The 142,766-nt window shown below is 44.8% G+C and overlaps 8 protein-coding genes, 1 long non-coding RNA gene and 4 pseudogenes across 12 annotated transcripts; 3 read left to right on the top strand and 10 right to left on the bottom strand.

Moving 5' to 3' along the window:
• Positions 1 to 12,248: 12,248 nt before the first annotated feature.
• Positions 12,249 to 30,689, bottom strand: LOC120695071 (annotated as a pseudogene).
• A 5,509-nt stretch (positions 30,690 to 36,198) lies between these two features.
• LOC120666094 lies at positions 36,199 to 38,957 on the bottom strand. Its single transcript, XR_005671557.1, has 3 exons — positions 37,840 to 38,957; positions 36,998 to 37,404; positions 36,199 to 36,490 (listed from the first exon to the last, which is right to left on the bottom strand). It is a non-coding gene; the product is annotated as an uncharacterized LOC120666094 (long non-coding RNA).
• An 8,939-nt stretch (positions 38,958 to 47,896) lies between these two features.
• On the bottom strand, positions 47,897 to 51,798 carry LOC120695072 (annotated as a pseudogene).
• A 14,164-nt stretch (positions 51,799 to 65,962) lies between these two features.
• LOC120695073 lies at positions 65,963 to 66,647 on the top strand (annotated as a pseudogene).
• Positions 66,648 to 71,993: 5,346 nt separating this feature from the next.
• Positions 71,994 to 73,913, bottom strand: LOC120666099 (AAA-ATPase ASD, mitochondrial-like). Its single transcript, XM_039945890.1, has 2 exons — positions 73,062 to 73,913; positions 71,994 to 72,870 (listed from the first exon to the last, which is right to left on the bottom strand). The coding sequence occupies exons 1-2, from the start codon at positions 73,795 to 73,797 to the stop codon at positions 72,176 to 72,178; spliced, it is 1,431 nt and encodes a 476-aa protein (XP_039801824.1). The 5' UTR covers positions 73,798 to 73,913; the 3' UTR covers positions 71,994 to 72,175.
• A 37,899-nt stretch (positions 73,914 to 111,812) lies between these two features.
• On the bottom strand, positions 111,813 to 113,790 carry LOC120695074 (annotated as a pseudogene).
• Positions 113,479 to 117,124, top strand: LOC120666107 (protein FAR1-RELATED SEQUENCE 5-like). 2 transcript variants are annotated; one of them, XM_039945906.1, is made up of 7 exons: positions 113,479 to 113,618; positions 113,863 to 114,062; positions 114,157 to 114,418; positions 114,553 to 115,240; positions 115,400 to 115,857; positions 115,966 to 116,244; positions 116,378 to 116,957. In XM_039945906.1, exons 2-7 carry the CDS (start codon positions 113,887 to 113,889, stop codon positions 116,864 to 116,866), a joined length of 2,352 nt encoding a protein of 783 aa, XP_039801840.1. In that variant the 5' UTR covers positions 113,479 to 113,618; positions 113,863 to 113,886; the 3' UTR covers positions 116,867 to 116,957. The 2 variants fall into 2 exon arrangements, with proteins under 2 accessions (XP_039801840.1, XP_039801832.1); XM_039945898.1 differs by having other exon boundaries at positions 113,495 to 114,062; positions 116,378 to 117,124.
• Positions 117,112 to 117,882, bottom strand: LOC120666159. The gene is made up of 4 exons (XM_039945950.1): positions 117,790 to 117,882; positions 117,588 to 117,697; positions 117,338 to 117,454; positions 117,112 to 117,256 (listed from the first exon to the last, which is right to left on the bottom strand). Exons 1-4 carry the CDS (start codon positions 117,840 to 117,842, stop codon positions 117,144 to 117,146), a joined length of 393 nt encoding a protein of 130 aa, XP_039801884.1. The 5' UTR covers positions 117,843 to 117,882; the 3' UTR covers positions 117,112 to 117,143.
• A 1,821-nt stretch (positions 117,883 to 119,703) lies between these two features.
• LOC120666149 lies at positions 119,704 to 121,275 on the bottom strand. The gene is made up of 2 exons (XM_039945939.1): positions 120,059 to 121,275; positions 119,704 to 119,845 (listed from the first exon to the last, which is right to left on the bottom strand). Exons 1-2 carry the CDS (start codon positions 120,584 to 120,586, stop codon positions 119,822 to 119,824), a joined length of 552 nt encoding a protein of 183 aa, XP_039801873.1. The 5' UTR covers positions 120,587 to 121,275; the 3' UTR covers positions 119,704 to 119,821.
• A 1,828-nt stretch (positions 121,276 to 123,103) lies between these two features.
• Positions 123,104 to 125,040, bottom strand: LOC120666136. 2 transcript variants are annotated; one of them, XM_039945933.1, is made up of 5 exons: positions 124,831 to 125,040; positions 124,586 to 124,696; positions 124,065 to 124,416; positions 123,748 to 123,908; positions 123,104 to 123,647 (listed from the first exon to the last, which is right to left on the bottom strand). In XM_039945933.1, the coding sequence occupies exons 1-5, from the start codon at positions 125,023 to 125,025 to the stop codon at positions 123,390 to 123,392; spliced, it is 1,077 nt and encodes a 358-aa protein (XP_039801867.1). In that variant the 5' UTR covers positions 125,026 to 125,040; the 3' UTR covers positions 123,104 to 123,389. The 2 variants fall into 2 exon arrangements, with proteins under 2 accessions (XP_039801867.1, XP_039801861.1); XM_039945927.1 differs by having other exon boundaries at positions 123,748 to 123,938.
• Positions 125,041 to 126,920: 1,880 nt separating this feature from the next.
• LOC120695075 (replication protein A 32 kDa subunit B-like) lies at positions 126,921 to 128,384 on the top strand. Its single transcript, XM_039978392.1, has 6 exons — positions 126,921 to 127,010; positions 127,140 to 127,237; positions 127,357 to 127,398; positions 127,555 to 127,632; positions 127,732 to 127,905; positions 128,303 to 128,384. The coding sequence occupies exons 1-6, from the start codon at positions 126,921 to 126,923 to the stop codon at positions 128,382 to 128,384; spliced, it is 564 nt and encodes a 187-aa protein (XP_039834326.1).
• Positions 127,222 to 133,039, bottom strand: LOC120666122. Of its 2 annotated transcripts, none has more exons than XM_039945915.1 (11): positions 132,355 to 133,039; positions 131,211 to 131,372; positions 130,905 to 131,042; positions 130,649 to 130,814; positions 129,993 to 130,494; positions 129,558 to 129,753; positions 129,358 to 129,456; positions 128,999 to 129,252; positions 128,804 to 128,882; positions 128,623 to 128,708; positions 127,222 to 127,411 (listed from the first exon to the last, which is right to left on the bottom strand). In XM_039945915.1, the coding sequence occupies exons 1-10, from the start codon at positions 132,430 to 132,432 to the stop codon at positions 128,625 to 128,627; spliced, it is 1,758 nt and encodes a 585-aa protein (XP_039801849.1). In that variant the 5' UTR covers positions 132,433 to 133,039; the 3' UTR covers positions 127,222 to 127,411; positions 128,623 to 128,624. The 2 variants fall into 2 exon arrangements, with proteins under 2 accessions (XP_039801849.1, XP_039801854.1); XM_039945920.1 differs by having other exon boundaries at positions 128,623 to 128,704; positions 128,800 to 128,882.
• LOC120695076 (AAA-ATPase ASD, mitochondrial-like) lies at positions 133,016 to 133,703 on the bottom strand. The gene is made up of 2 exons (XM_039978395.1): positions 133,275 to 133,703; positions 133,016 to 133,210 (listed from the first exon to the last, which is right to left on the bottom strand). Exons 1-2 carry the CDS (start codon positions 133,701 to 133,703, stop codon positions 133,016 to 133,018), a joined length of 624 nt encoding a protein of 207 aa, XP_039834329.1.
• Positions 133,704 to 142,766: the final 9,063 nt, after the last annotated feature.

Genomic DNA, 142,766 nt, shown 5'->3' on the forward strand with positions numbered 1-142,766 from the left:
ACATGCCTCTCGCGTTCCTGCTCCAGGGGCAACTGTGCCTGTGGAGCAGCCACCGTTGGCGGCGGCGCGCGCCGCCCGCCGGCAAGAGTCAGGGCACCCGTCAAGGGCCCCCTCACAAGCTGCGAGCGGCGGAGCGACAAATCCCAGCTCACAGCATACCTCACTCATGAGAGGAAGCCCGCTCCGGCGGAAAGCCGACTCCGGTCGCACCAAGCCCGCTCCGGCGGACTGCCGACTCCGGTCGCACCAAGCCCGCTCCGGCGGACTGCCGACTCCGGTCGCACCAAGCCCGCTCCGGCGGAAAGCCGACTCCGGTCGCACCAAGCCCGCTCCGGCGGAAAGCCGACTCCGGTCGCACCAAGCCGCTCCGGCGGAAAGCCGACTCCGGTCGCACCAAGCCCGCTCCGGCGGAAAGCCGGCTCTAGTGGCTCTCTCCGGCGGAAAGCCGACTCCGGTCGTACCCCCGACTCTACATCTCTGTAAGTCCTACTCTTAGAGGCCCAGCAGGGAATAAAATCTTTTCCTTTGTAACTATGTAGTACTTCCGTGTGGTCCAGTCCGGTGAGCCTCCCCCGTGGAGGGGTCCGGACCTCTGCGAACCAGGTTCAGGGAAGCGTATTCACCCTCCGGGGAGGTCCGGAGCCGTGTAGCCGCTTAGCCTGGTTCCGTACCCTAAGCCTGCATGCTCTACCTCCCTAGGGTGAGTACCGTAGTACCTAAGACTGGGGGCCCGGAGGTCCGGACAGCTCCGGCCTCATAAACCCGTGTTCTGGCTTACATCGCACATCTCATGTACATCTAGTTATAAAGGAAAAGTTTATTCTCAGTTCGCCTCTAAGGATGTTACATTCCAATTTCGATCTACGCATTCTGTTTGCGCTAACCCCCACGTGGCTTCTTACTCTTGTGCGGTGATTGTGGTCCGAATTGAGTTGGCTAGTTAGTGACTTAGCTCGAGACCCCTCATGGAAGAGAGGGGTTCGGACCCCTGGGAACCTGCAGGTTCAGGGAAGCGCACTCATTCTCCGGGGAGGTCCGGAGCCGTGTAGCCGCTTAGCCTGGTTCCGTACCCTAAGCCTGCACGCACCACCTCCTGTGAATGAGTGCCGTAGTACCTAGGACTGGGAACCTGGAGGTCCGGACTTTCTCTTAACCTAAAGGCCGGCCCCTTGAGCTTCGTTCACTGAACCTAGCTATCCATCTCAAAGGATTACAGCCAACAGGATTTGGGACCCGTGGGCACGCTACTAAGCATCTACCTTGAGTCATGTGCAGGTCCAAACGTGATGATGCAGCAGGTGACCCAAGGGATGGACGATGCAGGGCAAGACCCTTGCGGCCCGCACCGCTGGGTGCCAGAAGCAGCCAAGTTGCTCACAGTAGTGGCCCCACCTGCGGGTTCGTTGCCTCTCCCGAGGCGGGCCCGGGGGCCACTGTCGGTACCCTACAACTGGGGTACCCACTCCTACTGTGCCAAGACTCGCGTAGTTATCCGTAACTACGCCCTAAGGAGCTGAGCAGCCGGACTCCTGGGTTCCGACTCCATCTCACCGGACCAACGGTCCCGGACCCGCTTCCCGTTTGGGGACGGGTCCGGTGTCACCACGTGTCCCAGAGGTGGAAATGCTCAGCACCTGTGGCCGCGGACCCGGACCCCCGCAGGCGGGTCCGGGACCTCCACGTGCCATCCGGACTCCCGCAGGCAGGTCCGGGACCTCCACGTGCCATCCGGACTCCCGCAGGCAGGTCCGGGACCTCCACGTGCCTACCCGGACCCCCGTGAGCTCTCGGCTCAGCAAGCTGCTCGGGTGGGGTCCGGAGCCGCCACGTGTCACGCAGACGCGGGCGCGGGCGCCAGCCTTCCGCTGGAAGCTCCCTCACCCACCCGCATTAAGTGCGAGTGGTTGAGGCGGGATCTGCTGCCTCTGGGCACGGGGCAGCTTTTGTCAGTCCACACTGTGGATCGCCAGATACCGAGACAAGCATTAAAGACTCAGCGCTGCGCGCATGAGCGACGAGTCATGATGACCAGCTACTGACTGAAGCAACAGTGCACGCTGCTACAGTAGACTGAGTCAGTAGTTCGGCGCTTCATCGTGACCTCGACGCACGACTGCAAAGGCTAGACTCTACTCTGACAGGACAACTCAAGACCATCCCTGGTCAGAAGCTACGCACAGAAGCCGACGACAAGATCTCCGGATCTGAGCCATTGAAGGCCAAAGTGTAGTTTATAATACATCGCCGGGTCCACATGTCGGGGCCCCGCTCAGTGTACGTGCTCCCCTTGGACATATAAAAGGGAGAGCACGCCCGCTAGAACACAGGAGGTTCACACATCATCTCCACGATACAGACTCAAGCTCTCGCACCTCCTCACGCTTGTGGGAAGGCAATACAACACACAGTGGATGTAGGGTATTACGCTCCGGCGGCCCGAACCACTCTAAATCCTGCTGTGTTTCTTGTGTTCTGAAGGGAGATCGATCTAAGACTAGCTACCCCCTGAGTACACACCCTCTGGGCTAGGGCGGGTGCCTTCCGCCACCCGGCCGTGGTTTGCAGCACCGCGACAATTATGATCCTCAGATCATATTTATTGTTCTCTAAACTTTGTCATGGGTTTTCCTTCCAAGGTTTTTCCCATATGAGTTTACAATGAGACAATAATCAACATATGCCATACCAATTTTATCCTTATTTTTCCCACTGGGTTTTAAGGAGTTTTTAATGGCATATCTACACATATTTCTTCCTTTTTTCCCTACAGGGTTTTTGGAGGATTCAAGATAAACATTGATCTTAAACGAGGACTCGATCAAAAGGGGGAGTGTTACAAAAGCTCTTTATTTGATCTCATCAAAGCAGCTATCAAGACCATGGTAACAACCATGGTTAAGGACATAAATTGAGTTTATTGCTATGCTATGAATGAGTTTTATGGCTGCCATTAGAAAGAGAAACTGATATTTTAAATGCCTAGTCTTAACTAGGTTGTAATCTCCCTATATAAAGGGACCTTGAGATCAATGAGAAAATTTGATCCATTCACTACATTCTTGTCCCTACAATTTTTATTCTCTAACAATAACACTGCCCCATTGCACAATATATACTCCGGTCACGAAAGAAACTGAGACTACAAGATTATTAGTTGATCATGCTCCCGTGCAACATAGATGGGCTTGGGATGCATCAGGATAGTTGCCAGTAGCCACCCTCCACTTAACCGTAGCGACCCTGTTCATTCCCGTGGCGGTGTTGTGTCATCCATGGGACCTGCAATACTGCTTCGTGTACGGCCATGGGAAAGGAAACAAGTAAGAGATCTTGATAGCAAGCTGGGCCGCTGGCCATTCTGAATGCGCACTCCCATCCACTGCTGGCTGCTGTGGGGAATGCACATACAGCTAGGAATATAATGGTGGATGGGCTATCAGCATCATCACTTGGTGCCTGAACTCCGCAGTGCGTTGCTGAGCCAATTCAGTATTCTGGCTCCGCGTCCTCTGTTCCGTTTTCTTTCCTGAATAATTCAACCAACCAGTACAGAGAGACACTGCTAGCTGCTACCTATCTATGCTCACCAAGGTGGAGATTCGCAACGTACAAGGTGCTGGATCCATGTCTTTGATCGCAAGTATAAAAACTATCTACTAATGATACAAGCAGCGCAAAATGGAAGCCTTTTGCACCAAACCTTCCACTTCTCCTTATTTCGTACTAGTATTCACATTTATCAGAATCAACAGGAGCTCATCATATGGGTACATGTAACTATGTGAGAAGGTCAGAAGGAGATGGCATTGCAAATTCAGCAAAGCAACAGCTTTGAGGAACAGGTGGACTACTGCTGCAGAATTAAAAGCATGTCATATATACATATGTACTTGTGCAAATGTGAGAAGGATTGTTAACCACCAATCAACAAAATATTTTATTGCGTAGACCATATATAGAACTTCGTTTGGACTTGTATCATGATCCATCCAACATATGGATGAGGGTCGGTCCTTGAGAATTTGAACGAAGTTATAGCCTACAGTATCTATATCCTTTTCCAGATACCACCAAGATAGGAGCTCAGGAAAATGGAAAGGCTTAATGGAATAGACAAGAGAACAATAATAATTATCACCATCTAATTGGGAAATAGTGTGAATTTGTAAATAAACAGTATTGTCTCGGTAGGTAAAAAAGTTGGATTCCTTTTTATTTCCAGCATCTATTGAAATTTCAATAAGCTAAAAATTCAACTCTGTCATTATTGAGGAACATAGGAAACCAGCTGATCTGGACAACGATGATCAATGTGATTTGCCAGAGAATGAGAATCAACATCCATTGAATACGAACACAGGACAAACGACAACGGTTGATGTGTTGCAACGACTACTACCATGTGTAGTGCTAACAGTACATGGATGCCTGTGCAGTAAAGGCATCTGCCAACTTTCCCATTCTGCAACTTGTGAATTGTGATATATAAAGTCTCTATCCCATTATACAAGACTTGGGTCACAAAAGCTACAAATATACAAAATCAGTTGGTCATGCTCCCTAGCGAAATAGATAGGCATGGAATGCATCAGGATAGTGGCTAGTACCAAAATGGTTACTGTCACAACATTGGCCCTGGGAAAGGAAGCGCTTCAGCAACTAGCCATGCACTGCCTAGAGTCTCCTGGGTCAAGCAACCTCTGTTTCTCTGTTCTTTTGTAGAAGTTGACCAGTGCAACGGGTTCAGCGGTGGATTGCTCAAAGACCACGTGATCCCATGGCTTGTTGAAATGATTCACCTCCAGCTTCAAGTGCCCAGTGGCGTGAATTACTCCCGCAGCTTCTAGGAATTGAGGGCGGCGTCCAGGGAGGTGCTCGCCGACTCCAGCCAAGGCAACATGATGGACAGACACAGAGGAATGGTTTTAGTAGATACTTAGATCTCAACTTGGTTACAAATTGCATTAGCCCGAAGAACGGCATCTACACGGACTCAATATTCTGCTTCAACCATTCGAACAGGAGCATGAACGCATGGGTAATGGGTTGGGTTTGGACTCATGAGCTTTCCTGTTGGGCAAGCAAAGGCAAATCCTCCATCCTTTGTCTAGACACTGAGCATACATGCATACATTAGATTCGCGACAGAATAGGTGCTCCATATCTGTCATCACCGGTATAAGATATAAACAATGAACTGATATGAGCAGCACAAGGGAATTGTTGGAAGTGATCGATCAAACTGATCAGCCTCCCCTCACGAACTCTCTGCACAAATGCAAGCAAGCACTCTCGGTAGATAAAAGAACACAAAGCTAATAGAGATCACAGATACACACACACGAGAGCTATTGCAGCAGCGGGCACCGACCAATGCCCCTATTTTCCCCTTTCACCATACAAACAAACGCTCATTACAAGTCTTAAATAAACACACCATGAGCCATGGATGTTTTGACCGCACTAAGCAAGCCTGAATCCAATGACACGTGCACACACAACAACATCATGATGGCTGCCAATGATATGCTTTCAGCCATACACTTTGCAAATCCTGGCCACTACGCCATGCTCTGCATGACAGGCACGAACACAACTAACGTGAACCCAACAATGCTAAACTCACTCTAACATACACCCAACAGGATATGACTAATAGAAAGTCTATTGCAGTAATAACGACCTTCCACTTCTCCATATTTTGCACCAGTAGGGGTGGTAATGGGCCATGTCCCTAGTGGTCAGTGGTCACTTCACTGCCCAACTTGGCCCTTTAGTTTTTTTAGCTCAAAATTATATAGGATTAGAGCTCGGTCCCGGCCCTTAGACTATCTAGGCCAAATTTGACGGCCCACATTTATGAGATTGGTACATATGTGATTATGCGAGGAGGATTGAGTCAGCCCTATCATCGAGGAGTAAAGGAAGCCAACTTTCAGGAGCAAAGGGTAACACGGTTATCTTAACTGTTGCAAAAAGGGTGACGCTGTTCAGCAAACCTGGAAAAGGAACAGAGGATAAAAAAGTTATCATATCTGCATCCGAGCTTTATGCACACACCTTTGTCAATGTTCAATGTCATGAATAGTTGGCAGACCGCCTTTGGGATGATGAAAAAGAATGTTATGCATGTACCATATTGTTGTGAGCAGATTATTGCATATGCCCATGAATGTCAGGACAGAGGATAGAACATAAACTTGCCGCCTAATTGCCTAGATACCTTTGGATGTGATCACATTGCTACTTATATTTGTTGCACCACATGTTTGCTTACTGCTGAAGTATAATTAAAGAAACAAGGTCAAGTAATTATAACATTAATTCACTGACTTGTAGTTGTAGCCATCATTCACCTCATGATGCACACACTGGCTGACTATGACGCGGTGTTAGTGCTAGCCAGCCACTAGAGTAGAACGCCATAATTGGTAGAAATGTGTTTTCTATAAAAAATATTATATTATATATAATAATGAGGAAGAAAAGCACTTTTATGAAGGAGCCGGTTATAACGAAGGATGAATTTTAACACAAACTCATGCGTACCATTGTCATGTTTGTGAACCTTAATTTCCATCAGTAGAAAAACTATTTGCCTGTCGGAAAGAATGAACCATTGGCGACAGATGCCAAAGTCATGTCATTGTGCATGGACGACGCCCCTGCTACAAGGTAATCGGTGATTCCAAGTCATCATGGCCCGATCAGTATGTGAATAGGCTACTATAGACGCTTGTTTCTTCACCAAAGCGAACAAGGGAGACCACTGGGCAAGTAGTTAAGCTACGATCTGTCCATCAGCTAGCAAGTAGCCTTTATGCATGCGATCTCTTGTTGTTCAGATCAGTGTGTAGCACAGTTACTAATTTCAATATCTAAATAATGTGCTCGAGCATCTGGATAGTCCAAAATGCACAAATCTTTGAAAATTAGGTCCCATCAATTCAGAGTTGCAAAGATGTCCTTAGAGCAGCATTTGCATTGCTTCTTCATAGGGCGAAGCTGAAATACTTTCTGTTGAATTCAAATTTTTTGTGCGGCATTCTCTGTATCTCATTGCTGATTCTGCAGCTACTATTAGGCGGATCGCATTTGACATGTCCCTTAATATCCAGAACATCTGTTTAAGCTTCCACATACAGTAATATAGTCCATGTTCAGGTCCACTATTCACTTTGCCGGGTCCTATGAGAAACATTTCGGGAAGCAGCTTAGGATCTTCGTTCATGTCATCACTGTGAGCAAGGGCTGGGTCCCCAAGGATGAAAGATAGGCCTAATTGCTCACTTTACACAACAATGTTGGTCGTCATAGGTAACCCCTGGAATCCTGATGCATCCCAAGCCCACAAGATCCCAAGCCCAATTTGTAGACGCACTTCTTTCATGACTGAAGTCTTTGCTACCAATGAGTCTATCTTATCAAAGGGATAAGTGACTGTATATATCGTATATGTGGTGGCATGTGAAAGACAACATGCAGAGGTGTTGACTTTCACATAATATATAAGCACTTCACAATAGGACACCACTGGGCAAGTAGTTGAAAAAGGACACCTCGTAATTACACCACTGGCTTCCACATGCAGAGGGATAGTTGATTTTGTTTTGAAGAAGAATAGTGTGTAATTACACACTTGTAAATGAATATGCAAGTGTGCTCCGTCGCATTAATACGACACTGTATTTTGGTTTAACGTATTAATGGAATGTAACGTCATGTCTATTTCAATATGTAAAATATGTAAAAACATACTGTTTCAGGGGGGAATAGAAAATTCCAAGCTTGAGTGTATGACACATCCACATGCTATTTGTTTGACACAGAATTGTTGTGGAAATGTCAAAGTGACTAAGTGAGTCTAATGTCAGAATTAAAGTGCACCAGTATGGGACAGTTAAATTGCATCTGTACCTCTCCGTTTAAAGTCAGAGTTAACTAGCTTTATCAATTGGTGATTGGGATCAAATAGACTATCAATTCTTGGCATAAACAGAACAAAAATGAAACAATCAAAGTTAATAACATTTATCTTTATTATTTGTTTTATGTCCTTTTATTTATTTATTACATCAATGCATACATATATTGAAACCGATTGTATTCTACGTACGTACAAATAAAGATGTGGTCGAAAACAAAAGAATTTACATCTATGGTTTCTTGATTGCCATAAATTTTCCATGCACATTTGCACAACACTCCTGCGTAGCTAACAACTAGTTTCGACTTTGGCGTTAACTTCCAATAATGCAAGGTAAACAGCATTACAGCCTGCAAATCGATATGAGTAATATATGTGTCTGGCTGACAAGTCACAGCTCTCCTGCAAATCTGATTGGGAGCAGCATGGATAGAGAGGCTATAATCAATCTGGAAGAACTGAACATGCCAAGCTTTGATCTGACAGACTTGGAAGCACCTTTTACTGAGGAAGAAGTGTGGAAAACAATTAAATCCTTGCCTTCAGATAAAGCCCCAGGTCCCGATGGGTTCACAGGGAAATTCTATCAAGTCTGCTGGCCAATCATCAAACCTGAAATCATGACAGCCATCTCAGCCGTATGGAGCAGAAAATTCAACAATTTTGAAGTATTAAACTCGGCATACATTACCCTTCTTCCAAAAAAGATTGATGCTGCAAGCATTAGGGATTTCAGGCCAATTAGCCTAGTACATTCTTTTGCTAAGCTCCTCACGAAGCTTATGGCAAATAGGCTTGCTGGTCGGATGGACAAAATGATCACACCAAATCAGAGCGCCTTCATCAAAGGACGCTTCATCTTGGCCTTTTCTTTTGGAGGTACTACAAAATTTGACTCGGTATAACCAAAGCATTTGACTCGGTATCATGGCCTTTTCTTTTGGAGGTACTACAAAATTTGGGCTTTGGGCAACCTCCTAGCTTCATGAGAATGGAGTTGCATATACGAACTGATCGAAGTATGCGGCACAGCCAATGTAAGGTGGTACTAGCGAACATCCTAATGCATTCCAAACCCATAAGATCCTCTATGCTGCTGGTATGAATAGCTTATTAGGCAGTGGATCGGAGTGCTCTCACTACCTGCACCCGACCAAGGACCCCTTTGTAGCTTGAAACAGATCGAGCAACATCTATCGATACATAGCATTTGCCCAGGCACTAAATATTATTTACTGCACGTTATTAGCTAGGTGGCCTGCGGAGTGCCCTCTAGGTCAGCTCTGACTGTTGGACAAAAATGTTGGGCCATAATGCGACGACTTAAAGGCCAGTGAGGCAACTTAAAGATGGGTGCAGCTATGTACATGTTCGTCCTTTCCGAGCTGTGTGGTTGCCCAAGATGGAAACTAAGGGCCACTGGTCCAAGCTGTGGCTGCCCAGCCTGGGAACGTAATCGCACTGTTGCTGAATCCATCTCGCGTGATGCGATTGCTTTTCCCATGCCTAGCGTACTAGTAGCTCTGCCTGATACTTTGCTAATAAATTCGGAGGCCGATGTTACACTGTTTTTGTTCAACAGATGTGTCAGTTTGTATGGTTATCTATTACCAGTCAGCAGTGCAATCTACTTCATTAATAAGGGTTTTTTGCTACACCTATTCAACATGTGTATTGGAAGGGACAGGGGAATGGTAGTAGGAGCTTTTCTTTATGAAAAAGGGGGGTGGGGGTGGGGGGGGGGGGTGAGGTTATTACAACCACCAGGAAAAAGAAAAGGAGCGAATCCACTATACAACTAAGGGATTGTAGTAAATTTTTGAATCATTTGGGTGATTTTTTCTTCGCTCGGAACTTTTTTGGTTAAATTATCAAGCAAAGAAGTAAAAAATTATAGAATATGTGACCAAAGGGGGGTCTAAGTGCCCAAAAGGGTGTTTCCATGTCCGATATCGGCTTGTCAATGTAATGTGAAGATAAACTTGATTTCTATAATTTTTTGGGTGAAAATTTTACCTAACCAGGAACTCCTTAACCCGAGAGGCTGAGATATGGACACAATCTCATACTACAGTTGGCTAACTGGGAGGGAGAGGGGGGGGGGGGGGGGTTGGAGCTGCAGCCCAAGTCCAGCCTATATGCATTTACTCTCATTTGTTTGCCCTATGTCATTAATTAGGTAGGTAAATTTTTCTCATGCCAAATTTGTTTGTCATATGGGACGGAGCTATGTCCCATGTGGCAAACAAATCATTTTACACCACCACTAATCTGTCTAAAAAAATCTAGATTAGTGGTGGTATGAAAGACTCTTATGTCCTCATTTGGTTACCACATGCAGTTAGTTTTGGCATGCAATTCAAATATGACAACATAATTAGGTAAAAATAGTTGAGATCCAATCTATAGAGTTGCACTTTTTGTGAGATTTTTTCAAACGCGTGATTGCACTTTTTATGGTACGGAGGAAGTAGTCTGTATATTTATTATTAGCTGGTTTGGTCAATAAACAGATCTCAGCTATAGAAAAACAGGACCTGGAAGCCAGCTTTAGCCCAAACACCTGACATCAAAGCCATTGAGGCCTCGTTTGGTTGAGGGTAATTGGTGCAAGGGAATTATGATATGATTTTTCATGTTAAAACCCACGTACCAAAAAAAGACATGAATTATTCCCTCTCCAACTCCCTCTCTTAATTCGCTTCACGAACCAAACAACGGACTATGACTAAAAATCAAACTCCCATGTGAATTCTTTCGATCAAGTCCCACCATTAATTCCCATGCCTCCCATTCAGTCGTAAAAATATACCCTGACAACTCCAAGATCTCGTTGCCCATGTTAATTTGCATAAAGACTGACATGTTCACTTGATCAGCCCGGGTCCTGCACCAATTCTGGGTCCGCCCCTACCTGTGCATGACTGTAGTATCACCTCTCCATTGGTCCGCACCAAAAACAAGTGGCTGCTCAATCTTAAGAAATTAATGGGCGGCCTATGTAAGAACCTTCCGGAGAGAAGCCTGTGACACAAACCTTCTACGCACAGGCATTTGGATTTCTTGATGCTTCCCATTCTCATGTGTACACATATTGTTACGATGTGGACCATGATCTCAGCTATTTATTCTGCTTCATCAACAAGTAGTTAATTAGCGAAAGAGCCCTACCCTCCATTATAACCATAAAACCAATTTACCTCACCTGCCTTTAAAGAGCCTTACCCTCCATTATAACCGACCTCTTCAGCCATTAAGAAACTGTAGCCTGCTTCATCTTGACTCAGCCTGCGTCAAACTGCCTCTCGTGAACTAATCACCTATATGTTCCGTCATTTTTTTTCCATCAAGAATTGCATCTTCAGTAGTATGATGAAAGGAATTAGGCAATGTACGTGTTGTCGAATCGACTGGAGTTTTAAAATTCTTTACTGAATTTTAGTTGTCATTTTATGCAAGGTTAAGTTGAGACAGGGAATTGACATTGTTACAATTATCATAAACTCATTGGTGCTGCTTGTGGGAACTGAAATGAATAGTTCGAACCCAATTTAAGGATGACTAAATAAATGGTTCTTAGTTCTGAATATGAAATTGTTCTTTAACACGTACCACAAGTTCTGGCTTCTGGGTATGTTGATTCAGCCCAAGACTTCAGCATTTCTCACCCATTTATGAGATGGATAGCATGCTCTCCTGGCTGATCTGAGGATGGAGGCCCTCTACGGACCTGCGCATTCGTGGTATGCCATGGCCACCCTTGCGTAGCCCCAACAGGCCACCCTGTTCTCAGCGATCCTGATTAGGGGTTTGGGCAGATCAAGAGGTGGATCCTCTACCACGAGGAAGCATCCATCAGCACGGATGAGACAACACAGCACTTCATGTTTCTGAGACAACACTGCCAGTTGCAGAAGACAATGGTTAGCATCCTGATGCATCCCATGGCCAGATGATCGATCCAAACATGGAGGAAACAGAGTGGACTTGTGTCTGCTGTGTCAATAGAGCAGTGACTATGTATCATGTCCTACTTGTCTTGTAAAGCCAGCAGATGCCTTTATATATCTTTGCACATTAATTAGGATTGCAAAAGCAATCCACCAGGTTTTCTTGTGGATACTACCAAAGTCCTAAAGACGGTGGCCCGTTTATGGCTACTTTAATCAATAATAAGATATAACTCACATACTACTACAGAAGCCTATATAACGTATTTGCAAACGGGCCATCTCCACTGGTTCAAGTCAAAACCAGCTGTGAAAGGTAGTAGGTTTTCAACACAAATTGCAACATATATAGAGCGACAATCATTACCACACTACATGTTTCTATAATCAGACCCAAACAGCTTGATCACATCGACGCAGCACCGCAGGAGCAGTTTGGGTTATTATAACTACTAGGCGGCTTGGTTCGGATCAGATCAATGGATTCCTCTCAAAGAAATTGGACGGCCGCAGCTCGAAGGCGCCGCTCAGAGTCGGCATCACCGGGAAGTCCTCCAGGTACGGGACGTGGTGAAGTCCCAGCGTGGACCACAGCACGATGTCCTCCTCCTTGATCCTCCTGTTCCTCCTGCTCCAGGCGGCCAGGCCGTCCTCCCTGGTGCTCTGCTCGGCGTAGAGCCCGGACGCCCACTTCTCCGACTTGTACGGCGTCACCCACACCTGCTTCTTGGTGTACGCGGCGCGGCGCTGCGGGTAGTCGTCATCGGCCAGCAGCGAGGCCGCCGTCGCGCCGGCGGGGACAAGGCGGTACCCGGCCTCGTACCCGATCCTGCCCCTCCTACCCGGGTTCACGAAGAGCAGGTCCGCGGGCGCGCCGGCGTTGACGTCCACCTGACCCTCCGCCTCCGTCTCGGCAACCTCGCGGCGCACAGTCCAGTAGCTCCGCCTCGGCGTGGCGGCGTCCCCAGAGTTGCGCATGGGGACGATGGTGTTCTTGACGAAGGAGTTGGTGGCGCCGTCCACGTCGAGGTCCAGGTGGTACGTGATGAAGCGGTCGTGGAAGACGCCGACGGTGTTCTCGGCGAGCAGCGTGCCGTGTAGAACGTCGCCTTCGTCTTGAGGATGCCGGTGAGGGACACCTGCGGCGGCAAAGCAGGCATCGATCGATGGACTAGATAGAGAGGCAGATGCGAAGAAAAAATGTTCTCTTCTCTTGGAATCTTGGATGAGATCGACATCTTTTAGAGAAACGATCGAGATCGAAATCTTACAATAATCTTGATGGAGCCACTGGTTTTGAACTCCCAGTCCAGGATGTAGTCGTAGTTCCCGACTGTGACCACCATCCTCACCACCAAGGTCACATCCGGCCTCACCTCCGTGACCTGCAGCGTGGCCTCGGTGTGGCGCCACGCGATGTCGCCGGCGTAGCGCTCGAACACGCACACCACGTCCTCGGCCTCGACGGGCTCGCCATCGGCGTCGGCGTAGTGGCCGTCGAGGTAGGCAGCGTTGTTCGGGCAGTCGGCGCCACGCCGGAGCGGGGACGCCGAGACACCGAGGCTGTATTCGCCGGCGTTGTTAGCACTAATCTTGACATGGCTGTGTGCGTTGTGTGAGCCGTGTACGTGCGTGTGTGCGTGCATGCGTTGAGTTAGTTCGTGTGTGCTTAGGTAGGCTAGCTGCGGAGAGAATGACGAAGGCAGTTGGTGACCGTGGTGTTGATCTGCATGAGACTGGCCGGGTCGTGCGGTGGAGCGAGTGGTTCATCACGATGTGCGCGGCGTCATGCAGATCGTGCGAGTGAAGTCCGGTGTGGTCGTGTGGAGCCACACGTACGTGCGCGTGAGAGTCGCCGGGCTCGGCATGCTTGGCCACTGGGTCACCTGGGCCTATAAAATGCCATGTAATCTGGTTCGTTTGAGTTTAGCCGAGTGGAATAAGAAAAGCCAACATACAGACCGTTCGGCGGCCGGAGCGTTCGTCGCCATGTCTCGTGTTGCTGTGATCGTCGGTCCATCCTCGGTTCCATCAGGCGTCGGTGAAGGTCTGGAAGTACCACTCATTGCTGGGGTCCATGTACGGCACAAAGTTCTCGAAGACGAAGCGTCGGCGTCGTGGACCGAGGCGAGGGAGATGACCATGTCAGCCCGCATGTCGAAACCCACATGGAACTCCCAGTTCGCCCATCTGCACTAGTCACAAAGAAAGAGGAGTACGTTGGGGCTCTCACTCGAATTAAAATAACCATAGTACGTAGCCTTCATTAATTGTAAGAATTGGCAAATATAACAATAAAATATTTCAGCCTAACCTTTTCTAATTGTTTGAATTTGGTAATAAGTGCTTAATTGATCCACATGCTTTTAAACAGGTAAAATGAATTCATTCAGATACCTGACCCTCTAATTATTTAGACTATCATGTAGATAAAAGGTCATGACAAAAGGAGGTAGTTAGGTTGTCTAACATCTATAGACATGTAGATTGATAGCAACTAAAGCTGTCTAGCGCACAAACTTTTGCATTATATTGGTGGACCCAATCTATCCCTTTACGTAAGGTCTCGTTTCATCCAAATGCTAATGAGTGAAAGAGTTAGAACTAATTAACCATAAATAGGATCTTAACTTAGTCTAATCATAATCACTAATACTTAATGCGGGATTAATTAGATTAAACTGACCATAGTCTTTAGATCCCATTATTATTATTGCCTCCGTAGCCGTAGCTGATATAAATTTGATCTTCACCAACGTAGAGGTAGTAGAACAAGATGGATGTCGATGAAGATCAAGGGACACTGTGCTTCCAAGCCTTACAGCACCTTAGAGATTGGTTAGGTTAGGGATATGCTAACCTTGACGGCTTAACTCGTAAGTAATCACAATTAGGAAAAACCAGGAGTTTTCTCTTGGTTATATAGTGTTGTAGCCTTGGGGCCGGACCCTTAAATGGGCTGAGTTTGTCTCCCGATCAAAGGCAACTAACAGGGATTAATAATTGGATTAGGATTGGGCCTTTCGGCCCAATTAGATCTTGACCGAGGTCAATAATTCCAACATTCTCCCCCTTGACCAAAGGTCAACAGCTTATTCTTTATAGTGTTCAAAACATTGATCACGTGAAGGTGGATACACATAGATCAATAATCTCCCACTTAATCGAACGATCTTAATCTTAAACTTAAACTTTTGTTCGCTTTATGTTCACACTCAATACCATAGTAAAACCCAGCAAATGAGTCATTGGCAAATATTACAAAAATACCGGAACACCATTAACCAAAGTCCACTAAATCACATTTCACGTTTATCATCAAATCCATACTAATTTTCGCAAAAATAGGATAAGAGATAAAACCATCAATTAGTCATGTTGCTAGCAATTTTACTTAATGCGTTAAAATGACTTGATCCTAGGACCCTTTATTCACAACATAATAATTTAAATATCAATGGGCTTGACACCATCAACCAAAAGTTGTTATTTTAAGGGAATATTGTTATTAAACAGCGACATTGATTTAAAACCAATGTTAATACATTAATATTACCAGAATATATTGCATATGCCTGCCTAAAACATGCTATACAAAATTAGCCTTAATTATGCCAATCTTGTTTTAGAGCTTTCTGCAGAATTGCTCATATTTGTAAGAGTGAAAGACATAAAACTAATTGTGCACATTTATATCCACACACTCTTACAAAATTTTGTATGAATAGTACCTTAATTAAATAAGCATGTTATTACGGTGTTTCTATCTTTTAACACCTTTTCCAGTGGACCTCCCCTGGACTAAAACTAATAAAGTTTTGTCAAGCATTCCGACTTGTCATGCTAAGTCAATTATTTATAGGGCTTAGCATAAAGCTTCAAAACTGAAATCTTAGGAGCGTCTTCCTATTTATCTTATTCTTAACTTTATTCTTATAACGAAATTTGCTATATCACGCAAACAAAACAAGCATGGTTGTTTATGCATTCACATGTTGTCACTTTAGAGTCTTTCTTAACATACGCCCTTTAGTGACAAATCCCAATACTCACTATGGTCCCATCTTAGTATTATGCTCCCCAAAAACTAGGAATGCATTCTTACTTTAGTCAGTTTATGGAGAAAATATTCACCTTAGAGTATCAGGATAATAATTAATCCACCTTTACTTTATAAAATAAATCATAGTTACCAATGAACTTAGCATCTTAGTTTTCTTTGGAATCACGTTTCAAAACTTGTAGACCCATTACAGCCTATTGCCTTGACTCCATCAGAAAATTGCCATGATATGAATTGTTCAAAATTCACAACTATTAATCTTAAAATAACTGAGGCTATTACTTTTGTGCCCAAAACTTAAATTATCATTAAACATTACGTATCTTCGTCATGGTCAAACAACTAATGTAAATCCTCAACAGAGTTTGGATGAAAATTGGAGAAAAACTTATGGCACGATATATATATCAAATCATATATATATATATATATATATATATATATATATATATATATATATCATCTCAAGTTATCGATATAGAGAAAACTTATCCTATATCTCATTAAGATTTTCTTCTCTATTTCCTTCCTTCTTTGTGTGCTTCCATTGAATTCTGAATAATCAGAATATTAGAAGTGTCGGCCCTTAAACTTATCTGAAATAATTCACAATGGTAACTCTTTTACTATTTATCTTGGCACGGCAAAAACTATACTACTGATCAGCTTTCTTTGCTAACCTAGCCCACCCCAGCGGTGGCTAGTTAACGAACTAGGGTAGCAAAGCTATGATTAAATGTTCACAAAATAGCGGTGGCCAGAATCATGAACACAACCATACTTCAATCATCTCTGATCCAGATTGAACTAATCCACAACAGCGGTGGCCAGAAAATGGATAGAACAACAGGACCTGTCAAAATTATCTCGTACCCAGCGGTGGCCAGAATAAAGAATAAAATCACACTTATTTGAGACAATTGGCTTTCCCATCACAATGGTCTTTGAATAATCATGTCTTAGCATGATAAAGTTGCTCTTAAACTAACTTAGTAATCATATACAATGAAATACAAATAAGCGCATGATAATAACACTATGTTGGTCGGATTATAATCACGCAATAAGTAACAACTTGCATCACCGGTGGGGAAAACAAGCGAAACTTAGCTGAAACTCATAATTAAAACAATGGTGGTTAGATTTAATTACAAGTTTACTCTAAATAAATTTTCCTATTGGTTCCATTTATTTAGAGTCATCTCATAGTATATTGGTGTATAAGCACCAGCTAGTATTTTATACTTAAAACTTTATACTTAATTTTGCCCATGAGCTTATGAACAATGAAATATTACGGAGAGATTTATAATAAATGTATCTTACAAGAGCAATTGTTTACTAGCTTTATTAATTGGAGCATCTTATGAATTGATGAGACATTCCACTCTCCCCTTCGAATTTGTGGTCCAAACGTATGTGTGCCACATATTCGACAAGGTCTCATCACTTAACTTATCTCATCTAATTCTCAAGTGTTAAAATATTCATGATAAAATTATGAAAATTTCTCTTGTAGAGAAACAATAATAATAACTTAAAAAACTTGATGATATAAAAGATAATCACTTAACTTAGAGAAATATACTCATTAATGCTGAAACAAAGGTTTCATCAATAAGTACATTGATATCATCAAACTAAATGTTGAATCTACTAACTAATTCTAAATGAAGCTCTCTACTATATGAACTTCAACTTATTTCTATCAACTAATTCTAAGGACTCCCCCGACCTCATGGATCTCTTATAGATTGATTAATATAATGCTCCACACATGAGTCGGAGAGATCAATTCCTAAAACCTTAATCTCATAAGCTATGTCCAACATATAATGTATGTACTTTGCCAATCCACCACGCCCATTATAACATGAAGTGGTTAATCTTTTGATGTGGTAACTTACGCAGACTTGCCTATGACTCATCTCAATTAAATAGAGGAAACCACAAGCAGTCTTGTCCTCGTCATCATCAAAATAACTCCCCTTATGCCATCGGAGATTGAACGCTTAATGATTCTTTTGGCAAGCTTATTATCCTTCTCCCATTGCTCTAACTTGAAGTGATACTCATACATCTTCTCATCATAGTCCTCAATGCCAGAAGTAGGAGGAAATGGCTTGACTGTATAGAGCACATAATCAAGCTCCAGAAACTCGAGAATGCCTTCTATCATCTTCTTCCATAAAGGAAGTCAATGCCATTAAATTGCTTAATAGCCTTCATGTAGCTTGCATCTGAAATGATAAAGCCAAATAATAATATTTAGTCAATATTATAATCTTATGACTTAGAATCAACACGAGTGGAAAAAAATTCCAAATGTCTTAATGTGCTAATAGTGCAAGTACTTATGGGAATAATAATGCTAGTGATGCATTATTTAATCTTAGAGCACAAAAATAATTCATGCATTTCTTATTAATCTAATACATATCTTATTGTGATGGAAAAATCACTTAAGCTTGAAACTAGAATTTTTTTAATTCAAAACTTAAGACTTATTTAAATAGTGCATAGCCATGATGGCAAATAGAATTGCACTAAGATTAATAATCTCAGCAAAAATTAATTTGAATAAATAATATATTCAAAGATAACATTTGAAATGTCATATATACTCAACATGATGACTTAAACATGGTGAGGAAATCTTATTTATTTGGGCATTTAACTCATGGTAAGAAAACCCAACCATCTTAAAAATGCAGAGGTGAAGTTTTTAAACTCAAAAGAAATTTGATCATTACGAAGAGGCTTAATTTGGGAGAAGACTTTTATACTTAACAATTTGAGAAATTACTGAAATAATTAAGAACTCACGATTCTGTGAAAACAGAAGAATTAATAAAACTCATGAAATATGTACGTTGTACATATTGAAATTTCCCAAAACTTTAGCTTAACTTAATATCTAAATTTAATCTTAAGTTCATGATGAACATATATTCTCAAGACGACAGTGGAAGCATAAGGTAGAAAAATAAAATTATTGCTACGAAATTATTCTTGAGATTTTAGCTTAAAACCAATTCTAAAATACTAAATTGGCCCGTGAACTCCTCAGCGCGCAGCCCAAAAACGCACAGCAGCTCAGCCTAGTAGCTCGCGGCCCATAATGCGCGCCACCGTCCCAGTTCGGCCCACCCCGTGGAAACCCTAACGCGACTCAATCTGGACCATCCATCAAGATCCGACCGTCGACAACTAATTTGGTCCCGTATAAAAAATGTGTAGGTGGTCTGAAAACCATAGAATCCTCCTCACTTTCTTTCGCTTCTCTTTCCCCAGACAGCAGCTCGAGCCGCCGCCGCAAGGGCCTAGCAGCCGGCGGGTCCGGCCGCCGCCGTCAGCGGGCCAGCGCCAAGCGCCTCTGATGCGCATGCGCGCAGCACCTGGAGCCACGGCTAGCCTGCTGCGCACCACGTGCCGCAGGGAGCAGCCGCATGGGGCCAGGGCGCATCGCTCCTAGAGCTGCAGCTGCGCGCTGCCTCATGCGCGGGCCCCACCTGCCGCCGCGCGCGTGGATGCCAGTGAGCCCAACAGGACGCGCGCGTCCTCGTGCGGGCGTGGTGCCAGCCAGTGCCGTGCGCCACCCGGCTCCTCATGCGGCTCAGCGCCGCCTGCCACTGAGGGTCGTAGCGCCGCGCCTCCTCATGGCGCGTGCCCCCCGGCCTCCTGAGTGCGGGCCACGGCTACGCGTCCTCATGCGCCGCCTTGAGAGCTCGGCCGCCATGGCGCCCTATGGGCCCTCTCGCCGGCGTGTCGTGTGAACCAATCGCGCGACATACCGTCGAGGGGCTCCACTGGGTGCCTCTTTCAGCGACCACGCGCGGCGGATCAAGATTCCACGCGCAGCTCCGTCGATTAGTGGTAAGCGACAGGTAAGCCACTGATGCTCACCTCGGGTTTGGGTTAGGGTTTATGAAAATTTGGGGATTTTCTTATGCGATCTGAAATTCGGCTATCCCCTTCTTCTACATACTTACTGATGCATCTAATTTCATGAATCCAGTGCTAATTTGCGGAATAAAACTTAACAGTGGGCTAATTTTGGGGAAAACATAGTAGCCGAAACCCTAGAACCCTAATTACTTAACTTAATCATGAAATTAACTTAATCATGCCTCGGTCTAGTCATAACTTAGCATTAACATAATTGTTTAGATCTAAACTTAGGTACTTAGTCTAATCAAATTAAGATTTGCATTAATCAGTGTCTAATCTGAACATAATTTAGACTAATGACTTCGTAAACATGCATCTTAATCTAATTCGCCCATTAGAAACCTTACTGCAGGGACTAATCTTAATTTAATCAAGATGATTACTTATATAATTTGCACATAAAGTAATTATGCATAACAGATCTAGTCTGCTTAGGCTTAAAACTTGATGGCTCTGCATATTAGGATCATGATAGAACTAAGTAGGCTCTTGATACTGATTGTTAGAACTAATTAACCATAAACAGGATCTTAGCTTAGTCTAATCATGATCACTAATACTAGTCCATCGAAATAAAGTGCTAATGAGATGGACTAAACTTTAGTCAATACCCAAACATTTTAGCAAGATGATATGAGTGCTAATAGACTTTAAAGTTAACATTCATCTTTAATCCATCCAAACAGACAGGCGCTAATAAGGTGATCGGGCAGTTCTTGACATGCATCAATACGAAATAATAATAGAGCAATATAGTGACGTGAACACCTCAATGTTTGCATAAGTTGCAAGAACAGCTCGACTTCAATTTGCACAAGTTGCATGAACAGTAGCGATAGATGAACACGTACTTACCTCACAACGCGACCATCAATGTGGAACCCTCTGCCCTCCGGTTGTACGACCACGCCGGGCACCGTCGCCGGGCCGGTGAACGGCGGCCCGACCTTGTCAGCCCGGTAGTCCATCCCCTCCGCCTCCGGCACCGGGCGCACCACCCTGTCCTCATACCCAACGATGGCCATCCGGTCGAGGTCCACCGCCAGTGTCACGCCCTCCAGTGGCCGCGCGTAGAAGTTGGCCGTCTCCTCCCCGTCGCCTGTCACCACGCACTCCATCTTCGCCACCCGGGCGCCGCCGTACGCCGGCTGGCCGTTGCCTAACCATCCTCTGGATAGCACCCCACAGGCGACGTCGCCGACGTCCAGGTCGCGCCGCCGCACGGAATCCACGAACGGAGGGTACCTCGGCGGCAATGGCATCGCCGCGGTCTCCTCCGCCGATGTGATCATCGGGAAGCAGGGGCCGCGGTGGACGGCGTGGAAAACGACAGAGGACGCGGAGGCGTCGGTGACGTCGACGACGAGCTCGTGGGACTCACCGCCGGCTCGGGTGATGACGAGCGCGCGGCGCGGAAGGATCGTGGTCGAGGTGCCATGGGCGTAGGAGAGGACGTCTTTCTTGTCGGGCTCGTCGAGGCCGACGTAGTGGAACTGTAGCGGGCGCGCCGGCACAGACGGGGAGGATAGCACGGCTGTGTAGACGGCGGCGTGCTCCGTGGCGGAGAGCGGGTCGAGTGTTGGAACCGAGGATAGACGGACGATCACACGAACACGAGGAACACACAAGGATTTCTGGCGACGAATGCCTGTATCTTGGCCTGTTTATTCCCTTAGCTCTACTCGGCTCAACTCAAACACATCGAGCACAAGACAATTTATAGCCGGAAGCACCTAGCAACTACCTCCTACAGCCCTCGCACATGATCTGCACGAGCCCCTCACGACGCGGCATGCCTAGACGTGAGCCACTCCCTCACGCGCATGAACCAGTCATCGCCGAGCTTGCCGGGAGCCATGCCCAGTGCTTCTGCGTCAAACGCCATAGCAGGCATCATGCACGCACACGCTAACTAACCAACTGACTTGAAAACACACTCCAAGTCATGATTATCTTAACAAACTCCCCCTAATCTTGACTTGCCATTGCCCGGAGTTGCTGCAGATGCTGTCGTCTTCATCGCCACGGCCGCTGCTACGGCCTCTCGACCAGACCGGCCACATCTGCATGCACCATCTCCATGCGAACACCGCAAGACGTTGCCGGAGCTGATGATGCTGCTCCTGTCGTCGTCATCGCCACGGCCGCAACTACGGCCTCCACGCTTGACGCGAACCACGCAGCATGCATAACCTCTACAGGCACCCGACGGCTTCATCATCTTCTCCGGTGTCACACCGGTTTTAAGGACAAAACTGAATGCATAACTATATGTATGCCAGGATCAAGTTTCATACATATAGAGACATTATAAGTGAATAATCAGTAACAGTGTCACGAAAAAGAGAACTAAAACAAATAAAAGACTATCAGAGTTTACAGCTTATCCTGGAAACGAAGGCTTCAAACTTCACAGGCAATCGACTGGAGGTTGCGTACGCCTAGAACTCAGCAACATCTTCAAAAGACTTCACCACAACTTTCTTCTTCTGAGCAGCAGTAAGCAAGGGTGAGTACACTTATGGTTGGTACTCAGCAAGGCCACAAGAAATAACCAAAAAGTGATTTATATCCATCTTTTTAAGTTTATTAATCATGTGAGGGTCCAAGCCGCTCTTGATCGTGAGCACGGCTAACCGGTTAGTTTTAACTCTGCAGAGGTTGTACACTTTCACCACAATTCGCGTAAAAGGTCCGAAGAACTTTGAACCCAACCATGAATGTGCCGGTCAAGCACGTTATCACACTTCCTTAGGCGTGACTGCATAGGGACGCTACGAGGCTTTTCCAAAGAATCACTATATGTTGCTTTCTGCGGTACCTCAGAAGACGAAGCTTCCTTCACCCGCTCCTCAAAGCTCGATAACCCAAAAATCCACCAATCAAACGCCCCAGGCACGACATATAGATCATCTAGTTACTTAGCCAAGACCAGAGCCATATAGTATTGTGGTTGCACTGTTTTATTGGGTGGTTCTCCATGTTCCAATTAAATCGTATCATCTTGTAAATAAAGCATAGATAGAAGTATGGTTAGGGTCACTTGCCTTTCTCCAACAAAAAGCTACTCCTACTGCTCTTCACTGCTCTTTAGCTTCTGCTCACTTGGGATTCTTGATCTTCAATCTTCAAACAGCGATCCTTCTACTCGAAGCAATCATCGGGCAAACATACAAAGCAAACAAGAAGATACATCTAAGAACAATACACCAAAACAAAAGAAAGGATTTAAAAGAGCATACTAAAGGATAGAGCTCACTACTATGGTTATGAGAGCGTAAGAAACGCGAAAAACGGAACTAAAACGGCGATTTTATGGGATAAACGGTGCTTCAGGGATCTAGTCGCGATTAACTAAAGGGTTAAGGACTAACAGAAAAGATTTGTAAGACACAACAAAGTGTGCTCACAGAGAAGAACAAAGTGATAAAGCTATTGCACACGTTGCAAGGATCACGTGAGTGCGAGAATCGATGAAAACAGAGTTAAAACGAAGAAGTTATGGCTAAAATAGGGTTCTAAGGACTTGTTTGCGATAGATTTAAACTTCCAGGGGCTAGCTCTAAAGAAACCAGGGACTAAAACAAGATTAAACCTAAACTACAAGGGTTAGATTGCAAAACTACAAGCTAAGGACGACGGGTTCTATTTTTGAAAAGCTCAGGGGCTAAAACAAAAATAAAAGGACTCAAACCTAATTACTTTTGAACTACACTGGACCGCGGGTTGATTCTAAGAAAACTCAGGGTCTCTTTTGCAAAAAGGCTAGGGACGGCTCAGATCCGGCTCGGGTTTAACAGATCTGATCCGTTGGATCTAGATCTAACGGCGCAGAGGCGTCTTGGGTTGCTCGGCTTGACTCGGAAATGGCTCAGGCGGGCGGCAGCTCGGCTGAAGACAGGCACGCGGCTCAGCGGCTCGTGCGGGGCGGCTCCGTGACTTTGGTGGCAGCGCTTGCGCCGGCGGTGAGGTGTGCGCGGCGGCGGGCGGCGGCGCAGTCACCGGAAAACCACGAAAACAGGATTCCGGCCGCGGTTTCTCCTGGGATCTGGCCTGGGAGCTAGCTGGGGAGACGACGAACCCGACTGCGGGGTTCGCGCGGGGCATAGGTGGCCACAGCGAGCTTGCGACGGCGAGCGACGGCGCGCAGATTCCGGCGAGGCCGCGCGGATGAGAGAGAGAGGGGTAGGGAGAAAGGATGGGTCGGCGAGCGTCCCCTCTACCTCGCGAAGCTCCTGGGCGTCGAATTCGTCGAGGAGAGGCGGCGGAGCGGCAGGTCGGCGTCGAGCCCGAGCTCGGCGGCTCTAATGGCGATGGCGCGGCTAGGGTTTCGCGCAGAGGCAGCGGCACAGGCGCGAGGGGATTCGGGGAGGGGCCGCGGTGCTTTTATAGGGGCGAGGACTGGGCCTCGGCGTGCGGGTCACGGCAAGGAGCGGCGGGTCGTGCGCGGCCGGGACTCCCTGTGCTGGAGTCCCGCTCGGGCCGTAGGAAGAGGACGGGCCCGACGGGCGGGGCCCGCCTATCGACCAGTGCGGGGGAGAGAGAGAGAGAGAGGAGGGCGTGAGATGGGCCGGTAAAAGGGAAACGGGCCAGGGAAAAGAGTTGTCGGGCCAGTTTGAGCCGAAGAAAAAAAAGAAGGGGGAGGGGGAGAAGGCTGGGCCGGCAGGGGAGGAAAAGAGTTTGGGCCGGTGTTGGGCTGGGCTCGCAGAAAGAAAAAGAAAAGAGGGAGAAAGGAGAGGGAATTTGGGCTGGGCCAAAATGGGGAAGGAGAGAGAGGTTTCCATTTTTTTCCAAGAAAAAGATTCAAACAATTCAATTCAAATTTAAATTCTGGGAATTCAAATTAAAACTGAACAACAAGCAATAAAACAAAGCAAGAGCAATATGAAAGCAACACAAATAAAACAACTTCATTTAATTTTTTAAAAAATATCCAATTATTTTATTTTTTTGTACTAAATTGCCTGTAAAGAGAAATAAATATTGGGAAAATTTTAAAATTATAGAAAAATTAATTCTTTAATTTTTCTTTTAATCACATCCTGAAATTCAAAAATTTCAGGGTGTGACAGAACTACCCCCCTTAAAAGGAATTTCGCCCCGAGATTTGGCTAGAAAGAGATAGAGGTTTAGGTGGGCAGCATCCGACACACATTAACTTTCTTTCCGGTTATTCCTTCTTACAATGTATACTTCTTAATTCCTGGTGACTCACACAAAACACTTCATGGATACTCAGTCTATCTCCATTTTTAACTATCCATTCTTTCCTCAGCTTCGTTGGCACATCTTTCGAAGAACACCCTTCGTACCTTGATAAAGTGATTTGAATAGAGCTTGGTTGTTTCTTTCTGGCTTGGGGTCTTGTATCACCTCTCAAGTCTTCATGTACTTCTGTCATGGAGTTAATTATCATTTTCTTTTTCACACCAACTGGCAAGGTGTCCATCTTCTCCACACTTGAGGCAGTATAAACCAAGATCATGGAATTTCTTCTTACGCTTTGTTGGACATTCATTGGCATAGTGCCCTTCGTTACTACATACAAAACACATTCTTTTAGCATACCCATCCTGGCTTCCTCGCTTTGTGGAACATCTGTTGGCATAGTGGCCCTTCTCACCACATTTAAAGCACACTACTCTTTTGACACATCTATTCCGATCTTCTTTCTGCTCCATCTCCACTCTTGGTGGCATGGCTTGTGCATCAGGATTCTTCTTGATGGAGTTGTCATATGGAGGTTGAATCACTTCATACTGTAGTTGGTTGGAACTGGGTTGAACACTTCTATCTGCCAATGGTTGTGGTAACTCCACCTTCTCTTGACTTGCTTTACCAATTTGTTTCTTAGGCTGCTTTCTTCTTTTAGGCTGAAACTCTTTGAAAGAGATAGTCCAATCCTCAAGGTTTATAGTCTGCGTACTGTCTTCATCTTAGGTGACTCCTTCTAGGACTGGATCTGGGGGTGCTAACCTCCAGTTGATATTTGAAGGGTAACGTCGTCTTGCTTCCGCTATCCTTAAACTATCTTCTTGGAGACACAGACGACCATAATGCTTGCATCACTGACATGTTCCTAGACTCTTAATATCTTTATATTGTCTCTCCATCTCTAGCTTTGCTGTTCCACGACTTCTCCTATTGCTTTGGCGGTTCCATGCTTCGGCGACTTGCCTCTTCACTGGTCCGGTAGGGATCTCTATTTTGGTTAACACCATGCGATGAGGTGATACCGTATTGGACTGCATCCTTCTTTGTAAGACCTGAGCTTGCATGGCTATTAACTTCTCTTTATCAAACGGTGGCAAGGTTGTTGAGATCCGATGGTTACCTCTAGTGATATGGTTGTGGTTCTTCGAGAATAAGGCTTGCTCTGTAACATGTTCTTGGGTATCGACCATGGTTGGGTCCATTGCTCGTAGTTCATGAGTTTGCGCTGGAATGTTGAGGTCTCCTCTATTGACTCTATCTTCTCGATTTATGTTGGAACTTGCCATCTGGGGGTAACAGAAAGGAAAAGGGGTCATTCTTGGCTTCAACTTTCTTCATCTGTTAACCATTCCAGATGCTTGGAAGTTTCTACTATTGCTGTCAGCGTTGCCACGAACTTCCTTCCTGACATCCAAAGGATTAGGTAGAAAGACTGAGGATAACAAGAAGGAGAGGTATAAAAGAAGAACCCATCTTGGCATCTGATGTCATTGTAGGTAGAAGACCCACAATACACCAACAATCATTACAAAGAAGCGAATCAAACAAGGTCATAAAGACAAACATCATCAAGCAAACACAGAATTCCACCAGTCAACATAGTTTAAGGAATGATGCTAAACGTTGTTATTAAGACTGCAAGGGGTACTCCTAAATGTGGTTATATCTTCCAACTTCATTGTTGATGACACGTGCCTCCTTCAACTTGTCTAGCATTGACTCCACCATCGTGATTGCAGTAGTAGTGTCATAATCTCGCTCAGGATTGATTCTTTGGTGGAGCTCTGAATCCTTCATCCAACTTGAGCAAGAATGTGGGTAAGTGGTACAATTTCCAATCACTTCGACTTGACTCCTCACGATGAACTGGCAGCTCAAACCTTCAGATGACTTGGACGTGCATTAGGATACGTGGCGCGGTTCATCTAAGTATTTTTGAATCAGAAGAGGTACTTTGGAATCAGAAATTAAGGGATGAATCCAGAGCGGTATTTATTTGGAAAGAAAGGAAAGGCACTAAGCACATTGTGAATAAAGTAAAGGAAAGATAGATCCAAAAAGGTAAGTTAAAAAGAATTTCAAGGAGCCATTTCACCAGCGTATCAAAAATAGGTGAGCTGGATGAAATTGGAAAATCATACATCAAGGGGGAGGTATGATCAAAATCAAGAAGTGATACAGGAAAATAAATAAATAGACAAGGATTGAAGATCTAACATTTGCAAAATAATGAAGTGCAAATGAAAAGAGAGTCAGATGAGGAAGGTGAGTTATCAATGCGGATTGAGAGAAGAAAAAGCTAAGGAGTGAGAATATTCAATGGAAGGGGTCAAGGAATAAGTATGAATAGATTTTATATCAAAAGAAACCTTAAAAACGATCATTGCTACCAAGGCTTATGTCCTACAGTCGATACAGCTCTGATATCACTTCTGTTACACCCGGTTTTAAGGACAAAACCGAATGCATAACTATATGTATGCCAGGATCAAATTTCATACATATAGAGACATTATAAGTGAATAATCAGTAACAGTATCACGAAAAAGAGAACTAAAACAAATAAAAGACTATCAGAGTTTACAGCTTATCCTGGAAACGAAGGCTTCAAACTTCACAGGAAATCGACTGGGGGTTTCGTACGCCTAGAACTCAGCAACATGTTCAAAAGATTTCACCACAACTTTCTCCTTCTGAGCAGCAGTAAGCAAGGGTGAGTACACTTATGGTTGGTACTCAGCAAGGCCACAAGAAATAACCAGAATGTGATTTATATCCATCTTTAAGTTTATTAATCATGTGAGGGTCCAAGCCGCTCTTGACCGTGGCACGGCTAACTGGTTAGTTTTAACTCTGCAGAGATTGTACACTTTCACCACATTTCGCGTAAAAGTTCCGAAGAAGTTTGAACCCTACCATGCATGTGCCGGCCAAGCACGTTATCACACTTCCTTAGGCGTGACTGCATAGGGACGCTACGAGGCTTTTGCAAAGAATCACTATATGTACGCACTGGTCCCTTGCTTTCTGCGGTACCTTAGAAGACGAAGCTTCCTTCACCCGCTCCTCAAAGCTCGATAACCCAAAAATCCACCAATCAAACGCCCCAGGCACGACATATAGATCATCTAGTTACTTAGCCAAGACTAGAGCCATATAGTATTGTGGTTGCACTGTTTTCTTGGGTGGTTCTCCATGTTCCAATTAAATCATATCATCTTTTAAATAAAGCATAGATAGAAGTATGGTTAGGGTCACTTACCTTTCTCCAAAGAAAAGCTACTCCTACTGCTCATCACTGCTCTTCAGCTCTTGCTCACTTGGGATTCTTGATCTTCAATCTTCAAATAGCGATCCTTCTACTCGAAGCAATCATCGGGCAAACATACAAAGCAAACAAAAAGATACATCTAAGAACAATACACCAAAATAAAATAAAGGCTTTAAAAGAGCATACTAAAGGATAGAGCTCACTGCTATGGTTACGAGAGCGCATGAAACGCGAAAAACGGAACTAAAACGGCGATTTTATGGGATAAACGGTGCTTCAGGGATCTAGTCGCGATTAACTAAAGGGTTAAGGACTAACAAAAAAGATTTGTAAGACACAACAAAGTGTTCTCACAGAGAATAACAAAGTGATAAAGCTATTGCACACGTTGCAAGGATCACGTGAGCGCGAGAATCGATGAAAACGGAGTTAAAACGAAGAATTTATGGCTAAAACAGGGTTCTAAGGACTTGTTTGCGATAGATTTAAACTTCCAGGGGCTAGCTCTAAAGAAACCAGGGACTAAAACAAGATTAAACCTAAACTACAAGGGTTAGATAGCAAAACTACAGGCTAAGGACGACGGGTTCTATTTTGGAAAAGCTCAGGGGCTAAAACAGAAATAAAAGGACTCAAACCTAATTACTTTTGAACTACGCTGGACCGCGGGTTGATTCTGAGAAAACTCAGGGTCTCTTTTGTAAAAAGGCCAGGGATGGCTTAGATCCGGCTCGGGTTTAACAGATCTGATCCGTTGGATCTAGATCTAACGGCGCAGAGGCGTCTTAGGTGGTTCGGCTTGACTCAGAAACAGCTCAGGCGGGCGGCAGCTCGGCAGAAAACAGGCACGCGGCTCAGCAGCTCGGGCGGGGCGGCTCCGTGCTTTTGGCGGCAGCGCTTGCGCCGGCGGCGAGGTGTGCGTGGCGGCGCAGTCGCCGGAAAACGGCGAAAACGCGATTCCGGCCGTGGTTTCTCCTGGGAGCTAGCTGGGGAGATGACGAACCCGACTGCGGGGTTCGCGCGGGGCATTGGCGGCCACAGCGAGCTTGCGACGGCGAGCGACAGCGCGCAGATTCCGGCGAGGCCGCGCGGATGAGAGAGAGAGAGAGGGGTAGGGAGAAACGATGGGTCGGCGAGCGTCCCCTCTACCTCGCGGAGCTCCTGGGCGTCGAACTCGTCGAGGAGAGGTGGTGGAGCGGCGGGTCGGCGTCAAGCCCGAGCTCGGCGGCTCCAATGGCGATGGCGCGGCTAGGGTTTCGCGCGGAGGCAGCGGCACAGGCGCGAGGGGATTCGGGGAGGGGCCGCGGTGCTTTTATAGGGGCGAGGACTGGGCCTCGGCGTGCGGGTCACGGCAAGGAGCGGCGGGTCGTGCGCGGCCGGGACTCCCTGTGCTGGAGTCCCGCTCGGGCCGTAGGAAGAGGACGGGCCCGACGGGTGAGGCCCGCCTATCGACCGGTGCGGGAGAGAGAGAGAGAGAGAGAGAGAGAGAGAGAGAGAGGAGGGCGCGAGATGGGCCGGTAAAAGGGAAACGGGCCAGGGAAAGGAGTTGTCGGGCCGGTTTGTGCCGAAGAAAAAAAAGAAGGGGAAGGGGGAGAAGGCTGGGCCGGCAGGGGAGGAAAAGAGTTTGGGCCGGTGTTGGGCTGGGCTCGTAGAAAGAAAAAGAAAAGAGACAGAAAGGAGAGGGAATTTGGGCTGGGCCAAAATGGGGAAGGAGAGAGAGGTTTCCATTTTTTTCCAAGAAAAAGATTCAAACAATTCAATTCAAATTCAAATTCTGGGAATTCAAATTCAAACTGAACAACAAGCAATAAAACAAAGCAAGAGCAATATGAAAGCAACACAAATAAAACAACTTCATTTAATTTTTTTAAAAAATATCCAATTATTTTATTTTTTTGTACTAAATTGCCTGTAAAGAGAAATAAATATTGGGAAATTTTAAAATTATAGAAAAATTAATTCTTTAATTTTATTTTTAATCACATCCTGAAATTCAAAAATTTCAGGGTGTGACATCCGGCGACACACGCCGCTGCTCCCCGGCTAGAACAACGCCCCGCCACATCAAGACAGGACCGACGCACGATCCACTGTCTGGCCGCAGCACCTTGCGTCACCACGGGCACCATCGTGCGGACCGACACACGGCCTGGCGGCCGTGCCCGTACAGACCACCGTGAGCACTTCTTCGGGCCTCGCATCACCGCCGTCTTCGTGCTCCTTGCCGCTGAGCTGAGCCACCACTGCCTTACCGCCGCGCACGCCGCTGGTCGGCACACATGCCGCACCCGCGCCGAGCATCACGCGCGCCATGCCACGGCCCTCCCAGCCGCCTTGCGCCGCCACTGTGCCTACGCCCACGCGCCGCCATCGACGACCATGCAGCACGTCGCGCCCAGCCATGGAGCCGAGCCTCCGCCTCCACCTCACCACCACGCACCTCCACAGGCCGACACACGGCCCGGAGCTTCAACGCGTCGTAGCTGCCGGCGAACTTCGTCTTGCACCAGCCTCCGCCATGAACGCCGCCTCGTGCCGGACACCAACAGCACACCTCCGGCGACGGGAGCGGATGTCCTAACGACCTAACCTTGCTCTGATACCAAATGTTGGAACCAAGGATCGACGAAAGATCACACGAACACGAGGAACACACAAGGATTTCCGGCGACGAACGTCTGTATCTTGGCCTGTTTATTCCCTTAGATCTACTCGGCTCAACTCAAACACATCGAGCACAAGACATTTTATAGCCGGCAGCACCTAGCAACTACCTCCTACAGCCCTCGCACACGATCTGCACCCTCGCGACGCGGCATGCCTAGACGTGAGCCACTCCCTCACGCGCATGAACCAGTCGTCGCCGAGCTTGCCGGGAGCCATGCCTAGTGCTTCCGCATCTAACGCCATAGCAGGCATCATGCACGCACACGCTAACTAACCAACTGACTTGAAAACACACTCCAAGTCATGATTATCCTAACATCGAGCGGGTGGGGATGGGGAGATGCCGTCACAGTGGTGGAGACGACGAAGAGGAGGACAGGGAGGACAAGCAGTAGTGGCCTCATTACGACATGGGAGCGTTCAACATTCATTGGGGGATGAGGTTTTCATAGCCGAGTGTCCCGTGCTGTACTGGTGGTGATAGCCAGAGGTGCCGAGTGTCCCGTGCTGTACTGGTGGTGATAGCGAGAGGTTGAAGAGGACAGTAGGGAAATCAGACTGCCTACCTAACTAAAATCAGGTCTCTTGATAGGACACCGTGAGAGACTGTCAAGAACAATTATTAGTCGCTATAATAAATTTTTCAGAACATCCGAATGCTAGCTGCAACCTATATATCTTACTATTAGTAATTGGAGGCTCCTTTTGAAACCTCCAGGTAAAGCCATCTAGGATCTTAGGTGGACAGTCTAAAAAATAGAGAAACCCTACAAATTCTCACAAAAATCAGAAACATTCGGCCATCAATTCGCTAATTCTAATCATAATAGCCATTGGATATGTTATCTTTTATAATAAATTACCTACCTTTGCCACTATAAAAATAGACTAAAGTAACCCTCTAAATATGTATCTAAATTACCCACCTCTGCCATTATAAAAAATAATCTAAAGTAACTACTAATATTCATGTAAATTATCCACTTATGACATTATAAAATAATATCAAATAACCCCCTAAATTTATATATATATATATTATCCAATGGTAACATAATAAAAAGTTAAAATGAACCCGAAATCTGAATCAAAATTATGTTATTATAATAAAATCTTAAAGCGCATCAATATAAAATTCTAAATTACTATTCCTATAATTATTATATATTATTATGTCATTATTTATATAAACATACTAACCATAATGTGTTTGTCACCATATATTCATGTATAAAAGAAGAGATAAGAATACCAATTTTCATGTTGTTCACATAGCTCAAACAAAGTGTTCAATTAAAACCATATCAAACATATATGGAGGTGTGATGCGAAGTGAGAAAAATTGTTAGTAACTAAATCTATCACATTTATTACAATCACATAATGATAAATATGTATCTTTAGTTACACTACTGGATTAGAATATTTAATTGGTTAAAGAGAGTGTGAGATAGATAATTATTAGATATCTCTAACTAGCCCTTGCGGGAGCACGGGTTGATAGACTAGTGTATATAGTCACTGCCCCATTGCACAATATATATATATATATATATATATATATATATATATATATATATATATATACTTGGGCCACGAAAGAAACGAGAGACTACAAGATTAGTTGATCATGCTCCCGTGAAGATGACAGTTGAAAGTGATCGGGTGCTCTAGCCTAAGAGGGGGAGGGGGTGAATTACGTACTCTAAAACCTTAACATATAGCTCCAACTAGTTTACACAAAAACTTTAAACCAAAACAATATATCTAGATGTGCAACTATTGTTCTTCTAGTGTGAAACTCTCGTCCCAAAAAGTTTTGCAACTTATAGCCAATCCTAGCAAGACACTACACTAAAAAAGTAAAGGCACACAAATTGCAATATGAAATGTGGAAGCTTAAAAAGGAAGGATGAGAGGAAGCAAACTCTTGACACGAGGATTTATCCCGAGGTTTGGATTGCCACAAAGGCGCCCCTACATCCACGTTGTTGAAGCACTCACGAAGAGTATCGCTTCCCGACAATCAAGTCTATTCCGTGAACACAATCACGGTTACCTTGATCCCGCTTTTTACTAAGGGAGCTTGCCCACGAAGGAGGGGTCTCCATCCCCCGCACAATGTAGTCGACGCCGCTCCACACCGGGCCAGAGGGTCGTTGACGTGCCGGCAAACCACCAATACTCCAAGGGGCCGGCGCACCGAGATACAAGTGTAGTTCGCTCTAGAACAAATGCACAAGGCAGTAACACCTTGCTCACTCACTCACTTAAGAGCTAACCTAGCACTAGCCCTCACAAAGTTTGTGCTAAGGACTAAAGATTTGATCACTAAGCTCTTTGGATGGCTTGGAGGTGTTTTTGGGTGTGTATGGGACTTCTAGGAACTCCAGCAACTCCAAAATGGTCGGGTGAATAAATATATATAGGCCTCCATCTTGAACTAGCCATTTAGAGCCGTTGGGCACTTTTCTGCGTAGGCATCGGAACTTCCGGTGCTAGGGCATCGGTTCTTCCGGTCACACTGAGCTCTGAAGTAGCCGTTGGCTTCTCTAACACAGCCGCAGCAATTCCAGGGACCATCGGCTAAACCGATGCTTGGGCGTCGGTTAAACCGGTGTCACTTGATCTTCACGTAGCCTTTGCACTTGATCATTTCTAGCTGACATCATTGCACCGATGCATTGCTCTGATGGGCATTGGTTCTTCTGGTGTTGAAGGCCTGGCTGCTGCGCACTTGACATCGTCTCTGGACAATAATATGTCGAATGCACCGATGCCTTTAAGTGACCCATCGGTTAAATCGATGCTACTGAGTTTTCCTCACTTGGCTGAGTATGCACGACCCAATGCACTGATGCAAGGGCATCGGTGTATCCGGCAACCATCGGTTGCACCGATGGTGGGGCATCGGTTTAACCGGTGCAGCTGAATCTGCATCTTCTCGTCCAATTTGTCGTGGCGATCTTTTGAATACTTCAAATATTTTCTCTCTGGATTTTTACTATACTTTGGCATCTCTACGCCGGATTGGACTTGACATCTTGATGGTGGATTGGACATGGCGTCTCGACGATGGATTGGACGTTGCGTCTTGATGGTAGTTTGGACATTTTGAGTTATATCCATGGGACCTAAAATTCTTATAAATGTGATCTCACAAACTTGTTAGTTTCATTGATTATGTTATCACTTAATCACCAAAATCACAAATAATAATCTAGATGGGGCCATTTTCTTACAACAGTAGGGAAATTAGACTACAAGATAGGCTTGGGATGCATCAGGATAGTTGCCGCTGCGAACAGTCACCCTGCAGTAGCCCGTAGCCACCCAGTTGTTTCCCGTGAAGGCGTTGTGTGATCCATGGGACCTGCAATGCTGCCTCGTGTACGGCCATGGGAAAGGAAACGAATCAGAAAACTAGACAGCAAGCTGGGCCCCTGGCCATTCTCAATGCGCATTCGGCATTCCCGTCCCATCCACTGCTGGCTGCGGCGCGGGGAATGCACAAACCGCTAGGAATGGCAGATGGGCTGTCAGCGTCACTTGGTGCCTGATGCATTGCTGAGCCTATGCATGCAGCATTCTGGCTCCGCGTTCCATTTTCTTTCGTGAACTCAGCTAACCAGTACAAAGAGACACATACTGATCTTGTTTGTTTTAAGAACTTTTTTTAAGTCCCTGTCACATAATTTTTTTTTTACTATTTTATAGTATCAAATAAAATATGTTTATAAATATTTTTTAACAGCGAATGCTAATTCACGAGATGAGTCTAATGAGACTAATTAATTCATAATTTGCTACAATGATGCTACAGTAACCATCCGCTAATCATGGATTAATATACCTCATTAGATTCGTATCGTAGTTTAGCCCTAGGGTTCTGTAGTTAGTTTTATAATTAACCTTTATTTAATACTTTTAAATATTAAGATTGTCTTTGATGTGACATTGACTAAAGTTTAGTCCCTGAAACCAAATAACCCCTGATGCTCCAGATCTGCTCAATAAGGTGCATATTCGTAGCAGAGAAGGTGCTGATCGATCCATGTATTTCATCGCAAGTATAAAAAACACCAACTGTTACAAGCAGTGCAAAATGAAAGCCATTTGCATCAAACCTTCCACTTCTCCATATATTTTGTACCAGTGATGTAGTCACATTTACTAAAATCAACAGGAGCTCATTATATAGGCACATGTGACTACGTGAGAAGGAGATGACATTGCAAATTCAGGAAAGCAGCAGCTTTGAGGAACAGAGGACAACTACTGCAAAATTAAAAGCATGTCAATGTGAGAAGGATTTTTAACCACCAACAATTTTTTTTAAGTACAACAATATATCAAACTTCGTTTGAACTTGTATCTTGATCCATCCAACATGGTTGAGGGTCGGTTCTTGAGAATTTGAACAAAGATCTCCTACAGTATCTATATCCTTTATTCCTTTTCCAGCTACCACTAGGACAGGAGCTCAGGAAAATGGAAAGGTTTAATGAAATATATAAGAGAACAACAATTATCACCATCTAATTGGAAAATAGTGTGAATTTCTCAATGAACAGTATGGTTGCAGTAGGTAAGAAAGTTGGATATAATTTCTTTTTTGTATATCCAACATCTATTGAAATTTCAAGAAGTTAAAAATTCAGCCCTGTCATTATTGAGGAACATAGGAGACCAGATGATCTGAACAATGATGATCAATGTGATTTGCCAGAGAACACTACAAAAAATCTGTTGATCCATGACGATTGAATTTTGTCACAGATCACTGAAAAACCGTCATAAAACAGTATCTATGACGATCTCAAATAACGTCATGCATTAAGCGTCACAGATCACACCTCGTAATGTTCCTTAAATTTTCATCATAGATTGCTTGATCCATGACGTTTTAAAACCGTCATGGAATGTCCCCGGCCCCCGAAGCCCAATCCAAACCCGTTTTCTATGACGAAAATTAACATCACGAACAGTATAAGTTTCGTCACAGATTTAATTGCCATGTCACACAATGGTGACATGAAGAATGACGTGGCTGTTGACTTGACGATGACGTGGATAGCAATGATGACATGGCTGCTGACATGGCAATGATGTGGACAGTGATGTGGCAAGTGACATCAGCAACACAGCCCACAAGTGGATGGGCCCAATTCAGAGTGGGCCACCAAATTGGGCCTAATTTCAATCCTTTTATTAGAATAGTCATTACAGCCCAGAATATATATACCAAAATTGTAAGACCATTTACCACAGCATCAAATCAAATACAATATCATATGATTTACATTGAGAAGCACCTCAAAATTTACATGCAAGTTACATTCATCTTGCATCAAAAGCAACACTAGAAACAAAAACATCAAATATTCCAGCATTTGCCTTCAAATTTCCAATCTCTTCTCACTGTTTGTTCCTTCTACCATTTCATCCTAACATGAAAAGAGCACATTGTCAAATATTAATTAGAGGACAATATTTGTAATTGTGATGGAAACTACTGAAACTAGCAGAAATTCACATTGACAAATATTAATCAGAGGGATATTTGTGATGGAAATTACTGATACTAGCACGAACTGGTTCAATTATAACAGTGGAATTAATGTTGTAGACTTAATTAAAATACTACGCTCGACAATTGACACTAGTGATAAAAAGTAATCAATTAGGACATGCAAACCAAATGTTCTAGCACCAAATGAGACCAGCTACATAGGATACTGCTGCATCTATAAATAATCAGAGCTCTGTTCAATCAAGCATGCATGACAGGATGAGCATCGCAATTAAATTGACTGCAAACCAGTAGCAGTGTAGTCTTTTCTTTGTGTTAAAAGCTAAGTGTGGCACTGAATTGAACAATGAGCAATCAGACTACTCAAATTGATAGAGGCGTTTCAAAGACATTGCAATCAAATTGTTGGACTACTGCTCACCTAAAAGTAGAGTCTGGGTTGTTTCCTGGGCTTCTGCACCACGCCAAAACAATTACCTGTATCCAAGAGAAGAAGAGAAGAAGTTGCAGGCACTGACAGCTAGTTGAAAGCGAACTGAGCTGCTAAAAAATCAAGCAAAGCAACTTCCAAGACAACATAATTGATCAAAAACAACAAAAGATAGGTTTCATCAAGAATATGAACCAGCAGCAGCAAAGTTTGGTTGAAGTTCAACCTAACAAACCAACAAAATTTTGTAGCAGCAAAGTTTGGTTCCTGCAAAAGATAGTTCCCCCAAAAGCTAACAGACCACGTAGCAGCAGCTCAACTTTCTTCTCCAACTCATCTTGCTTCTTCCGATTCTCCTCTTGATCTTTGATCCTTGTTTGTTTTGTTTCCTGGACTTGCTGTGACAAATCAAAGCAGTTACAATCAGCAAACCAAGTTGAAGTTGCAATCAGCAAACCAAATTGAAGTTGCAATCAGCAAACAATGGGGCTGTCATCATGCTTGGTAGATCCATCTAAAAATGGCAGGCAGTAAGAATGCATTCAATTTATGGATCAAATCTAACAAAATGATAGTAAAAAACAGATCAATGCTGCATTTAGATGCAGTCGCATGGAGGAAACAATAGTTAATAAATTGCTCGGTTAACAACTTGCTGTTATCAAACTTTCATAAAAATTAGTAAGGGCCGACCATGAAACAGAGCAACAAATGAGCTACCAACCATGCTTATTTAAAGAATTAAGAAATAATAACTTGTGATTAAGAAATAGAATAACCAAGATTTGGCATTAGCCTGCAACTATTTCGAGCAACAGAAATAAGTTACCTACCACCAGATAGCGCTAATCAAGTAAGAAGCAGCACCAGTTAGCTAACAAGTCAGGGGATTAGACTATGGTGCCTTGCAATGATAGCCTTCATTGTTGCTCAGTATAATAAAACAACCAATATTGAGCTGCACTTTATTTGTTTGCTACTGCTGCCATCGACCAAAAAGAAGAAAGACAAGTAAGTAGAGCTGAAAATAAGTTGTTTACCTTGCTGCAGCTGCTGCTTACAGCTTGCTACTGTCGGACAGAGAGAGAAAAACGAACAGAGAAAAAGCCAAAATACTAATCCATTGAAAGGTCAGGGCAAGATTGGATCATGTACTGTTGTTGGCCTGTGGCAATCAAAACAGACCAGCCAGGCTCTAGCAGCAGCAAATCAATAAGCAAAGGAAAACAACGCTGCTGCTCTGAATTGCCGACTAAAGAATCGCAAATAAAACAGCAGAGAACCGAGAGCTGAGGCAGCGAACAAGAAAGAAGGCCGAGCTGAGCATAAAAGCACAAAACACCAGCTGCAGAGGCAGGCACACAAGAAGAAATTAGATCACAGTAAGCTATGGTGCCACTTGAGGATAAGACAAGGTAGAAACAGGTAGCTGCGGGGACACATAATGAATTTTCTTGGAGCTACAGACCCAAAATCAAAGCACGGAGATCCAACGAAACAGAATCACTGACGGAACCAAATCACAGGCACAGAGAACAAAAGACTAACATGCACAGAGAACAAAAGACTAAATAGATCGAGTTACTGCTGCTGTAACAACAAGTCAGATCTCGAGACCTGCTCCCCAACCAGATCTTGAGTGGCTAGCATCTCCTACCTGCAGAGACGAGCATCTCCTGCTCCCCGACGCTGCCTCTTCCCCTGCTGCCGCAGTGAGCCGTGGTGACCGGCACAAGGCAGAGCTAGCCCTCTTGTGCCCCGACGCCCAGGCATCGGCACGCTCGCACTCCGGCTTGTAACTCGGCGCCCGCCGCTCGCTGTGCTGCTACGGCCGCTGCCCCGCCGGATCTGAGGGATGGAGAGAGCACCATGCTTGAGGAGAGCGGCGCGGATCTGAGGAACAGATGAAGAGAGAGAGGCTGCAGCGGTGGCTGCAGCCGCGCATGAGAGAGGAGGCGGGTAAGGGAATGGAAGGGTTAGGGTTTCAGTTGAGCGTGATTTTATACAATGCGATTGCAATCAGAGCCATCAGATCAATAACGGACGGCTAAGAATAGTTGGACCAGTTGGGCCGACTGGGCCTTATTTCATTCTTTCTCTGTTTAATGATTTATTTTTTCTTTCTTATTTTATGGCACCATTGTGAAGTAACACACACAAATAATTATTTTATATACATCATTATATTTTTTTATATGTAATAGAATACATATAAGATTTCTTTTAGAAGTTTCAAAATTTTTGGAACTGATTTATTATTTTAATATGTTAAATAAATTTTTACATGGCTACTAAAATTAATTTCAAATTGAACTATATGTGCCTCCAATAAACTTAAATAATTGCACAAAAATTATCTTTAGGCTTCTATGTTCCATTGTATACCATGGCCAGGAGATAAGTGAAAAAACCTATTGCCTTCTTTGGACAATTAAATTTTTTTTGTCCAAAGTACTACATAATAATCACCATAATATTCAAATGTGCTAAGAAAATGCTACAAATTGACGTGGCAACATATTTCTCCTTCATAATCTTGCCAAAAATTTTTAATGATTTGTATAAAATGGAAGTACATATTGTTCACACAAAGATACATCTCTCATATAGTTTCTTACAACTAAAGTCAAACGTTAAGATTTGAACACTTAGCTCATAATATTTTTGAACTCATATGAATCTCAAATTGGGACACAACCATATGTTAACCATAATATTAGAAACTAATAATTCACATTAGCAATTGCTATATGCAAGAACATATTTTCTATTCTCTATTTTAGGTGGAAGAAAACAAGGCCTATGAAATTTACTTTCCTAAAATAGCAATTGACATTTTAAAAATACCATTTATAGAAAGTGCATGATTTTAGAAAAAATTAGAAAAAAAACCATCAAATTTGGAGTCTTTATGATAGAGAAATACTAATTACAAGTTTTAATTCTGGATTTAAAAGAGAAAGCTAGCTCTTGATGTGTTCTTCATTTAGAACTGCCATGTGGCATAAGCTGATTGGCCGAACAGGGCGCACGCGGATCGCCCTTGGCGTGTGATCCGTGGTGACCCCGCTCAGCCAGTACCTCGCTTCCACGTAGACGGCCATGTAATAATTGTACTAGTATATAACATGCTGAGCATAGAACCAGAATAGCCAATCGGTGAGGTGGTTGTGCCGATTGTCTTTTTGTTGGAAGGTCGCAGGTTCGATCTCTGGTTGACCCTTTATTTTTCATCGGTTTTCTTATAACTGATTAAAATAGTATAAAACGCCTTTGTTTCAAATTGTTTTGCAGTAGCCTGGTGGTTGAGCCTGTGCCTTTTTTTACTTTTGGTCGTCAGTTCGATTCCGCCGTTTGCACCTTTTTTTTTTTGTTTGGTTTTGAACCCTCTGCCGAGTGTACAGTATTAAAAAAAATAAACGGTGGTACTTACCACTAGGACAATTTAGCTCAGCGATTTGGTTTGCTAGTACTTTGGAGGGATGGCATGGGTTCGATTCGCGGTTACGTTTGTTGCTTTTTTCTATTTTTTCCCAACCGCAAGTAAAAGACGATATGTATAAAGAGGTAAATAATTTTCTGTAATCAGATCAGATATGAACAAGTAGATTAGTTGTTAAGTTTATTTGTTCTGAACCCCTTGGAAGACCAGAGTTCAATTCCTGTTGGTACCAATTTTTTTCGGATTTCTTTTCTTCACTGACGGATGGACCCAAGTGATCAGGATCTCACGTGGCCTGGGTAGATAAATAACTTTTCCAAGGAAAAGGTCCCAGGTTCGATACCCATTCCCTCCTCCGCCTACTTCTATTCTTTTTAATTTTTTTGATCGCTATTCTTTTTGTTCTTCTGCATCAACGTTTTTTCTTAATCACAGCAGATGTCATATGGAGTGGGGGGCAGTGGGCCAATCACAGGAGAATGTTGAGCGGGCCCAAAAGTATTTTTCCTATGCAATAAAAATTCATAAAACTAAGAAAAATTAAATCTAAACATGAATAAATTGAGAAGAATTCAAATAATAATATTCTCATGCAAACAAAATATTATCACTAAGTTTTGTGGGCTCAATTATAACAAATTCAATAAAACATCATATTTTGTGGGCTCAATTATGACGAATTCAATAAAACGTCACTAAGTTTTGGGCCTAGGGCCCATACCTTCAAATTCATGACGAAAATCTAAAAATTGTCATGGATAGTGTGCAATTGTGACGCTGTTTAAAAATATCATAAAATTTTCGTCATAGATCACCACATTTCTTGTAGTGGAACGAGAAACAACATCCATTGAGGTAAATATATATCCCTGGTATGAGGACACCATTTGTGAATATGAACACGGGATAAACAACAGTGGTTGGCGTGTTGGGATGGCCAATACCATGTGTAGTACTAACAGTACATGGATGCCTGTGCAGTAAAGGCATCTGCCATCTTTCCCATTCTGCAACTTGTGATATATAGTCTCTGTCCCACTATACAAGACTTAGGTCATAAAAGCTATCAATATACCAAATCAGTTGGTCAATCTCCCTAGCGAAATGGATGGGCATGGAATGCATCAGGATAGTGGCCAGTACCAATATGGTTGCAGTCGCAACATTGGCCATGGGAAACGAAGCGCTTCAGCAATTAGCCCTGCACTGCCTAGAGTGTCCTGGGTCATGTAACCACAGTTCTTCCGTTCCTTTGTAGAACTTGACCGGTGCAAGCGAGTTCAGCGGTGGATTGCTCAAAGACCATGCGATCCCATGGCTTGTTGGAATGATTCACCTTCAGCTTCAAGTGCATAGTGTCGTGAATTCCTCCCACAGCTTGTAGGAATTGAGGGCGGCGTCCAGGGAGGTACTCGCCGGCTCCAGCCAAGGCAACATGATGGCCAGACTGTGGAAGAATTCATGGCCCGATCAGTATGAACAAGATGCTACTATAGTCGCTTGTTTCTTCCCCAAAGCGAACAAGGAGACCACTGGGCAAGTAGTTAATAAGCTACGATTTGTCCATCAGCTAGAATATAGCCTCTGTTTAAACGTTATGTGATCTCTAATTGTTCTGTGTGTAGCATAGTTATCAATTTCAATATCTAAATTTCATGTAGAATTGGAATCAGTGTCCAAATCAATGATGACAGCCTATGTGAATTCAGATGAATGCAGAATTTCTGTGCAGGGTGGGTCTGTATCCCATCGCTGATTCTGAGGCTGATAGGAGGATCGCATTATATTTGACATGATCCCTGACCAGACCTTCTGTTTAAGCTTCCACATACAGTTACCATGTCCATATTCAGGCCCATATTCACTCTGGTGGCTCGTATGTGCATTATTACTCTGTCCATCCCCAACAATTAAATGGGGCAACTCAGGATCTTCATTCATGTCATTAGCTGTGAACAAGGACTTAGGCGCCCGAAGATGAAACATTGGCCTGATTGGCCACTTCGCACAACTCTACTTCTCTCCACAGGTACTCCCTGGAATCCTGATGCACCCCATGCCCATAAGATCCAATCTCAGTGAGATGATCAACTAATTTGTAGACGCACTTCTTTCATGAAGTCTTTGCTACCAGTGAGTCTATGCTATCTGAGGGATAGGTATGTAACTACTATACATCATAGATGTGGTGGATGTGAAAGACAGCAGATTACTATAAGCACTGCACATATATAGGCTATCTTGTCAGAGGCATAGTTGATTTCGTTGTAGTGTGCAACTGTGCACCTTTAAATAAATATATATGTAAATTTGCTCCATCGCATTTCCACATTGTGTTTTGCTTTAGTGTATTAATTGAATGTAACAGTGTGTCTACTTTTCAATATGTAAAATTGTAAAAAAAAACATATTGTTTCAGGGCAAAATGGAAAATCTCCAAGCTTGAGATTTTAAAAATGGTGCCTCTTCTTTGCCTTCATCTTCACCACCTAACATTTTGCGCAAGCATGATGTGTTACATCGCTGCGATGTTTTTAGTGAAAGACATGGGGAAACAGTTAATTAACACTGCAATGTGAGAAGTAAAAGCCAATGGGAAGTGCATGGTCCATCAGACTGTAGAATCTGAGCGAAATTTTCTCAGTCCTTCAGTTGTAGTAAGCCAGTAAGCCACTCAGTTGATTCCTGTATTATACATATCATAGTACTCGAAATGAGACCAAAGCACAATGTATATGGTACGGATATTTTCCGATTGTATTCGAATTCGACCCGGTCTGAAAGGGTTTTATCCATCCATATCCGATTCCGAGTATCCAATATCCGTAACCGATCCGTATCCGAATTCTCAAAAGTTACATTTTTATGATGTCAATATCTATTACAATCTTATCCGGCAAAAACTAACATTATCCGTATCCGATTCAGTATTCGAACAAAAATATGAAAACAAATACGATATGAGTAATATCCATCCATATCCGATCTGTTTACATCCCTACAAAGCAGTATCAACTGTATTATATTTTAGAATTTGTGACCAACTTTGTAAGTGTCAACTGAAGATGTAGGTGGGCTTAACATATGTGCAAAGTAAGTGAAGAACTACGACGATCAACTCAAGGAACCTGAAAGTGTGTGCTCTTTATTATGCTATAATTGGAACCTGTCAAAATTTGAGCAGAAAATTTTCAATTTGCCCAAAACAATCTGTTTTTACTTTTTACATTCGGTTTACAGGTTCAGGAAAGTCAACATGGTATGCCTACGGAGATTCTCTTCTAAGTGTGCATGCTCTGCAGCGTGGTTCTTGCTGTGTTAGTTGAGGTGTGCGTGCATATGCTGGTGAGCTGGTCCACTAATCTGAAGTGCTCTGTACGAGAAACCAAGATTTGGCAGCTCAGGAGCTCCAATCAGAGTCACTGCAACAATATGTGAGCAACATCTTGGTTCGCACAATCAGAATGAGATGGACACTCACAGTTGCATTGATGCTACCAAACAGCCAATCACAGAGCTTACTGGCTACAATCCTGATGCATCCAAAGCCCATGGGATGCTGGTGAGACGGATCAACTAATCTAGTACATTGGTTTCTCTTGATGCCCAAGTGTTCACTAACCATGAATGAATATATCCTGTGGAATGGAGCACTAACAGGCATCGTTATTGTCTTCCTTGTGGTTTTCTTTAAATACAGTTGACAGTTATACTTAAAGGCAACGACGAAACAAAGGTACGGCGAGCCGCTCACTTGCAACAAACAACATAAATGTTGCAGACAAAGTAGCCCAAAAAATAATTTTCTTCTGACCTATTTTCAGGATAAAGCCAATAACGCAGATTAAATGTCAGCAACCTACCTATCTCAAGACTTTCTTTGAAAAAACAGTCTATTTCAATATGTGCTAATTGTGATAAACTTAATTATTTTGCGACATTATAACTTCGGGTTGCCGACACCTTCGCTCACTGTCTCTCCTTCCTGAGAGGCTGAGATACGGCAAGCAATTAGAAGTTGCACTTCATTGAAGTAGTTGTGGTTTCTACAAAACGTCGGGTAAGCAAGCTATCTGTTTCACCAAAGTTCAATAGTTCTCCTCTATTGACAGATAGTGATGATTCACGAAAAGCTATGCATGATTATTTCGTCAGTCCGTAGTTGCTCACTTGCTTCAGAAAAATCATGTTGCATTTTGTTTGTTGTTGAGAGCATAGCTGTGCTATGAAGTGCTAAGGACAGATGAGTGCAGAGATCATGTACAGGTGAGGCTCTGAGCCCATCACCGTTCCGGACAATGCGGTGGTCCATAGAGTGCCCAAGAGTTGTTCATTGCTCAGTTTCAGACACTACAGAATGTCCTTATTGACCGCTAACATGGTAGGATCGCATCTCAACGCTCTACAGATCACTCAAAACTTAGGGCAACGATAGGGTTTGGATGATTTGGCCGTGAGCAAATACCGCCAGATCCTGAGGGCTCTGATGAGCTGATGAGACACCGAGACAGCATGGGTGGTAGCAATGATGATCCAACATTGCTAGTCATATTAGATAACAGCTGCTATGCTGATGCATCCCATGCCCATATGATCGTATTTTGGTGGTGAACATGATCATCCAATTTGCTAGGTAAGTTTTTTTTTCCTCACTACTCACAGCTCCACATGCTACCTCGTAAACCTGAGCCGGGGAGGGCGGTGCGTGACTATATGTCTCGTAATTTTTGCAATGTGAAAGCCAAAAAAGGCGAATGTTGAGCAAATTTTCATTAATTTCAGTGATAGCTATAAAGGTGAGGCAACCAACAAACCGATGTACCAAAATAATGTTTCCTGGACATCCAACACAAAAAAAAAAATGTGACATTTCCACCTAACAGAATGTGACTGCAACCATTTTCTAACAGAATGTTACTGAAGCATAGAGAGCAAGGAGCATCAAATCTTACTATTACTAATTGGAGGCTCCTTTCAAGCCTACAAGTGAAGCATAGAGAGCAAAGAGCATCAAATCTTAATTATTATTACTAATTGAAGGCTCCTTTCAAGCCTCCACGTGAAGCCACCTAGAATCCTAGGCGGATACTCTACAAAAATAGAGAAATTCAAGAAATCTCACAAAAAACAGAAACATCTGCCCATCAATCCGACAACTCTAATTATAATAGCCATTAGATTTATTATTTTTTCTAATAAATTACCCACATCTGACCATTATGAAAATAGACTAAAGTAACCCACTAAATATGTATCTAAATTAGCCACCTATGCCATATAGAAAAAAAATCTAAAGTAATCCCCTAATCTTCATGTAAATTACCAACCTATGCTATTATAAAATAATTCAAATAACACCCTAAATTTGCATATAAATTATCAAATTATGTCATTATTAAAAGTTAAAATAACCCCTAAATCAAAATCTAAATTATTTAGTTACAATAAAATACTAAAGTGCACAAATATAAAATTCTAAATTAATATTTCTATCATTATTAATATATTATTTATGTTACCATTTATATAAAATATTATTCACTTATGATGGAAGAGATAAGAATATCAATTCAAAAACAAATGATTCAATTAAATATATATCAGACATATATGGAGTTATGATGCAAAATGAAACCTATTGCAACTAAATAATGATAAATCTGTATTTTAGAGCATGTGTTAGAATATTTAATAGATGAAAGATGGCATGAGATAGATAATTATAATTAGGAAAAAGTCCATTTTTGACCCCTCAACTATTGTGTTCGGCTAATATTGACCCCCAACTATAAAACCGGACACACTTAACACCCTAACTTCTAATACCGGGCAACTTTGACACCTGCGCTCGGCTTAGCTGGTTTTGGGTTGACGTGGAGCGGGTTTGACCCGCCACGCTGGCAAAGACCGCCAGGTCGGACGCGGCCGGGTCTAAAGGATACCGCCGAGCTCGAGCATCTCTTTCTCTCTTTCTCTCCCTTCGCCGCCGCTGTCCACCCCCGATGCCTGCCCTCCCCTGCCGCCGGAGTGGCCCTCCCCTGCATCTTGAGCAGGTCGCTGGTCAACGCCCACGCCGCTTCCCCGCCGCTGGTGCAGGCCAGCGCCGCGACCGCCGGTCCACACCGCCTTGAGATCCGCCGCCGGCTGCGTCGCCCCACTGCTGGAGCTCTGTCTGCCAGCCACCTCGCCCCGCGTCTCGAGCTCCGCGGCAGTGACGCACGCGCCCTGCCATACAGGCTAGCCAAGCTCATGGCGGCGGCCTGCCATACGGGCTGCAGCGAGGCGGAGGCGAGGCGGAGGTCTGGGTCGGGGAAGAGGAGCGTGTCGTAGAGCCAGTGGCAGGCGGGGTCGTCGGCGCCGCCACTCGAGTGGAGCGCGGCATAAGCGGGTGGGTGAGCAGAGGAGCACCAGCGCATGAGTCGACGGCGGCGTCGTCGTCTGGCTCTGCGAGCGAGCAGATCCGGCGGCTCTTGCTCCTCCATGGGGCCGCCTCGTCCTCTGCTCCCTCCACTCCTCCCATTCCTCATGCTGGGCAGCGCGTGGCGCCGGCGTGCTGTGGTGGCATGGATAGCTCGGGCGGCGGGGAGGCCTGGCCGCCTGCGTGTGGTGGCCGCCGCGCCGGGCTCCCGCTGGCTGTGCCTGGAGCTGGCCGCTGGTACGGAGAAGAAGCAGAGGAAGGGGAGAGCTCAGGAGGGAGGGAGAGAGAGATAGAGAAGAAGCAGAGGAAGAGGAGAGCTCAGGAGGGAGGGAGAGAGAGACAGAGAGAGCTCGGCGGCGGTGGTGAGCTCGGGGGAGACAAAAAGAGAGATGAGAGGCTGACAGGTAGGGGCCAACATCCTACGTGGTAGTCAACGCCAGTGTGGCGTGGTCAAACCCGCTCCACGTCAGCCCAAAACCAGCTAAACCGAGCGCAGGTGTCAAAGTTGCCCGGTATTAGAAGTTAGGGTGTTAATTATGTCCGGTTTTGTAGTTGGGGTCAAAGTTGGCCGAACGCAATAGTTGAGGGGTCAAAAATGGACTTTTTCCTTATAATTATTAACTATAAGCTTTATTTTTATATTAATTCTAATAATCCGTGCGGGAGCATGAGTTGATAGGCTTGTATATACCAAAGATGGGTGGGAGAGCATCCGAGCATGGCAAGCATTCTAGATCTTTCATTTTGGAAATCTTATTGCATTAGGTTTTGGAAATCATATCGCATTAGGTTTCATCTAAAAATTATAATTCTTGTGCCCTAGTCTACAACAATAACTGTTAAATCTTCAAATACATATCGCACTGCAAACAGTAACCTTTAGGGTTTCAATCGACTCAAATACTAGTGGCTCCTTTATTTATCAAAGCCAGTTCTAGTTCAGAACTTACTCTGATAAGATGCATGCATTATTACATCACCAGGATCAAATGTGGTTCCTTTCTTTTAAAAAATTATTACATCACCAGGATCAAATGTGGCAGGAGCAGTTTGGGAAGTTCGCATTACTAGGCGGCTTCATTCTGATCAACGGGTTCCTCTCGAAGAAGTTGGACGGCCGGAGCTCGAAGGCGCCACTCACCGTAGGCATCACCGGAAAGTCCTCCTGGTATGGGAGGTGGTGCACGCCCAGAGTGTACCACAGCACAATGTCCTCCTCCTTTATTCTCCTGTTCCTCCTGCTCCACGCGGCCAGGTTGTCGTCTCCGGTGCTCTGCTCGGCGTACAGCCCGGACGCCCACTTCTCCGACTTGTTGTATGGTGTCACCCACACCTGCTTCTTGGAGTAGCTGGCGCGGCGCTGCGGGGAGTCGTCGTCGGCCAGCAGCGAGGCCGCCGTCGCACCCGCCGGGACGAGCCGGTACCCGACCTCATTGCCGACGCTGGTCTTCTTGCTGGGGTTGACAAACAGCAGGTCCGCTGGACCGCCACTGTTGATGTCCACCTGACCATCCGCCTCCGTCTCCGCCCCGTCGCGGCGCACGGTCCTGTAGCTTCTCCTCGGCGTGTCGGCGCCGCCCGTGGCGGGGTCCCCAGTATTGCGCCTAGGGATGATGGTGCTCTTGACGAAGGAGTTCTCGGTGCCATCGACGTCGAGGTCCAGGTGGTACGTGACGAAATGGTCGTGGTAGACGCCGACGGTGTTCGCGGCGACCAGGGTGCCGTGCGCATCCTCCTTGATCTGGTCGACGTGGGTGTAGGGCGTGGCCTTCATCTCCAGGATATGCCACTGAGAGACACCTGCAGCCCATGCATGTTTGCAATGCATCGACCTCATGAGTAACTGTGGTCGTCAGGGGAATCCATGAGGCAGTAGTAGTGGTCGGTACTAGCTACATACCACACACTTGATGGAGCCCGCCGTCTTGAACTCCCAATCAAAAGTGTAGTCGTAGTTCCCCGCCGACACCACCGTCCTCACCACCAGGGTCACGTCCGGCCTCACCTCCGTGAGCTGCTAGACTGAAGGTGGCTGCTAGACTGAGAGGGCTCTCGGAATATAATAGGGATCGATCGAGAACCCTCTCACCTTCTGTCAGCCCCTACCCCGCGCTCCCGATCCATGTCTTCCCTCTAAACCCGCCATCCATGGAAACCCCCAAACCCTAAATCTCTAACCCGAATCATTCTTCGTCCCTGCCAACCTCCTCCGACAGCTCCGCCAACCTCCTGCCCGCCCGTTACTTCCTTCAGCCCTTTGTTACTTCACTCGTTTGCTTTTCCTCTTTTCTTTGCCTTCCGACTGGACATGTTCTACTCGCTCATTTTCTAGATTGGGAGGCTCTCTCCGTAAGCTAAAATGAGAGCGCTCTCAATGTAGAATACTCCCTCCGTTCCAAATTATAGGTCGTTTGACTTTTTTATACTAAGTTTGACCACTCGTCTTATTCAAAAAATTTATGCAATCATAATCAAATTTAAACCATTTTTCAAGAACTTGTATTAATAAAGCAAGCCACAACAAAAAAAGTGATGTTTTGTACAAATTTTTGAATAAGACAAGTGGTCAAATTTGGAGTTGAAAAAGTCAAACAACCTACAATTTAGAACGGAGGGAGTATAGGTTAGCGGAACCAGTGGGCTAGAGGGTTATTACCAGTTGGCCTGGAACGCCAGCCTCGGTGTGGCGCCAAGCAATGTCACCGGCGTATCGCTCGAAAACACAGATGGCATTCTTAGCCTCGACAGGCTGCCCATCCCCACTGGCATAGAGGCCGTCCATGTAGACAGCGTTGGCTGGGCAGTCGGCGCCGGGCTGGAGCGGGAACGCCGAGGCCCCCAAGCCGTAGTCGCCGGCGTCCATGAACACGTGGAAGTACCACTCCTCCTCAGGGTCCATGTACGGCACGAAGATCTCCGACACGAAACCGCGGTAGAGCACCTGCCGCCGCAGCCCGGCGTCGCCGTCGTGGACCGAGGCCACGGAGATGACCGTGCTGGCGCGTACGTCGAAGCCCACGTGGAACTCCCAGGTGGCCCATCTGGCAGTCAAAGGATATATGGAGCGGTAGGATGTCATAGTTAGATGAATTTAAGCTGAAATGTAGTTTTGGTAATTTAAGCTCGAGAAAAATTAAATCAACAGACACATGTACAACTGGGTTTTCTTTAATTTGCAACCAGAAAATTCTGATGAGCACGGATATACTGGGCGGTGTGGTCGCTCTCTAAATTAATCTCTTTGCACCGTACAGACTGGGTTGTCATCTCTCAAATAACATTGCTTTTTAAAGTTTCCATCATGAGAGAGAACGTTAGTTTGTACTACGCGCAAAGAGCATTTTGTTTGAGAGAGAGAGAGAGAGAGAGATTAGAGAACATATATAGTAGTTTATCTGTCCTGTGTCCTCAGATTATAGATCCTTTGATTAGAGAACATATACAGTATTTACTCCTTCCGTTACAAATTATAAGTCATTTGATATTTTTTATCCCAAGTTTGACTACTTGTTTTATTCAAAAATTTGTATAAAATATCATTTCTTTTGGTGTGGTTTGCTTTATCAATACAGGAGAATGACTTAAATTTGGCAATGTTTGCACAATTTTTTTAATAAGATTAGTGGTCAAATTTAGAGTAAAAAAGTCAAACAAATTACAATTTGAAATGGAAGAAGTACTAGAAAAAATATATTAGTTTAATTAAAGAGATAAGCTAGGCCGAAAAATTTTGTTCAACCTGTAGGGGTTGTACGAACTTGTACGGAACTAATCGTTGACTAGCTACGGGGTGGGGTTTGCAGTCTTTGAAGCACGCCACTAGCTTCCAAAAACAATCAGTACGGTGTTAAGATTTTCAGTTTGTTGATCTGAAATTTTAAAAGAAAGCCATGCATGTGAAGGAAAATCATTTTTACAATGGTGGTTGCTTAAAATATGCAAAGTCCAACCTAATAGAATCATTTTTACATCTTTTTTATGCAAATTCGGTACTGGTGCATATGCATATATATAGAAATAAAACGGATTAGTTGGGTAGTTGAGCATCTCGATCGATCTGAAATTAAACAAAATAAATTTGACCATGACAGCAGCCGACCAATTTTTTAGTGCATGCTGCTGTTGATTCATGAGTTCATGACATGCCAGCCACAAAGCCTAATAGACAGTCGTGGAGATGATCTGAAGGGATCGAGTCGCTAGTTGACTTAATTAGCCATGTGACTTGAACAAGTTTTAATTTGCAATTAAAAGAAAAGCTTGATGAAGAGCAACTTGATACGACCTAGCTAGTACCTGACAACGCCGCCGTCTATCTTGACGCCGCTGCCCTCCGGCTGCACGACCACGCCGGGCGCCGTGACGGGGCCGGTGAACGGCGGCCCGACCTTAGCCGCCCGGTAGTCCGTCCCCTCCGCCGCCGGCACCGGGCGCACCACCCTGTCCCTGTACCCGACAACGGCCATCCGGTCGAGGTCCACCACCAGTGTCCCTGTACCCGTGGGCGTGGCCGCGCCGAACACGAAGCACTGCATCTTCGTCAGCCTGGCGCCGGCGTCCTGAAGGCCCGCCTCGCCGCCCCATCGAGAACACCCCGCAGCCGACGTCGCTCACGTTCAGCCCGCGCCGCCGCACGGACTCCACGAACGGAGGGTACTTGGGCGGCAGCTCGCCGGCGGCGGCCACCTCTTCTGTCGTGAACCTCGGGAAGCCGGCGCCGTGGTGGACGACGTGCGAGGTGACAGACGGCGTGGAGCTGTTGGTGACGTCGACGCGGAGCTCATGGGACCGGCCGCCGGCGCGTGCGACGACGAAGGCGCGGCGGGGTGTTGGAAATCCGACCGATGCAGAACACCGCCGCCACGCAGAAACAAAATGCCGCCGAGGTGGGGTCGACGGTGAAGTCACCCCTCCGGCCAACTCCTCCCCCATCCTTGGCGCGCAGAAGACGCACCAGCTCACACATTTGCTCACCGACTAGCTTAGCTCCAGCGATCGGCTCTACACATGACGAATTTGAGGTGGCGGGAGGTGGAAGATAAACAGTAAGACGAGAGGAATTTTGCGCTCTAACGCACGGCGCTGGATGCTGCTCTTCAATTCAACTCGCAGGCATCATCAATGGAGTACAACAGGGTTTTATAGCCCCAGGGATGCCCACAAGACCCACTCCCTAGCCTAGTCACTCCTACATCGGGGCATGGTGGATGCACTATGTAGGAAAAAGCCTATATTGACGGGCGTCATCTCTCTATGGTGACGAGCATCGCGCCCATCACTCCTACATCATCACTGTTTAGAACAGAAGGGTGACAGGCAAATGCCCGTCACCTATGTGACAAAAAGGTGACGGATATTAGTAGACAATCGTCACCTTTCTTGGTGACCAGGCCCCCGTGTGAGGTCTTCGACCGTCACCTTTGTCTACTCCAAGTGACGGGTTTTTAACAAAACCCGTCACTTATCAGTATGTAGAAGGTGATGGGCTTCAGTTTAGCACTGTCACCTTTCTCGGTGACCAGGCCCCCCGTATGGGGTCTACGACCGTCACCTTTGTCCAACACATGTGACGGTTAGCTCATGACACCCATCACCTACGATTCTAGATAAGTGACGGGTTGTGCTTTACTGCGCCGTCACCTGGTGAGTATACATAAGGGACGGGTTTGGTCGTTGCCCGTCACCTTAGAACCTAACCCCTGCAAGCTGATATTTGTTTCCTGTCTGCATCCTAGAGCACAGCTAGAATTTGACAGTCTTCTTGTTGATCCAGCAAACACACAGAATAGAACTCAATTGATACCTCACAAAGCTTATATAAGAAACAACCACCAACTGTACATGACAAACTATATATTGTATCTTTGCACTACAAATTAACAGTACACATATACAATAATCACATGAAATCAGATCAGCTGCGACAGTGGAAGTCACCTTTGTCGCTTATGACATCTACAACCAAGAAGGAGGCAAGCTTTTCTCTAATAGCCAAGAGCTGCTTGTTGTCCAATTGCTTGTCCGGATGAGCTGGATTGTCACTAATGGTGGTCATCAACATAACATGCAAAGTGTAGTGTTTATTGACGGCATCATCCCTAACCTCCACACCTTCCCAAAGGAGCTGAAGATCTTCGACGAGGGGCTGGAGGAACACATCAATTCTATCACTGGGTTGTTTCGGTCCGGAGACCAATGTTGACAGCATTACATACTTGCGTTTATTGTAAAGCCATGGGGGGAGATTCATGATTGACAATAGAACAGGCCACGTGCTATGTGATGTACTCATGTTTCCATATGGATTCATTCCATCTGTGCTCACAACAAACCTAATATTCCTAGGATCATCACCGAACCAGCCATAGGTGTTACCAAAATGTCGCCATTGAGCATAATCTGCAGGGTGACGTAGCATTCCGTATTTATTACGTCCCTCGTCATGCCAACCCAACAACTTCACCTCCTTCTTGTTTGCAAACATCCGCTGCAGTCTGGAAACCAGAGAAAAGTACCATGCAACTTTCGCAGAAGTCCCCTTCTTCCTCTCATCTATGCTGTCCTCTCTATCATCACCACCATCCTTTCGACTCTTGTACCTTGACATTCCACATTCAGGGCCATTGTCCAGATCTTCATTGTCTCCACGAAACAGGACACAATTATTCCAGCATGCATGAATTTTTTCAATTTTCAATCCCACGGGACACACAATCTACTTGGCCTTGTACACAGTATCCGGTAGCAAGTTCCCCTCTGACAGCATATCCTTCAGGAGAAGAAGTAATACTTTGAAACTCTTGTCTGTCCAACCATGAGCAACCTTTAGTTGCAAAAGTTTCAGATCTCCAGTTACACTCGAGTACTTCTGACAATGGGGGATCAAGAGGTTTTTTGGAATCTTCAACAAATTGCTTATATTTACGCAGCTCAGCTTCAGTCATCTCATCTTCTCCTCTGACATCATGGATCATCTCCTCAACATTGTCGGCCAAGGCATCAAACTGGTCGTCACTGAACTCCAGAATGCACTCCTCATTGATGTCATCCCTGCACCCTTCTTTATCACAGTTGCCTTGCCCATCTTGATCATCATCCCTGCACCCTGCTTCTTGGGTATCGGCGACCCATTCCCCCCTTTCCTTAGGCCCTTCCTCTCCGTGCTTATTCCAACAAGTATAATTTGGTACAAATCCACGAATGATCAAATGCGCATAAACCACTTCAAAATTAGAGTATTTCTTATCATTTCCGCAATCGAGGCACGGACAATACATTGTTATTTCAGACCTCGCTTCCATGTCGGCCCTGGCAATCTGTATGAAAGACTTTAACCCCCTCAAGTACTGCGGACAACAATGGCTAGAAAGACTCATCCAACTTCTATCCTCCATCTACTCACAAAACACAAGATTTTTTAACAGTTAATTGAACATTGAGGTCGAGGTGATCGAGGAGGAGGGAACGGGGAGATCAAGCGGGATAATTTGGAGCACTAACCTTGCATGACCCCCAAATCGCCCAAATGCGTCGCCGCCAAAAATTGCCGCCTCCCGCCGCCTCTGCGCTGCCAAAACGAGCGATGGCTGGCTGCCCAAGTTACGGCTGATTGAGGAGAAATACTAGGTTAAGATCAACAGGTGACGGGCAACGTTTACAGGTGACGGACGTCATTGTAGTCCGTAACTTATCATAAAGAGCTCACGTCACCTTGAAATAGTTACAGATGACGAGCAACGTTTACAGGTGACGGACGTCATAGTGGTCCGTCACTTATGACAAAGAGCTCACGTCACCTTAAAATGATTACAGGTGACGGGCTCCACATATCACCCTTCAGCTATCTTTCTCTCTCGGGAATCACAACCACCACCCGTTGCCCTCTCCGCAACCACGCGACCGTTCGAATTCCGCCGGCCCTATAAATACTGCCTCCCGGCCTCTTCTTCTTCTCCACTCGCCACGGTTGCTATCGCCTCATGCATCACACAACTGCTCTCGCGCAGCCGCCGCCGCACATCGCGACGATGTCGGGTTCGGGCTCTCCCTCACGCCGCTCCCATGCCGCCGCCGCCGCTTCGTTCAAGCGGTGGACTTGTCGTCATCCTCGTCGTTGCCGTCGCTGTCTTCCTCCCCCTCCTCCCCTCGTCACCATCACCTTCGTCCTCCATCACCGGCCCCTACTCCAGCCCGGCCCAGCCCCTGCTCCGGCTCCGGCTCCGGCCCCTGCGGCGCTGGAGGACGTCTTCAATCCCCACCCCTTCGGCCCAGGCGACACTTGGGCAATTAGTGTCCTGAGGGACTCGTTCAACTCGATGAACGAGACCCTCCACCGCCTTGGGAGACCTCCGGTGAACGCGCCGCTCGTGCCGAGCGTCGCTGGATACGTCTACGCCATCTTCATGGTGGCGGAAGCTATGAGGGAGCTGCCATAAACTATGTATATCATAGTTTGTATGTAGCTCCCATATATATATATATATATATATATATATATATATATATATATATATATATATATATATATATATAACAATCTCGCAATTTCCAAACTTTTCTTATCTCGCGCTATTCTCAGCATTGTTACCTTGCAATTTTCATCGTTTTGTTAGAACTGCGGCGACGTGTCCAACAAAAAATGGCTAAGTTCGCAGCCACTGGTAAGATGACGCATACACATAAGTGACGAAATATACACGTAATGCGTCACCTTTCAAGTAGCATAGGTTAAACGCATAACAAGATGCGGTGACGGATTAAGTAAACGCCGTCACCTTTGCAGCTTCAGTCATGGCCCGTCACCATTGAATGTAATCTAGGTGACAGTCAAAGAATGTGGACCGTCACCTCCATTCTAGGTGACGGGCTTTGTTAACACCCATCACCTATCCTGTGTCAATGGTGACGGGCCACGTTTCTGCGAGGCCGCGCGAGGCCCAAACTGGTCCGAGAGTGACGCGCGGAGCTAAAGCCCGTCACCTCTACTTGTGGGGTGACGGGCAACAATAGCAGGTCAATTTTGTGAACGTCACTATATGTCGTTTCTTACGTAGTGATGGTGGCGAGCGAATGTGTCGAGAGCCGAGGCGCAGGGCGCGGCGCATGGCAGCAAGCGTGAGGCGCAGGTACTCCGGTGCGGGGCAAGCTCCTACGAGTGGATGAGGAAAGGAGAGAGAAGAGGATGAGCAGAGGCTGCCATGTGAGTCCCGCAAGAAGGATGCATAAGGGCGTTAAAGATTTCATCCATCCCAAACAACCCCATCCCCCATACCAAATAAAGAATGTATCCCTCCGACCAAACATGAAGTGGGTTCATCCTATCCCAAAAACCAGGGATGGATTCAACTCAACCCAGTTGATCTCCAAACCAAACAACATGCTAAGGGACAAACACCACCATCGTCCTCTTCTAGGGTGGATGACAAATCTGTGTTAGTATTGATCTCCACCAAGCCAGTCCAATGACTGGGCCAACCTTGACTTGCGTCCTGATCGGGGACGCCCAGCCCAATATGAGGCTGGTGGGCCCCCGTCGCGCAGCCCTATAAAGTGGAGGTGGGATTAGAGGGTCAAGGTACGAGGTTCACCCGCGGTCACTATTCCCCACCGTCCTAACCCTAATCCGATCAAGAGGGAGAGGCTGACAGCGACGGGAAGCACCATCAAGCCATCGTCGCCGCTGCACGGCGACGCCGCCGCCCCTGCGACGTCCACTCCGGCGCATCCAAAAGAGCGCCATGGCAAGGGGCAGTAGGAGCAAGCACCACGACGCCGCCGCCCCAGCACCACTGCTACGTCGTCGTCACCGCATCACGCCGGCCTTGACCTTGAACGACACCGGCATACCTCGAGTTCCACGGCGGCGTCATGGACATCGACAAGGTGTTTTCTTCAACAGAAAGTAAGTTTCCCAATCGATCTACTCCTAGGAGATCCAAGAGTTCTAACAATGGTATCAGAGAAAGCCGATCTAGTGAAGTAGATCGATTTGGGAATGGATCTAAACTCGGATCGAAAGAATCACAGAAAGAAAGAAAGACATTTCGATTTTGAATCGAATCGAAAGAACAAAGACTCTAACCCTAGGGGATCAAGGCCGGCGGGACTCACCTTCACCGCCGGCCGGAGCAGAGAGGGAAGACCCATGAGCCGCCGCCTCACCGGTGCTCCATCGCCGCGCGCCGAAGACCCGAGCCGCTAGAGGAAGGATCCTCTCGACGCGCGCGCTCGGGGCCCAGGGCGCCGTCTCGGAGCCGCTCGACGGCGGCGCGCTCACCACGGCGAGCACACACGTCGGCGAGGGGGCCCGCGGCGGCGCCATCTCCTCCGGCCGCCGCTCAGTGTGCTCAGGGAGAAAAAGGGGATCGTGGATCTCAGGCCGTGTGCGCCGGCGAAGGGGGGGAGGGTAGGCGGCGGCGGCGCCACCTCCTCCGGGTGCCATAGGCAGCCACCGCTCCAAGAGCCGAGCCTCGCCGGGGGAGAAAAGAAAGGGCCGGCGAGGGGGCGTGCAGCGGCGGCGCCGCCACAAAGGTGGCCGGTCGCCATCGCGGCGGCTGCCGTGCGGCTCAGAGAAAGGGAGGAGAGAAGGGCGAGCTAGGGTTGCGGGGGAGCCGGCCGTCCCGGTTTTGACCCAGAGAAATCAACGGAGAGCCGTCCGATCGAGATCGACGGCTCAGATCAAGGAGGGCCGAAGGGGGCGCCGCGAGTTGGGCCGCCGGCAGCTGCTGCGCGAGCAGGCCGAGCAGCTGCTGGGCCGCGCGGAGGCAAGCGCGCCTTCGGGCCGCTGCAGGCCAGGCGAGCTGGGCCGCGCGAAGAAAGGGCCGCGAGCCAAAATTTGCAGTATGGGCTGCAAAGCACAGCAAAGAAGTTTTACGATTTTCTATTTATTAGAAGCCTTTTGAATGGTGATTTGATGATTTTGATTGTAATTTGTTCTCTATTCAATTTTGCACCAACGTGTATATTGTTTAGAGAATAAAGAGTACAACAATGTTTCCGCTGCAAAGTAAAAGTTTCATCCTCTATTTAAATTACAACCAACGGGAAAATTTAAATAAAGGAGTAGAAAGATATTGGTTTAAAGTTAAATTATGGTATTGTTATTTTCTGACCAATGTTGATGATAGCAATATTATAATTTTTATTATGAGTTTAAGCTCAATATTGAATCTCTGAATTGCGTCGAAGTGATCAATTTTTCAGAGAATAGAGAAAGACAAAGAAAAGTTAATGAAAGAAAGAAAAGTTCTCCGCTGCAATAAAGAAAGATAAACTCAGATGAGTTTTTCCCTGTGGGATTGGAGCCTTTAAGTTTAAGGTTAAGAAAAGCTTCCGCTGTTGTATGTCAAAGAAAGAATGTTTTGGCATTATTTGCCATTGTAAGTGTTAAGTTGAGCATTAGTTTGCTCTTAAAAGAAAAGAAATTTAAAATTTATTATGATGTTGTCATTTTCTGACCAAAGTTGATGATGACAATATTATAATTTTTTATTCTAGTTACGTGTTCTATTTCTACCCAACGGTGATATAGAATTGAAAGTAAAGGAAAGTTGTATATTTTAATTTTGACCAACTTTAAATTAAGACATACAATTCTTCCCAAGTAGAGAGAAATTAACAGACAAAAGTTGATTCCGATCAACGCCACAGATAAAGTTTTGAGGTTACTCAGCTGTATAGTTGAGGTTAAGAAAGAAAAGTGATGGTTCCATTCTGACTTTTAGTTGATATGGAAAGAGATGCAACTATTTTCGAGAAGTTTTTGGTTTCTCTCACTAAAGTTTTACTGTCATTAGATTTTCTGATTAAATTGGAACCAACGGGAAGATTTAATCAGAAAAAAAAGTATATGCGCATGTTTTAGTCATTGTGACTGAAATTTTTTCACTATAAAGTGTTATCTCGTCCTTCAACAATACTAAAGATAATAGTTGAAATGAGTTTGACGCATGTTCAATTTGACCAACGTTGAATTAAACATGTGTTACCAATGCATTTAAAGTTTATTACCGCAAGTCGGAAAAGTTTTGGCACTTGTGTCATTCATATCCTGCATGACAGGGAAAGTTTTTGTGATGACTCACGTGCGACATGAGAATCACATAAAAGTGAAGAAATCTGGGGGAGCTTTTAAAGTTATCCCAACAATTCTCATACGCTACTATAGTGGCATGTTGGATAGTGACTTGAAAAGAATCGAACGACAAAAAGAAAGTTGTATGCGAACCAAGATTGCAAGCATGACTTGCAAAAGTATAGCAAAATGAAGAACTAGATGAGTTCTTGAAAGTGCAACAAATCAAGAACTCTGAGTAGCTCTTGAAAAGGAACGAGGAAATAGTACTCCCATTATTTTGTATGGCTTGGTCATTTGAATAAAGTTCTAGTAATGAAATGCTCCTCGTTCACAAGTTTTAAAAATAGTTTCGAAATTATGGCAGCAAAGTTTGTGCCATATTTCGAGGGGGGAAAGATTAGAAAGACAAGAAAGATTAAAATTTAGAGAGAATTTCCCCGCAAAGTTAAATGCGATGCATTTTTAAAAGCAAAGATGATCTATTAAAATGAATATGACCGACCGAAAAGGGAGTACAACGGTCATAATATTAATACCCCAACAATAAAGTAAGTGAAATTTCTGGAGTTTTCAGCTCCAAATAGGGAGAAAATATAGTTAAGCCTCAAATCAACCGAAAAAGAAAAGGTGGTGTTTGAAGCACCTTACGAGGCTTGTAAAAACTGAACCGAGGCTTGTAAAGAACAAACCCAAACAAAAGTTTGAAGATATTCCATCTTTGCAATAGATGGGATAATCTGGGGGAGTAAAGTATGTCAAGAACTAAGGCTTGAAGATAAGTGGGACTGTATGTTCACTCTTATGATTCAAACACTGAAATTGTCTCAACATATGTTTTCACGTTGTATGAATGTCATAAATTGAGTTGTCTCATTCATCGACGTGGCGAGAAGCAATGGAAGATATAATGAGACCTAAAAGTTCCAAATTTTTTTTGGAACATGGAATAAGTTTCTCATGGAGCTAAGACAGTAGGCTATAATGGGTCTACAAGATTGAAACGTGACTCCGGAGGGAACACGTAAAGTTGCTAAGCGCGATTTGTAGCAAAAGGCTTTATTCAAAGAAAATGTTATGATGAGACATTCTAATAGTCTCATGAAAGGATTCTTTTAGAATCATAATGACAATGGTAGTATACCACTTTTAGAATTGTATCAGATGGATGTTGGAGCAATATCTCCCAACGGAGATTTGTACATGAAAGTATATTCATGACATAACCAAATAGTTTTTTTTGGAAAGAAAAGAACATTAGGATACTACCTGATGACAACAGATCACAGAATAGTGGTATCTAAAGTTATGTGAGAACAAAGAAAAGTTTTGGGTTTTAAGTTAAGGAAAATGCAAGATGACAAACTGCAAATATGCAAAGTTCAAAGAAGAGAAATTCTTTTTCCTGCAAAGTTCAAAGAAGTTTATTATGACTTCTAGTTTTGATAAGAATAATCTCGGTGAAGAGCCATTCACTCTAGGAAAGGAAATTCACCGGGATAAAAGAAAAGGGGATATCAGTACTATCGCAGAAAGCATACTTAGAAAAGAGTTCTAAAGATATATAGTATGCATGCGAGTAAGCCTACGCCTGTCCTATTGTCAAGGGTAATAGTTTTGGAATTTTCAGAATTCCAGGAACCGTTATATGATCGATCAAAAGAAAAAGGTTCCATGTGCTTCGGCTGTTGGAAGCAAAATTAGTGCTCAAAAGAATTTACCCTAACATAGTGCAAGTATCCGGGACATTTTGGCAGAAGTCCAGTCCAGCAATAGATCACTGGAATGGAGTTATAGAATGTATTGCAATTTTGCAAAATATTGTCAGCCTCATGCTAACTAAGAAAGAAACATTTACTCTCAAAAGGTTGTGAGTAAAAAGAATCAAGTTTTGGCGAGTTTAGTGAAGCCCACAGTAGTAGCTAACACTCGAGTTTGGAGTTTTATTGTGGAAAAGCTCCAAAGCAAAATAGTTGTGATATTGTGGGTCGTGTACCCAAGGTTTAGCATTATATGAGGCTGCTGGACAGGCAAAATGGTTAAGAAAACCATTACCCGGAATTGATAATGGTAGACAACAGCAATATACCATTCGAATGTTTTCACTCCTATGGCAACATGTTAAGTGTGCTGCCAAACACATTGACAATGGATTATCTGTTGCAAATGAGAAAATCCAGAATCATATGAAATCATGGAGCACCAAAGTATCATACAAGTGTTTGCGGATCCGCTTACCAAAAGGCCTACCGCCCAAGTCGACATGGGTTTTACGGGAGGCCTATGATTTCTGGATTACTAAAGGGCCCAAAGAAAGGTTAAGGTCTTGTTTCAATACAGAAAGGTGCATTGTGGCTGTTAAGTCTGACGGTAACTAATAACCGTCATGATGAGGCACGCCCTACATACTGATCTGCAATGAGATAAGACCAATAGCAAAGCGACTAAAGAGAAAGTAAAGAGTTAAGTTCAAATTGAGAAATTTTAAAGTACAAAGGTGAGATCAAGGGGGAGAATGTTAGTATTGATCTCCACCGGGCCAGTCCAACGACTGGGCCAACCTTGACTTGCGTCCTGATCGGGGACGCCCAGCCCAATATGAGGCTGGTGGGCCCCCGTCGCGCAGCCCTATAAAGTGGAGGTGGGATTAGAGGCTCAAGGTACGAGGTTCACCCGCGGTCACTGTTCCCCACCGTCCTAACCCTAATCCGATCAAGAGGGAGAGGCTGACAGCGACGGGAAGCACCATCAAGCCATCGTCGCCGCTGCACGGCGATGCCGCCGCCCCTGCGACGTCCACTCCGGCGCATCCAAAAAAGCGCCATGGCAAGGGGCAGCAGGAGCAAGCACCACGCCGCCGCCGCCCCAGCACCACTGCTACGTCGTCGTCACCGCATCACGCCGGCCTTGACCTCGAACGACTCCGGCATACCTCGAGTTCCACGGCGGCGTCATGGACATCGACAAGGTGTTTTCTTCAACAGAAAGTAAGTTTCCCAATCGATCTACTCCTAGGAGATCCAAGAGTTCTAACAATCTGTGCAAACTGTGGAGCTGAAAAATATGTGAGCTTCATCATGCTACAATTGGAACCTGTAAAAATTTCTGCAGAAATTAGCATTTTGCCCAAAACACACTGTTTTTACATTTGGTTTACGGGTTTAGGAAACTCAACATGGTATGCCTGTGGAGATCCTTTTCTATTTCGATGAGTATTGCTTTGAAAAATAAAGTCTATTTCGATGACTACTACTCATGATAAACTTACTGCTCAATTTTACATTTGTTCCTGTAAAATAATATTTCCTCCACATGTCACACCAAAAATACGACATAACTTCAGGTTGCTGATGCCTTCACTCACTGTCTCTCTTTCGCAAGATATGGCAAGCAATTAAAAGTTACACTTGATTGTAGTAGTTGTGATTTCACCAATGTCGAATAGTTCTCTCTTGACAGATAGTGATGATTCACGAAAGGAGTCCGTAGTTGCTCACTGTCTCTAGAAAAATCATGTCGTATTTTGTTTGTTGTTCAGGCCTCCAGGGACATATCTGCTATGAAGTGTAAAGGACAGAGGAGTGCAGAGCTCATGTACAGGTGAGGCTCTGAGCCCATCACCGTTCAGAACAATGTGGTGAGGTGCACAAGACTTGTTCATTGCTCAGATTCAGACACTACACATACAATGTCCTTATCAACCTTTAACTTGGTAGGATCACATCTTAACGCTCTACAGCTCACCCAAAACATAGGACAACCAACAAGAGATAGGTTAGAATGCACCATGTAAGAACGTTAAAAATGACACTATTATTAGAGACACGGCGAAAGGGTCTGTAGCCTAGTGGTTACAAGATCCTCGGTAGCACCTGAGGTCCTGGATTCGACTCTCCATGGTAGCGAATATTCTAGGATTTAACGGCGTTGTGCATTCAGTGGTAGGCGACGTTCCCGTCGACAACGAGGCGTCTATGGTGATTTCGTCAATCTCGAGGATTTGCCGGCTCAGTCATCGAAGATACTCATAGGGGTAGGGTTTGCATACTTGTGTTCATAGGGGTGTGAGTGTGCGTGCGTTATGAGTGTCGGAGTTGTACTGTGTGATCTCAAAAATTAGAGACACGAAATTTAATCGGGTCTCCTATATATTATTAGTGATGCGTCTAATACTGGCATCTCTACCTCGTGCGCTAGGTTGTTTGAAAAACTTACCATTGTCACATATATAGCTAGGATAGGGAGACAATTCTTTGGAACACGATAGGATAGAATGAAGTTATGATGAATTGCATTGATATGTTAATGTGATCATTGCTTGACTTTTAGTTAGCGTAGTGATGTGCTATTCTCTCCACTTTAGGTGTAAACTTAGCAGAATTGCTAAACATTTTTTTTCAATAGTTTAGTTATCGACGAGTTATTACTGAACATGGATCAGTAACTTGGTAAATTTAGTTTAGTATTTTAATGATTAATTTTGCTAGTAATAGAAGGTCGGTAGTTGGATGGATTGGATAGGTCGACAGCTTTTTATCTGCATGGGCTGCAACTAGTTACTGGTTGCTATGGTTGGTATGTAATTTTTTCATAACCAACCAAGTCAGGTTATTTTTGTTATTTGTTATTGATTTGGTACTGGATTGTTCTGCTGAAACAAGGGAGTGCTGGCTGTGGGCGCACCATAACCGACAGATATGGCACTGAAATTTCCAACTTGATTTGTCTGAAACTCTGAATTTTATGAGAACTAGACGCTGTTTGTTTTTGTTCAGTTTTTCTGAAAAATCCATCAGGATTCAGGTAGGTTTATGTACCAGTTCTGACCATTGTTAGAGCTTTGGGTAGATGGGCTCTGAATTCTGAAACTAAACTGCAAGCCCTCATTCACGCCAGAAGAGAGAAAATGGATGAGAAGGCAAATGCATTTTCGATTGGAAGTCCAAAGGAAAGGCCCGGTCCACCAACATTACACATGTCAAGGCCAAGGCCCATTTCACTGGTTGCATGGTCACAGTAGCAGCCAGTCGTGTAATCATGTTCCTCTTCCTCCCTCGAGCTTACTTGCTCGCTGCTCAGGGATTAGCGGCCATTATAGGAGGTGGCGAGCGGCAGAAGAGTGCAGAGCCTGAGCGGGTGAGGTGGGGCTTCGATCTTACCGCCAAGATGGAAGAAGGCGGCGACGACAGCCGAAGCAGATGCCGAGGAGGGAACAGATAACCAACTGTGGCACCATGCAAAATTCCCATCCGAAATTGGGGGCTATATCCAAAATCTAAATTTGGATGAAAGATTGCTACTGAGTTAATTTGGGATCTTATTGATGAAGATGCATGGAGTCCAAGCTCGGTAAAGTTTTAACTAGTGTGTCAAGTTCAAGTCAAGCTTTGACTCTTCTCAATCCTCGGTGAAGTTAACACTCCACGCCAGTAGAAAATGAGGAGCAGAGAAATCCAAGATATCTTTGGATTGAAGGCCCAAAGTATGGACATTGCTATGCCGAAGGTCCACAAGGCCCGTTTCACATGGCCCAAGTTTCCAAGAAGATTAATATGAATATTATGGTTTTGGGAACAGTGGCCTGTCAGATGTTAAATTCACTTTTTTTTTGTGTGTGTGTGTTGTTTGATGCAAGCGAAGGACTTAATATACCTCATCAGTTTCTTTGTTACCATCCATCTAATATTGAATCCAAACAAAACGCAGTGTAACCAATGGCCCAGTCATTATAAATACTCCATCATTCACTTCATGTTTGACATTTATCAGTTCTAATTTGACCTATACATCCAGTGTCAGAGAAAATATATGGTGACATGTGCAGTAAAAAGCACCTACGGGATGATGATATATAGTAGTAATGCTTGATAGACTCAGGCTTGTCCCCGGATATGCTTATTACTACCACCATAGGCAGGGGCGGAGCCACACCATGTTATCGAAAATTTCATAGGCTTCCACCGTCGATGGGCCTGGGATGCATCAGGATAGTAGCCAATATCTACCTACTCCCACCGGCATTGTTGTACACAATGTCATTATGGTGCCAGCCAAACTGCACAATCCTTTGTGGCTTGGTACGGAGAGTTCGTGGAGAGCGCAGGTATGTATCTCGTCAGAATTCAGAAACGGACATCCATCGAAGGAGTCTGCGAATCAGTTAGCGATTGCTGCCTGCAGTGCTCGTCAGCATCGCTGACCCGACATGTCATCGGCGAGCCGCGCGCTACCCTACCGTGCACTTGCACGCATTGGCGTTCATCGGATCACCAGGAGGCTCATCACGACGAAGTCAGGAATCATCTCGGTTTTCATTCAACAGCCCAAAAAGTTCACTATTTGCTTAATTAGCATGTTAGATTTCTCAGGCTTTAAACTTTCAGTTCCAATATTTACATTCCTGAATAATTTAGGTGCTAGGATGTTCTTGGATGATAATAATCTATGAGAGTATTTCACTGCTGGTAGAAACATTTCCTTATTATTATGATGTAAATTAATTGTGTTACATTTCCTGATGGAGACTGAGTTCTTTTCTTCTTATTGATGGAGTATCATTTTTTCTCCGTTAGTTTGCACTATGTTACATGTGGTGCTCCGGGAGCCATGTTCCCACATGTGTTCATTTTTCGTGAGCGTTGTTGGTTCAGAGAATAATCCAAAACTAGAGACAGTGAGAGAAACAATATATAGTTGTAGAGAAATTTTACGATACTTGGGGAGGCGTCAAGAGGCGTTTAATGTGTCTATGATTTGTGGGCCTAATATGAGGGAAGACGTTGAGAGGCGTCAATGAAGAGGCGTCGGGAGGCGTTAGATGTGTCTATGGTCGGTGGGCCCTTATGTGCCGTAACTCCTCCCAACACCTCTCAATGCCTCTAAAGTTAAGCTGATTAGAAATACATGGCAATTTCTTTTCTGTAGTTATTTTTTTAATCAAGGTTATGATAGTAAATTCACAATTATAGAAATAGTGTTTTGAATAGTATAGTTGGGTATCATAGTATGATTCAAGTACAATAACGGCTGTTCCAGAAGCTGCGGCACGCGATCCCTGTCCTGACGCTGACGCTGTGGTGCGGGCGGCCGGCCTCGGCCTCGGCCTCATCCTCCGCCACCTGCGGCGCGGGCTCCCGTCTCGTGCACAAGGGCGCGTCCTTCTCGGGCACCACGCAGCCGTGCTGGCGCCTCACGGGGACGACGCTCTACAGTCACCACCGGGGCCGCTTCATGCTGGCGCCGCAGGAGACGCCGCGCTGCCCGACCAGCCTCGGCGTCGAGCTCGCGCTCCAGACGCACGCGCTGCTCCTCGAGCTCGGCAACCTGGCTGGCGCGCGCATCGTCCTGGATACGGAGCACCGGCCCGCGGCGGCCCTGGATGCGGGGGAGCCCGCGCGCCGTCGCTGCTAGATGAGCCGGGCTGGACCATGTTGTGCAACGGCAAAAAGACCGGGTATGCGGTGCGGCGCAAGGCCACGGACGACGACCTCACAGTGATGGAGACGCTGCAGGCGGTGTCCATGGGCGCCGGCGTGCTCCTCGCCGTCGGCCGACGCGGCGGCGGCGGACGACCAGGTGATGTACCTGCGCGGCTGCTTCGACCACTTCTGCACTTCATCGGGTCACGAGACTCGGAGTCGCTCTACATGATCGCGCCCCATGGAGGCACCACGGGCCCGAGCTCGCCGTGTTCTTCGTCAGCCTCTGACCCCCGTTCCGCCATGGGTGTGCGTGCGTGCATTCGCATGGGCATGGCCACACATGCAAGACGATAGAAGGCCATCCATCCATTTAGCGCCACGGAATTAGCGTGCATCCTCATAACGAGATGGTCGGTGGCTCCGGCGAGATGGCGCCAACGTTCCCCGCGGGCTAACCGAAACCAAGGCAAACGGGCTTGAGCATGGACATCCCTAGGATCTGACGAATCCATTTTTGTGCTCGATTGGCCAAAAACCTTACCGGAGGAGGGCGCTCACCTAGCAGCTCCGGCGGCGACTTGGTGTTCGGCAGCGGCAATGGCGGCCTTCCTCGTGATTTCGAGGAGGGGGAGGGATGTTTGCGTGGGGTCGGGATGCGCAGTGACCATACTACCGTTGTACGAATAAAATCAAACAAAATAGTTATTTTGTACAGACATTGCGAAGCATTGGGAGGCGTTAGGAAGCGTTTTTAAGCATGGTAAAAGGGCTCATAGTTGTAAACACAGCCCCAGAATGATACCCCTCTCTTTTCAAAGATGAAATCCCATTGTAATGTAGGGGGTGGTGTAACGAACATGGCACCATTGATGCCATTTCGAGTGATTTTGGTGATCGAATGACAACACAACACTTGGACTAATATGATTGTTAAGATAATCATTCTCAGGCTTTTAGGTTCAAGTGATGACAAAGAGAAAGAGAAGATAGGCGTAGCAAGGCCCGATGGACTGCCCCTACGGGGGTTCCGCTACCCGGTTAGCGGACGGGGGTCGAGGGGGAGCCGCCCCTCGCGGGTCTCAGGGCAGCGCCCTGAAAGCTCTTCGATTCAGGAGCACCGGAAGAACCGACGCCAGGGCATCGGAGCATCCGATGGTAGTCGGAAGAACCGACGCCTTGATACTTTGGTGCAGAAGGGAATCGAAGCCAAGTCAGCCTATAGGCACCGGTTGAACCGACGGTCTAAAATAGGGCATCGGTGCAATGGCCGTCCTTTGTACCAGAGACGATGTCAAGTGCCCAGAAGAAGTTTCTTTAGCACCGGTTCAACCGACGGTGCATCGGTGCATACCACCGGTGTAATGACGTCAGCGTCCAGGAGAAGATTCCTTCAGCACCGGTTGAACCGACGGTCTAAAATAGGGCATCGGTGCAATGGCCGTCCTTTGTACCAGAGACGATGTCAAGTGCCCAGAAGAAGTTTCTTTAGCACCGGTTCAACCGACGGTGCATCGGTGCATACCACCGGTGTAATGACGTCAGCGTCCAGGAGAAGATTCCTTCAGCACCGGTTGAACCGGTGAGGCATCGGTGCAAAGCATCGGTTCAACTGGTGGTCTCTGCGTCAGCCATCAGGAGTCCAACGGCTACTTCGTGTTATGAGTGACCGGATGAACCGACGCTACCCTGCCAAGAGGCATCGGTTCTTCCGGTGGTACGCAGATTCTCATCTAACCGTTGGAACAACGGCTACAAGACTTGGTGGCCTATATATACGCCTCACCCCGGCCATTTGAAGATTGCTGGAGTTGCTGGACATCCCACACACACCCAAGAACATCTCCAAGCCATACAAAAGCATCAAGATCATATCCTTAGCCCTTAGCACACTTTGAGAGTGTTGTGTAAAGGATTAGCTCTTAGTGAGTGAGTTTGCAAGGCTTAGAGCCTTTGTGCTGTGGTTCATTAGTGAACCAAAACAAGAGCTTGGTGCGCCGGCACCTTGGAGCGTGGAGCTCGCCGGCAACGTCATCGACCCTCCGACTTGGTGTGGAGCGGCGACGACACCTTTGTGCGGGGGACGTGGAGACCCCCATCCTTTGTGGAGAAGCTCCTTAGTGGAACCCGGGGCCAAGGTGACCGTGATTGTGTTCACGGAAGAGACTTGGTGGCCGAGTAGCAATACTCTTAGTGAGTGCTACAACAACGTGGATGTAGGTGTGCCTTTGTGGCTAACCGAACCACGGGATAAACACCCGCGTCAAGAGTTTGCTATCTCCTATCCCGCTCTTTAAGCTTCCGCATTTCATTCTAGTAATTTGTATGCCTTTACTTTCATAGAATAGTTTCTTGATAGGAAAGGCTATAGGTTGCTAAACTCTTTTGGGATAGGGGTTTTACACTAGAACAACCTAGTTGCACATCTAGATAGCTTGTTTTAGTTTAAGCTTTGTGCAAACTAGTTGGAGCCATAGGTCTAAGTTTTTATTAGTGCCTAATTCACCCCCTCCCCCTCTTAGGCTAGAGCACCCGATCACTTTCAGGTGGCTCCCTATTTATAGGAAGACAATGCACATGAGCAATTTACTCAAGTTTACCTACCACTCCTACTTCCTAAAAATTTACCATACAAAATGATCATTATGGAGGACATATCCAATTTGGCTTCTTCCTTCTTAATCACGCTTTCCATGCCTCCATCAGCTTAAGAATGATGACCTTCGGATGACCACCTACTTAACCTATACATATTGCTATCGTTCGGAGGCTGAACTGGATGGGTTGATCAGCCGACACAGGTCCAGCCGAACGGCTAGTGAACAAGCCGCTGGCTCAGCCTCCTATCGGCTGAACAGGGTGCCTAAAAGCCAACCTTTTGACCTTCTGCGTCATTTGCATAAGCATATTCTTGTTTTTGTATAATCATAAGCAATGATAAGTTATTGCTACCTTTTGAAGGTTGATGAAAAAGCCCAACACAATTAATTTTTTTTAGGATAACCATACACATTTATGATCACACAAAATTAAATTCTATCAACAAATTTGAGTGAAAATTAATTGTCTGTGGCACCCGCGCGTGGTAAAAATTTGATATTTCTTTATTTACATGTATCTCTGGAATAAAAGGAAAGATGACGTATTTTTTAATTTAATTTTATAGACTACAGTGTTAGGGTGTTGCGAATAATTAATAGCCTGTACTGTGCTCTGCTTATAGTATGTGGAAGCTAATTAATGCATCTGCTGCCCACCAGCTGATGTATGATATATAGTCCCTGAATGATCCCTCTAATAAGCTAAGTCAGACGCCATTCGTGGTGAAGGCATTGGTGGTCAGTCTACAGAATAGTTAGTCGATCATCCTCACACAGCTCAGTTCACTATAACCATAGATCCGATCTTATGGGCATGCGATGCATCAGGATAGCAGCCAGTAGCTGTGGCATTTGACAAAGTCTTGCAATCCTTCAAGTAGCCCTGTTTTGACCTGTCCTTGGCAACCAAAGTGCTTGCTCGCCGCGGATGACAAGGGAGATCCAATTTGTGGTGTGTTCTACAGTGTACTTCAAAAAGGACCCGACGGGATGAATAGTGGACCTGGGCATGGACGCTACTTGTGCGGGTGTTGACGATCAAAATTGGCAGCAGTCTAGACCAACCGGTCTGACCGGTCATCCCAGACGGTCTGACCGGTCATCCCAGGCGGTCTGACCGGTCATCCCAGGCGGTCTGACCGGTCTGAGATGCTGTAGCTGGTCCGGCAGGACTGACCGGTCTAACCGGTGGGTCTGACCGGTTCAAATGGAATCCGAGTACAACTAGAGTTTTTAATAGATTTAGATCTTGTAATAGGATTTCTTGAGGGATAAGTCCACCCCACCCTAAAAATATAAAGGGTCACAGCTGATTAGGGTATTCAATCGATCAAATATACAACACTTTTATCTTTTTACTTTTTTTTTGCTCTAGCTTTTTCCATCTACTATCTACTGTTCCTTCTTCGTCTCTACGTCGATTGAGGGCGTTCTAGGTGACCTGCCGACCCTAGAACAACCTTGTGTGCGCCTGCCCCAACGGGTCCTTCCCGGGCGACGTTCGTTGGTCTCGCCGCCGGTCTTCCCGGCGACAACCGGTCTGACCGGTATACCCTCATTCGTAATTTCTTTATAATGGCGTGGTGTGCTATATTAAAATCATGATCGTAATTTTTTAGAATCTCCTAGCTTATCCAACGCTAATTGTTTGGAGTCTCATTATTACGTTAAATATTAGATTAATTTCTTTATAATGGCGTGGTGTGCTATATTTAGTTAGACACAGGGGCATTTTGGGTCGATTTTTATCATAATGATAGTGGTTGGATTAATTTCTTTATAATTACGTGGTGGGCTATATTTAGTCAAACACAGAGGTATTTTGGGTCGATTTTTATCATAATGGTAGTGGTGGGTAATTTTAATTTCTCTTATTTTCTTCGATTAACGTGGGAATTTCTAGGTCTTGAGAGCGAACGTGGAGGCTCGGTTTGTTGGCCAAATAATAAGATAATAGATGAAATAAAAATAACATAATAATGCCACCACAAAATTCCTTTCAGTAACTTAAGTATAGAAATTACATGGCCATGAACAACATCTTTGATGTCTAGTAATACTGTGACTTGGCTCAAGGCTACCAGTGAGCCCCCTTTCTCTTGTCAGGCGTTTTGAATTACCGATGCTTCCTAATCCCACCACATTCTAAGAACGAGTGAGGACCAGGTGCTTTTGCCATCTAGCAGCCTCAATTGTAGCTTGCATTTTTTAGCTCAAAGTACCGCAGTGAGTAGAAACAAGGAAACTTGTATCAATGAAACACCACACTACTAGAAAACGGGCCTATGGTCATGCATTGGAACCGATTGGAACCACCACCCGGTGTCAATTGTCCTCCACTAGATCGGTCGATGGCCAAAGATACTACCAGCTGCTGTTGCAGCCGGTACCGTCGGTACCGGCTGCAACAGCAGCCGGTACCTTTGGTCAGGACCGATGGCCTGTTTTCTAGTAGTGCCACTAGACCAAATAAAGAGCTTATCATCACTTTTCTTAGTATTCCTACATCTTTATTGAGTGAATTCATGGATTGCACCTTCCTTCTCTTCTCAGAATTGAATGACTTTGAGCTACGAGGCCATGGGGTGAAACTGTTTATAGATAGAAACCTTACAGAAAATAAAAATAATACAATTATCACTCGATCCATAATATCTTTGTGGAATTATTTTCAGAATTATTGTGTCCTGGGCCTATTGCAGGCTGCAGAAAGTGATTCGCAGTAGATACACATAATGTTAAAAGAAGTGTAAATTAATTCATAAATCAATCACGTAGTCGAGGGCAAAAAATTAATGTCAATTTCTTCATTATGGCACGTCTTTTAACATTCTATGTCAATTAATGAAGAAACAGATGGAGGGCAGCTGTGAAGGCGATTGGCACTGGCAGTGAGGGAAGGTCAGCCGGTGAGGCCGCATGCTCTTGCCGTCGTCGCTGCCTGGGCACACCGCTGTATTGGAGCGAGAGAGAAAAAAGGCCGGTGATGTTGAGTGAAGGAGAACGGGGGAGGGGAGGAGATAGCGGCTGAGCCGGTGGCAAAAACAGAAAATCTCTTAGCAGACTTAGGTGCGTACAGTTCAATAAAATTGCAGCCGGGCAGATACAAGTCATTACCAATACGAATTATTCACCCTAGAGCAAAAGCACGAGCTGATAAGTGCTAGCAGCCTAGCTAGCACGTGCTCGTGTCCTCTCGCTGGCTGTCTTGTCTTGTGTTATTTATCATGGACGATTTCTACAACTTGTTCCTTTGCTTTTGCTTTGTCGTCCTTGGCGTTTCTCAGAGCCACAACGAGACCCTCGAGGCACGCGGCGGCGTCCCTCTTCTCGGTGCGCATCAGGTGCTCGGCGACATCCGCCGGAGACATGTCGACCTCCGCCAGCAGCTTCTGTATCTCGCCAAACAGATGGAAGAACTGGCTCTCGTTCAATATGTTTGTGTCCAGGTAGTTGCGGGCCAGCAGCTGGAATGCCTCGTAGCGGCAGTAGGACATCTCGATGTGCTTGTCCATCCTGCCTCGCCGGATCAGCGCCGGGTCCAGATTGTCCTTGTTGTTGGTGGTGAAGATGATGATGCGCTTGCCGCCGCATGCTGACCATAGCCCGTCAATGAAGTTGAGCAGCCCGGAGAGAGTGAGCTTGGTGTCCTCGTCGTCCTTGTCATCCTCCTTCGGCGGCAAGGTCGTGTTGCTGCTCTCGCCGCCGGACCTGTTGTGGGGCTTGTTGTCGCTGCGCTTTGTGGTAAGGTGGACGGAGCGGTCAATGTCCTCGATGACGATGATTGACTTGTCCGTCGTCAGGACGAAGAGCTGCCGCAGCTCGGTGTTGTTCTTGACCGCCATGAGCTCCAGGTCATAGACATCGTATTCAAGATGCTTGGCTATGGCGGCGATCATGGTGGACTTGCCGGCAAGGTTTTAAATAGCCGGTTATAGCTTCCGCTATAGACCGCTATAGCTTCTAGATAGGGCGGCCGCTATGGCATTTAGCCCGCTAAAGCTGGCTATAGCCCGCTAAATTCCGGCTATAGCCCGCTAAATGCTGTAACAGCAGCTCTGCCGCTAAACGTCTTAGCCGGCGATTTAAAACCTTGCTTGCCGGTGCCTGGGGGCCCGAACAGCAGGTAGCCTCGCTTCCATGCCCTGCCGATCCTGGTGTAGTAGTCCTTCCCCTGCTTGAAGGCGTCGAGGTCATCGACGATGGCCTCCTTCTCCGCGGGGTCCATGGCGAGCGTCGCAAACGTGGCCGGGTGCTGGAACGCTACGGGGCTCCAGAAAGTCCCCCCTCTCTTTGGGATGTTGGTGAAGAGGCGATGCTTGCGGTTCTTGGCGATGACGGCGCGGCCCTTTTCAATGACTTGGGGCAGATAGGAGCCGAGGATGGGGTCGCGGAATTTTTTGTGGAAGACAAGTCGGTAGAAGCGGCGCTTTTCATCGGCCGGGTTGTGGATGATGATCTGGGACTTTGGGTACTCTGTATAGGCATACCACCAGAGCTTGGTGCCGACGTCGTGGAAGGTGTCGACGATCTCCTGGTCATCGTCAATGGCGGCCTGGGGTTTCTTGCTGTCCCTGCCAAGCTCGGCCTTGAGCTTGCGCGCCCCGTGGATACAGTATTCGGAGAGGTAGGCCTCGACAGCGACGAAGAAGTCTCGGTCTGTGCTTTGCGAAGGATCGGCGCCGTACTCTGGGATGGTGATTTGGATGTATGAGCTGAAGTAGGCGGCGATCTTGTTCAGCCACAATTTGATCCTGGTGTGGTTCATTGCCGCAGCAACAAGGCCGATCAAGAACAGCAGAGCTGATCCAAGGCCAGCCCACAACTCCGTGGACACCATGGTGGGTTGGCTAGCTTAGCTTGGCTTGCTAGGGTGTTAATTTGGAAGCAGGCTAAGCTTTTTTGACTGGTTAGACCGAACAAAGCCAGCGAGCTCGCCGTGGCTTAGTGTTCCTATATGGCATCTGCGATGACCTATGTCAGGGGTATATATAGACGAATAGACGATGGGAAACCAGATGCTAGTTTTCTATCAACTAGTAAGGTGAGGTGGCTTGCGCATTGTGCGGCTAGATATTTTATTAGTTTTCTTTTGACATCAACATCTATTATCTTAGTATTTGGCCAATAAAAGAAGCCGTCACGATTTGCTCTCAAGCTTAGAAATTACTACGTTAATTGAAGAAAAAATAAAATTACCCACCATTGTGTAACATCCAAAATATAAATTTTATTTGAATTCAAAAATAAACTTTATTTCAACGATCTTTGTGCTTTGAAAAGAAAAAAACAACTTTCTTTTCTTCTCTCTTTTCCACCTGAGCCCGGCCCAACTTCCTTTCTCCTATCCCTTTCTTTTTCTTCCCAGCTTGGCCCAAATCGCGCCCCAGCCTAGCTCTCTCCCTGGCCCAACCCGCCTCCCTCCTCTCTCTTTGTCACCGCCAAGCGGGCCCTACTTGTTAGGCTCTTCTCCCACCTCCCGCCGCTCGGCCTTCCCTGTGCCACATGCCACACACCGCCGACCGCCCGTTCCCTCCACACCCGTCCGCCTTCCTCCTCCTCTGCAACCGCCGCCTTCAATGCCAGGGAATCGCTGCTGCACTCCCTCGCCTCTTCCCCTCCCCGATGCTAACGGCCGCCCACCACCATCATGGCCTTCATGGCCGGCTGCTCGAGTTGCACCCCTCCCTTTCCCAGCATTCCCTCTCTCCTCTTCAGCATATATAACGCGCACCCGAGCCTCGCCGTCCACCTTTCCTCTCCACTCTCTCAATCCCTTGCTCTCGTGCAATACAGCACTGCCGCCACAGAGTCTGGAGCGTCGCCGCCGTCGATCTCCATCCCCGCCACCTCTCTTGGCCAACAAGCTTGTCACACCCGGTTTAAGAAAGAAACCGAATGCATCTCATATGTGCGCCATGATCAAGTTCCACACATATGATAGACTTATAAAGTGAATAATCATAACAATGTCATAACGAAAGAGAGTATTAAGAACGTTTATAGAGTATCAGCGGATCTTCAACTTCACAGGCAGTTGACTGGGAGACATATGCCTAGAACTCCTCAAAATCTTCAGGAAACTCCGGACAATTATCTTGTTCTGAACAGCGGTTATGCAAGGGTGAGTACACTTATGGTTGGCACTCAACAAGTGTCACACCCGGTTTTAAGGACAAAACCGAATGCATAACTATATGTATGCCAGGATCAAGTTTCATACATATAGAGACATCATAAGTGAATAATCAGTACAGTATCACGAAAAAAGAGAACTAAAACAAATAAAAGACTATCAGAGTTATACAGCTTATCCTGGAAATGAAGGCTTCATACTTCACAGGCAATCGACTGGGGGTTGCGTACGCCTAGCACTCAGCAACATCTTCAAAAGACTTCACCACAACTTTCTCCTTATGAGCAGCAATAAGCAAGGGTGAGTACACTTATGGTTGGTACACAGCAAGGCCACAAGAAATAACCAGAAAATGATTTAAATCTATCTTTAAGTTTATTAATCATGTGAGGGTCCAAGCCGCTCTTGACCGTGAGCACGGCTAACCGGTTAGTTTTAACTCTGTAGAGGTTGTACACTTTCACCACAATTCGTGTAAAAGTTCCGAAGAACTTTGAACCCAACCACGCAATGTGCTAGCTAGGCACAATACCACACTTCCGAGGTGTGATTGCATAGGGACGCTACGAGGCCTTTACAAAGAATTCCTATATGTATGTGTTGGTCCCTGCCGTGCGGTCCCTCAGAAGACGCAGCTTCCTTCACCCGCTCCACAACACAAACTCATAACCACCAAGCGGAACAACCCCAACACAACATATAGTTCATCTAATTACTTAGCCAAGACCAGAGCCCATTAGTAATGTGGTTGTACTGTTTTCTTGGGTGGTTCTCCATGTTCCAATTAAATCAAGTACTCTTGTATATAAGCATAGATAGAAATATGGTTAGGGTCACTTGCCTTTCTCCAACGAAAAAGGTACTCTTACTGCTCTTCAGCTTTTGCTCACTCGGAACTCTTGATTCTTCAATCTTCGAACAATGATCCTTCTACTCGAAGCAATCAACGAGCAACCATACAAAGCAAACAAAAAGATACAACTAAGAACATTACACCAAACAAGATAAAAGCTTTTAAAAGAACGCACTAAAAGATAGGGCTCGCTACTACGGTTACGAGAGCTCAAGAAACACGGAAAACGGAGCTAAAACGACGATTCTATAGATTAAACGATGCTTCAGGGATTAGTCGCGATTAACTAAAGGGTTAAGGACTAACAGAAAAGATTTGTAAGACACAATAAAGTGTGCTCATAGAGAATAAAAAGGTTATAAAGCTATTGCACACGTCGCAAGGATCACGTGAGCGCAAGAATCGCTGAAAACGGAGTTGAAACGTGAAAGATATGGCTAAAACAAGGTCTAAGGACTTATTTGTGAAGAAATAAAGTTTCCAGGGGCTAGATCTGAAGAAACCAGGGACCTAAACATAATTAAACCTTATACGCAGGGGTTAGATTGCAAAAACACGACTCACGGACGGCGGGTTGGATTTTAGATAAACTCAGGGTTTAAAACGTAAAAGTAAGGACCTATACGTAAATATTTTTGAACGCTGATGGACTGCGGGTTTATTTTGTGGAAACTGGGGGACTCTTTTGCAAAACTGCCACGGTTGACCGGTATTGGATCTGTTGACTCAGGTTTATATCTAATCTCGTCCGTTGGATCTTGATCCGACGGCGCGAAGTTGGTCGGGGCGCGAAGTTGGTCGGGGCGGCTCGGGCGTCGGCTCGAGGCTCAGCTGGCGGGATGGCTCGGCTGCAGACAGAGATAGGACTCATCGAGCGGATCGACGGCTCGGCTCGAAGCTAGACGGAGCCGGTGGCGGCGCACGGTCGCCGGCGGCAAGGGGCGCGGCGGCGGATCGCCGGCGTATCGCGTACACGCGATTCCGGTACGCATTTGGCTCGGGTTTGGGATTGGAAGGACGAGGGGACCGTGGAGAACGCGATGGCGACGTCGGCGCGGTCACGCAGGGCCGGGACGGGGCACGCCACGGCGAGCAGCGGGGCGGGTCGCCAAAACTCACTCCGGTGAGCGATTCCAGGCACGTGAAGGCAGAGAGAGAGATAGAAGGGGCTAGGTCAGATCTTTACCACGACGCGCTGCTCCGATGGCGGCTCTTGGCGAGGTTGGAGTGGCGGAGCGGCAGAACACGGCCGGACCGAGCTCGACGACAATGGCGGCTAGGGTTTGCGCGAGCTAGAGGCGGCGGCTTCCGATCGATAGGGTTCCAAGGGAGGTCGCGGCGCTTAAATAGGGGCGGCTGGGGTTGCCTTGGCGTGCGGGCCAAGAGAGGCCGGGCGGCGCGCGCGGCAATGGACTCGGAGCAGAGTCCTGCTCAGCCACGGCGAGGAAGGAGGCCCTGACGGGCGGGCCCCGCATGTCAGCGAGAGAGAGAGAGGAGAGGGCGCGACGGACTGGGCCAAGAAAAAGGAATGGGCCGGTGAGGAAAACTGGGCCGCGGGAAGGGAAGAGGAAAAGGAGGGCTGGGCCGGTTTGGGCTGAAAACGAGTTTTCCTATTTTTTTTTTGCAAACGGTTCAAACAAATTCAAGTTGAATTCAAATTCGAAGAATTCAAATTCAAATTGAACCACAACATTAAAACAATTCAAGGGTAGCATGAGTGCACAACAAACAAAACACCTTCATTTAATTTTATAAAAACAACCAATTATTTATTTTCTCGACACTAAATTCTCTGTGAAGAAAACAAATGTTGGGAAAATTTTAAAATTATGAGAAAATTATTGTTTTATTTTTAATTTTAATCACATCCTGAAATTTAAAAATTTCAGGGTGTGACAACAAGTGGGAGGGAATTATAATACATGCAAGGCTAAACCAAGGAAAAGCTGATATGGTTTGACTGCAATAAGCATTTTTAGTTGATCAAGTTTTATTAAGCAAGCATTAACTAAGTATAAGTTTATACCATTAACCCACAAATAAGATGTATGAAGTAAACATTAGGAATAACCAAAAGCGAGAACATCTATTTAGAATCATCTTCAAGTTCAATTATTATGTGAGGGTCCAAGCCGCTCGTGACCGTGAGCACGGCTGATATATCAGTTTTCACTCTGCAGAGGTTGTACACTTTACCCACAATTCGTGTTTCCCATGTCGCCCGAGGTAGTTTGCCTCTTAAACACTTTCTTTTGTGAGTGGTTAGGGATTCACTACGAGGTCTTTACAAAGATTTCCTAACCTATGACAATCCGCTAAGATTTCAAGCCAAAGCGGTCATAACACTTCCTAATTAGGAGGTACCTTAGCCTAGAACCACAAAACAAAACCTCAAGAGGACCAAGCTATACCCCGTCGATGCATCCCCTCTTGCCCTTTCGGTAAGATTGTCATAAGCTAGAGTTTCTAATTAATTAGCCCAGACCAGAGCCATGTAGTGTTGTGGTTGCACTGTTTTCCTGGGTGGTTCTCCATATTCCGATTAAGACATATGATCTTGTTCACAATATTAAACCATCATGAACATGAAGTAAAACAAGTATAGAATTTGTCTCATCTTAAACCAACCATAACCCAAAAGTAATGGCAACTAGCAAAGCTACCCAACATAAATTAAATAACACAAGTTTGATCAAGGAAGTTCAAAAGAAACTAGTCATATCCTTAATCAGGTTCCCTCATTTTCTAGACACATGCATGCATATAAAATAAATGTGCATTTATAAGAGTTATTAGGACCGGAATATGATCAAGGACCACTTGCCTTCGTCGAACTACTGCTGCTCAGGAACATCTTCAAAACCTTGCTCTTGATGCTCCTCGAACGGCACACCGTCTAACGCATCACACGAGCACATACAAGCAAACAAATACCATAAATAAAAAACAATACACCAAACAATGTAAACAATACAAAACGAGGTTATAAAGCTACTGTACACATCACAAGGATCGCGTGAGCAAAAGAATCGCTAAAAACGGAGTTAAAACGAGAAAGTTATGGCTAAAACGGGTTCCAGGGGCTTATCTGTGAAAGATTTAAAATAAAAAGGGCTCTGACTAAAGAAATCGAGGGCTAAAATATAATTAAACCTTATACGCAGGGGCTAGCATGTAAAAACTCACGCTCAGGGATGGCGGGTTCTATTTTACTAAAACTTAGGGGCTAAAACATAAAATAAAGGGCTGTTTCGTAAATACTTTTGAACTGCGATGGACTGCGGGTTGATTAAAGAAAAACTGAGGGGCTCTTTTGCAAAACATCCTAGGGTTGACTGGTATGCGATGGTTGCCTCGGGTTGAAACAGATCTAGTGGCAAACGCCTTGGAGTTTGCGAGCTAGGGTTTGTGAGGGCGAAGGCTGTGGATTTGGGGACAAAAGGGGCGCGGGGCGGTGCTATTAATAGGGGCTGAGGACGGCCTTAGAGTGTAGGCCCGGGGCCGCGCGGTGCGTCGCGGAGGCCGTGCCACGGCCGGACTCGAACTCGAGTCTGTGTCCGGCTAGAGGTAGGGGACGAGCCCGACAGGCGGGCCCCGCCTGTCAGCGCGCGAGAGGGGGAGATGGAACGTGCCGGTGCGGGTGTTTTGGGCCGGAAAGAGGTGCTGGGCCACGGAGAGAGAAAGAAAAGAGAAAGAAACGGGCCGACTGCTGGGCTGGGCTGCTACGTTGGGCTGAAAAGAGAGAGGGAGAAAAGAAAAGGTTTTCCATTTTCCAAATAGATTCAAACAAATTCAATTCAAATTCAAATTCAAAGAATTCAAATTTAAATTGAACAACAAGCAATAAAACAATGCTTATCCAGCATGAATGCACAAGAACCTATTTTTCCTTATATTTCTTTCTATGGCTAAGTAATTTATTTAAATTGGCGACGAATGCTCTAAATTCAAAATAATTTAAACAAAACCTTTTCGTTCCTACAACGAATCTAGTTAAATTTATTTGGGTTCCTATTCACGAAAACTAGGGTGTTACAAACCTACCCCCTTAAAAGGAATCTCGTCCTCGAGATTCGGCTGGGATAGCAAAGAGCTGGGGAAATTCTGTCCGTAACTCATCCTCTCGTTCCCAAGTAGCCTCATCCTCTGCATGGTGACTCTACTGAACCTTACACATCCGTAAACTCTTACTCCGGGTGATTCTCTCCAATATGTCCAGGATTTTGATCGGGTGCTCTGTGTAAGTCAAATCACCCTGCACATCCAACTCCTCAAGTGGCAACTGTTCCTCTGGTACCCTCAAATACTTCTTCAACTGTGATATGTGGAACAAGTTGTGCACATCTGACAGTCGTGCAGGTAGCTTTAGCTGGTAAGCTACCTCGCCCTTCCGTTCCAAGATCTTGAACGGGCCAATGTAACAAGGTGCCAACTTCCCTTTGACCTTGAATCTACGCAAACCTCAGATAGGTGACACTTTCAGATACACAAATTCTCCTTCTTCAAAGGTCAACTCCCGTCTTCGAGTATCTGCGTAACTTTTCTGCCTGGATTGAGCCACTTTCAGATTCTCACAAACAACCTGCACCTATCGTTCAGCCTCTTTAATGATCTCGGGTCCGAACAACTGACTTTCACCCATTTCACTCCAATACAACGGTGTTCTGCACTTCCTACCATACAATGCCTCAAACGGTGCCATCTTCAAACTGGCCTGATAACTGTTGTTGTAGAAGAACTCTGCAAATGGCAAACTCTTATCCTAGCTACCTCCATATTATAGGGCACAAGCCCTAAGCAAATTCTCCATCACCTGGTTTGTTCTTTCGGTTTGGCCATCAGTCTGCGGATGATAAGCGGAGCTGAAATTCAACTTCGTGTCCATTGACTCATGCAACTTCTGCCAAAATTGAGATGTGAACTGAGTACCTCTGTCTGACACTATCTTCTTAGGTACCCCATGCAAACACACAATTCGGGAGATATATAGCTCTGCTAGTCGTGCCCCATTGTAGGTGGTCTTTACCGGAATGAAGTGAGCTACTTTGGGCAAATGATCCACTATGACCCATATAGAATCATAACCATCTCGTGTGCGTGGTAACCCCATGATGAAATCCATACCAATTTCTTCCCATTTCCATTCTGGCACCTTCAATGGCTGTAACCAACCGGCTGGCCTATGATGTTCTGCCTTGACTCTCTGACACACATCACACAGTGCCACATGAGATGCAACATCACGCTTCATGCCATACCACCAATATCTCTCCTTCAAATCTTGATACATCTTGGTACTGCCAGGATGGATAGAATAAGCCGACTCATGAGCTTCCTGCAAAATTTTCTCATGAAGGTGATCCACATCGGGCACACATATTCTCTTCCGGAACCACACAGCTCCATGTTCATCTTCAGTGAAGTCAGGTGCCTTGCCAGCTTTTATCATCTCCTTTGTCTCCTGAATCTTAGGATCCTCAAGCTGACCTTTCCGTATCTCCTGTTCTAGAGTCGGCTCCACTTCTATAGTGATTCCTTCCTTATGAGCAATGAACCCTAGGTTGAGTTGTTCAAACTCTTTATACAATTCCTGAGGCATTCGGCTAATCATTGTCGCATTCACATAGCTCTTGCGACTCAAGGCATCGGCAACCACATTTGCCTTCTCTGGATGATAGTGTATCTCCAAGTCAAAGTCCTTTATGAACTCTAACCAGCGTCGTTGTCTTAGGTTGAGGTCATTCTGAGTGAAAATATACTTCAGACTCTTGTGATCGGTGTATATCTAACATCTGTGACCCAACAAATAATGCCTCCATATCTTTAGAGCATGTATCACTGCTGCTAATTCCAGATCGTGTGTGGGACAGTTCTGCTCATGTTTCCTCATCTGACGGGACGCATATGCAATCACGTGTCCCTCTTGCATCAATACACAACCAAGACCTTGTTTAGAAGCATCATAGTAGATATCGAAACTCTTGCAAACGTCAGCCATAACCAATACTGGTGTGGTAGTCAACCGCTTTTTCAACTCATCGAAGCTGTTTTGACATGCCTCTGACCATATAAGCTTCTTTTCCTTCTCTAGTAGTGAGGTAAGGGGTTTCACTATCTTCGAGAAGCCTTCTATAAATCTCTTGTAACACCCTGCGAGTTCTAGAAAACTCCGGATTTCTGAAATTGGGAGACATACGCCTAGAACTCATCAAAATCTTCAGGAAACTCCGGACAATTATCTTGTTTTGAACATCGGTTATGCAAGAGTGAGTACACTTATGGTTGGTACTCAACAAGTGAGAGGGAATTATAATACATGCAAGGCTAATCCAAGGAAAAGCTGACATGGTTTAACTGCGATAAGCATTTTTAGTTGATCAAGTTTTATTAAGCAAGCATTAACTAAGTATAAGTTTATACCATTAACCCACAAATAAGATGTATGAAGTAAACATTAGTAATAACCATAAGCGAGAACATCGATTTAGAATCATCTTCAAGTTCAATTATCATGTGAGGGTCCAAGCCGCTCATGACCGTGAGCACGGTTGATATATCAGTTTTCATTCTGCAGAGGTTGTACACTTTACTCACAATTCGTGTTTCCCATATCGCCCGAGGTAGATAGCCTCTTAAATACTTCCTTTGGTGAGTGGCTAGGGATTCACTACGAGACCTTTACAAAGATTAACTACGTGTTTCCCATATCAGAACTGCGGTGAGGCGGAGCTCCGGCGAGCGATTCCGCACATGATAGAGGGAAAAAGAAGGGGAAAAGATGTCAATGAGCACCCTCACCAACACGTGAAGCTCCGGCAGGATCAAACTCGGCGAGGCAGCGGCGGAACAGCGGCGCAGCGAGTGGCTCCGAGCATGCGGCTCCAATGGCGGCGTGAGCTAGGGTTTGCGAGGGCGAAGGCTGCGGGTTCGGGGTCAAGAGGGGCACGGGGTGGTACTATTTATAGGGGCCAAGGGCGGCCTTGGCGTGCGGGATTGGGGCCGCACGGCGCGTCGCGGAGGCCGTGCCATGGCCGAACTCGAACTCGAGTCTGTGTCCGGCTCAGGGTAGGGGACGAGCCTGACAGGCGGGCCCCGCCTGTCTGTGCGCGAGAGGGGGAGACGGAGCGGGCCGGCGCGAGCGTTTTGGGCCGGAAAGAGGTGCTGGGCCGCGGAGAGAGAAAGAAAAGAGAAAGAAACAGGCCGGCTGCTGGGCTGGGCTGCTAGGTTGGGCTGAAAAGAGAGAGGGAGAAAAGAAAAGGTTTTCCAGTTTCCAAATAGATTCAAACAAATTCAATTCAAATTCAAATTCAAAGAATTCAAATTTAAATTGAACAACAAGCAATAAAACAATGCTTATCCAGCATGAATGCACAAGAACCTATTTTTTCTTATATTTCTTTTTATTGCTAAGTAATTTATTTAAATTCGCGACGAATGCTCTAAATTCAAAATAATTTAAACAAAACCTTATGTTCCTACAACGAATCTAGTTAAATTTATTTGGGTTCCTATTCAAGAAAATTAGGGTGTTACAAAGTTGCTGCTGGAGCTTCGCAAGGTGGAGAGCTTTGTTGCTGACTCCTTTTCCCTCGCCCTCTCGTGCTCTCGCTGTGGTGATTGCTCGCCGGAGTGAGTTCCACTGAGCCGAGCCAAATCTCGCCGCCAAGCACCCTTCTATGGCCACTTCACCGCCGCGTCGACCTCTCCAACGTCTTCGCCATTGCCCCCTCGTCCTCACCGGCCTCTCCGCGCGTGAAGTCAGGCACCGGGGTGCCGTGTCGGCCATCTCCGATGACCCCGTCCGCCCCTCGCTGCCGTGAGCCCCTCAGGCCACCGCACCACCATCCTCACCCCACCCTCGAGTTCCCCACGCTCTCATCTCTCTCCCCATCCTCTCCCCGTGCCGAACCGAGCCCGGAGCACCGATTTCGGTGAGCTTCGGCGGTCCGGCCGCAGCATCCGCTCATCGCCACCATCCCAAGCCACCCCGTCGCTCGCCCGAGCCAGCAGCCGAGCTATCACCCGTCAGCCGAGCCGACTCAACTCGCTGAGCCGAGCCGCCCGACCCGCTTTGCACCATCAGATTTTGATCCAACGGATGAAAATCAATCCAACCCGAGTCAATTCCCTCCCATACCGGTCAACTCATGCATTTTTTGCACATAAATCCCTTCGGTGTTCGCAAATCAACCCATAGTCCAACCCAGGTTAAAAGTATTTATGAAAAAGTCCTTTCTTTCTACTTTAACCCCTGAGCTTTCTAAAAATATAATCTGCCGTCCATACCCCCTCTGTTTTCAAGCTAACCCTTCTGTCTAATGTTTAATTATGTTCCAGGCCTCAGTTTCTTCATATATAGCCCCTGAAAGTTCTGTTTCTTCGCAGATAAGCCCCTAGAACCTTGTTTTAGCCATGTCTACCTCGTTTTAACTCCGTTTTCATCGATTCTCGCGCTCACGCGATTCTTGCAACATGCTCTACATCTTTTTCAGCTTGCTCAGTTCTGTTTATACTTTTTTATGTATTGTTCCTTATTTTGTGCATATTTTTTCTTATGTGATCGTGTAGACAGCATGCCGTTCGAGGGAAATCAAGAGCAGCAGTTCGAGGAAGAGACACAACAATTTGGCAAGGAAGGCAAGTGGATTTCTCCCCCTGTAAATTCCATGTGATCCCAATAATATCATGGAAATTCACTTTACTTTATTGTTGTTTTGCATAAACTTGATGGGAATCCTATTAAGGACTTTACCTAGTCTTTTACCCCAAAACCTTGAATATCGAGTTTAATAAATCTTGTTTGGTAGGCATGCTTAGTTGCTTACTTTGGGTTGGTGTTATAATGAACTTTTGAGAAGGATAAACATGCTTTATTTATGTTGTTATATCTTGGTTAATTTACAAGATCATGATGTTTAATTGGAATATGAAGAACCACCCAAAAAACAGCACAACCACAATATCACATGGCTCTAACCTTAGCTGAATAATTAGGCATGTGGTTGACTAGTGGCCTTACCAAAAAGGCAAGGAGGGGGTCGGTGTTGGGGTCTAGCCTGGTCCTCTTGGGGTAGCAGCCTTTGCTAAGGTGCTGGCCATTAGGGAGGGTTATGGTCCACTCTACTACTGAACCTCTAGCGGGCCATTAGTAACCTGCGTGTCTTTGTAAAGGCTTCGTAGTGGATCCCATGCCACTCACCTAACAAAGTGTTTAAGAGGCTAGCTACCTTAGGCAAATCTGGAGACATGAATTGTGGATAAAGTGTACAACCTCTGCAGAGCATAAAACTGATATATCAACCGTGCTCATGGATCCCATGCCACTCACCTAACAAAGTGTTTAAGAGGCTAGCTACCTTAGGCAAATCTGGAGACATGAATTGTGGATAAAGTGTACAACCTCCGCAGAGCATAAAACTGATATATCAGCCGTGCTCACGGTTAAGAGCGGCTTGGATCCTCACATGATAATCGAACTTGAAGAATAATTTAATTTGTGGTTTCTATGGTTTTATTATGATGATATATCATTTATGCTTAAGTGGGTTGGTATAAACTTATACCTAGTTAATAGGTGGTTGCTAATAAAATATGACCAATTAAAAATGCTAACCGCTATAAGCCTATCAGCCTCTCTTGATGGCCTTGCATTCTTCCCCCACTTGCTGAGTACTAACTATAAGAGTACTCACCCATGCCTAAATTACTGTTCAGAAGAAAATGTGGAAGTGATGCATTTCAACAACTTCGAGGAGTTCTAGGCGTGCGTTCACCAGTCAACTGCCTGTGGAGGAAGCCGCTACTGCAGTACTCGTGTAGGATATCGGTGAAATGATTAAAGATATGCGTGTTTATTTATCGGAGTGTAATAAAGTTATTTATTCTCAATTGCTTATGTTTGGACACTATCTTTTGATATATTCACTTATAATGTCTATCATATGTATGTAAACTTGATCCTAGTGCACATATGAGATGCATTCGGTTTTATTCTTAAAACCCGGTGTGACACATTGCCATAAATCTCCCTATATCTATTTCTTAATTACAACCATTGCCATCATCATAAACAAGATAGCCTAAAATTACCCGAATTTTATAGGTATTCTAAATGGCCACCTCTTACCGAGATCTTTAATTTGCTCCTGAGAATCATATATCCCCTCCCCAGGTTATTGAAGAATTTTTTTAATTTTTAACCTTTCTAATTTTTTTTTTCAAAAATAACCTAATCCAAACTTCATTTACACAGGGTAGCCCGTTTGGTCGCGAGGGCAAGGCAGCGCAATAGGCCTTCTCTATCGCGCCACATGTTGTGGCACGATAGGAGTGCCACGCTGGCTGCCTGGGCCAGCGCCGCGCCAGCGGGCTGCCTACGTGGCACCCCAGTCGCGCCACTGCATGTGGCATGATAGCCTTGTCATGCCAGCCCACTTGGTGCGACAAGGGCGTCATTGTGCCCCGCATCTGCCCCTCTCTCTTTCTCTCTCCCTCCCTCCTTTCTTCCTCCTGAACCCGAGCAGGCTCTGCTCTGCTGCTGCCGCCCCCTTTACCCCTAAATCCGATGATTTTGCACTACTAGAAAACATGCTATAGGTCCCCTTAAAAGTACTAGCAAGAAGCCCGGTACTAAACCTATCATTGGTATCGGATCATCTTCATTCCGGTAAATTTAAGGTGGATAGAAAGGTCCAAGGAGGTTCAGTACCAGTTAGTGTTACCACCCGGTACTAAAGGTTCCACCCACATTAGTATCCGGTGGTAACACCACCTGGTACCAATGTCCAACCTTTGGTACCAGGTGGTGTTATCACCCGGTAATAAAAGGGTCATCCATATGTTACTTCGAAAGGAAAATATCTCTCTTCTCATCACAAGTACTTTGCCGTTGAGATGGTAAGAAAGGTATGCCCGAGGCACGAGATCCTGAGTTTGAATCCCGACCGCCGCACGCGTATGTATATAAAAATTGCTTGAAATACAATTAATTAATTAATTATAGCAAATAAATATAAAAATATACCAAATTTTAACATGGAGTACCATATGTTGTATGTGGAGAGTAGAAAAAATTTTAAGGGTAGAAGAGGAAAAAAAACTTGTTTCTTTGCGGAGTGGCAAAAAAACACTTGACAAACCCACATCTTAAACCCACATCTTTGCCGAGTGTTAAAAAAACACTTGGCAAATAGCTTATTTGCCGTGTGTCGAAATAAACACTCGGCAAACCCTCATCTTTACTGAGTGTTTTGTTTGGGCACTCGGCAAAAAGTTTATTTGCCGATTGTAATTATTTTGTCGAGTGTTTTTTTATAGCACTAGGCAAAAGGCTTCTTTGCCGGGCAAACATCAAGTTTCTGGTAGTTGGCGGAGGGATATGGTGGAGGCTCTTGTTGGGGTTAGACCTCCAACACCATTAGAGGGGGTGAAGGACAGGAAGACATTTGGGGTTAGCTCGGCTTGATTGAGGCAACACTTTAACCATTGTCCTACAGGGACTAATCATAGACTAATTAGATTTAATAGATTCATCTCACGAATTAGCCCTAGGCTTCTGCAATCAGTTTTATAATGAGTTTACGTTTAGATCTCTTAATTGGCATCAAAATATTCGATATGATAGTTTAGCCCTTGGAAACCAACCCTCATATGACTAATTAGATGCTCCGAACTAAATTGACCGCTATAACTTCCCTTCTAATCTTCTAAGTTAAAGCCATCTCCCGCGAATTAGTCTCCAGGCTATAAAATTTATTTTGTCAGTAGTCTACATTCAATATTTCTAATTAGCATCCAAACATCCATAGGATGGGACTTAAAATGAGCTCCCTTGGAACTAAACACCCCCGTAATAAGATCCCTCACCCTCATGTAGATAGCAGCATACACAGGAGGTAGAGCACGCAACATGAACTTGCATGCTCACGTCATTATTGCGTGATTACTCAAGTGATGGGAGTTAACAGGAATGCATTCCATTCCTCCCGTCTCCTGGGATCAAGGTTTGTATTCTATTTTGTTCCTGTCATATCTTATAATCTGTGCCATTTTCGAGATCAAACCGTACATGTTACGAATAAGAATGGTCAAAAATAACAATACATATATACCCCCCCTATTTGTAAGGGAAAAAACCACCATCACCATCTTACTATTACTAATTGACGGCTCTTTTAAGCCTCCATGTGAAGGCATCTAAGATCCTAGGTGGACACTCTACAAAAATAGAGAAATCATAGAAATTCTTACAAAAATCTGAATATCTGGCCATCAATCCGACAACTCTAATCATAATAGTCATTTGTTCTGTTTTCTTAATAAATTACTCATCTATGACATTATAAAATTAGATTAAAATAACTTTCTAAACATGTATCTAAATTACCCACATCTGCCATTATAAAAAAAATCTAAAGTAACCCCAAATCTTCGTGTAAATTACCCACCTATACCATTATAAAAATAATACAAATAACCCCTAAATGTTTATATAAATTATTCAATTATATCATTATTAAATGTTGTAGTAACCTCTAAATCTGAATCTAAATTATATAATTATAATAAAATATAAAAATGCACTAATATAAAATTCTAAATTACTATTTCTATCATTATTTATGTTATTACTTGTATAATAGTACTATCCACGATATGTATCATCATGTATCCGTGTATGATGAAAGAGATAAGAATACGAATTTGCAAACAAATGGTTCAATTAATTATATATCAAACACACATGAAGTTGTGACGCAAAATGAAATCTATCGCAACTAGATAATGATAATTGTGTATTTTAGAGTATGTGTTATAATATTTAATAGATGAAAGAGAGTGTGAGATAGACAATTATAATTATTAACTATAAGCTTTATTTTTATATTAAATCTAATTAGCCCGTACGGGAGCACAGTTTGATAGGCTAGTTATAAAAAAAATTAGTTTCCCTCTGTTTAGCTATATACTCTGTATAAATTACTAACTTCTACCACTAATTATAAATAAATCCAAAAAAATTGACTGCACACATAGTACTACTTATAGGAGATTTGCAATGAGATAATTGTAGAGCCCTAATGGAAAACATTACACTTATATTTGAAAAAAAAAGGTTGACTGCACACAAATGCGCGGGACTCCTACTAGTTTGATTAAAACTGTAACCGTCTATTTTTTATAGTCTCTGCAATCATATAGTCGATTGATCTAATAACGTCAATGTATAGGATTTTTTAGATATTGATGATGATGATTGAAACTAAAATATGTTTAGGATCTACATTCGATAGCAAAATGCCAGTGGTAACTACATCAATCTCGAGTATCCGCCAGCTCAGTCTCACAGAGGTGCTCATAGAGGTAGGGTTGCGTGTGTATATTCATAGGGGTGAGTGTACGTGCGTGCGTTTGTGAGCGTCTGCGTCTGTACTGTGTTTTAAAAAAAAGTTAAAATATTTTAATATAATACTTATTGCAGAGATACTATATTAAACTTCATCACCTGGCCTGGGTAATTACTTTTATATGTTGGTCAATGAGCTCATGTAGTCATGTGTACCCTCAACTTATCAATTATATGTGTTGGCACCTTCTTTTGCGACTAATTAATTGTTGTCTGCTTCTGGCCCCGACTACAGGCCAGGACATAATAAACATTAAACTACATTTAACTCACACCCACCCGCACTGCCGGCTCGAGCTCAAGGTCAAGGTCTCCGGTCTCGGTCTGGCATTGCCAAGGCTGAGCACCAGCGTACATCGACGTACCTGAAACTTTGGCATGGTTTGGGTGGAGCGGCTTTATTACTAGAGCTGAAGCAGTTTAGAAAAACATTTGGCGGAACATATTCTCCAAATATATCTTAGATGCATGCAACAGAGAAGCCGGCAGTGGCCGGGAGAAGCCACTGTTTTCAGCTCTCTCTCTCCTGGTGGTAAAAAACAGTTCCGAAGTCTAGCTGCTGTACGTGACGAGCTGTTGTTTTAGTTATGTGTTTGGTATAGCTTCGGGATTTAACTGGCGGAGGAGCAGTTTCAGGAACCATCCCAAAGGGGACTAAATTCACCGTATCAAGAGTCTGGGATTATATTGCAAAGGCATTGGATCCCTGTCCTGGCAGTCCAGTACAGGCCACTGTGCTGTAACAAGATTCTGATCATTTTAGCTATTGTTGTGGGATAAACTGCTTCACCTAAGATGTAGAATAGCATGTGGGTATATATATAATATATACATACACACACATATATAATTTTCTCATGACTTGTATGAAAATATGTAGTTATATTTATTGCTTAGTATAGTGTTTGTCTACTGTGATTACTATACAAATAACCTCAATACGAGATAAGAAATTATATAAGTTTGGATGAGGAGCATTTTTCACGGCCGGTCCTGGTCACGGGCCAACGTTGAAAATGTTTCACCATCAATGTTTGCAAAACCTGCAGTGAAAATAGCGGTGGTTAAAAATACTTTCTGTAGTAGCGTTCTCACTCCTTCAGCTCCGGTAATTTCAGATGACATCTCACTTTATCTCATCAAGCCAGAAGATTGATGTACAGGACACCCAACTCTTTGGTCGACCTCAGGAGCCCTGCTCTGATGCTTTGCTGTGAGCAACCACCTGGGCGGATCCCAAGGGAGAACAATGACACAACATATAGCTAGTCGCAGATATGCCGTGAGGAAGCTCTTGAGTCTGCAATTGAGCTGGCACGCACTGCTATGCTGATGCATGGTATTTTGGTGGTGGCCATCACCATCCAATTTGGTACGTGACTAATTTTCACTATATGCACGGCACCACAGATGAGACTACCTTTTTTAAAAAAAACTGAGCAGTGAGCCAGTGACTATATATCATTATTTTTGTCATATGAAAGCCACAAGATGTCGTAATTGCCCATCAGTAACGCAATGATCCAGTACTGGTACTGTGGTCACCAACCATCAAACCACCATACCGGTTGATAACATGAAAAACACGCAAATTCTCAACGATTTCAGTGATATAGTTATAAAGTTGAGACAACGCCAACCAACCGATGTAACATGAGTCGCTTGGCATCAAACACAGAAATTATGACACTTCTAACAGAGCATGACCACCAACACCATAATGTCCTTTCAAGTGTTTATAGAAATTAGTGTAATTTTGATTTGTATGTTCATAAATGTCAATGATTAATGACAAAGAGTCCAGTCTTTTAACAAGTGGTTACTAGGATAGGAGGTTATTTGTGGTTAGCCTTGGCTAGAACAGATCGATCTTATTCCAACTTCAACATAATCTTACTACTAATGAAGACACAATAATTATAATTTTTTGGAAATTATTTTATTTCACTATGAGCAAGCACTTTGGTGTGAATCATCTAACATATATGCCTATTCACAGCAGAGCTCCAAAGACTATTCACTTAATCTTACTCCCTCTGTTCCAAATTTTAGGTTGTTTTGGCAAATCTAGATACATAGATTTCGCTATGCACATAGATAAACACTATGTCTAGATACATAGCAAAAATTATGTATCTAGATTTGCCAAAACAGCCTACAATTTGGAACGGAGGAGTAGTAAACATTCGATCATATCCTTGTCCGTGGCTTGTGTCCCAAATGTGAAATTCTGGACAAATAGTTTCACTACTTTTGTGAATCACGGCATGCCTTGTTCATCAGTGTTTAGTTATTGTAAATGACGTCAGCTTTTGTTTTTCATTGCGTAGATTCTATAAAAACGTATACAATTTTAATATGGAAATCTAGTGTCACATTGTGATTAGTATTGTTCCGTCATGAGTGGTTTCTAGCAGCAATGTTCTCTGAAATGGTTCGGCAAGTTCAAGAGACCCAAAAGAGTTTCCAGCAGCCCAAGTATCATTTGCATGGATTGTACATGGATCATTTCCCGGGTGAGTCTGAGAATGCATTGCTGTTCCTGACACTGCCAATGCCCAACGGTGTCATGTGCCAGGTCCACTCCTCACGTGATAGCTCCCGGTACCAACTTCTATGTGGAACACCCAAAAATTTGGGTAGCTCATGAGCTCCCTTCAGCGCATCAACTGTGAGAAAGCAAATGGATCGCAAGGACTACGTTGCAATTGCAGCGCCGAACCAGAGCATGGCACGACAATGCCGGTGGGTGCAATTACTGGGCTACTGGCTACTATATCCTAATGCATCACATACCTACTAACGATCCACATGAAACTATAATTGTTGTAAACATAATCAAGTGAACTATTATTGTAGCTATGGGTTGATTTGCTTTTTGACCCGACCTTCACTGTGCATGGTTCGGCGATTGAATATGAGGGACCGAAACCGGCGACCAGAGGGTAGGTGAATGGGAGCTGATCAGAATTTCTTCTGAAATCGATCCGTCGGCCTATATCCCAAAATCACCACAAGCCCTCGAGAGTTCTAGGTGAAGTTTGGAAGAGCTAAACCAACACAAACAATCCTAGAACGAGCAAGCGAAAACTCGGAAGCAAACACGAAAATCAGTAGACCTGGCTGCCTGGACCGGTCTGACCGGTGCAACGGACCGGTCTGACCGGTCGTGGCAGTTTAAACAGACCGAGACCGGTCTGACCGGTCTTGCCGTCCGGTCTGACCGGTGGCACCCAGAAAAGCCCGTGAACAATCCTTCAAATGATGAATCTCGAGCAAATGAAGTCCAAATCCAACGAAACTTGGGGGATACCTTCACACCTGTCCCGTGAACATATCCCCAAGAGATCTTTCCCAAAAGGTTAGAGAAACTAGAGAATTCGAGGAAAGATCAAAGAGGATTGGGGTTTTCTCAAGAACGTGAAAAACCTTAATCCGAGGGACTCGTGAATCTTGAGAGTTTAGCCCTAGGCTAGATGGTCAAGAAGCAAATCACGGAGTTCCCAAACCGTCCAAGAGAAAGCTTCGATCTCAAAAATCACCAAAAGAGAGGAAATCAAGCCATGAACAAGAGATGAACGGGAACACACAAGAGCTGCTCAAAGGGAACCTCGATTTCATTCAATTTCATCGTGATTTATAGAGGACCTCACCTATACAAGAGCTAGACCTCCACCCATTCATCCACCCTCTCAAATTTGTGGACCTAGCTATAATCTAGACCACTTTTGCCATGGAGACCTCGGCCTAACCCTAGAACTGAGGGAGGAGTAAGGAGAAAACAGAAATGACTCGTGGCTTCGAGGCTCACCTATCCAAGGGGGCAGGTGAAACATATTTATCGACTCCCGGGGGAGACCGGTCACATCCCAGAATTGACCTCCACTCTGAAATTCAAACTAAAATGCCCGTAGGGGCAAAACCGTAAAAGGGTACAAGATTTCATCCGACGGCGGAGTTTCTTTCTCGATGCCGCCACGTCGATGAAGATCCGGTCCGCGGTTTTGGAGGGGTCCGCGAAACCCGGGTAGGTGGCCGGTTTTGAGAAAACCGCCAAAACTCCTCGCGCGGGAAGATTCCCGCCTCCACGCCGTGGCCCTAGACGTCGTTCCCGCCTCGGCCTTCTGACGGTCCTAGACGCCGCCCGACGCCTGTCACCTCCTCGCCCGCAGCGAGGCCCTAGACGCCGTCGACGCCCGTCGCCTCCGTCAGTCCCGAGACCGACGTCCGTGCCTCCACGACTTGGCGTCTTCAACCGCCGTCCGCCTCCTTGGTTTTGTGTCGCAAACCAAGAAACCCGTCTTCCGTCGTCGCTTGCGCCCTCGATCCAGCAGTGGACGCCACAGCTCCTCCACGGCAACTCTCCGTCGACACTCGACGCCCGTGTACCTGCAATCCAAAGACCAAGCGCACGATCACACCGCACGGTTGACAATTCACTCATCACAGGCAGGATAGAGTACTCACATTCCTCAGAATATCTATCGAAGCAGATGGTGATGTGCAATGAAAGCACCAGCTGTGTTGTGTGTTGATATATATAGCCAGTATGGCAAGATCTTTTGCCTCTGAGCACATCCGAGATTACAATGAAACTGGTGCTTTTCATCAAACTCTGGATAAAATTCTGAATCGGTCAATGATTGGTGTGAGTTAGTACAGTCCTTTCCTATAGCCAGAGTCACCATACAGCCTACAGAGTAGGGAACCTGAGCTTCTCCAATCTACCAAGATGAAACTACTTGAACAACAATTTTGCTGCCCTGGAGATGCCTGGAAACTACTCTTATATTGAGAAATGAGAAAAAATTAACATGATGTCACCACGACATTCTTCGCAGTATCTTCAGTATAGGAATTGCACCGTCGAAATGACAAAGAGCATCTTTGATGTCTAGTAATGTTGTGGCTTAGCTCAAGGCTTCCAGTGAGTCCCCTTTCCCTTGTTAGGCATTTTGAATTACCGATGCTTCCCAATCCCACATTCTGAGAACGAGTCTGAGGACCATGTGTTTTTGCCATCAAGCAGCCTAAATGTAGCTTGAATTTTTTAGCTCAAAGTACTGCAGTGACCATATAACTCTCCGTATGCAGCAGAGCTGGTGCTGAGGCATCAAGGTTACTGCTGACGTAAGACATGGAAAAACTCTTCCGTTGTGAATCTAATATATGCCTGTATGGATGCAGCAGAGCTCCAAAGATTATTCACTTGGTCAGGTTTAGATAGTAAAGATTCCATCATATTCTTGCCCTTGGCTTGTGTCGCAAATGTGAAATTCTGGACAAATAATTTCACAGCTTTTGTGAGCACTACTACAGAACAGGCTTTTGTTACAGGCCATTTGTCCCGGCTGTCTTTGGGCCCGGGATAAAAGATAGCTTTCATCCCGGGTCCAACGGCTAGCCGGGCCAGCGGAGGGGACAGAGGCCTTTTGTCCCGGTTGGAGGCACCAACCGGGACAAAAGGATCCCCTTTTATCCCGGTTGGTGGCTCTAACCGGGACATGCACCTTTTTGTCCCGGTTGGAGCCACCAACCAGGACAAAAGAAGTGCATCTGTCCCGGGTCCAGCCAATCACCGGGACAAAAGACTGGTCTCCATCTATTTTATCTCTCTCCTCTCGAGTTCTGACCCAACCATATTCGTTGCCTGCCTTATCTTCTCCCTCTCTCTTCTAGCTTGGGGATGAGGTCGATCTGGGCCAAGGAGGGGCGCGGCTGGCCGGACCTGTGCCGGATCGAGCCGCGGCGAGTGGTGGCGCATCATGCCACGGCGAGGTGCGCCCGTGGCGCAAGCTAGCGGCGAGCTGCTCCCGCGGCGCAAGGCCGCGGCGAGCTAGGCATGCGGGCGGCGGCGGCGGCTCGGGCCGCGGTGAGCTAGGCATGCGGCCGGCTCGGGTCGCGGCGAGCTGCTCCCGCGGCGCAAGGCGGCGGCGATGCGGGGCCGCAGCGAGCAGCGGCCGTGGCGGCGATGCAAGGCCGCATCTTGGAGCTGGACACGGCGGCGCGGGACCCGGCTTCTCCTGTCCACCGCCGCACCACCGGCCGCTCCTCCATCCCTTCTGCCAATGGCGACCACTCACGCGATCAGCAAGAAGGGGAAGGTAGGCCACGAACCCTCCCCTCATCTAGATCCCGAACTCGGCTTGCATATCCCGTGGATTTGAAGTCTGACGTCTTTCGTGCTCACTTTCTCGCGCGCAGTTCGTGGCGGATGGCGTATTCTTCGCGGAGCTTAACGAGATGCTCACCCGTGAGCTCGCCAAGGACGGCTACTCCGGTGTCGAGGTCTGTGTCACCCCCATGCGCACCGATGCGGGACGGCGGCCACGGCGTAGGGCCACGGCGAGCGGCGACGCGCGGAGGCGGCGCTGGGCTATGGCGTGCGTGGAGAAGATGAAGTTTGGGATTGATTCAATCATAGTAGCCCTTTTTGTTTTCTTTCTTTTTTCTTCAATGATTCTGGGATTGAAATTATGTGAATGATTTGGGATATATTATATGAATGATTTGTTTGTGGATTTCGATTGTGATTGGTTTGGTGAATGATTTTGTCATCGAGAGATTTGGAAAGGAGAGAGCCGGCGTGTGGGCGAGGTCGGGCCTGCGGGATTCTTTTTTTTTATTTTGGAAAAATAGCATTGGTCCCGGGTCGTGAGCTGCCGGGACAAATAGACAAAGCACATTTATCCCGGATGCTCAATCCCGGTTGGAAAACAGGGATAAATGCCCGTTGGCAACTGGGACTAAAGGGCAGTTCTGTACTAGGGGAGATAATGAGCCGGGACGGGGCGGACTTGTTCATCAGTGTGTAGTTGCTGTAAATGACGTCGGCTATTGTTGTTCATTGCGTAGCTGCGATAAAACATATGCAATTTAAATATAGAAATCTGGTGTCAAACTGGGATTATTATTCTGCAGTCATCAGTGCTTTCTAGAAGCAATGTTCTCTGAAATGGTTCGGCAAGTTCTAGAGAATAAAATACAGGGAGACCCGTAAGTATTTCCAGCAGCGCATAGATCGTTTACCAGATGAGTCTGAAAATGGATCGTACATCAAGCATTTTCCAGGTGAGTGTGAAAATTCAGCGGTGCACCTGACACTGGCAGTGGTATCATGTACCAGATCCACTCCTCACTTTCACTGGGCGCAACACCAACTTCTGCGTGAAACACCCAAAAATTTAGGTAGCTCATGGGCTCCCTTCGGTTCATCAACAGTGAGCAAGCAATTGGATCCCAAGGCTACAGGTGCGACGACTACAGCGCCGAACCAGAGCATGGCACAACAATCCATGTGAGTGCTTGTACTAGCTACTATCCTCATGCATCCCACACCTACTGAGGACGCACATGACTACATGAGCCTATAATTGATGTAAGCATGGTCGATTGAGTACCTGTCAAGTTGCTATTATATACCAACACATCGGTGCTTTTATTGCACATCACCACTTGCTTCTGTATACTCCCTCTATCTGTTTATAGTTGTGAGATACTTTTTTTTTTTGAGGTAACCGGAGGGGAGCGGCCCCTACTGATTATATATATTAAAAAGAAAGAGTTTACAAAAAAAGTTAAAAAAGAAAAGATTACATGATAGTCTCTAGCCATTGAACTATTCCTGGAATGGATTTTGATTTGGCCCTATGGATAACCTGGCAAACTCCTTGAAAAGACTTTTTACCCCATCGATAGAGAAAGCTTCATTCTTGAAAATGAAGTTATTCCTTGTTATCCAGATACTCCAGGACATTAAGATTACAACTTCCATGAAGAAAGGCTGTGAGATTTGTTGCCTTAAGGATTGCAGTGTATCAAACGGTTCCTAATTTTCATTTACCTGTAGACCAATTGAGAACCAGCAGAGCTATGCAAAGGGGCAAGTAAAGGAACAGGTGTTCCACTGATTCATCATCTTGACAGGGACAAGAAATGAGGAATGTTGAGTACTCTATCCTACTTGTGATGAGTGAAATGTCAACCGTGCGGTGTGATCGTGCGCTTGGTCTTTGGATTGCAGGTATACGGGCGTCGAGTGTCGACGGGGAGCTGCCGTGGAGGTGCTGTGGCCGATGGACCGTGCGGTGGACGGCGGTGAAGGGCAGCCGGGACCGGAGCTCGGACCGGGCGGCAGCTGTGGCGTCCACTCCTGGATCGAGGGCGCAAGCGGCGACGGAAGGCGGGTTTCTTGGTTTGCGCCACAAAACCAAGGAGGCGGACGGCGGTTGAAGACGCCAAGTCGTGGAGGCACGGGCGTCGGTCTCGGGACTGACGGAGGCGACGGGCGTCGACGGCGTCTAGGGCCTCGCTGCGGGCGAGGAGGTGACGGGCGTCGGGCGGCGTCTAGGGCCGTCAGAAGGCCGAGGCGGGAACGGCGTCTAGGGCCACGGCGTGGAGGCGGGAAGCTTCCCGCGCGTGAGGTTTTGGCGGTTTTCTCAAAACCGGCCATCTACCCGGGTTTCGCGGACCCTCCAAAACCGCGGACTGGATCTTCATCAAGACGGCGGCATCGCGGAGAAGACTTCGTTTCGAAGAAAGAACCTCGGCCGTCGGATGAGATCATGTACAGGGGGTGCTGCAGGCCAACCGGTCTGACCGGTCCCTGGCACCGGTCTGACCGGTCTAACCCACCGGTCTGACCGATCCAGCGCACCGGTCTGACCGGTCCTGCGGGTATAAATACCCCTTCACTTGTGTTAGGTTAATGGCGGCTTTTGTAATCTGTTCGTGGACTCTCTGTTTCTCCAGGCCGCCGCCCCTGCGTCTCCCTCCCTCTGTTCCTCTCGTTTGAGTTGATTTTGTCCATGGATTGTTGAAACCTTGTAAGGGATTTGATTGGGAAAGGAGGCCCTATCCTCCTCGTGCCCTCTGGGCTTTTGATTTGATTCAATCCCCTGGTTTTGTGCCTTGTGCAATGGATTTTCGATTTCGTTTTTGGCACACTTGATTGAGAGGAGACCTCGAGTTCTTTGCTGTGATTTCCGTGCTCCCAACTCTGATCTAAACCCTCTGGAATCACTGGCGTGTTCGAATTCGAGTTCTTGAGTGTTTGAGAAAACCCTAATCCCTTTTGATCTCCCCCATAATTCTCATGATTCGTTGATCCTTGGGACGAGATCTTTTGGGGATATGCTCACAGGGTAGGGGCGAAGCAATCCCCGAAGTTTCATCGGTTTTCGTGGTCGTTTGCTCCGGATTCACCGTTTGAATCCAATCTCTCGGGGGTTTTCTGGGTGCTACCGGTCAGACCGGTAGGCACGACCGGTCAGACCGGTCCAGCGCACCAGTCAGACCGGTCCAGCGCACCGGTCAGACCGGTCCAGGCAGACCAGTTCTGCAGTTTTCCCAATTCACTTCCGATTTGCTTTGTGGTTTCGCTCGCTCGTTCGAGGCCTTTTGTGTTGGTTTAGCTTTTCCATAGCTATTCCAAACTTTGGCCAGAATGTTTGAGGGCTTGGGTGATTTTCGGGATATAGGCCGACGGTTTGAATTTCGGAAGAAATTTTGATCGGCTCCCATTCACCCCCCTCTGGTCGCTGGCTTCGGTCCCACAATTGGTATCAGAGCTTGGTTGAGGTTTCCAATACCTTAACCGGTTCGAAAATCACTCGGCGACCATGGCGAAAGCTTAGGGCTGAGCTGGCTTGTGCTAGGGAGAAGTCTAGTGAGGATGAGTGCGCTGGCTGCATATCTCACATGAACGATCTTGTTGCTCTCCGTGCCAAGCATGATGAGAACGTCGCAAACTTAGATGTTGCTAAGATTTCGCTTGCTGACATGTCTCATGAGCTCGCTAAGGCCAAGCATGAACTAGAATTGGTTAAGGATGCTCCTATTGTTAGCGATGTGCTTGAATGTGAGGAGTGTCCTATCTTTAAGTCTGATCTAGCTTCTTTGCAGTCTAAGTTTGCTACTGTTGTGTGCGAGCTAGAGGAGATGAAGTCTAGACCAGTTTTGCTTGGCGCTTGTAAGCTTTGTCCCACGCTTAGGTTGGAGCTAGAGGAGAAGAACGCTTTGATCAAGTCTTTTGGAAAGACTAAAGTCATAGAGTCTAGCCCACCTATTGACTGCTCTGTTTGCCCTGGTTTGATCTTTGATTTGGATAATCTTGTGGTAGAGAAAGCCAACCTGGAGAATAAGAATACCTATCTTAGGGCGATTCTTAGTTGGGTTTCTGCTAGTGAGCCGCAGTTGGGCATGATGATCAAGCAGTTCAAGCGTGGTGATGGGTATGGGGTCGGTTACACATACACGAAGTCAGACTTTGACAGGTTGTATGGTAAGATTGGCAAGGCTGCTGGAAACACTGCTAGCACGAGCACGCAGCCTTCGCTTGTTGACCCCGCGGATGGTGTGCTTAAAGAACCACCGAAAGCACCTCCGCAGAAGCAGGTTTGGGTTCCAAAGCCCAATGCGCTGAGGAACCCCCTCGACACGCTCCCTGCTGCCATAGCCCAGGTTGCCTAGAAGAAGAGGGCCGCTCCTCCCCGTCCGCAGGCTAGGCCTCCACCTCCCAAGCGTGAGGTGAGGTACCACTGCGAGTTCTGTGACAGGGAAGGTCACCTGGAGGAGTTTTGCTTCAGGAGGAAGCGGGCTGTGAGGCGAGAGCAGGAGAGACGGAACGCGGACATGTACTCTGCTCGGGTGCATGGTCCTTCTCGGCGTGGTGGTAGGCAAGATGCTAGGGCGAGCCGTGTAGGTGGAGGTCAGGGAGACGGTGGTGGTTACCGTGCTCCAGCAAGTGGTCGCTTTGCCGGTCGTGCTCCTGGTCGTTTTCAGTACGGCTATGGACCACGGGACCGAGGCTTTGGAGGAGGTTTTGAGGCTCCATGCTTTCCTCGCGGTAGTGTTCGTCAGTCACGCGGTAAACGGGACGGGGGATACGCTTTGTCTGGTTTTGCTAACCCTTCTGTAGAGCAAATGGCTCGACACTGGTTTGCTTCTCACTTTGCTAACCCCAATGTTGAGACATTTGCTCACCCTTTGTCTCACTTCTGATGTGCAGGTCGGAGGCTTGGAGAACAGGTGGATCATGGACTCCGGTTGTTCGCGTCACATGACCGGAAATGACAAATGGTTCTCCAGCCTCACCCCGATGCGCTCAAAGGAGTACATTGTGTTCGGGGATAATGGAAGAGGAAAGGTACGTGGACTTGGCGCTGTTCGAGTTTCTGATCGCTTTACCCTGAGAGAAGTTGCTTTGGTTTCGAATCTTGGTTTTAATTTGCTCTCTGTTTCGCAACTTCTTGATGAGGGGTTTGAGGTTCGCTTCAAGGAGGGCTGTTCGCGTGTTTTGGATTCCAGGGGAGATTTGGTTTGCCGGATTACACCTCGCGATCGGGTTTTCTTGGTTGACTTCTCTGGAACTCCTTTTGGCCCTTCTCATTGCTTGATGGCTGGTCCTTCTTTTGATTTGTGGAAGTGGCATAGGAGACTAGGACATTTGAGCTTCGATTTGTTGTCGAGACTGAGCTCACTTGGCCTGATCCGAGGATTGCCCAAATTGAAGTTTGAAAAGGACCTTGTTTGCCATCCGTGTCGCCACGGGAAGATGATTGCCGCTTCTCATCCTCCTGTTAATCAGGTGATGACCGCTCACCCTGGAGAGTTGCTACACATGGACACAGTTGGTCCTTCTAGGGTGATGTCTGTTGGTGGGAAGTGGTACGTTCTTGTGATTGTGGACGACTTTTCTCGCTATTCTTGGGTCTTTTTCATGAGAACCAAGGATGAGGCTTTCGAGTTTGTTCGAGACTTGATCTTGAGGTTGAAAAACAAGTTACCCCAGGCCATGAGAGCGATCCGCAGTGACAATGGCACAGAATTCAAAAACGCTCATTTTGACGCCTTTTGCAGTGATCAAGGGCTCGAACACCAGTATTCTTCTCCCTACACTCCACAGCAGAATGGAGTTGTAGAGCGGAAGAATCGGACGCTGGTTGAGATGGCGAGGACGATGCTCGATGAGCATAGGACTCCTCGCAAATACTGGGCTGAGGCGGTTAACACCGCTTGTTACGTGTCCAACCGCATTTTCTTGCGTGCTTTCATGCACAGGACTTCTTATGAGTTGCGGTTTGGACGCCAGCCCCGTGTTGACCATCTCAGAGTTTTCGGTTGCCGGTGCTTTGTGCTGAAAGATGGAAATCTTGATAAGTTTGAGTCTCGCTCTTCTGACGGTGTCTTTCTCGGTTATGCTTCTCACTCTAGAGCGTACCGTGTGCTGATTATTGATACTAACATCGTTAGAGAGACTTGTGAAGTCACTTTCGACGAGACGGCACCGTGCAATTCTTCTGTCTTTAAAGTTGCAGGAGATGATGAGCTCGGCACCTCCATCTTTAAAGATGAGGAGGAAGAAGCTGCAGATGGCGAGGCTGAGGCTACCACGCGTGCTGTGGACTCGGCTATCTCTGCTACGAGCTCGGGCGATGACGACGGCCCCGATCCGACTACGAATACTTCACGGGGGCTGTTCGAAGAGGTGACTCAGGCTTCACCAGCTGCACCTGAGGAGGCACCAGCTTTGGTTGAGGAGGAGGCGACTTCGACACGGGAAGCACCGTGACACATTCAGCGCCGCCATCCACCTCAACTGATGCTAGGTGATCTCAACGAGCGAGTCACCAGGTCCAAGGTAACAAGTATCGCTGGCTTTGCTCATTCAGCGTTTGTTGCCTCTTTTGAGCCCAAAGATATTGGACACGCTCTTTCTGATTCTAATTGGGTCAATGCCATGCATGAGGAACTTGAAAATTTTGAAAGAAACCAAGTTTGGGTTTTAGTCGAACCTCCACCTGCTTGTAATCCCATCGGAACGAAGTTGGTTTTCAAAAACAAGCAGGGTGAGGATGGTTTGGTTGTTCGAAACAATGCTCGTCTTGTTGCCCAGGGGTTTTGCCAAAAAGAGGGTATTGATTTTGAGGAAACTTTTGCCCCTGTTGCTCGTTTGGAAGCTATTCGAATCTTTCTTGCATTTGCTGCTTCCAAGGGTTTTAAGGTTTTCCAAATGGATGTTAAATCTGCCTACTTGAATGGCTTTATTGAAGAAGAGGTTTATGTAAAGCAACCCCCTGGTTTCGAAAATCCCAAGTTTCCAAACCGTGTTTATATACTTCAGAAAGCTCTTTACGGTTTGAAACAGGCACCTAGAGCTTGGTATGATAGATTGAAAACCTTTTTGTTGGCTCAGGGTTTTAAAATGGGATGTGTGGATAAGACCTTGTTCCTCATGCGATCTGGCACTGATTTTCTTTTAGTTCAGATATACGTGGATGATATTATCTTTGGTGGCTCTTCTCACGCTCGTCTCCAAGTTTTCTGAGCAGATGTCCAGGGAGTTCGAGATGAGCATGATGGGTGAGTTGCAGTTCTTCCTTGGGCTGCAAATCAAGCAAACTCCTGAGGGCACTTTTGTCCATCAAGCCAAGTACACTAGAGACATGCTGCGGAAATTCGACATGAGTGACTTGTCTCCTCAGCCGACTCCGATCAGCACATCTACGGCGCTTGATGAGGACTTGGATGGCGAGGCGGTGGACCAGAAGGAGTACAGGAGCATGATCGGCTCTCTCCTGTACCTGACGGCGATGCGACCGGACATCCAGTTCGGCGTCTGCCTCTGTGTGCGGTATCAGGCTTTGCCGCGCACCTCCCACAGGCAGGTGGTGAAACGCATCTTCAGGTATTTGAAATTCACCCCTGAATTTGGTCTTTGGTATTCTGCGGATTCTTCTCTGGTTTTGGTGGGCTTTTCTGATGCTGATTTCGGTGGGTGTCGGTTGGATCGCAAGTCGACACCCGGCACTTGTCAATTTCTCGGTACATCTTTGGTGTCTTGGTCCTCTCGCAAGCAGGCTAGCGTAGCGCTTTCTTCCACAGAAGCTGAGTATGTTGCCGCTGCTAGCTGTTGCTCCCAGATACTTTGGATGAAACAAACCTTGCAGGATTATGGCTTGAGTTTCGGTAGGGTTCCTATCTTTGTAGACAACATGTCAGCCATTAGCATTGCAAAGAATCCTGTCCTACACTCCAGAACCAAGCACATAGACATCCGATTCCATTTCCTGCGAGACAACCATGAGAGAGGACACATAGACCTGATCCATGTCCCTTCAGAGAGGCAAACTGCAGATATCCTCACCAAACCGCTAGAGCAGGACACCTTTGCTCGCTTGCGAGGGGAGCTTGGGGTTTGCTACCCCTTTTGATTGCTGACTTTTCTTTGGTTAGCTTTGTAGATTTTATTTGCTTCTCTTTGTTTTTTAGGTTTGGTAGTTGCATTGTGCATATGCATTGTACATGTTTGCATTTTGCGTTGTCTCACTTGCACTAGCATTTTTGTATACATTGTTATGATCTTCTAGTGCCTGCTAGTGTGAATTGATAAACTTGATCATGTATAGCTTGCTCCACTGTGTATATGACATCATCTGAGTTAAGCTATTTTGATTTGAAAATCTGAAAACATGATCACCCTGTCTTGGCTACTAGCATGTTAGGGCGTGTTGATGTGCTTTGCTATCTTATTCATGCTAGTGTGCCTTTTCGTTCAGCAATTCATACTTGAAATGATCTAAATCTGATAAAAATTGCTTGAACTGCTCATGAAATGGATTGAAAAGATCCAGGTGGGATTGCTTGTCGCACTGATCGAGGTTTCGGGACGGCTCACACTGCACTTGTGAGAACCCGGGCAAGGCTGTGCATGACTGAAATGAGTGCTTTAAGCTTCTGATTGTCTTTTGGCATAGGCTTGGCCTCGTTGCTAAGTGAAGCATGACAAGCTTTCAACCCCTGGCATTAAGAATTGCATGATATAAATTTGATTGAAAAGTGAATGTTGGCAACTTGTTTTGACTGTTTTGGCTCACCTGTGTGAGTATGAGTAGCACTGCTTTTCATTCCCTACTTGTTAGTGTTAGATCATGGGTGATGCTTTTATTTCTCATAAACTGAACTTGCCTAGCTCTAGACTGATATGATATACCCTGTTGAGCTAGATGCAGGTCTTGTTTTTGGATGCACACGTGCTTGTGACTAGATGTTGTTCATATCCTTGTATCCCTGAATGCTTTCACTTACACCTCCTGCATTGCATTCATTGCATAACATCTGTTCAGGGGGAGTCTCAGCTTCAGGGGGAGCTTTAGGTCTTTTTAGACTTGATGTGTGCATGTGCCAACAAGGGGGAGAATTCTGAGAGAAGTGATCGAACAAGGGGGAGACTTGTTTGATTTTTGCAAAACTTGTTGTGCACAGGGCTTCGAGAGTGCATCATTTTGGGAGAGTTGCACTTGTGAGAGGGAAAAACTTTGCTTGGGGAGTTTCTGCTTTGGTTTTGGCTCCTGGTTTTCCTTGTTTTCCCTCTGCTTCTTGCATGACTGCGTCGAGCGTTACCTCTGTCTTTGAGGAGTCATGTTTTGGCTTTTGATCGATTGCGTCGAGTCGTTGCCCTTGTCTTAGGGGATCGATCTGTGCTTGAGTAAGTGACTGTTCTTGCCTTTCTGAGCTTTTTGTCACTTGCTTGAGTTCTTCGCTTTCTTGCTTTTCTTTTTATCACTTCTCTGGCTTCAAGGGGTGTGTTGACAATGCACTCATCAAGGGGGAGATTGAGGAATGTTGAGTACTCTATCCTACTTGTGATGAGTGAATTGTCAACCGTGCGGTGTGATCGTGCGCTTGGTCTTTGGATTGCAGGTACACGGGCGTCGAGTGTCGACGGGGAGCTGCCGTGGAGGTGCTGTGGCCGATGGACCGTGCGGTGGGCGGCGGTGAAGGGCAGCCGGGACCGGAGCTCGGACCGGGCGGCAGTTGTGGCGTCCACTCCTGGATCGAGGGCGCAAGCGGCGACGGAAGGCGGGTTTCTTGGTTTGCGCCACAAAACCAAGGAGGCGGACGGCGATTGAAGATGCCAAGTCGTGGAGGCACGGGCGTCGGTCTCGGGACTGACGGAGGCGACGGGCGTCGACGGCGTCTAGGGCCTCGCTGCGGGCGAGGAGGTGACGGGCGTCGGGTGGCGTCTAGGGCCGTCAGAAGGCCGAGGCGGGAACGGCGTCTAGGGCCACGGCGTGGAGGCGGGAATCTTCCCGCGCGTGAGGTTTTGGCGGTTTTCTCAAAACCGGCCATCTACCCGGGTTTCGCGGACCCTCCAAAACCGCGGACTGGATCTTCATCAAGACGGCGGCATCGCGGAGAAGACTTCGTTTCGAAGAAAGAACCTCGGCTGTCGGATGAGATCATGTACAGGGGGTGCTGCAGGCCAACCGGTCTGACCGGTCCCTGGCACCGGTCTGACCGGTCTAACCCACCGGTCTGACCGGTCCAGCGCACCGGTCTGACCGGTCCCGCGGGTATAAATACCCCTTCACTTGTGTTAGGTTAATGGCGGCTTTTGTAATCTGTTCGTGGACTCTCTGTTTCTCCAGGCCGCCGCCCCTGCGTCTCCCTCCCTCTGTTCCTCTCGTTTGAGTTGATTTTGTCCATGGATTGTTGAAACCTTGTAAGGGATTTGATTGGAAAAGGAGGCCCTATCCTCCTCGTGCCCTCTGGGCTTTTGATTTGATTCAATCCCCTGGTTTTGTGCCTTGTGCAATGGATTTTCGATTTCGTTTTTGGCACACTTGATTGAGAGGAGACCTCGAGTTCTTTGCTGTGATTTCCGTGCTCCAACTCTGATCTAAACCCTCTGGAATCACTGGCGTGTTCGAATTCGAGTTCTTGAGTGTTTGAGAAAACCCCAATCCCTTTTGATCTCCCCCATAATTCTCACGATTCGTTGATCCTTGGGACTAGATCTTTTGGGGATATGCTCACGGGGTAGGGGCGAAGCAATCCCCCAAGTTTCATCGGTTTTCGTGGTCGTTTGCTCCGGATTCACCGTTTGAATCCAATCTCTCGGGGGTTTTCTGGGTGCTACCGGTCAGACCGGTAGGCACGACCGGTCAGACCGGTCCAGCGCACCGGTCAGACCGGTCCAGCGCACCGGTCAGACCGGTCCAGGCAGACCAGTTCTGTAGTTTTCCCAATTCGCTTCCGATTTGCTTTGTGGTTTCGCTCGCTCGTTCGAGGCCTTTTGTGTTGGTTTAGCTTTTCCATAGCTATTCCAAACTTTGGCCAGAAACGCTTGAGGGTTTGGGTGATTTTCGGGATATAGGCCGACGGTTTGAATTTCGGAAGAAATTTTAATCGGCTCCCATTCACCCCCCTCTGGTCGCCGGCTTCGGTCCCACAAGAAACACAGCTGTAATCATCTAGATGTGAGATACATTAAAACTAGTCCATTTTTCTCGTAACTAGGTTCGTACCCGTGTATTGCTACCGGCGGCGCAAGATTGATAGTACAATACACAGAGCATTCAGCAAGGTGATAAGAATTTTTTATCATGCAATGGTCTATCATATCCAATGAAAATAGTTAATTCAAGAACATATTTGAGATAATTAAACAATGCTACCCGAACAGGGTATCCGTGGTATTGGAGTTCAATTAACGAAAAACGCTGCCGCATTAAGCAGAACAAAATCATGTGCTTTCCTTTCTGTTGTATATATATGCGTCTCCACAACTCACGGGAGGGCCGTCGTCGAGTTGAAAGACGAACCTCTAGTCGAGTTGAAAGACGAACCTCTAACATATACCTGGAGGCGTCCAGTGAGCCTGCAGATTTCATCATGGCATACATCCTCGCCTGCCCTGGGAACAAGATGGACGGTGTGCTGAACGGTGACTGGATACGAGGGATGGAATGGTCTCTCGTGGTGTTCATTGGGCTCAACTCGGACAGGATGTTCATGGAGGTGGTGAACATGGGCGTAGGGGGGCGGCTGTGTTTAAAATTGTTTGCTTGTTCTTCTTTTGTTTAACTAGCATGGCGAGATCTTTTGCCTCTGAGCACATCGGAGATTACGATGAAGCCAGTGCTTTTCATCCATATCTGGAGAAAATTCTGAATCGGTCAAAGATTAGTGTGACTTCGTACAGTCTTTTGCTACAGCCTGAGTCATGATATAGCCTTCAAAAGTAGGAATCTGAGCTTCTCCAAGCTACCAAGATGGAACTAGTCGGACAATGATTTTATTTGCTGCCCTGGAAATGCCTGGAAACTACTCTTTCATTGAGAATTCTTTGCAGTATCTTCAGCATAGGAAGTACGCGGTTGAAACGGCAAAGATAACCTTTGATGTCTACTAATGATGTGGCTTAGCTCATGGCTTCCAGTGAGTTTCCTTTCCCTTGTCAGGCATTTTGAATTACCGATGCTTCCCAATCCTACTTTCTGAGAACGAGTGAGGATCAGGTACTTTTGCCTCCTAGCAGCCTGCATTATTGCACTTGCATTATTGTTACAGACAGTCATGATACAGCCTACAGAGTAGGGAACCTGAGCTTCTCCAATCTACCAAGATGAAACTACTCGGTCTAATTTTGCTGCCCTAGAAAATAATGCCTGAAAACTACTCTTATATTGAGAAATGAAATAAAATAACATAATGTCACCACAAAATTCTTTTCAGTAACTTAAGTATAGAAATTACATGGCCATTAACAACATCTTTGATGTCTAGTAATGCTGTGACTTGGCTCAAGGCTTCCCGTGAGCCCCCTTTCCCTTGTCAGGCATTTTGAATTACCGATGCTTCCCAATCCCACGTTCTAAGAACGAGTGACGACCAGTTGCTTTTGCCATCTAGCAGCTTCAACTGTAGCTTGACTTTTTATAGCTCAAAGTACTGCAGTGAGTAGAAATAAGGAAACTTGTATCTATGAAAAACCACTAGACCATATAAAGAGCTTATCATCGCTTTTCTTAGTACTCCTACATCTTTATTGAGTAAATTCATGGATTGTACCTTCCTTCTCATCTCAGAATTGAATGACTTTGAGCTACCAGGCCCTGGGGTGTAACTGTTTATAGATAGAAACCTTACAGAAAATAAATATAATACAATTATCTCTCCATAATATCTTTGTGGAATTATATTCAGAATTATTGTGTCCTGGGCCTATTGCAGGCTGCAGCAAGTGATTCGCAGTAGATACACATAATGTTAAAAGAAGTGTAAATTAATTCATATATATCAATCACGTAGTTGAGGGCAAAAAATTAAAGCCAAATTTTTTTTGTGCTACTCAAATGCAGGGAGGCGTCCCTACAGACTTTCACATCCTATGGTGCGATAATGCGTTGAACCTATTGCCCTAGTTCATGCTATATATAGCTCAAAAACTCCAGCCCTCTACAGCTAAAACGAGAACTCCAGCCATGTACATCTAAAACTCATTGCTTTGGTAGTAAAAGGATTCATTCTGCTTTCATGAGCAAACAAATGACCAACGAGCAACAGAATCATCATATCGGAATGGGATGCATCTGGATATAAGCTAGTATGCCCTCCCAAGGGCCTTGCCATCTCTAGTAGTTGGCTACCACATTTGGATCAAGCCCTGCTTGCTTGCAAAAACACTATAGAACATTGCGGTAGCCTGCCACGGACATAAGCCTCCGGACAGGTGGGCTGCAACGTCGTTAAACTTTGGGGCCACATGAGCTGGTCATTTTCCCTGTGCAATTCAGCAGCAACAGTACAAAAGAGGAGCCGTCTATAGCGCTTCAAGGAGATCGATTAGAACCTGGCTTTGCCCTCTTCTCATTACTCCCTCGAAATCTGTCTCCGAATCCCTTATCCTTACAGTAGCACAGGCTGTTTTGTTCATCTGAATCCCTCCTGCCTTGTTGTACACTTGACTTGAATCTGTCATGGAACTGAAGTGTTTGCATTGTGCTTGTGTTCGGTGATTGGGTGTGCCAGCCAGGAACCTAACATCGAGTCATCCACGAATCCCACAAGGCAAGTGTTCAAAGGACTGCCTAAGAGCTAAGCCTGGCCATGAGCTGGTTCATTGGGTGAATGGTAAATGCAATCACGACGTGGCCTAACAGGCAGTGCATCCGAGAGACGTTGTCGTTGCTGCGCCGCACCCATATGAAGAATCAGACGGAGGGCGACAAGAACAGAGGCGGCACGGTAAGTTCCTGACTCTGCCAATGGTATATATCATGTACCTGACGTAGTAATGCTGTGAGGCTTGGCTCAAGGCTTCCTGTGAGCCCCCTTTCCCTTGTCAAGCATCTTGAATTATATTATTACTCTAATCTAGGTGTCTTCAAATTTGAAGGATTGGAGAAGCTAGCATGCACACGTATGTTGATTATGTTCCCCCTAGATTAGAGTTGCACTAACTCATTATAGTAATTGCATTGCTTTCAGGTACAAATTTTATGGCTTCTGAGTATGCAATTTTATCTGTTACGTTGTCTTTGTGGAAAACACTAGATTTTTTTATCTAACCATAGTAATAAAATGTATCTGTTAATTGTATATATGTGGGAGATACTAGAATTCTTCTTTTTATATGAGACATAGTATAACTCTTTACATTGTACATGTGGGGAAGCTCGAATTTCAGTCAGGGCCGCCTCTATTATAATTTTAAGGGCTCTTGGGCAGGCAAGAAGATAGGGGCTCATCTTATCTTATTATTACTAATTGGAGGCTCTTTTAAAGTCTCCATATGAAACCACCTAGGATCTTAGGTGAAAATTTTTTAAAAAAATAGAAGAATTCTAGAAATTCTTACAAACATCAGAAACATCCACCCATGAATCAGACAACTCTAATTATAACAGTCATTAGATTTCTTATCTTTCCTAATAAATTTCCCACATCTGCAATTACAAAAATAGACTAAAGTAACCCCTAAACGTGTATGTAAATTACCCACATCTGTTATTATAAAAAATCTAAAGTAACCCTCTAATCTTCGTGTAAATTACCCGCCTATGCCATTATAAACATAATGCAAATAACCTCCTAAATTTGTATTAAATTATCTAACTATGTCATTAGTAAAAAGTAAAGTAACCCCTAAATCTGAATCTAAATTATATAATTATAACAAAATATTAAAATGCACTTATATAAAATTATAATTATTATTTATATCATTATTAATATGTTATTTATGTTATTATTCATATAAAAATACTACCCAGCGATATGTATCACCATGTATTCATGTATGATGCAAGAGATAATATGAATTCACAAATAAATGGTTCAATTAAATATATATCAAACACATATAGAAGTGTGATGCAAAATAAAATTTATTATATAATGATAAGTATGTATTTTAGAGTGTGTGTTAGAATATATAATAGATGAAAGAGAGCGTGAGATAGATAATCATAATTATTAGCTATAAGCCTTATTTTTATATTATTCTAATTAGTCCGTGCGGGAGCACGAGTTGATATGCTAGTTTGACTAATTTTTAGTATCAAAATTACAGTATATAGTACGAATAATAAAAATTACTTTGTAATATATGTATAGCTCATAAAATATAATAGTAGTGTAACCTCAATATAAAAATATAATGCTTAGTTTCTTGTATAAAATAATTATATGTACTAATTACCTATGTGTGATGGGCTTTCAAAGCTCATTATATGGGCTTTCAAATATGTAAAAGTTATATAAAATATTATATCTCTATTTATTTTTAAAGTAAGCAATAATTTCTTGGTCCGTCGATAGAAATCCGGACAAATCTATCAGAATTCCAATTGGAACCGAACAATCAATATGTCTCGCACGATCACGGCACGACCTGTACACACGAAATGAAAGGGTACAAAGTTGGTGATCTTAGATAGGTCTATTATATTACCTGTAGCAACAAACACAAAGTGAAAAGGGTACAAAGTTGGTATATTATGTAAGTCTATTATCTTACCCATATTATGTAGGTTTATTATATACCAGTAGCAACGCACGGGCACTATGTTAGTGTAATAAAAATAACTATTGTGATGTGCTTTACCCCCAGCTCAAGCCCCGGCGGTCGTAATTAGGGGTGGTGAAGGGTCTTTAAATTTGACTTCGATTATCTAAAGGCCGAACCTTGCCGGACTCTAATCTTATACAATTTTGAGCTAAAAATATATAAGGATCAACCTTGAATTGTGAAGAGACTAATAGAGCCCTGGCCTATTATCACCTCTAGTTGCACTGCACCCCCCCTCCAAACGGGGTGCTGCTCAGGGTCATGTATGTGACTCCGAGTGGACCTGTCACACCTACTCTCTCCCTCCAAGATTCTGTGTTTTAGGCCTAAAATTAGCCCAACAAACTGGCCCACTTGTGTTTTTTTGCTGGAACAATTTTTTTTGTTTCGAAATAATTTTTTTGTTGCTCGAACAATAACAATTGTTCCAGCAACAAAAAAATTATTCCATAACAAAAAAAATAATTATTGGGCTTTGTGTGATAATTTGACTGCCAGTAACACGTGTGACTCCTAACATTTGCACTCCAAGCCAGCACTAGATGCAGTATAAGGAGGTTCGTATATTTTGGCTGAATTCTTCTTCTGGCTTCTTCATCCTTCTCCACCTCTCTCAGATTTTGTTTTGGCTGCTCCCTCCTCTGAGTGTTCATTCGATTCTGTCGCCGCTTCCTGCTTTCTTTCCTGTATACATTGCGCAAGGGAAATTTCTGTATTTTTATGAATTCTATTTCTTTTTTACATGCATTCTATTTGTTTCTACAGAGATATCAATGTTAGCCCAAAATAGCTATTGGGCTTTTAGTTTAAGTGCCATAAATTTCAGCCCCCATAGGCATCCCAGTCCCGCTCTACACACACTAACGGGTCAACTAACGGGTTTGTTTGTGCGCCCGGTAGCTGAACAGGCAGTCCCGCTCTACACACACTAACGGGCCCACACACACTAACGGGTCCACTAACGGGTTTGTTTTGGTGGGCCCGTTAGCTGTATTGGGTTGTTCGCAGACCCGTTAGGACAATAATCTGTACAGATCTGTAAGACATTTTGATTTGTCTTAAGTTTAAAAGTAGTTTAGGTTTGATCAAATTTAAAGATAATAATATTAGCATATAATACATCAAATAAGTAAATTATAAAAATATATTTCATAATGGATCTAATTATTTTCATTTGACATTATTCAAAATATTATCACTTTTTTTATAAATTTGATAAAATTTAGAACGATTTAACTTAGAATAAATTAAAATATCTTACATTTTAGACTAAAATTAAAATACCTTACATTTTAGAATGAAAGGAGCACTGCTTTTCTCCGATACCAATTATTCATCATAGAGCAAAAGCACGTACTGATAAGTGCTGATAGCACGTGCCCGTGTCCTCTCGCTGGCTGTCGTGTCCTCCTTGTGTTATTTATCATGGACGATTTCTGCAACTTGTTCCTTTATTTGCTTTTGCTTTGTCGTCCTTGGCGGCGCCATCGTCCTTGGCGTTCCTCAGAGCCACAACGAGACCCTCGAGGCACGCGGCGGCATCCCTCTTCTCGGTGCGTATCAGGTGCTCGGCAACATCCGCCGGAGACATGTCGACCTCCGCCAGCAGCTTCTGTATCTCGCCGAACAGGTGGAAGAACTGGCTCTCGTTCAATATGTTTGTGTCCAGGTAGTTGCGGGCCAGCAGCTGGAATGCCTCGTAGCGGCAGTAAGGACATCTCGATGTGCTTGTCCATCCTGCCTCGCCGGATCAGCGCCGGGTCCAGATTGTCCTTGTTGTTGGTGGTGAAGATGATGATGCGCTCGCCGCCGCATGCCGACCATAGCCCGTCAATGAAGTTGAGCAGCCCGGAGAGAGTGAGCTTGGTGTCCTCGTCGTCCTTGTCATCCTCCTTCGGCGGCAAGGTCGTGTTGCTGCTCTCGCCGCCGGACCTGTTGTGGGGCTTGTTGTCGCTGCGCTTTGTGGTAAGGTGGACGGAGCGGTCAATGTCCTCGATGACGATGATTGACTTGTCCGTCGTCAGGACGAAGAGCTTCCGCAGCTCGGTGTTGTTCTTGACGGCCATGAGCTCCAGGTCATAGACATCGTATTCAAGATGCTTGGCTATGGCGGCGATCATGGTGGACTTGCCGGTGCCTGGGGGCCCGAACAGCAGGTAGCCTCGCTTCCATGCCCTGCCGATCCTGGTGTAGTAGTCCTTCCCCTGCTTGAAGGCGTCGAGGCCAAATGTTTTGGTGTCCTATGGCGGACGTACCCACCCCCATCGACGGTCAGGCATTTGTCATTTAGATTCGCGCCGACGTTTGAGGTGACGGAAGAATAGCCAACGTTTGATGCCTCGCGCGCAGGAAGTCAAACTGGGCAAGCGGGCCGGCAACTCGTTTTCACATTGGCTGTTCTCACCGAACAGGTTTTAAAAGAATTACTTTATTATTTTTTTTAAAAAAAGTCTATAATCGAGGCTTAGCCTGCAAGCGTTCAGCTTCGTACAGGCGAGGATAAGGATACGAGACCAGCACTGTTTTGTAGCTCGATTTATACGAGTTATTTCCTTGCGGTCTCCTCGTTAGAGCAATCCCCATGGATTGCGATGCGTCCAGTTAAACTCGCCCTTGCTTAACCCAGGTTTCACCAGTCGCCCTCGCTTAACCCAGGTTTCACCAGAACAAGAGGGAATCATGAATATAGATCTAGATTTGGGAGTAGCAGAGATGATTCGGGACAAATTTGTGGGAGTTGATTCAGGTCAGATTGAAGGAAATGGACAGGAGGGTGGAGAAGCTGGAGCAGAGGAAGTTGAGCTTGCATTGGAGGCTGGTAATGTGATCACCGAGCGACGGATAGGTTGGACGAGGTTAGTACATCTACATCGTTTCAAATTTCGGAACTTCGTTTTTTTTGCTCGATCGTTTGTTATATTCACCATCCAAATTTCGTTGGTCTTGTAGGAAATCAGCTAGGGAAGGCCCGTCCGAGCGGATTGCTGTAAACGAGGAGAGTGCGATTACAAGGGCACTGAGCCAAGCAGCTAGGAATCGAGGATCTCCAATTTTCCAACCTCTGGAGGGTACATTATTCAGTAGTAGCGAAGAGGCGAGAGATTTCTTTAATCTTTATTCATGGGAGATTGGGTTTGGAATTCGTTATGGTCGTAGCAACAAGAATAATAAAGGGTACACAACCAGGCAAGATATTGTTTGTTCTTGTGAGGTTAGTGTCGATTCAGCTCTCTTTTTTTCGCTCTCTTTTATTTTCCCTCCTTGTTGCTGGTGTTATATTATTGTTAATCATTCGTTGTATGTTTCTAAATCATAAATAATTAAGCGTTGGGACAAATTTGTCAGGGATCACCGCGAACCAAGAATTGTGCGTCTATCAGGACTGGATGTAAAGTTATGATAAGGCTGCTGAGAACAAGTGATCATGGGTGGTACATTAGTCGAGTTAGCACAAGCCACAACCACAAATTATCAGAGGGGTATGCAGAGAAGAAACAGTGGAATTCTCACAGCATGATTGATCCGAGCACTAAGTATTTCATCAAGAAACTTCGAGACAACAATGTCAGTATTGGAAGGGTTTGCAGCATTATTGGTGTCACAGATAGTAGTGCTATGAATCCAGTTCGTAAAGAGACCATCAGATCACTCTGCGCGAAGGTAGCAAGGGAAAATATGGCTGATGACATTGGTAAAACTGTCCAACTTTTACGGGAAATGAAAATCAAAGATCCACTTATGGAAGTGAGGTTCAAGGTTGATGAGAAGGGCACAGTTAAATCTATGCTTTGGTGTACTGGAAAGAATAGGATGGATTACAAGAACTTCGGTGATGTTGTCACATTTGATACAACCTATCGTACCAATTTGTACAGCTTGCCGTTTGGAATTTTTATCGGTGTTAATTGCCATTTTCAGTCAATTATTTTTGGTGGCGTTCTTTTGTCTACTGAGACAGCAGAAGACTTCCAATGGGCATTTCAAAATTTCATCGAGATGATGGATGGATCAGTTCCAATAACTGTGCTGACAGGTGAGTTAAGTTCACACAAGTAGGGGGGCCTAATTGCATAATTTTGATGCATTTTTCTGTATGAAAGTATGTTGTATGTAGTACTATGTGACTTTTTTCTAGTGGTTTAGTTTGAGTTTTTTTTAGCCCGTTGCTTTTTCTGGCTTGAATGATGTGTAGATCAATGCGCGGCAATGGGAAAGGCAATTCGTACTGTTTTGCCTGGGACACGTCATCGATGGTGTCGTTGGCATGTCTTGAAGAGTGCTAAGAAGAAGTTAGGGAAAGTTATTGCGAGACACAAGCAATTCAAAAGTGATTTCTATAATCTCATCACCAACGAGACATGTGTTGATAGTTTTGAATTGTCGTGGAAGAAGTTGATCATAAAGTACCGGCTTGTGAAGAGCAAGTATATGCTAAGACTTTACAAGCATAGGGAAAAATGGGCCAAACCATACTTTATGAGTGTTTTTTGTGCTGGGATGACGAGCACGCAAAGGAGTGAAAGTGCAAATCACATGCTTAAGAGGTATATTCAGAAGGCTGCGCCTATGCACCTGTTTGTAAGCAAGTTCAATGAGTTCCTTTGTGATCGGACAGAGCAAGAGGCTCGGGAGCAACATGTAACAAAAATGGTAAGTAAATGGTGTATCCCTTTTATCATTCTCCATTGTTATTAGGCAAATGTATCCATCTTTTTTCGTTTTGGACTTTTTCTGAATTGATTAATATACATTGTTCAGGTTACAAGGAGAATGAGGGTAGGGGCTCCGATTGAAGAGCATGCCGATTTAGTGTATACTCGTGCAATGTATGAGAAATTTTATGATGAGTTATTCGAGGCTGGGAAGTTTTGTGTTCAGAGGGAAGATGGCAATGACAGGTTCATTGTTTCCTCTGCGAAGTTGAGCTCAGATGGTGTACAAAAAAAATATGTTGTTACTCTGCACGGAGAGGATTTCATGTCTTGCCAGTGTGGTCTGTATGAGCATCTAGGTATGCTGTGCCGGCATGCTCTAAAGGTAATATGATTTACTCCTTTTTTGTGTGCTTAAGTACATTGTACTTTGCTGCAATTATTAATGGGAGAGTTATTTTTCGCTCGTTGATATATACGTGTGTTTGTATAATCTTTCCCCTATTTTTCTGTTCCAGGTTTTGTTACATTTGGATAGGCAAGAAATTCCAAAGTTTAATATAATGAGAAGATGGACAAAGGAGGCGGTTGTTTACAAAGCTCATGGAGAACAAACTGATATAGCTTCAGATGCAGACCAAATGAGGAAGAAGGCTTTGATGTTGCAGACTCTTCAAATTGTGCATGGACCTTCACCGGTGGATGAGCAGATGTTCAGGAATGCTATGGAAGCGTTGAGGCCCGCTGACCGAACGCAGCGGGAGGATCCACCATTTGATGGACAGTATCAGTGTAGTTTGCATGATGATGCTGGGCCGGTGCCTTTATCGTGCCCTCCAAGGACAATGAAGGGTGGTCGACCTCCTAGCACTGGGCTTAATGCTTGGATATCGAGGAAAGACAAGAGAAGGACTCTTGACTCTTCACTGAGGGATCCAATTTCCGAAGATTGGCCAGAGGAAGAGATGCCTCCTAGCAAGAAGACCCGGTGCTTAAAAGATATCTGAATGTTTCTTGACCAATCACAGTATCATTGATGCCAACAAATGTTTACATTGGAAGTATGTCTGGTGGCAGTACATTGGTGTCTAAAATAAATAGTTTGCGCATTTTATTCGATGATGCTCATCATAAACCTAGTTTATGAACAAAATGTAGCACGGATTAATATTATGCCGTCCGATGTCTAATACTGCTGTAATATATTCTTAAGTTGCATTGTTCAATTGTCGTTGGTGTAATCAACAATCCCCTGATTGACATGATGTCGCTGCACTGATGTTTTTACTGGATGTCTGTTCGGCTCCTCTTGGAAGCTGACTTAATTTGTGGGCTTGGGGTAGTGTCATACTTTGCTGCGTCCATAGGCTGTGGAGATGGTGTCATCAGTTGGTCAACTGCATTAATTTGAAAACATTAGCATCAGTGATTCCAACATTATTTCTGTTCCAAGATGGCATTTTGATGCATTAGCAGACCGTTCAATTGGTCTCCATTTGTTAACCTTCCTTCAGGTTGCTGGGCGGTTGGTGGGGTAACATCAAATTGTATTTGGAAAGCCCTGATGTAGTGTTGTGAAGATGGAGTCTCTGTATCTGCAATATTTTTTTAAGCGAAACCAAGTTAGTGTGTGTGAAATTCAAATATTTACAATACATGATTGCTGAATATGTTGTTCAAAAGATTGGTATTTGCTTTGTTTAGAATAATGCACATGGGTTTTCTCGCCTCTAAGCAACTGTGTAACAGCGTTTCCTGAGGGCCTTGGATGTTGCATAACTGATGTTGCTGAGAAAAGCTCGGCTGCATTCATCTGGTTATTTCCAGCGACAGAGTTCCTTGCAGCATTGACAAAATTTTGGAATGTTAGGACCGATTTGTAATACAATATGTCAATGGTAATGTGATATCAAGGTTTATAGGTTTGTACCTGATTTGATTGAATGGAATGTTGTCAGCAGTGTCCCCAGTTTGTTCATTCATTTTTGAGGTGGCTGTACCTGTAGTGTTTGTGTGAATTGGGTGTTGCTCAGTGGCAGGGAATTTCTGCATATGTGTAGCTATAGTCATAAATATGTTTTCATTATTTTTTTTTTACCATATAGCTGACAAAAAAGTTTGGAAAATGTAATCTACATGGTTATGTACAGCAGTTTGTTATATTTACCATATGTTGTGTACAACGGTGAAATAAAGTTTGATCTTCCATATGCTTTATCTGCTGTATTGATAAGTTGGACCAAAATGTAGCTGCTTCTGATGGTAATTTCCGGAAAGAAGAGTGATTGAAGTAGCACCAACGCATGAATACCAACTGTTGTTTGGCACATGGAAATTGAGTTAGATTTTATATGGTTTATAAGTGCAGAACTGGTGTTTTTATTTGGAACTAGGTACTTACGTTGAGTAAGGGAAGGCATCCATCCAAGTAAATGGTTGAAGTTCCAGTATCTTGCCGGAGTTGCTCTTGCAGGGATTTCGATGCTGACATTAATCTTTCTACTGTAAATCCTGCCCAGTCTAAAGCACCTTTGTATTTTCTATCTGACAAAGCAAGCATAACTGTAGGGGGGAGTGCAGGCATTGATGCTGGGTTTGTCACAGGTGCCAAGAATGTGGATACGGTATACATGATTAAGGAAATAGTGAATGCTCTTTCTTCCGGTTCAGACAATTGCTCAACGCTGTGAAGTGATAATAGTACAGCGCGTGCTCTAGCTAAAGTGTTTGATGATTTTGCGTAGCCAATCGACATTGCTTTTGCAAGGTTCTTAGTATCTAACTTTTGCGAACAGTGCACTGTTCTAGTGACAGGTAAGTTTCCTGAAGGCAAGCCTAATACTGACAATGCTTCATTTGCGCCTATTGGAATCTCTATACCTGGTTCGATGCATATAGTTGATCGATCGTAGTTTATCGATGACAGCAGCCATGCAGACAAAACCCTATTCGGATCATACTTCAGTGGTGCATCCGAAAGAAACCCAAGTCCGATTTGTTCGGTCAGTATTTTCTGCTTGCTCTTGAACCCCGGCAATATTTGAGCAAGCAGCAGAGGTCGGTTCTTGGGGCTGCAGAATTTGCCTTGTATTGATCCTCTAATGTTGTGGGGGATGCTGTGCGATGCTGCTTCTTGACGGAGGGAAGTAATCATTGGGGGTTGCATGCCGAAGTTGCTAGCCGCTTGTATCTGATAGAAATCGAAGTTCCGCATTAGTTTGGCTGCTTTGTACTTAGGAAATGCAAGCTGCGAAGGAGGAGTATTGCGGTGTGTATTTCATTTGATTCAGATTTTATAGCGACCATACCTTGGCTCGGGTGGATTTTTCTTGAAGTATGTACTGCCTTTTCTGTCCCCTTTTCGAAGCTTTGTTGACTTGGACAATACATCCTGATGTTTATATAGCGTGCGGCTATCGTGATTGCCGTCTGCGGCACGCAACCACTGGCCTTTCTTGTGGTCGAAGGTATAAGAAAGTGCTTACCCATTAAGAAAGTTGGCCCAGGTTTTTGTTAAATTTCTTTCTGATTTTGGGCGTGGCCAGGCCCCCACACTCGGTATAAATTCCTCTATTGTTTTATAATCCCTATCGTTTGCTATGATCTCTTTGCGTTGTATTTTGTAACGGATAAAATATGCATATATCAAGCGCCCAAAGGTTTTATGGGTGGATTGTACATGAGAGAGTAGAGACAAGCTAGCATGAACTGAAAGTTCGAATATATAATACATTGTTTTCAGCTGGAAATACGGTCTTAGGTACGGGAATTGTAACGGTTACATCAGATAAAGCATCGAATTACATGAGAATTTGTGGGGGGTGGGGGGGGTGGGGGTGTGGGGGGGGGGGGGGGTAACACTACAGTGATAGTTCTTAAGTTCATAATTAGATATATTGCTGACGACGAAGAGTCTTTCCAATTTTTCTCTCCGTCTGATCTTCTGATCTCTTCCAGCTGGTTCAGTTTTCCTGGTAAGCTTTGATCTGTAGAATCCGGTATAATATTACGTTACACTTGTGTTTTGAACTAAACATTGAAGCCAGGTTTACATAATGAACACAGTTTACAAAATTTCAAAAGCATGAGTTGTAAAATTATCATATATATATGTAAATTACATAGTAACTTTAGTTAGACAGATAGTTTCATTTAAGAGATTATGTTATTTTGTTTTGGTGGGGGCAGTATTAGCTAACCTGGAAAGCCAGAAGGTCGGCATATGCACTGTCAACGTTCACCTTGTCACCATCAAGTGTCCTGACTAGATCTCCAATTAATGGCCCTGGACCCTCTGCTGAACTGAGAACTGCTTCGGTGATACCCAAAGATTGCATGAGTGAGCCCAATCCAGAAAATGAAACATTGGTTGCATCCATTATCTTCATCCCAGTTGCTTTTACTACTTCAACCTCTTGCTCTACACTCGCTATCTTGTTCTCCATGTGTGCAAGCATGTCATATGTCAAATCTCGTATAGTTAAGTTCGCAGCTGCTTCAATATGTGTGAGTGTTTTCACCATCACATTGACCCTGGCGGCATATTGTGTTTCTGCAGGTTCACCAAGAATTGTCACCCCAGAATAACTGAGTCTAAGGATTGATTGGAAAGTTGTTTGCCCAATTTGGTGGGTCTGGACGGTTGGAACTCTGCCATTCACAGTCCGCATGACCCGTTCAAATATGAACTTTATTATGAAAAATGAGGCATCCTTGTCAAACTGCATCGAAAAAATATTAGGGTGAAATAGTAAGGGCCATTACGAAAGTTTCTGGGATGCAATGTGTCCAGTGAATAATTGCTTTTGCTGTTTGCGAAATCTATTGCCCAATATGATGAAATGCATGACATGTTTGTTGGAAATTATTCAAGTTCTTTGAGATGTGCATGACAGGATGTTGTTTTCGATTTGTCCAGATTACTTGCCTGTGGCACGGTCATGCCGTGGAGGAAGGAACCAGCGTCTGAAGTGATGGTTGGAGGTGCTATGATATTAGCAATGGTATCTTCTGCTTCACGGAATGCTGCTGCTGTCGGGTACACTATAGCCCCAAGATCATCAAACCATTTGGTTCCTAGTTGAGGAGCAGCAGAAGAGTTTGTCAAAATTCCAATAAGTGTGCGACGGTATGCATTTCCTGCATCACGTAAGCTTCTATATTTGTTTAAAGCAGCTTGCAGCTGTGATCTGGCATGCATGAATGGTCCATTCTTCATAATCATTTTGGTGTAGCTGAAATCTCCGATGTATCTACCAAAGGCAGCACGAATTGCTACAATGCTGCTGATCAGGGTTCCGTTAAAGCTCAGCATTGTGTCATTTGAAGCTTCACCGGACACAACTAATTTAGTTGTGTCATTATCATCGTCTGGCTGCTTCTTCTGAAAGCAGATCTCGAACATGGTGCCATTGCTGCCTTGTTTGTTTTCATAAATCTCCAGGCTTCCTTCACCAACTCCTCCAAATATCGGCCCCATCATTTCAAGCCCCGTGAAGAACTCAGTGGTGTTCATGCTGCCTGTATCATTTTCAAATCAGGTTATGCAAATTAGAGCTTTTTTTGCAATTAATAATCGTTGTTATCAGTAATTGGAGGCTCAATATGTACCTCATATATTAAGGCACATACTGTCTTTTTTATTCGCAATTCTAACCATTATGGTATATGATGTGTTATGAAACTGTAATAAATCATCTATGCGACTATGAAAATTTAGTAATATCAAACACATATATAAATTACAGTCATTTGTCTTTAATAGGTAATAATGTCATGTAAACCCCCAGTGTTCATGTAAAATTGGCACTTTTGCCATTATCAAATAATATTATCTAACCTATTAGATTTATATATCCATCATCGAATTGTAACATCATTAAAAAGGCTAAAATTAATGTCAAGTATTATCAAAAGTATATTGTTATAGTAATTGTTATTTTGAGCCATGGAGAAGCTTCGCAGCTGATGTAGCTCATGTTTAGTTCGAAACAAATTTATCACGCCCAAGCTCGTTTGTTCGAAACAAACTATACTCGAACAGGGTCTTCTTTTTTGTCTTAGGTGGACTGGGTAGTTTTTCTGCGTGCTTTGCATAAGGGCTCGCACTTGTTGTAGCACAAAGTGTGGATTTTGTATGGGTGGGGGGTGCTCGGGATGGGGGACTGTGGTTTTGGCTTATTCAGTCGCCTGAAAGTGAACCTGCTATCAATCTCCAACCTTTTTTGTCTAAACTTTACCGTGCACCGCCTTTTCTTTTTTGCGTCGCTTTCCTTAATCATCTACTGCGCTGTTGGACCACAAGAAAATGGAGCACACTTTTTACAATTGGGACGTTGGGACCGAAGAATCCTAACAAAGGCGCTAAACATTTTGTAAATGCCAAAGTGGAAGCTGTGCTGCACCAGGATAGAGTCGTTACCTCGGCGGGGGAGCTTTGGCCGCTCTCGAATATTTTCGGGCTGATCCTGCTGCTGATGTGCTCCGGAAGTAGTCGAGGCGGAGGAGATAAGGTTTGCTGTAGCGCGATGGCTTGTGGCGGGCGAAGGGGGGGGGATGAGTCCTGGGGCCGAAGGGGTCAGCTTGGCGGGGGCAAGATGGTTCTGGATGAAAGCGGATAAGGTTGTGGGTGCTAACAGTGCACACACGTTCATTCACAAGTCCTCTATATATTTACCTCAGCTCACAGATACAGGCATGATCAAGGCGAGTGGAATGGCTAGCGGCGTCGGAGAGTCTTGCCGGACACAGCGTGCCGCGGTCGAGCCTCGTGGCATGCGTTTTGTTTAGTCTTTTTTTCTTTGTTGCTCGTCTTTTACTTTCAGTTTTGAAATTTGGTCAGCTGTATTTTGGGTACGTATTTAAATTAATTAGTATGTTATTATTTGTGTTACTAGTTAAATCTTTTTGTAGGTGGAGTCTTAATTTTGTTAGTTGGTCGCTAACAAAGATTATTTACCTTGAATTTGCGTCAATGTAGTGTTGGTATTCCCTAGTTTATGTTTACGATAAATGGGGCTGCTTGGCTTAAAATTAAACGTTTCTCAGCCCTCTTCAAGTCTGTGGCTTTTAATAAACGAATCAATTTTTATGGAACGCAAATGGAGTCATCAGCATATGCAGTTTTGAGTGTTCAATCAACATAAGCCTTATCATCACATGCAATCAGGAAAATAGGAATATATATATACATATATATATATATACATATATATATGTATATATATACATATATATATATGTGGTTGCTGTTGCTCGCACAGTACACAGTTTTTTTAAATAGATACATGACAGTTCTGATACTCAAGGATACATAGTTATGGCCTTTTTAGTAGCTAGGGTGCTAATAGGCCGCTGGAATTCAGACGAAATAACATAAACTACCCATTACGGACTAGTCTTTTTTGCTTACTTCCTGACATTAGCCAATTCAGAGTTGCATAAGATAGATACTCCCACGAAATACATACGGAGCTTGTACACGCGAGCTCGATAGTATAGTATTTCATGGTACTCATTGGATCTTGTCTCTCAAACAATTGGGAGACGGAAGACACGGACCAAGAGGCGACCCAGGTAGAGACGGATGGAAAGCACCACTAAGTCTCCCAGTTGGAAGCCGTAGTGCTTCACAAAATCCTTCCACCCAGGTCCACTGATCAGAGCAAGTCCTGTGTTGCCAGTTCTCTTCCTCAGTGTAGCAGCAAACAGATGGTCGTCTGCTGGGTGCGACAGGGTGACAATCTTGTGTCCAGTTGGAAGCGTGTTGGAGAAGTTTGTGGTGAAATACTGTCAAAAATAAATTGAGTCAGCGGATATTGTCATTAAAAAAACTAAGAGAGACTTAACTATCAAATAAATTATGTTGGTTGGGAGTGGGGGCACTTACAAAGGTCCCACCGTTAACGTGGCTGTGGTTCAGCTTGCATGCGTACAGTGGGAAGTGAGTCTCAAAATTGATCCAGACATCGCTCAGAGCTTGCATCAGTGGACCAGTCATCATCAGCTTTGGGCCAAGCTCGTATTGCATGCCAAGCAAGTGCTCAGGCACTATTGATATGTAACCATCAGCAAAAGCACCTAGTTAGTTTTATGTGTAACATTGTCAGGAAATGTGGTTCATTGTGGTGTAAAGTTAAGTAACTACAACGTTTATTAAGCAGTGTCAGGTAATCAATTAATGGACTGTAAGACGGGAAGGCTTACCAGCATATAGATTCACATCATCCTGAGCTGGTGGTGGGTTAGGATGCCCATCCTCCTCTCCATAAGCAACGAATAAATTCCAAGCTGGGGGACGTGCTGACATCGGTTTCTCGTTGCCATTGCTATCAAATAGCTTCATCTCTAGGGTGTGGGGTGCAGAAAGCACGAACAGACCATAGTCCCCGCTCACTATCTTCTCTGATTCAACAAACAAACTCCACCCAGTTGACAAGCGAATGCAGTTACCAACAATTTCAACTCCAACTTGAAACACTAGGGGTGACGCTCCTCGTACATGAACAGCAGGCAGTACGTCCATGACCAAGTCACTTCCAAACCCTTCAGGGCAGTCCTGAAAGGTTTTTATTTTATAGTTAGTCTTGGTGTGTTTTGGGGAAAGCTTGGAGACAGCAAAAGAATTGAGTAAATCATAGGTTTTTTTGTATTTTTGGGTTTGCACTAAATAGTTGAATGTAAAAATGTATGAAGAAGGGAAACTGACTGTCTTTTTTGACACTTACAAGATGGTTGATGAATAGCGCATCAAAGTGCTTCAGGAACGAACGTCCTGTCCCGATTGCCTCGAACGGGTTCATGGCTCCAAACACATTGCTCTTCAAGTCAATGGGAACCTTTTACCAGAAACAAGAAAATGATGCGTGCTTAATGGTATATCAGATGCTTAGTGATAACCACAGTTTGTTTCAATAATCTAAATGTGGATCTGTGTGCATGCAGGTCTGATTTGCTGCTCAAAAGAGGTTACCTGAGGCTGTGCGGTTGACGAGCTGGACCCTAGCATGCTGGTCCAAAAGTTGTTTATTCCAAGACCGTATGCTCCCTCCACTGGCGCAACATGTTGTGCTGCGTTGGCAGTTTGCTCCGCAGATAGAACCGTCAGTGGTCCATTGTCCCTCGCCAGTGGGATCTCGTTTGTCTGCAATAAAGTAGCAAGCGACATCAGAATGTTCAGAATCTTCCAACCACATCGAAATCACACTACGCTGTCATGGATTTTAGTAACGTACCCGTGCCATGACGGCGGGCAGCAGAAGACGCAGCTGTGGGTGCGACTGCTTCGTGACCACGGGATTCCAAAAACGTAGCCAAAGCATAAGCGAGAGCAGCATCCAGGCACACGGCCGGCGGGCTATCGGCTCCAGCTGGCGCTGCCGCGCCACTACTAGCCTGCAAGCTCCCCGGTGATGCAGATCCAGTCGAGGCGGACGGACGGCGACGCGGAACCTTGGAAGCTGGGCCCGTCTGCCCCACGCTGGGGCTAGCACGCACACGCCGCACCATGGATCCAGCTCGGGAACACAAGAGTGGGTGCACTGTACCCCGACGTGGACTGGACGGGAGGCTTCGCCGTGTGTACAGTAGCGGAGCTCCCCGGGGGGAGGAGGGGTGAAGAGGATGGATAGGGTTGCTACTGGTGCTGCTCGATGCTTCCGGATGGGGGGGTCCAGGTTATTTTATATTGTTCAATCCGGTCGCTTTTGGTCCGCGTTCTGAGCTCGCACGTGACAGAGCACAAGCGCTGCATTCATTTTTTCTTCATCTGTTCGCTCTTTCCCTCCCGCCATCTCGATTCTTCTGAAATTTTGCCGCGTTCAGTTACGAAACAATTCGAATTCTGCCGAGGCGCTACGGAATCATCAATTTTTTGGCGCCAAACAATGGGTTGTAAGTAAATTGATACTGTTTTATTTGTTAGAACCATTCTTGGGAGAGGGAGATTTTATTTGTTCCAACCATTGTTCGGAGAGGGGGGTTTGGTGTCGAACGGGGGTTTGGAGATGCAGTCTCTATGGTTCCAGTAGCCAAAGTTAATTTATTACCCTCCATTATAGATATGAATGTAGTGGTCTTCGATGATTCGGTAGATTGTTTATTTTCTTAAATTATGTGCTTCAATGCTTGCCTATTTTTTTCTTTCCAGCTGTAGTGTCAATTGATCTTTTTTTCTTAAATATACTGTGCTTATAATTACACAATCAAAGTTAGGTCTTTGTATTTCAGTTTTTATAGTCTTCGTTATTACCTAATTTTAAATTTTATACAGCGTGACAACTAAATAATAATTATGTTTAGTACATTATTTATAATAAATTCATTAATTTATCGAAATTCTTTTATTTCTGTTTCATTAAATTCAAGCTATCATGTAACCATTTTTTTATGTCGTGCTACTAACAATATTTGCGTTTAAATAGTATGAATATTTAGCTGTATCATTTAGCAGCCCGAGTGCAGTGACTGAGTCCATTGGGTATTTTTGTTCGTACTCTTGCTTTGCAAGCTTCTGAACTATTAAAGAGGTTGGCGAAGGGTTGGTCGGACTGAGTCTTGCCGAGGAAGGAGCTAGTTTACTTGCCGGTGGAGGAAAAAGGACGAGCATTAAACTCATATACCTGCACACCTATACCATTTTAAATGCCTTGGCGCTCCGTGTCGCAGAAGGAAGCGAGTTGATTTGGGCCGAGCACCTCGGCTTCTTTTTTTTTCGTCCCGCACATGTTGTATTTTTTCTTTAGCGCGCCAATATGAATTTGCCGTCATTACATTTTTTGTTACGTAGCACTTTTACTTGTAAATTATAACATTTTTTTTGGTTTTCACACTGGGGCCCGTCGATTATTGTTGAGGTTATCTTTTTGCTATATTTCTTGTTTACCAAGCAACATCATCTTTATATAGCCGACCCCATTCCGCCGCACACTAGTTTCACAGTGCACGGTGCGACTTTACTTGTGTTCCTTTTCTTGTAATAGCATGTCCAACCATAACAGCACAGCACGGTCTACTGCCCATCTGCTGAGCCCAACACTTGGAATCAACACAAATATAAACAAAATGCACGTGACAGTTAAGCAGATTGTTGAAGGTTCGCAGAAACCTAGGTATAAAGGAAGGATAGTTGTTAACAATAGTCAGGTTTACACGGTGAGTAGTTCAGGAGCTTCAATATTTTTGGTGATCTATTTTCATAGTATGAAATAGGTCTATATTCAATCGGGTTAGTTCATTCGCAAATCACACTTTTAAATATCAATAAGAATGATTTGCCTGCAGGTGCAATTATGTGGCATGATGTGCCATTTGGACCACGAGGAATCTTATTGTGATTACAAATTATTTGATGGCACTGGTGAAATCAAAGGAAGGGACTGGTAAGGGTCTGCGTAACAGGCAAAACATACATGTAGTTCTTCAAAAATAATATTATGAGTTTATACAGCTCGTTTTTCACAAAAAATACTTAACGATACTGATTTAATTTTGCTGTCAGGAGAGACTGCATGTCGGGCAATACCTTCTTCAGCGGTGGGAGGTATGGTTGGCATCTGCAAACGAAATTTGGTTGTGCCATTTTAGATGAACTGTGTACTAAGCATTTGCAGTATAATAGGGCTGTAGTCGTTAACAGGCAATTTATTTATTTATATTTGCAGTATGGGTGGATGCTAATGCATGTTTTTTTATGCAGCCTGTCAGCATATTATGTTGTTCATGCTACTGTTATCGTTGAGAGGGATTCTGCCTGCCTGAGCACATTGCATGCTAGGCAATAATTCTCTTTGTCGTCTCTTATCTATTTTTCTTGTAGTGCTATTTAGGTTATACTTGTATAATGTGCATGTAATGTGGTTCAATCAATACACAGGAAGGTGGAGGACCACAATGAATTGACGCACCATTTCCTTAATTGTGTCACTAACCACATTGAGCTGATAAGAAGCAAGAAGCGTGATTTTGAATTACGGATGACTTCATACCATGTGGCTGCTGAACTTGATAAAGAAGGTCTAATATGCTTGTTGGCAAATGATTCTGTCAGGTTTGTTATTCTCAGTCCATATATCCTTATAATTCCTTTTTTGTTAATGATTCCACCCACTGAGACAATGTATGTTTTTTATGTTTAATAGGAAGTCTGAGGTAGGAGTGACCTATGATTTTCTACTCGGTCACATGCATATGGAAGAAAGCAAGCTCAGGTTATCATACAGTATTTAGTTTTTGAACAATCCTTTGGTGGTAATTATATTTTTCTATATCCAGCTCCCCCCCCCTACCGTCCAACATACAAACGGTCATTTGCCTTATAAATGTACCATCAAAGTGTACTGGAGTTTTGTTGTAATTCCAAAAATTATGTGTAGACATATCTCCTTTTTTCCTTTTTTTTAAACTGTCTGTTTATTTCTACTCACGAGCAAGTTGTAATATCACAGGGCTGCACTGAAGGAACTCATTGATGAGGGTAGTATCTACAATACTGTTGATGATTACCATTTCAAGTTGGCTGAAAACTAGAGATGGGAGGGTACCTGGAGAGTTTTTTACTTCATATTTATCTTTTTCATGTACTCTTCCCTTACAGCTTCAGGTTGAGGAATAAATTTAAGTGCTGATGTTGAATGTGGTCACTATGAACTTAGTTTATATTTTTCTGGCAGCCCAAGTGTTTGTAATGTTATAAACATTTTTATATTTCATGTTAATATGTTACAACTTAATGGCTGCTTGAGAGGAAGATTAGCAGTATTAGTACCTTTATGTTGTGGGCACGAACCCCTGGTTTTCTTTTAAGCCTAGTGCGTCAGTGAGCATTTCTGCAACCTTTGATGCATCTGCTACCTGCATAAGTTTCTCTCTCACCAGTTATACAAGTGACAGGGGGTGTAAAGAGTAGTCAGCTTTGTGTTTTACAATGCAGATGCAAACTAACTTACATTTACTCTTGAAAGTGAAGAAAGCGTTCCATTATAGTGAAAGCAGAATTGGGCAGCAGCGCAACCTGTGCTCCTATTCCTGAAATCAATATGACATCGAGATTTAATTAAATTTTGACATATGCGCCTGCACCAGTCCCGCAATTCTGTTGTCATGCAATATGGATAATATCCATTCATGCAAGCATAACCTACCAGGTGCTTCCGGCAAATTGGGTGCCTATTATTTCTATTCTTGCTGCTTCCCAGTTGTAATTCCAGCCAGTTATCAAATGACTTGCTGTCAATTTCATGGCATTTTTAATCAGTCCAATGACGTATATGTGTACATCCTTGTGTTCCTCAATGCAATTTTCATTGAAAAAAGGGTCAAATACAGATATTATGTTTCTATCAAGACACCATGCGTATGTCACCCATCGGTGCCCAACAATTCCTGGGAAGAATAGCTGCTTCCAAAAAAAGAGATGAAATGAAGTTTGTGTTAACTTATTTTTTATCTACAACAGCAATTTGATGTCTGCAGAAATGAAGTTTGTTTTGTTTTTTCTTACTATTCTGCACGATGGCAGTTCATATTCTATATGCAGCGCAGATATCTGATCTTTAATCACTTGGCTTGTTGCGTTGAATGTGCCTGCAAGCAAAGTCCCCTGTTTCAAAACATAAACTTTATTATTATTCACTGTCATTACTATTGTGCTTTGTTTTTAGTAATGGAGTGACGCAATTAATGATAGTATCCTCAACTTACAATAAATATTGATTCAAATATGTGTCGCTGGATATAGCCTTCCACACATTCACCTCCACTCTTAGTTACCTCTGTGAATCGCCTAATTATTGCATCGAACATGTCCATAACTATTTCAGATCTGCCAGTCAGTTGTGTCTGGAATGAATTGTACGGGACCTCGATGTGTTTTGGGGTATAGTGCAGGATCACAGGGCTGTTGTTGCAACAAATGACACATTGTCAGATTGACCAAAATCAAAATATATTTAGTGTTGCCTGTTTGCATGGCAACTTTCTGTTACGATAACAAGTGGACTATCTATGTGTACACCTAGAATTACATCTTAACTGAAAAACGATTTCATTTAAATATTGGCACACATGTAGTATTCCGGCATTATCATTGACAAGTATGTGGGGGGGGGGGGGAGGTGGAGGGGGGGTCACACATACCACTGCGGTGTATAATTTGATTGAGTTGAAGCATTTCTCGTTGAAGCTGCTGATTCCTCTCTAAACCCACTGTTGTTCAGATGATGGTGGTTGCATTGTTGGCATGTTATACATGTTTTGTGTAGACAGTTGCGTCGGTTCATGCAGCACAGAGAAATATAATACCTTGCCAGGGCACGGATTGCAAGAGCCTTCTTGAAGGTCTCATATGAGGTTACTCTGTCACACTCATCAGTTGGACCATACAACTCGATACATATGTATCCATTTGTAGCTGATGTATGAGTGAATCTTTCTTCACTAGTTTGTCCAGATATGGTTAAGCTGTTTGGTCCACGTGGCCGCTTGCGGCAGTTGCAATCTTGAATAGATGCACTACCAGTTGCATCGTTGTGCTCCGAGCTTCCATCTTCAAAAGCAAATCCTCGTCTCTGCCAATTGCAGCACACAAATAATGACGCTTCGTCCAGCATCCTGCTCACATCCGCTCCTATTGTAGTACCTGCAACAATTTATAGTGTACTGCATTTTTCGGCCAAATCCCTTAATTTTTAAAATTTTGCAAGGTAATGCCTTGTTTTTTCTATTTGCAAGGTTAATTATTTTTCTCGCATAATGCCATTGACCGCTAATGTACGGAAAGGTTGTTTTTTTACCTAGCCACGCCATGTTGATGTCTCTCCCTGCATCGTAGCAGTATCCATTTGTGAATGGCTCGATTATTTTCGTTAGCACCGATGCAATGCTCCCTGCATGGTTAGCCTCGTGTCTGCTGCTCATCATTTCGAACTCAGCAACGGCGAAGAATAGTGCTCCCGCAGCCTGTTTTTGTAAATATATTGTAAATGCGTTATTTTTTTTATTGGTGCGGCAATTTATACAATACGACGTGTGAAAACTGTTGCTTTTTACCTTCATATGAACGCCAAGTGCTCGTGAAAAAGAGACTGAAATTTCCCATAGGCCCGGCAAACTGCTGCCAATACCTCCACAGCAAGCACTGAATGATTCATATGCCCATGAGTAACATATGCCAGAGGCGTTGCGAAGCTGCAGGTTACAATAGCAGATAAGCATTTGTTTGAGTGATTTTGCTATTCTTACGATATTCTTTATCATAAGTTTGCTCTTTCTTTCTCTCAGGTCAAGTAAATAGTGTATAGATACCATTGCGAACATATCTTTGGAAAGTATATTCTATTTTTTTTGCGTGCTTACCTGACTCTTGCCGAACTCAAAATCTGAACTGCCACCACTTCTGCATAAACTGTCTGCTAGGACCATAGACTTAATTGTCTCCGCGGAGAAACTGCTAATGCGGGGGAATGTCGAATGCTCCATGTTCATCACTCCAACATCAATACTGTCTAGGTAAAGTACCTGAAGGTTGGTTCATTGTGTTTATTAGCATAAGACATGGCATGTGATATTCTTTAGTTCTGCTCTATTTTGGGGGGGAGGGGGGGGTATTGTGGTATTACTTGCAAGAAAATTGAGCAGCCTGTTATGTTTGAAACTCTGTTGCTTACTTGGAGTTCAGTCTTCAGCTTTACTACTGCTTGGAAAAGTTTCCTTATTACATACTCTGACCAATCAAATTTCCCAATGCTACATGGCTCTACAAGAGCACTCCAGTAGTCGACGGACACGTAGTTGTACTTGGACCCGGGGGATAATAATGTTGACATTATATATATGACAAATGCAACTTTGAATGCAGCCTGTTCAGCTTCTGTCATCTTGTTGTTATATTTCCTCTCTACAACTTCCTGCGCCGTTTTTATGCTTCGACTTTGCCTACTATCTTCTCCTAGGTACACGGTTGTAACTTTTGAAATTATATCTCTACGTGCCATCCCGGTCTCAGATATTATGCTACCACTACATGGTATTCCAAACACTCTCTCCACATCTGTTTTTCCAAACTTTATTTTTTTCTTTGAGTCAATTACCAGTGTTTGGGTTAGTGGATCTACTCTGCTCATAAGCCAAACTGCAAATCTGCGGTTTATTTGTCGTAGAGATGGGAACAACAGCATTCCACCAAATCCAATTGACTTAACCAATTCCCGTTTAAATTCATCCAAAGATGATATGACATCATATATTTGTTTAATTGATGTCCGGGTCGATGAAACCATGTAATCATCCCTTGGATCGTTGTTTCCTACTTGTTGCGAACCAGAGATGCAGTTTCCTGAAGGGAATAGCTGACAGGTAGTTTTTAAACAATTATGTCAGCAACATGACAATTTGTCCTGTATACGTTTTAGTTATTTTTCATTTAGTTCATCAATAAGAAGGATGCTAAGCTATCTGAATAGTGGCAATAATGTAATCTAGTTTGCGTAGAATAACCAACCTCTAGTACTTCGCGGGCTGCATCAGGAACAGAACTGCGCGCAGTAGATCCGGTAGTGATTGCCTTTCCTCTCCTCATTGTTAGTTAAATCCCGCAAGCAGATGGTTTCCAGAAGCTGGGAGCCACCTCTTCCAGGCTCGAATGTTCAAAATGATGAGCCCCTGATGCTGTTGCTTTCTTCGGTTAACCACTAGCTAGGAGAGGCGTTTGGGTGGAGGGGGAGTGGGGGGTTTGGTTGGGGGGGGCGCCTAGCCAAGCTCGTGGGTCAACTGCGGCGTAGAAGATTTTGCTGGTTGTGATCGGAGGAATGGGGGGTGGTGAGGGGCCTTTGCGTGCGGGGGTTCGGTATGGCTGCTGGGGTGTTCGTGGCTTGGGGTTGGGGGCTTGGGCGGCGGCGGCGGCCTGGCGATGTAGCGGGGCAGGGTCAATTGCGTAGGGGGAACAAGCGATTTCGAGAAGATGTACAGTATCCACCCGTGTTTGCCTTTTCAGTTCCTTTTATTCGCAATAAACGCATTGGTGTGAACGGGGGGTGCTTGCAGGTGGTTCTGTGAACTGGCTTGCCTACACCGCGGTGACGCCGTAGACTAACGGCTGTTTGCGCACGAATCGCGACCAGCACCGAACTTGCTGGTTGACGGTCACGATTTGCTATGGGTACCTACGCCATAGGACACCAAATCCTCGTTGAGGCGTCGAGGTCATCGACGATGGCCTCCTTCTCGGCGGGGTCCATGGCGAGCGTCGCAAACGTGGCCGGGAGCTGGAACGCTACGGGGCTCCAGAAAGTCCCCCCTCTCTTTGGGATGTTGGTGAAGAGGCGATGCTTGCGGTTCTTGGCGATGACGGCGCGGCCCTTTTCAATGACTTGGGGCAGATAGGAGCCGAGGATGGGGTCGCGGAATTTTTTTGTGGAAGACAAGTCGGTAGAAGCGGCGCTTTTCATCGGCCGGGTTGTGGATGATGATCTGGGACTTTGGGTACTCTGTATAGGCATACCACCAGAGCTTGGTGCCGACGTCGTGGAAGGTGTCGACGATCTCCTGGTCGTCGTCAATGGCGGCCTGGGGTTTCTTGCTGTCCCTGCCAAGCTCGGCCTTGAGCTTGCGCGCCCCGTGGATGCAGTACTCAGAGAGGTAGGCCTCAACAGCGACGAAGAAGTCTCGGTCTCTGCTTTGGGAAGGATCGGCGCCGTACTCTGGGATGGTGATTTGGATGTATGAGCTGAAGTAGGCGGCAATCTTCTTCAGCCACAATTTGATCCTCTTGCGGTTCATTGCCGCAGCAACAAGGCCGAGCAAGAACACCAGAGCTGATCCAAGGCCAGCCCACAACTCCGTGGACGCCATGGTGGGCTGGCTAGCTTAGCTTGGCTTGCAATGCTAGGGTGTTAATTTGGAAGGAAGCTAGCTAAGCTTTTGACTGGTTAGACCGAACAAAGCCAGCGAGCTCGCCGTGGCTTAGTCCTATGGAATCTGGGATGACCTATGTCAAGGGTATATATATATATATATATATATATATATATATATATATATATATATATATATATATATATATATATATATATATATATATGAGGAAATTGATTTGTTGGCCCTTCAAGAAGTTGAGTTTAGATCCTTGGCCCTATCCCGTTTGTACTTTGGTGTATGGCCTCAAAGCGAAATTGGTTTTGGTATATGGCCTTTCCGTTAGATTTGTAGGGTTCCATCCAGTCCAACTGTTAGTTTTTTTGGGGGAAAGACTATTCTACCCTTCCTCAACTTAACCTTTCACAGTTTCCCCCTAGCCCCGCCCCCGACCATGACGCTGCCTACTCGCGGTGGTGGCGCGACTCCCTCGTCGCGCCCTTCCCCTTCCTGGCGGATCCAGGCGCCCCCCGCGGAGATGGACCGGCCGCCGGATCCAGAGCTCCCCTGCGCCCCCTTCCCACCGGTCAGGGTCTGGTCCGGCCCCACGCCGCAGCGATTACGGCGGATCCAGGCGGCGCTCGTGACCTACGCGAGGTCCCCCGAGCCAGCCAGGGCCAAGTGTCCTCCACCGAGCGAGGGGCCGCGGGCTATGGTGGGCGAGATGGCTTGCTGGGGGCGGGCCAAGGCGGGCGCGGTGGCTTGCTGGGGAGCGTGGCCAGCAAGGGTGCCGACAGCCGTGCAAGCAAGGGGACCGGGGGGAGGCCGCGCAGGGAGGCAGCGGCGCCGGCGCTAGCGCCGGTCTAGGCGCGCGTGGCTCCAAGGGCGCCATTGGCGAAGCCTCTTGGCGGAACGAGGATGATGGTGCTCAGGCTTCACGGGGGGTGACAACAAGGATGACCTCAACGACACGGTTCAAGGGTGAGTGTAGCATCATCGTTTTTATTCCATCACCTACAAATTTGCAGTAGTAAACAGCTTCAATTCCTTGTGCTAACAGGTTCGATTCTAGTTTTAATTTGGAAATCAAGTTGTTGGGCAATAGAAGAAACTGCAGGAAGGATGTTAAATGTTTTAGTTTTGACATGGTAGTGGATTCAGATAGAACAAATTTCAAGGATTTGGTAGAATCAGTGGTAGAGAAATATCCTCCAGGGTATATGGAAGGTGCTCATATCCAATACTATGATGCAGCTCTAAAAACCTTCTCTGAAATAAACTCGGATCATGAGTTGATGTATATGTTTAGTAAACACCGCAAGAGGAGGGTTATAATCATGTTCATCACATATCGAGGTTCTTCTGATCCATTTGTGCCAGTTACAAAGTTGGATTTTAATGATAATTTTCGAACCAAGAACACCATAGAGCTTGATGAGGGTGCTCATTTTAGGAAACCTAAAGCACATAAGGAACATGTAGGTGTAGAAGAAGAGGCAATGTACTTAGAGAATAATCAACAGATGGCACTACATGTTGTCAATTATCCAATTGATAAAGGAAATGAGCAGGCTAATGGTGCTGATAGTGAGCATGGTGATGATAGTGAGCATGGTGATGATAGTGAGCAAGATGATGATGAAGTACATGAGGAAGATGAGGAGCCATGTACTGATGGAAATAATGATGCAAATTTAGAATGTGACGTACAAGATCCTCCAATGGTAGTAGGCTCCACTTATCCTAATATGGCTGCTTTCAGATTGGCTATTTCTCAACATGCAATCAAAAATCAGTTTGAGTTCAATATTGCTAAAAGTGGACCTCGGAGGTACATGGTACATTGTTCAAGGAGAGTCTTGGACACATGTCCATGGTGGTTGTATGCATCTTGCCGTAAAGGCACCACCACTGTGACGGTAATTACTGAATCTAACTAATTATTTTTTTGTATCCTTTTTGGTGTTGTTCTTTACTTATTTTTTTTGTTCCACTTGTGTAGGTGAGAAAAAATCCTCATCCTCATAGCTGTTCTAGTTCAAGAAGAAAAAAGAAGGTGAAGCATGCAACCAAGCATTGGGTTTGTGAAAAGGTGAAGGACTTCCTCATAATTGATGCAAACTTGGGTGCAAAGGAATTGTAGAAGAAGCTGAAAGAGCACCACAAGGTTCACGTCCCCTACAACAGAGTTTACGATGGTAAGGAGTTAGCATTGAAACACCTTTATGGGGATTGGGAGAACAGTTTTGATAACCTTTATAGGTTCAAAGCACAGATTGAAGGTTGTTGCCCTGGTAGCTTAGTCATTATTGACCATCACACCATTAATGGCAAGATCAGATTTAGAAGATTCTTTTTTTGCATTGAAGCCTTGCATAGATGGGTTCCTGAATGGTTGCAGACCCTACCTTGCAATAGATAGCACATTTTTGACAGGGAAGTTCAAGGGGCAATTAGCTAGTGCTTCTGCTGTTGATGGTCATAATTGGTTGTTTCCTGTATGCTTTGGAGTTTTTGATTCAGAAACCAATGACAATTGGATTTGGTTTCTCAGTCACCTTAGAGATGCTATTGGATCACCTAGGGGCTTAGCCATATGCACTGATGCAGGACAGGCTGTGATGGCAGGGGTGGGTGAAGTATTTCCAGGGGCTGAACATAGGGAATGTATGCACCATTTAGTGAGCAACTTTAAGAAGCGGTAAAGTGGGAAGGTTTTTGATGACCACTTATGGGCAGCTGCTTACTCATGCAACTAATATTTGTTTGAGAAAAATTGGATTGCCATGGAGACAGAAAAACCTGCTGCCACAAACTATATAAGAAAGTGCCACACCAAACTATGGACAAGAAGCCAATTCTCTACTATTTGGAAGGTGGACTATGTGACCAACAACCTTGCAGAATGCTTGAATAGTTGGATCAAGCCTCATAAGTCCATGAACATGGATGATTTGATGGATAAGATTAGGTGGATGATTATGCGCAAATGGAACCAAAGAAGGAAAATATCAAACAAATTTGATGGTATTATTCTACCTCACATAATAAAGGATTTGAATGAGAAGAATAGAGAATTAAACTTTGAAGTGGAAGAATGTTCAGAAGATGTTGCTGAAGTGACCGCAATGGGAGGTAGTGCATTTCGATTTGTTGTCAACCTACAGGACATGACTTGCTCCTGTAGGAAATGGCAGGTTTCTGGGATACCCTGCAAGCATGCACTAGCATTCATCACATCACTTAGTGATTCACCACTTCAGAACTATGTTGACTTGTATTACTCAGTTGAAAAATTCAGACTTGCATATAGTCAGCCTATTCCTGCTATGCCTGACAAATCACAATGGCCTAAATCCACCCATGAGTTTTTCATGCATCCCCCTTTATTGAAGACAGTAGCGGGTAGGCCTAAAACAGAAAGGTATAAAGGCAGTGGTGAGAAGAAAAAAAGGAAAAAGTGTCATATTTGCCTTGACTTTGGACATCATTGGCATACATGCAAGAAGGGCAATCCAAGAGACATTGCAGCTATGCAAGCAATCAGGTAATAATGTGTCTGTTCTTATTTTCATTTCTTTTTTTCTTTCTAAAAATATATTAACCATGACATGTATTGCTCTTTCAGGGGACCACCAAAGAAGAAGGCCAAATCTGCTCACGGTTCTATTGTTCCTTTGGAGGATGATGCACCAGCTGCATCCATGTCTTTTCCACCAAGGTTTGCAATTTACTACTCTATGTAATAGCTACTTCCAACTTGCAATAAAAGTTGAATATTAACTTTGCCCCTATAGTCATAACTTGGAAACAACCTCTACCAAAAAGACAAATTGTGATGATTGTACTCCTGAAGTATCTAGAAGGTAATTCATAGTAGTGCTGAAATTTTGGGTTACTATGATGATCACTTGCTAAGAGGTAGTGCATTTCGATTTCTTGTCTACAATCACAGCCAAAGCTTGGAGATTTCAAGTAAGACCAAAGGAAAACAAAAGAAAAATAGCAGTGGCCTCTCCAAGAGGTTTTTTTTTTAAAAAAAACTAAATGTTTCCCATTTCTCTATTGCATATTACACTAACACAATTTGCTGTTGAAAATAAACTTTTTGTAGGTCAAGAAGTGGCTCAAATCAACCGGAAACTACTACTATCGAGGAAGTTGCAAAGAAGGTCCCAAAGAAGATTGCAAAGAAGGTTACAAAGAAGGTTGCAAAGAAATGGCAAGGTGCTAAGGATGTTAGCACTTCATTAGTGCCACTTGACAGCCCCTCCATGGGTACTAGAAGCAAAAAAACACAACCTTCCAGCCCTGCAATGAGTACAAGAAGCAAACGAAGACTTAGCCTTTAATCTTAGATGTGAACTTATTTGTCATGGATGTTGTGATCTTATTTGTACTGCATGATGGCTTGACTTGGGTATGTGATCTTTTTAATGTATGACAAACCAATCTAAACTATCATCGTCCTTTTAGTTTCAAATCATTGTGTATGTGTGCACTTATATTTCAATCTTGGATTTATATGCAATTGAAATGGTCACTATACGGTTATGTGAAAATATATATATGAAAATGTATATATGAAAAATATTAATCAGGTTTGGTTCTCAATTTACCCACAGGAGGCACAATCCTGTGCTGTGGTGCTCCATTTACCCACAGGGGTAAAAAGGTCATTTCAGGTTGGTTCTAACACCGTTAACATGCCCATCTAACGGAAGGGCTATATACCAAAACCAATTTCGCTTTGAGGCCGTATACCAAAGTACAAACGGGATAGGGCCAAGAATCTAAACTCAACTTCCTGGAGGGCCAGCAAACCAATTTCCTCTATATATATAGACGAATAGAAGATGGGAAACCAGGTTGCTACTTTTCTATCAACTAGTAAGGTGAAGTGGCTTGCGCATTGCGCGCGGCTAGATATTTTATTAGTTGTCAGCATTTGCGCGGCTAGATATTTTATTAGTTTTCTTTTGACATCTACGTCTATTATCTTAGTATTTGGCCAATAAAAGAAGCCTCTATGTTTGCTCTCAAGCTTAGAAATTATTACGTTAATCGAAGAAAAAATTACCCACCATTGCCATAAATCTCCCTATCTATTTCTTAATTACGACCATTTCCATCATCATAAACAAAATAGCCTAAAATTACCCCAATTGATAAATATTCTAAATGGCCACCTCTTACTGAGATCTTTGCTCCTGAGAATCATATATCCCCTCCCCACGGTATTGAAGATATTTTTTTAGTTTTTAACCTTTCTAAAAGATTGTTTCATAAACAACCCAATCCAAACTTTATTTACACGGGAGCCGGTTTGGTCGCGCAGGGCAGGGCGGCGCGATATGCCACATGCAGTTGCGCGATAGGAGTGCCACGCTGCCGCCAGAGACAACGCGGTGCCAACGGGCTACCTCCGGGGCACCCCTGTCGCACCATTGCAGGTGGCGCGACAGCCTTGTCATGCCAGCCCACCTGGCGCGACAAAGAGCGTCATTGTGCCCCGCGTCTACCCCTCTCTCTTTCTCTCTCCCTCCCTCCTTTCTTCCTTTCAATCTGGAGCAGGCTCTGGTCTGTTGCCGCCGCCCCCTATCCCCCTGACAATTTTGCACTACTAGAAAACATGCTATAGGTCCACCTTAAAAGTACTAGCAAGAAGCGCGGTACATAACCTATCATTGGTACCGGATCATCTTCATACCAGTATTTTTACAATGGATGGAAAGGTCCATGGACCTTTAGTACTGGGTAGTGTTACCACTCAGTGCTAAAGGTTCCACCCATATTAGTACCAGGTGGTAACACCATCCTGTACCACTATCTAGCCTTTGTTACCGAGTAGTGTTACCACCCGGTACTAAAGGGTCATCCATATGTTACTTCAAAAATAAAACATCTCTCATCCCATGACAAAGTGCCATGTCATTAAGGTCCTGAGTTTGAATCCCGACCGCCACACGCGCGCGTATTTTACATGAAAAAATCACGTGACTTGTGACGGTGCGTGTGCAGGCCTTTTCTTGGGTTTAATATATTTTTTATCAAAAATACTTTGGTACCGTGTGGAAACTTCACCTGGTACTAAAGATGGCCTTTGGTATCGGTTGTTTTACCCGGTGACGAAGACTGAGACTTTGGTCTCGGTCTCGTAGTACCGGTTCAAGAATCGGTACCTAAAGCCCTTACCAACCAGTGCTGGTGAGCTCTTTTCTAGTAGTGTTTGGTGGGAAAAGTTGGAGAAAACATTCCCCAACCACCCAGGGAAGATATTTCCCTACTATTTTCTTCGGTTTAGCGCTTAATTTAATTAGCATTAGAGGTTAATGGTGGTTAGAGTTTGGTAGAGATTGTGGAATATGATGAACTAGATGAATGTAGTGCTTGATAGGTGGCTTAGGAAATACAGAGGCCATTCTCTGTCCGCTATTTGACGTGTTAAAGTTGTTGCAATTTGCATGGTTCGATTTGGTTAGCTATTGACATTGTTGAGGGACTAGCAAAATGCCCATGCATTGCTACAGTTAAACAATAACTATGCTATCTTTTTAAAAATCGTACAAAATGTCGTCTTATTTAACCAACTGGTAGTCCTTTTCAATGAAAATGAGATTCCATCATAATGGATCACTTGCAGCTTGCAGGAGGATGGTTTGACTACGGATGCACTGGGACCCAGCTTTTTCCTTAAGGCAGTCTAATCATGGATGGGAACTTACACTGTTTATCCAAAAAAACTTACAGAGATAAAAAAAAAACTTACACTGTTGTTAAGATAGACATTTCATAACAGCAAAAAAGTGTCTATGCACTGTTCCAATATGATGAGCACTGTATTCTTTTGCTACTCCGCTTTCTAAGCAAAGTTTTTAAGTACAAATTTAAGAAGTCCTTGTTGCGGCAAGTACAAACATCTAGAATTGCTCAGTTAGCTGGGGCATGTTTGGTTCCAAACTTTTTTCAGAAGTCCCTATCACATCAAAAGAAATCTTATTATTTTATAGTATTAAATAAAATCTGTTTATAAATGTTTTTTTACAAATGAGTGCTTTTTCGCGAGACGAATCTAATGGGCCTAATTAATTCATAATTTGCTACAGTGATGCTACAGTAACCATTCGCCAATCATGGATTAAGATACCTCATTAGATTCGTCTCGCAGTTTAGCCCCAGGGTTCTGCAGTTAGTTTTATAATTAATATTTATTTAATACTTCTAAATACTAAAAAGTCCCGGTGACTTTTTTTAAGTCCCTATTCCAAAACACCCTCTGAGCCATGTGTTTGGGTGGATCGATCACTTTTGTTTCTATCTGTTGCTTTCTTTCCTTGTTGACAATGAGACTCTTGAGGATCGATGTGTCAGCTCAGTCTCTCAGAGTAGAGTTAGGGTTGCGTGTGTATTCATAATAGTGAGTGTACCTGCTTTTGTGAGCATATGTATTTGTACTGTATTTCAAAAAAATTAAAGTATTTGAATATATACTTCAATTACTATATTAAGCTTCATCACCTGCCCTGGGTAATTACTTTTACATGTTGGGCAATGAGCTCATGTGTACCCTCAACTTATCATGTACATGTGTTGGCACCTTATTTTGTGACTAATTTAGGCTTTGTTTAGTTCGCGGAGATTTTTGAGTTTTGCTACTGTAGCACTTTCGTTATTATTTGTCAATTAATGTTTAATTATAGACTAATCAAGTTTAAAAGATTGTCTCGTTGTTTACAGTTAAACTGTGTAATGAATTTTTTTTTCAACTGTATTTAATGCTCCATGCATATATTCGAAGATTCTATATGATGGGGACTGTAAGAAAAAAATTTGAGAACTAAACAGCGCCTAATTGTTATGTCTGCTTATGGTCCCGACTATAGGCCAGGAAATAATAAATGTTCAAACTACAGTTAACTGACACCTACGCGCACTGCCGGGTGCCGGCTCGAGCTCAAGGTGAAGGTCGACGTTGTCGGTCTCGGTCTGGTATTGCCAAGGCTGAGCACCAGCGTACGTCGTCGTACCTAAAACTTTGGCATGGATTGAAAATGGTTCTAACTCCAGCTTTATGGATGGAGCGGCTTCATTAGTAGAGCCAAAACAGTCTGAAAAAATGTTTTTTTGCAGTAGTTCGAAAAAACGTTTGACGAACGGATTCTCCAGATATGTCTTAGATGCAAGCAAGAGAGAAGCCTGCAGTAGTGGCCGGGCGAAGCCACTATTTTCAGCTCTCTCCTGATGGTGAAAAACAGTTCCGAAGTCTAGCTGCTCTACGTGAAGAGTTGTTATTTTAGGTCTCGTTTGATTTTTTTAATTTAAGTTATAAGTCCTGCCACGTCGCATATTTAAATATCAATTAAAAATACTGAATATAGACTTATTATTACAAAATTAATTTTATAAGTCATGATTTAATCATGAGACGAACTTATTAAATCTAATTAATTCATAATTTGATCACTAATTGCTACAATAATTATCCGCTAAATGTAGATTCGGGATGAAAGTGGCGGAAGAGCAGTTTCATGAACCATCCCAAAGGGAACTAAATTCACCGTATCAACAGTCTGGGATTATTATATTGTAATGGCATTGGATCCCTGTCCTGGCAGTCCAGTACAGGCTACTGTGCTGTAACAAGAAGGGCAATTAACTACTCCTACCAAGAGCACTAATTCTGCCTTTGCTCCGTGTCGAGGAGGGGCCACACCCATGCACGCTGTCGGCCAGGTCAAGGTCTCCGCCTCTCTTTTTTTAGTCCAGCACGTTAGTCCCGGCCTGCACTAGTTCCGAGTCCGATGGCTAGCCCGGTGGCTGCAGGGGCACGAGCCTTTTTTATCCTGATTGGAGTCATAAATCAGAATCAAAGGTTTCTCATTTGTCCATCATATGTATATAAGACAATACCATTGTACATCCACATTCTATTACTAGCAAAAATAATTATCAAAATACTGAGCTAAATTAACTAAATTACTGAACATTGTTCAGTAATAACTCGCTAATTACTGAACTACTGAAAATTTATTCAAAAATTCTGATCATTTTAGCTATTGG

The sequence above is a fragment of the Panicum virgatum genome, chromosome 2K (genome assembly GCF_016808335.1).
Source record: "Panicum virgatum strain AP13 chromosome 2K, P.virgatum_v5, whole genome shotgun sequence".
Taxonomy (NCBI): domain Eukaryota; kingdom Viridiplantae; phylum Streptophyta; class Magnoliopsida; order Poales; family Poaceae; genus Panicum; species Panicum virgatum.

Bases quoted from the DNA above. Each gene is read 5' to 3' on its own strand.
- LOC120666122 (XM_039945915.1), bottom strand. From the start codon at position 132,432: ATGAGGAGAGGAAAGGCAATCACTACCGGATCTACTGCGCGCAGTTCT. The intron at 130,815-130,904 runs GTAAAAAGCAAC...TTACAAAAACAG, and splicing joins CACTTGGCGTTCATATGAAG to GCTGCGGGAGCACTATTCTT. The intron at 128,883-128,998 runs GTAGGTTATGCT...TATTGATTTCAG, and splicing joins CAATTTGCCGGAAGCACCTG to GAATAGGAGCACAGGTTGCG.
- LOC120695076 (XM_039978395.1), bottom strand. From the start codon at position 133,703: ATGGCGTCCACGGAGTTGTGGGCTGGCCTTGGATCAGCTCTGGTGTTC. The intron at 133,211-133,274 runs GTCTTCCACAAA...GTCATTGAAAAG, and splicing joins AGCGCCGCTTCTACCGACTT to GGCCGCGCCGTCATCGCCAA.
- LOC120666159 (XM_039945950.1), bottom strand. From the start codon at position 117,842: ATGAATGAACAAACTGGGGACACTGCTGACAACATTCCATTCAATCAA. The intron at 117,455-117,587 runs GCGAGAAAACCC...AAAATATTGCAG, and splicing joins TGTTACACAGTTGCTTAGAG to ATACAGAGACTCCATCTTCA. The intron at 117,257-117,337 runs GTCTGCTAATGC...AAATTAATGCAG, and splicing joins AAATGGAGACCAATTGAACG to TTGACCAACTGATGACACCA.
- LOC120666149 (XM_039945939.1), bottom strand. From the start codon at position 120,586: ATGCAGTTTGACAAGGATGCCTCATTTTTCATAATAAAGTTCATATTT. The intron at 119,846-120,058 runs GTTAGCTAATAC...CGGATTCTACAG, and splicing joins CCGACCTTCTGGCTTTCCAG to ATCAAAGCTTACCAGGAAAA.
- LOC120666099 (XM_039945890.1), bottom strand. From the start codon at position 73,797: ATGGTGTCCACGGAGTTGTGGGCTGGCCTTGGATCAGCTCTGCTGTTC. The intron at 72,871-73,061 runs CCGGCAAGCAAG...TTTAAAACCTTG, and splicing joins GCTGTTCGGGCCCCCAGGCA to CCGGCAAGTCCACCATGATC.
- LOC120666136 (XM_039945927.1), bottom strand. From the start codon at position 125,025: ATGTCGCTTGCTACTTTATTGCAGACAAACGAGATCCCACTGGCGAGG. The intron at 124,697-124,830 runs GTAACCTCTTTT...TTCTGGTAAAAG, and splicing joins CGTCAACCGCACAGCCTCAG to GTTCCCATTGACTTGAAGAG. The intron at 123,648-123,747 runs GTAAGTGCCCCC...TATTTTTGACAG, and splicing joins ACGTTAACGGTGGGACCTTT to TATTTCACCACAAACTTCTC.
- LOC120666107 (XM_039945906.1), top strand. From the start codon at position 113,887: ATGAATATAGATCTAGATTTGGGAGTAGCAGAGATGATTCGGGACAAA. The intron at 114,419-114,552 runs GTTAGTGTCGAT...CAAATTTGTCAG, and splicing joins ATATTGTTTGTTCTTGTGAG to GGATCACCGCGAACCAAGAA. The intron at 115,858-115,965 runs GTAAGTAAATGG...TACATTGTTCAG, and splicing joins AGCAACATGTAACAAAAATG to GTTACAAGGAGAATGAGGGT.
- LOC120695075 (XM_039978392.1), top strand. From the start codon at position 126,921: ATGCACGTGACAGTTAAGCAGATTGTTGAAGGTTCGCAGAAACCTAGG. The intron at 127,399-127,554 runs GTATGGTTGGCA...TTTTTTATGCAG, and splicing joins ACCTTCTTCAGCGGTGGGAG to CCTGTCAGCATATTATGTTG. The intron at 127,906-128,302 runs GTTTGTTATTCT...GTAATATCACAG, and splicing joins TTGGCAAATGATTCTGTCAG to GGCTGCACTGAAGGAACTCA.